The 138656-nt window shown below is 42.4% G+C and overlaps 4 protein-coding genes across 5 annotated transcripts in view; all 4 read right to left on the bottom strand.

The window, feature by feature from the left end:
- UCMA (upper zone of growth plate and cartilage matrix associated) overlaps positions 1 to 626 on the bottom strand; it is a 7320-nt gene extending 6694 nt beyond the window's left edge. Inside the window, exons 1-3 of the mRNA XM_027559914.1 lie at positions 477 to 626; positions 115 to 180; positions 1 to 9 (exon numbers count right to left, since the gene is read on the bottom strand). The exon at positions 1 to 9 is cut by the window's left edge and continues 84 nt beyond it. Of these exons, the coding sequence (XP_027415715.1) occupies positions 1 to 9; positions 115 to 180; positions 477 to 531 (130 nt within the window). The 5' untranslated portion in view covers positions 532 to 626. The remainder of the gene's footprint in view (positions 10 to 114; positions 181 to 476) is intronic.
- Positions 627 to 30749: 30123 nt separating this feature from the next.
- LOC113902731 (phytanoyl-CoA dioxygenase, peroxisomal-like) lies at positions 30750 to 43877 on the bottom strand. Its single transcript, XM_027558126.1, has 8 exons — positions 43803 to 43877; positions 39368 to 39426; positions 38281 to 38391; positions 37473 to 37641; positions 34615 to 34696; positions 33425 to 33430; positions 33176 to 33357; positions 30750 to 30986 (listed from the first exon to the last, which is right to left on the bottom strand). The coding sequence occupies exons 1-8, from the start codon at positions 43875 to 43877 to the stop codon at positions 30750 to 30752; spliced, it is 921 nt and encodes a 306-aa protein (XP_027413927.1).
- Positions 43878 to 71799: 27922 nt separating this feature from the next.
- On the bottom strand, positions 71800 to 92550 carry PHYH (phytanoyl-CoA 2-hydroxylase). Its single transcript, XM_027559913.1, has 9 exons — positions 92408 to 92550; positions 88439 to 88497; positions 87233 to 87343; positions 86421 to 86589; positions 79726 to 79807; positions 77872 to 78053; positions 75793 to 75942; positions 74023 to 74154; positions 71800 to 72197 (listed from the first exon to the last, which is right to left on the bottom strand). Exons 1-9 carry the CDS (start codon positions 92480 to 92482, stop codon positions 72144 to 72146), a joined length of 1014 nt encoding a protein of 337 aa, XP_027415714.1. The 5' UTR covers positions 92483 to 92550; the 3' UTR covers positions 71800 to 72143.
- Positions 92551 to 103596: 11046 nt separating this feature from the next.
- SEPHS1 (selenophosphate synthetase 1) lies at positions 103597 to 130511 on the bottom strand. Of its 2 annotated transcripts, none has more exons than XM_027559910.1 (9): positions 130315 to 130511; positions 127319 to 127588; positions 121272 to 121375; positions 119223 to 119330; positions 118398 to 118552; positions 116477 to 116567; positions 114498 to 114597; positions 107900 to 108112; positions 103597 to 105469 (listed from the first exon to the last, which is right to left on the bottom strand). In XM_027559910.1, the coding sequence occupies exons 2-9, from the start codon at positions 127509 to 127511 to the stop codon at positions 105255 to 105257; spliced, it is 1179 nt and encodes a 392-aa protein (XP_027415711.1). In that variant the 5' UTR covers positions 127512 to 127588; positions 130315 to 130511; the 3' UTR covers positions 103597 to 105254. The 2 variants fall into 2 exon arrangements, with proteins under 2 accessions (XP_027415711.1, XP_027415712.1); XM_027559911.1 differs by lacking the exon at positions 130315 to 130511 and adding an exon at positions 129485 to 129674 and having other exon boundaries at positions 105072 to 105469.
- Between the last annotated feature and the right edge of the window lie 8145 nt (positions 130512 to 138656).

The following is a 138656-nucleotide window of genomic DNA, read 5'->3' as shown; positions in this document are numbered from 1 at the left end:
CTTCCACGTCTGAGACCCGAGGAGAGAGGCCGGTCACACCCGGCACAGGCTCACCGAGGCTATGTCAGGAGCCAACCCATCCACCCTGCAGCCTTGGGTGGCCCCGGTACTCACCTTCCTGTGCCTCTTGTCCTGCTACCTGCCTCGGGCCCACTGACACAGCAGCCCCCTCCCACAGCACTGTGGGACGAGAGCACAGCATGAGGGCTGCAGCACCCCAAGGGAAGTCCTCACCCCGAGACAGGCCAGGACGGTCCTTCCCAGGCCCTATGACTTGCCCTGGAGCCCTAGACACAAGTACCAGTCACAGTTAGTCTCCCCAGGAAACTGTCAGACAAGCTGTTTTCTCTGTGCTGCATTGTGTTACACATGCACACACAAGTACAGCCTTCTTAACAACAGGCACCCTCTTTACCTGGGCCACCTAAGCCGCCTCACCTAACACCAGGTCCATCCTGGAACCTCCCCATACTCACTGGACAGGAGTGCAACGGCGGAGAGACAGATCAGAAACAGCTGTCTCCAGGCCATCTTTGGAAAGGCTGAGGCTCTGTCTGGGGACCAAAGAGAGGATTCTACAGACCCTGAGGCTGCTGGGTCCTCACTTGTGTGTCAGGCAGGCCAGGAGGGAGGGAGAGAGAGAGGCAGGAGGCAGGGATGCCACTGAGGGGGTGTGGGAGGGGTCCCGGCCGTGGCTTCCATTGGCTGCTCCTGCCAGAGCACTGGAGATGTTTTTGGCACCTTGCAAACCTCACAGAAGCAGAGCTTGTCATTGAGGCCCCAGCTGGGACAGTTCTGAAGTGGCCTTTCCAAGATCTGCACCCTAGGGGTTGCTGCTGGAACACCCAGCCTCCGAGTCAGGATTCCAAAGACCAAGGGCAAGTTTCAAAGGCCCCTGGCATCTGCTTCAGAGGAGGTGGGGACTCTAGCCCTGGAGGCTGAAGTATGCAGGAGGGAGGGAGGGAAGCTCAGTGGGGGGGTTTGATTCAGCTCTCAGGCTAGGAGGGACCGTAAAGGCTGGAAGACCCCCCTCATGGTGACGCTCACATGGACATGTGTGCTGTCCTGATGGCCCCCAGCTTAACATGTCCCCAGCTGATGCCGACTTTTAAGAGAAGCACAGACCCCTCTCAAGACTTAAAAGAAGAGAGGCAGTCAGCCTTCCGCGGAGGAGTCGGGGAGCGCAATGTGGGTGGACTTCCCAAAGGCACACCCTGTGTAGGGGAGGAAGTACATTCCCAGAACTGGGAATGCTGATGGCATCCAAGCCCTCTGAGGCCATCAGCCTCCAGTCCCTTGGGAGCGTTGTTCTTAACACTGTCATTTATTCTGAACTATCCAAAGAGTCACCTTTGGATACTGGTTAGGATTGTCCTAACGGTGACTATCACTAGACCCCCCCACACAAGGCTCCCATTTCATTAGACATGTGTAGTAACGTCCCACTTGGACCGTTGGCAGGAAAATAACGTTAATAGCAGAAAAACAGCCAAGGCAGAGCAAACAAAATAAATGAATTGTTTTCTTCGTGGCTGGGAGCACACAGAGGACTCCCCTTCAACACTGGCTGGCCTACTTAACCAGGCACAGGTGGGCTCTGCATGATCACTCCAAGAGGGGCAATGCCCATGAAAACGTATCAGCAAATATTTATCTGTCAGGTAAAATGGTTGTCAACTTCAAGGAGGGAAGGGCCACAAGACAGCGATGTTGATGGGACTCGTAGGTGAGAAAATGGGTGTGTGAAATACGTTTGACATCCTTGATACCCTAGTTCTTCTTGCTGCTTTTTTAGTTCCATTCATGTCAACCATGAACATTTACCAAACACCTGCTCTAAGCCAGGCACCTGTGCTTGTCACACACTCGCCAGCTTTTAGTAAATCTGCCCTACGTGTCCTAAGTACTTTCCACCCAAGATCAGATGCTGTGCATTCATTGGCCACGCAGAAGGGCTTAGGGAGAAATCTCAAGCCCTAGGAAGTCCTCTCAGACCAGCCTGGGAGAAAAGGGCAGGAGGTCTAGAATTCACAGAATGGAGAATGGAGGCTTGGAGTGAGATGTAAGCTCAGTTCTGGAAGAGCAAGATTACATTTCCTACATACCTAGGCTGGTGGCCTGAGATTTCTGTCAGCTACAGTACTGTGCTCTACCAAATGGTCTAGTCACAGCTGGCCTCCAAGTGTTATCTCTCAGTTCCTCCAGACCTTTCCCTCTAGAGCCATTGGCATCTATGCTTGCCATCTCTTTCATTTTCTACCTTCAGCTCCCCTGCCTCTGGGGCTGCTCACTGCGCCTGGCTGTGCTGCTGAGGTGACCTCCTCGTGACATCATACCCCAGGAGTATAACAGGCCACCCACCTCAAGGCAAAAGCATGGTTCTTAGGGCAATTATAATTTTATGAATATGCTAAAACCCATTGAGTTGTACACTTTACATGGATGAATTGCATGGTATGTGGTTAATATCTCAAAAAAACTGTTAGAAAAAAATTATGTATAAGAACTTCCCTGGTGGTCCAGTGGTTGAGAATCTGCCTTTCAGTGCAGGGGACGCCAATTCAATACCTGATGGGGGAACCAAGATCTCACGTGCCGTGGGGCAACCAAGCCTGCACGCTGCAACTACTGAACCCGTACACTGCAACTGAAGAAGCCCCCGCACGCCTCCGGGAAGACCTGGCCCAGACAGAAAAAGACATGTATATGTGTTACCCAATATGAAAGCAGCTTCAGGACTTCATATTTAGGGATCATGGGGTGGGGATGGGTGGAGAGCGTCAGGAAGACTAGAAAAGCAGTGATGACTAAGATGAGGCTTGAAAGACTTCCAGAGCCCACTTAGATGGGAAGGTACTGACAAAGGGCCCAGAGAAGTAAAGCCCTTTTGAGAAACTTCAGTCAGCGAGTAATAGGAGAGCAGGAGAGCACATGGAACAGCTAGGGGCAGCCAAGGCCTAGGTCAAGGTGGAAGAGGTCTGGCCTCCATCCTTGAGAGACTAGCTTGACACCTATAAGCACATGTCTCAGGGCCAGTCCCCTAGTTCATTCCCAGCATGGCCTTGGGCAAGTCATTTTACCTCTCTGTGCCTGATTCCCTCCTCTGGCACATAGATTGATGTGAGAGTTGGCAATAACGCATCCACAGTTCTTAGGACAGTGCCTGGCACACACAGATTATATATGTGTTTGTTCTCATGACTCAGTAATGGACCATTGAATGATTTTGAACAGGGAAGGGACACGAGGATTTTGTTTCAGGAAAATCACACCCATGATATGGAGGGTGAGAGGGATTAAAGTGGAGAGACTTAGAGAAGGCTGTTGCAGTAGTCCAGGTGAGAGATGATGTCAGCAAGTGGCAGAAGGTTCAGGATTAAAGAGGACAGATATTTTAAGAGATCAAAGGAATAGAATCTAATAAGACTGGATGACTGATTAGCTCAGGAAATGACAGATTGGGAGGTGTGCTTTTCAGGTGGCTTGTGAGTTTTTAGTTTGACTAACTGGGTAGAAGAATGGTAAGATCATTCAGAAAGATGGAGAAAACAGAAAAGGAAAGTTTGAACAATGTGTCATTGGACAAATCAAGTCCAGTGATTTGTGGATCCAAACCAGGTCTTCTGATGCTGAATCCAGTGTTCTTCCCATTTCCCCCAAAATCATAATTTTATAAATAAAGGTTTAGTATATTCTAAGTCAATTTTAGAACACTTTCATCACCCTCTAAAAGAAATTCCATACCCATTAGCAGTCAGTCCCCATTTATTTTCTCCATCCCCTCTAGGTCAACCACTAATCTGCTTTCTGACTCTATGGATTTGCCTATTCTGGATATTTCCTCTAAAAGGAATCATACCCTACATGGCCTTTTCTGACTGACTTCTTTCACTTCAAATACTGTGTTCAAGGCTCATTGAGGTTGTAACATGCATTAGTACTTCATTCCTTCTTACTGCTGAATCCTTAATCCTGTTGTACAGATATACCACATTTATTTATCCACTTATCAGTTGAGGGACATTTGAGTTATTTCTCCCTTTTGGCTGTTATAAGTAATGCTGCTGTGAACATTCTTGTGCACTTTTTTGTGTGGGGATGTTTTCATTTCTGTTGGGTGGATACCTCGATGTAGAATTCATAAAGTAGCTCCATGTTTAACTTCTGAGAAACTCACTTTTAGCTAAAATGTTCATTTACTTGTCTATCTCCTTCAGTGCTGTGAGGTCTTCTGGAGAAGTTTCTACCTTGTTCATACCTGAGATAGTCTCTGGCTCCAAATTGATGCTTCATAAATGTCTCAATAAACATTAATCAGTGAAATACTCTGGGGTGGAGGCCTTAAAAGGAAATATTTCTGAGCTCATTTCAGTGGGCTATTCATAAGAAGGTACCAGTTTTAACTTTGACAAGGGCACTGACTCCACATGTCACTGATCCACCAGGGAATGAGGGCATCATTCATATAAGTGGAAATGATCCTCAGGGAGTGGGTCCATGAGGATAAGGTCACTAGATGCCATGGTCCAACTGTAAGTGTTACCCTGAACTGAATAGATAAAAGTCTATAGCGAATGCTAAGAATATATTATGTTCTTTCATTGCACATCATTTTCAGTGGACGATTATGCCCCTGAGCAACCCCCTCCATGTGGCAAAAGTGGGTTAGGGATTGTGCCATAAAGGGGACTCATGACCCTTGGGACCAAGAGATCTCAGAGCTCAGCCCCTTTAGGAGCCCCACAGAGGATTTAAATGGACCCCTTTCCTGCTACCCCCTCAGTGAGAAGGAAACACCATAGATGTGAAAGTGAAGGCTTTTTGTTGGGTATGAGAGTGACCATTTGGGGAAAAAAAAGATGTTTCAGCTCATTTCAAGTCCCTCTGGATCTGACTATGTTGACACATGTGGGTTTGGAAAATGAGGACTTTGTGAGTCAGGACATTTCTATAACATTTCAGGCTTCTTATTTTCCTGTGAAAGACATTCAGTTCTCTAAGCCCCTAGCCAGAGTGTCATAGACTTTCCTTATAGTGCTTTCCCTCATGTGCCATAGAAATATTATCAGTCACTCTGAAAACAGTGTCTAGACTTAATTTCTTTTGGTGAAATTAAGTCTTCAGAATGTGTCTCTATTCGGAGCAGTCAGCGTCACTAGGCTCATGGTATATTCCCAGTGTGAGGAACAACTTCCCTGAGGCTATAGAGGAAGTTATAAATCCATCTCTGTGTCTTACTTTCCCCACACACCATACAAGGAAGCTGGGAATCATTTATCTTCCGCCGTCACCACCGGCATACATGAGCTGAAAAAAGCTTTGAAAGGGCATGAGGTATTCTACAGCTCCATGGAGTACTGCCATGAATATCTGAATTGATATTCAGTGGCAAACACAGTTATGGCTAAACCAAGTTACTAAAATATCCAAATACGTCCTTATCAACTCTTCAGTAGCCACTTTCCTCAGCCATCTACCACTCTCTGTTGCCTCAGGTACCCCAGGCTTTCTCCCCAGACCCCTGGTTTCTATAATCCATTATCCAAAAGGCTGATGCTTGGCCCCAGAGGGAACCCTGCTCTGGGTTCCCACTGAGGGCCTTGATTCTGATTGGTCAGTGTCTCTCCTGTGCCAGCTAAACATATTTAGTATCCCTCCAAATTCAGAAATTTCTCGTTACTCAGGAATCCTCCGAAATTACCTTATACTTTTTTCCACCTCTCCTCCTGCCACCTCTCTTGTGTTTTGCATAAGAGAGTACTATCTATCCTTGTTGTTCAGTTGCTAAGTCATGTCCAACTCTTTGTGACCCCGTGGACTGTAGCACACCAGGCTTCCCTGTCCTTTACTATCTCCTGGAGTTTGCTCAGACACATGTCCATTGAATCGGTGATGCTTTCTAACCATCTCATCCTCTGCTGCCCTCTTCTCCTTTTGTCTTCAGTCTTTCCCAGCATCAGGGTCTTTTCCAGTGAGTCAACTCTTCACATCAGGTGGCCAAAGTATGGGAGCTTCAACTTAAGCATCAGTCCTTCCAATGAATTTTCAGGACTGATTTTCTTTAGGATTGACTGGTTTGATCTCCTTGCAGTCCAAGGGACTCTCAAGAGTCTTCTCCAGAACCACAATTCAAAGATATCATTTCTTCGGCGCTCAGCCTTCTTTATGATCCAACTCTTATATCCATACATGACTCCTGGAAAAACCATAGCTTTGACAATATGGACCTTAGTCAATAAAGTGATGTCTTTGTTTTTCAATATGCTGTCTAGGTTTGTCATAGCTTTCTTTCCAAAGAGCAAGCATCTTTAGTTTCATGGCTGTAGTCACCATCTGCAGTGATTTTGGAGCCCAAGAAAATCTGTCACTGCTTCCCACCAAAAATCTCATACTCAATACAAAGACTCATGTGCATGGAGATTTGAAATATCTCTGTTTACAGAGGTGCAAATCTGGAAGCAGTCTAAATAAAACAACAGGGTATACATCGTGGTGTACATATGAGAAAAGAGTATATACTTATTGAAAATGTTATGAAATGGGAGAACATAGTGATAGCATAGTTGTTGACAAGAAGCCACACATTGTAGGAAGCCAGATGTGCTGCCAGTAATTTGTTTCACCACAACAGATTCTCCTAGTTTGCTGCTCTCCATCACTAACTTAAAATAAGTTAGTAATATAAGGGAAGGGTGAGTCGGCCCCATTTTTCTAGAAGAAGATCAATCACCTTGAATGGGTAGATCTTCACCGTTATGAAAATGAGTCACTTTGGCAGGTCTTGTGGGAGGGGCGGGGGAGAGGAGGTGGTGGAGGGGTATTTCAGGTCAGTGAGGAAGGGTCTTGGGCAGATCCCGACCCAGCATCCCTTAGGCTTCTTCTCCATGGAACCAGAAAGATCTGATCGCTAAGATTGCTGAGACTTGTCATAGCTTAGACAGACCCCAGACAGAGTCACCCAGGTCTCATCTCTCCCCGGAGAAACAGAGTGAAGGAAGGACCTTTGCTCTACCACCCATGGCAGCAACTAGAGCGGAGCATGGAGCTTCACCTCCAGAGGGCGCTGTGTCACTGATCATCTCGGCTACTACTACTACTGTCACTTCAGCCTTGTCCGACTCTTTGCGACCCCATAGACCACAGCCCACCAGGCTCCCCCGTCCCTGGGATTCTCCAGGCAAGAACACTGGAGTGGGTTGCCATTTCCTTCTCCAGTGCATGAAAGTGAAAAGTCAAAGTGAAGTCGTGTCTGCCCTAATATAAACCTGAACCTTCGGACCCAGACTCACTGGCTCCCACCTTCCTCTGCAGCCGCTTGCCTTTTGACCCATGAGACTGAACTACTGCCCACGTTCAGGCTTTGGGAGTGGCCTCTTCCTGCCTGGGTTAGTGGCGCACCACACCCCTAACCTTCACTGCTCAGAAGTTGACCCGTCAGGGATTTTAAAATCTTCCCAGTCAGGGTGACTTGAAGCCCCTGTCCTGAAGATGACCCCTGAAGGTGAGAAGCTCACCTCCAAGGGTTTTTGGCTGTACATGATGACAACAGCTTAGTGATTACTACCACTTTAGGGACTGAAGACTTACCTCCACCTCCTGACTTGCAGCCAACTCCCCAAGGCCAGGTTCCAGCACAGACCCTGATCTCACCAGGTCACAGTCCCAAGACTAACCTCCAACATGGAACCAGGGCAGGTTGTACTACTGACCACATGACCTGTGATGTACAGAGGGAGAGAGACTGAACTTCTGGACACCCCTCTGAACCTCTGGACTCCTTCGCAGGCAAAAAAATAAAAAACTGTAGCAGTGCTTCTACATCCAGCTCCGCTCTGTCTATGAGCTGCTCTTCAGCCACCCCAAACCCTGGCTGGCTGTCGTCCGAAATCTTCCCAGCCTGTGATTATTCCAGTGTGTCAAGCACTGAAGAATTGATGCTTTTGAACTGTAGTGTTGGAGAAGACTCTTGAGAGTCCCTTGGACTGCAAGGAGATCCAGCCAGTCTATCCTAAAGGAAATCAGTCCTGAATATTCATTGGAAGGACTGATGCTGAAGCCGAAGCTCCAATACTTTGGCCACCTGAAGAAATGACTCACTGGAAAAGACCCTGATGCTGGGAAAGATTGAAGGCAGGAGAAGAAGGGGACAACAGAGGAATGAGATGGTTGGAAGGCATCACCAACTCGATAAACATGAGTTTGAGCAAGCTCCAGGAGATGGTGATGGACAGGGAAGCCTGGCATGCTGCAGTCCATGGGGTCACAAAGAGTCAGACACGACTGAGCAACTGAACTGACTGAGCACTTTGTGGAGATTAGCAGATTCTTGCTGTTTGTGCCATGCTGTATCAAGCCTCTTTGGTAGCCAAGGAGTGTCTGGAAGGCGGGGTCTAGCACACCTTTGCCGGGACAGAAGTATGATTGATAACCTGGGCCTGTGCTGGTGCCTGAAAACTTGTCCAATTCTCTGAACAAAGGTGCTCTCTCTGGAGATGAAATACAGAGCTGCTTTCTGGTTTCAGGATTGGCTCTCTGGGGTAACAGAAAGGAAAGGATGCATTGGCAAGGCCCACGGAAGAGTATATAAATGAGGTCTGTGGGATAAGAAGTGTGGGCCAAGCTGGCTGGGGTCCCTGGCCATCCAGGAATCCTGTGAATATATGACACATATTCTGAGTTCTCCACAGTATGGACAGCACAGCAAGGCAGAGAAACTAAGTCACCTCAGGAAACCTGGTCCAGGGCTGAGCCGTCTTAAAGGAAAACAGACTTACAGGCCCCCATCTTGCCCAGCTTGTAGGGACGGCTTTGCGGACAAGCCTGTGGGGGTGGGAGTGGGGACTCTGCTAGGCGAAGTCCTACACAGCAGGACTGGGGGACCAAAAGGACTGGAAAATGGCAGGCATGATCCCTGACCCTCTTCCTCTTACAAGATGCCAAAATGCGTCTCATTGGAGGGAGAGAGCATCATCCTGTTCACTTCCAGTGACAGCCCAGCACTGAGGATAAAGTAGGGTGTAAGTTTCCCAAAGTCAGAGCTTTAGTCCCTCAGTCGTGTCCGACACTTTGCAATGGACGATAGCTCGCCAGGTTCCTCTGTTCATAGAATTCTCCAGGCAAGAATACTGGAGAGGGTAACCATTCTAACCATTCCCTTCTCCAGAAGATCTCTCCCACCCAGGGATCAAAACTGGGTCTCCCACATTGCAGGCAGATTCTTTATGGTCTGAGCCACCAGAGAAGCCCCAAAGTTTGGACACCCTGTACTACAGGATGCTCTAAGATGAAAGTCATCCAGGGTCAAATAAATTTGGGAAGTACTATGTAGACTCTGGTGGCACTAGTGGTACAGATCCTGCCTGCCAGTGCAGGAGACATAAGAGACACAGGTCCAATCCCTGGGCCGAGAAGATCCCCTCAAAAAGGGTATGGCTACCTGTGCCTGTATTCTTGCCTAGAGAATCCCATGGACAGAGGAGCCTGATGGGCTATAGTTCATAGGGTCACAAAGAGTCAAGACACAACTGAAGCGACTTAGCATGCACACATGCACGTAGACTCTATCCTCATCTTTCACACCATATTCACGAAACAGGAGTATACTAAAGATTCTGACGAGTCCTGCAGCTGGAAAGTCTGTTTTAGTTTAGCATTCCCCAGATTTAATTGACCATGCCATCTTTATTCATGGAGCACCCTTTAACGTTCCATGGCCTATTTGGGGAAGATCTGACATGGTTATTTAATAACAAGAGAATCTATAGGTAGACTGTCATTTGTCAAGAATCTAATTCCAAAGTAATGTAGTAAGTATTACATAATAATTATAAGGTACTGCACTCAAATAATATATAGTCCAAAAAAAGGTGATACAAATGAATACAAATAATTTATTTACAAAATGGACTTACAGACTCCTAAAACAAACTTATGGTTACCAAAGGGGAAAGTTCAGGGGGATGGGTAATTTAGGATTAAGAATAAATTAGGAATAATTTGGGATTAACATATATACACTACTGTATATAAAATAACAAGGACCTAGTGTATAACATAGGTAACTCTACTCAATATTCTATGATAACCTAAATGGGAAAAGAATCTGAAAAAGAGTGGATATGTGTATAACTGAACCATTTTGCCGCACACCTGAAACTGACACAATATTGTAAATCAGCTTTCGGGATCTAGTTTCCCAACCAGGGATCAAACCCATGCCTCCCGCAGTTGAAGCACAGAGTCCTAACTCCTACACCACCAGGGAATTCCCCAGAAGCAGGTTTTGATTTTGTTTTGTTTTTTTAATGACAGTCAAATGTGAGCACCAAAGGCATTGGTACAGATCAAGTTGTCTAGAAAAGAGAGCAGTCAGTGTAGGCAGAGAAGCTTCTAAGAAAGCCCTGGTGTAAAGGAAGATGTGGTATTTTGAAGGATGAACACAGAGATGCCTTCAACAGAGAGCAGGGGAGGAACTCCAAACTGGGGTTATTGGTCTTAACAAAACAAGGAGAAAAGCAGAGAGAAAAGCAGCCCCCTGAGAGCTAGGCCAGAAGGATGCTGATCTTCGAAGCTCTCATACTTCTGGAAATCGCTGGGGACTGAGACATGCAGAGATGGGCTGTTGTGTGGCATAAAAGAAGTGGGGATAGAACTTTCTAAGCATAGACAGCGGGAAAGTGAGAAGGGAGCTTGTGTATGATTGATTGTCTATTATGTCCCAGGACCTGCATTGCCACACTTAATTCTCAATATTACCCAAGGCAGGGGTGTGAGAATTATCACCAGTTGAGGGATGAGAGAGTTGTTGGGGGCCCCTTCTTCTTACTGGGGTCCTGGAAAAATTAAAGACTAGAACAGAGTGGGAGGTGAAGTTTAAATGTCACCTTTATGACTCAAAACCTAGAGTATGAGGAACCAGCAGTGTATAGAGTTCCAGTTGTTCTACACCTATTCAACATCTGATGGTGGTAGTGTTTTTAATTTGGCCAGTCAAATGGGCTTTAATGAAATCCTACTACAGTGTAGTTTTAGTGTGCATTTCCCTGATGACTAGTGATATTGAGCACTTATTCATGTTCTTATTGGCTATCCTTTGTAAAGTTTCTGTTTAAGTCTTTCGCCCAGTTTTTATTGGTTTCTCTTCTTCTTACAGATTTTCTATATTCTCAACATACTATTATGTCAGACATAAATTTTAATTAAATTTTTAAGATACTTTGTCATTAAATATTTTCTCCAGATCTGTGGCTTCCCTGCTCATTTTCCTAATTGTGTGGTTCAATGAGCAGTAGTTTTTAATTTTAATAAAGTAAGACTAGTGGTTTTCTCCATGGTTTCTGCTTTCTGTGTTCCAAGAGCTCTTTACCTACTTCATGGTTTCAAAGATCTCTATTTTCTTATATAAGGATTATGTTTATATCTGTGATCCATCTTGAATTTTTAAGTTTTAGTTGCTTTATTTTTATTTATTTTATTGAAGTATAGTTGATTTACAGTCTTTCAGATGTATAACATACTGATTCAGTTATATGTATATGTATTTTTTTCAGATTCTTTTCCATTATAAGCTGTTACAAGATATTGAAATAGTTGCCTGTGCTATACAGTAGGTCCTTGTTGTTTATCTATTTTATATATAGTAGTGTGTATCTGATAATCCCAAATTCCCAATTTATCCCCTCCTCCTTTCTGGCGGGCTACAGCCATGGGGTCACAAAAGAGTCAGAACGCGACTGAGTGACTAAACAACAGCCTTTCCTCTTTGGTAACCATAAGTTTGTTTTTGAAGTTTGTGAGTCTATTTCTATTTTGTAAATAAGTTTATTTGTGTAATTTTTTTTTAGATTTCACATGCAAGTGATACCATATGATTTTTATCTTTGTCTGACTTATTTTAATGTGTAGTATGAGATAGAAGACAACATTCTTTTCCTTACGAACATCCAATTGTTCCAGCACCATTTGATGAAAATATTTTCTTTCCCCATAGGATTGCTTTGATGCTTTAGTCAAAATTCAGTTAACCATATACCTGTGGGTTTATTCTGTCCCATTGATCTGTTTGTTTCCCCTTGTGTCAGTTATGGCACCACAGTGCCTTGATTTCTGTAGCTTTTACAGAGTCTTAAATTTACATAGTGTAAGTTCTCCAACTTTGGTCTTCCATCTGCTATTCTAGGCTCTTCTGAATTTCTGTATACATTATAGAAACACTTGAGGGAGATTAATTTGGGATTAATTTGGAGATTAATTTGCAATTTTAACAATATTAGCTCTTCCAGTCAATGCGCATGACCTCTCTCTCCATTTATTTTTATCTTCTTTAATTTGTCTCAGCAATGTTTTTTACGTTTTCAGTGTAGAGGCCATACACATCTGTTGTAGATTTATCCCCAAACATTTTATGTTTTTTTTTTAACTTTTTAAAAAAATTATGTTTGCCCCATTGGGTCTTTGTTATTGCATGTGGGGTTTCTCTAATTGCAGTGCCTGGGCTTCTCTTTTGAGAAGCTTGTTTGAAGCTTGTTGAGAAGCTTGTTTTCTTTTGTGAAAGAAGCTTGTTAAATTTTGTGAAGTACTTTTACTACATCTGTTGAGATAATCATATGATTTTTCTTTTATTCTGTTATTGTGATGAATTATATTGACTTTCAACTGTTAAACCAATCTTGTATTCATGGGGGTAAATCCTAGTTATACTGAATTATCCTTATTATTTATTGCTGGATACAAAATACAAAATCATATTTTGTTTAGGATTTTTGCGTCCAGGTTCAAGGTATTTGTCTGTACTTTGCTTGTAATATCTTTTACTGGTTTTAGTATCAAGGTAATGCTGGTCTCCTAAAATGAGTTAGGAAATATTCTCTCTGCTCCTCTATTTTCTCAAAGAGTGTGCATAAGATTCATATCGTTTCTTCCTTAAATGGGTGTTAAATTCACCAGTGGAATCATTTGAGCTTGGTATTTTCTCTGAGCCTGGAGTTTTGTGGGAAGATTAAAATGGCAGTTTCCATGTTGTTAACAGATACAGGGCTATTCAGATTTCCTATTCATGCTTGTGTCAGCTTTGGAAACTTGTATTTTTCAAAGAATTTTTCTGTTACATCTAAGCTGTCAAATTTATTGACAAAAAACTGTACATAATTTCTTATTATTAACCTTTCTGTTTTTCTGTGACAAGTTTTGATGTCTCTTATTTCATTCCTAATATTGGAAATTTGACTTTTCTTTTATCTTTATCGGTCTTGCTAAGTGTTTCTTGACTTTGGTAATTCTTTCGAAGAACCAACTTTTGTTTTCATTGATTTTTTCCTCTATAGTTTGTCTATTTTGTATTTAACTGACTTCCACTACTATTTTTTTTAATGTTTTTGTTTAATTTTTCTTCTTTTTCCTAGATTCTTTTAAGAAGGAAGCTTAAATCACTGATCTAAGCTTATTTCTTATTTTTTTCTTCTTTCTTCTTTTCTGATATAAGCACATAAAATCATAGATTTCCCTCTCAGCACTGCTTTAATTGCATACTGCAGATTTTGATATGTTGTGTTTTTTGTCATTCATTTCTAAATGTTTTCTAATTTCCCCTGTGATTTCTGTAACCTGTGCATTGCTTGACAGTGTGTTATTTAATTTTCAAGTCATTGGGGATTTTCCAGGTTATCTCCTGAAACATTTTATGGTCAGAGAATATACTTCACGTGATTTCACTCCTTTGAAATTGATTGACACTTGTTTTATGACCAGCATATGGTGTATCTTGATAAAAGTTGGGTTCACATGCAAAGAAAAAGTGATTTCAGCAGTTGTTGAGTGTAGTGTTCTATAAATGTCAGTTAGCCTCGGAAAGAACTTGAAAAAGCTGTGATTTTCCTCACACATTTTAAGAAGTTTTCTACAGTTTTGTTATAAATTTAAATAATTACAAATAATTTTAGAGATGTATAGTTATAAACATTTTTTTAGTCATTAACATTTTTAAGTAAAGTTGCTACATTGCTCTCTTTTAAACATATTCAAGAGACTCTAAATACAATAGTGATTTTATAGCCACTGTCATTCATTTAAAAAAATACATGAATACTCTTCTCTTCTTGTTGTTCAGTCACTCAGTTGTGTCCAACTCTTTGTGACCCCATGGACTACAGCACACAAAGCTTCTCTGTCCTTTACCATCTCCTGGAGTTTGCTCAAACTCATATCCATTGAGTTGATGATGCCATCCAACCATCTTATCCTCAATCTTCCCCTTCTCCTGCCTTCAGTCTTTCCCAGCATCAGGGTCTTTTCCAGTGAGTCAGTTCTTCACATCAGGTGGCCAAAGTATTGGAGCTTCAGCTTTAGCATCAGTCCTTCCAATGAATATTCAGGGTTTATTTCCAGTGAATATTCAGGGTTGTATATTCTTCTCTAACAACTAGAAATTTGACAGTTTCCTTTTGCCTTTTGAATTCTTATTTCCAGTCCACTGGGATGAAATAGCATGTGCTAAGGCCCTAGGGCCTTTTCATTCGCTTCCTCGCAAAATATTTTCCTAATGCTGTATGTATACCTTTAAGCTTGTAAGTCTTTCATTTATCACTCTCTCATACCTTTCTTTTTATTTATTTATTTATTTATTTATTTTCCACTGTAGAATTTATTTTTTTTTCTAATTTTATTTTATTTTTAAACTTTACATAATTGTATTAGTTTTGCCAAATATCAAAATGAATCCGCCACAGGTATACATGTGTTCCCCATCCCGAACCCTCCTCCCTCCTCCCTCCCCATACCATCCCTCTGGGCCATCCCAGTGCACCAGCCCCAAGCATCCAGCATCGTGCATCGAACCTGGACTGGCAACTCGTTTCCTACATGATATTTTACATGTTTCATTGCCATTCTCCAAATCTTCCCACCCTCTCCCTCTCCCACAGAGTCCATAAGACTGTTCTATACATCAGTGTCTCTTTTGCTGTCTGGTACACCGGGTTATTGTTACCATCTTTCTAAATTCCATATATATGCGTTAGTATACTGTATTTATGTTTTTCCTTCTGGCTTACTTCACTCTGTATAATCAGCTCCAGTTTCATCCACCTCATTAGAACTGATTCAAATGTATTCTTTTTAATGGCTGAGTAATACTCCATTGTGTATATGTACCACAGCTTTCTTATCCATTCATCTGCTGATGGACATCTAGGTTGCTTCCATGTCTTGGCTATTATAAACAGTGCTGCGATGAACATTGGGGTACACGTGTCTCTTTCCCTTCTGGTTTCCTCAGTGTGTATGCCCAGCAGTGGGGTTGCTGGATCATAAGGCAGTTCTATTTCCAGTTTTTTAAGGAATCTCCACACTGTTCTCCATAGTGGCTGTACTAGTTTGCGTTCCCACCAACAGTGTAAGAGGGTTCCCTTTTCTCCACACCCTCTCCAGCATTTATTATTTGTAGACTTTTGGATCGCAGCCATTCTGACTGGTGTGAAATGGTACCTCATAGTGGTTTTGATTTGCATTTCTCTGATAATGAGTGATGTTGAGCATCTTTTCATGTGTTTGTTAGCCATCTGTATGTCTTCTTTGGAGAAATGTCTATTTAGTTCTTTGGCCCATTTTTTGATTGGGTCGTTTATTTTTCTGGAATTGAGCTGTAGGAGTTGCTTGTATATTTTTGAGATTAGTTGTTTGTCCATTGCTTCATTTGCTATTATTTTCTCCCATTCTGAAGGCTGTCTTTTCACCTTGCTAATAGTTTCCTTTGATGTGCAGAAGCTTTTAAGGTTAATTAGGTCCCATTTGTTTATTTTTGCTTTTATTTCCAATATTCTGGGAGGTGGGTCATAGAGGATCCTGCTGTGATGTATGTCGGAGAGTATCACTCTCTCATACCTTTCTGCTGGTATATTTTTTTTCTGAAACCATAGTCCGTAGTGTTAATTTCTTTGTCTGGATTGAGTTGTTATTACAGTTAATATTAGTGCTTAACCAATCAAATTACATAATTGTTATCTTTAAATGGTAAACAAATGGTCATTTATTGATGTTAATCAGTAAATATTTCCTCATGAATTCAGCATAGTTCTTTGCAGATTATATATATATCTCTGTGTGTGTGTGTGTGTGTGTGTGTGTGTGTGATTCTTTTTGCTAGATTGAGACAGGATTCAGCAATATTCCTCTTACTTTTTCATTTTTATAGACAGAAAAGCTGATGAAGCTTTTCCCCATTAGTAAATAGATGAGGCAAAGAGTTTTTTTTTATTTAAATAATGTCACTCTTTGAAATTCTTTGAATGTTTTCTGAATTATATGCCAAAAATCACATAGGTGATTTATCACTGAATATTGTTGGTAAGGACCTATCAGGTGACAGATCTATTATATCTTCTTTCAATTTTCATGAAACCAAAGATTTGGAAACCACCAGAATCAGAAAAGGATTTGTTATATCATTAAAGTCATTTACTTCCCCAGCTTCTGGAAAATAGAATAAGAAGGATTTTTATCAAAACTTCTAAAATTATTTATTACTAAGCATTTGCTGGTAAAATATTTTAACAAAAATTTCATCACAAGTATGCTTTACATGTATATGTGTATATATATATAAATATGCATATGTTCAGTTCAGTTCAGTTGCTCAGATGTGTCTGACTCTTTGCAACCCCCCTGGACTGCAGCACACCAGGCTTCCCTGTCCATCACCAACTCCCGGAGCCGGCTCAAACTCACGTCCATCGAATCGGTGATGCCATCCAGCCATCTCATCCTCTGTTGTCCCCTTCTCCTCCTGCATATGTATATCACATGTATAATAATTTTTGCCTTACATATGTATTTTTATCAAATACTGGAGCTGCATATTCTCCTCATTACTTTAGGGGAAAGCCTGACACCTCACTAAATTGCAAAGTGCGTTGTATCCCCTCATCACAAAGTCAGACCAGCCCACACAGACTTTCTGACATCAAAAGTGTGACTTTGTTTTCCAGATTAAATAAATCTGCTAATACACTTCCTTTCTAGAACAAACATCTTACTTCAGAATTCTGCTTCTAGATGAGACACAGAGACTCCCCATGAGTTTATCTCTGCAGGGAAATCTTACCTGTTCCTACACCCTTCCTCTCTGAGATGTCTGCTTTATTCTCACCAGACTTTACTCAGGAGCAGATATCCCAGGAATTTTTTTTTACCCCCTGGAACAATGAACCTCAATCAGATTCAGAAAGGTTGTGGGAGCAAGTGCTGATCTCTTGTGAAAAAGTGAGCAGGGGAAAAGGGAACCCACATCTCCATCTGGCAATGTTCTTAGGCCAAAAAGTTTTAGGAAAGAAAAGTGAAAGTGAAGTTGCTCAGTCATGTCCGACTCTTTGCGACCCCATGGACTGTAGCCTATCAGGTTCCTCCATCCATGGGATTTTCCAGGCAAGAGTGCTGGAGTGGATTGCCATTTCCTTCTCCAGGGGATCTTCCCAACCCCGGAATGAACCCGGGTCTACCGCGTTGCAGGCAGATGCTTTACCATCTGAGCCACCAGGGAAGCCCGTAGGTTAAGCAGTTTTAGGAAAGAAGACATGTGCAAACAGAGGAGCTAGATCTTGATCCTTTAAAACTCTCTGTGGCCCATACACCTAGGAAGACCTCAGGAACCTCCATCTGAAGTTCTCCTAGCTCAGGAATGAGGAGAGAGAGAGAGAAGAGAAGAGAGTCTGAGACACCTGAGACAGGCACAGATATAGAAATCAGTGATGTAAAGAGAAACCAGCAAAAGAGGTTGGTAAGGAGTCGCTGATCAGTTAAAAGATTTGAAAGAGGAAGATGGGTTGATGGTAGAAGGAACTACATACATTTGGTCAACCACATACATCTGGCAGAAGGAACCATGAACATCTGGCTCTCAGCAGAATCTATAAAGGTTTGGAAAGCCCTTCTTTTGGAGAGTTCCAGCATGCTTTGCTGAAACCTCTCAGGTAAATTTGGCAGAGGGCAGTGGGAGTCCCCCTAAGGGACCAGGCATCACCTGGGCTCCTCCTTCCTCATCCATCACTTCCATGTCTGCTTTTTACCATCTGCTTTTGTCCATTTTTCTCTGAATGAATATGCTCTGATAGATGCTGTCATTTCAAACCCTCTGACACTGGTTTTCCTGCCTCTCGTCTCATTCTTCTCTCTTATTTATCCTGCTAACTATTGTCAGATTCATCTTTTCACAATGCAAATCTGATCATATTGTACCACTACCCAGAACCCTCCAGGGATGCACAGCACTGTGTTGGTGACTGCCACCCTCTTCTTTGTCAAGAGTCAAGATTTTTGTCCAGTTCTTCCTCAGCCATTGGCTTCCAGAATCCCTGGACTCCATCTCTAGCTCCAGTCAAGCCAATCAAGTAATCATCTTGCTATTCCTTGACTTAAGAAAGGGCATAAGAGCTTGAGGGATGAGAGCAAGCCTATTGGAATGGGGGAGATTTTAGGATTCTTAGTTTTTAAAAAGAAACACAAAGAAGGGATCCTGAAAAGGAGACACATAAAAGAGATACAGTTCTTTTCTGCCTCTGGATGTTGCCAAATGAGGATGCAATGCCCACAGCCACTGCAGCCATGTTTTAAGCATGAGGAGAGTGAGCAACATAGTGAGGATAGAACAGTGAACAGGTGAAAATAACTGAGCCTTTGATGACACTATATTGTGCCCTTTCTCTGGGCTTCCAGTTGTGTGAGTTAATGCATTTTGTTTATTGGTTAAACCTCCAGAGGTGACTTTTTCTGTCACTTGCCACCAAAAGCATCTTGAGTGACTCACACTGAATAGTGAATAAATTCCAAATTATTTTGCATAGTGTAAGAGGATTTTCATCATCTGTCCCTGTTTACCTCTCCAACCCCTTCTCCCTTTGTCTGGCATGTCACCCGTGCCATGCTGCACAGATTCTCCATTTCTTCACATTCTCTTTCTGGTGAACAAGCTTCTCCTTGTTCACCTGGCAAAGACTTTCTAATTCTTCAAGATAATTCTCAAGCTCCCCTTCTTTTCAATGCCTCCCTTTCCAGGTAGGAGAGACCTTCTATTCCTCATGTCCCCTCCTCTCTTTCTCTCACCTTTGCCTACTTTTCCTCACATCAGTTTCAGGACCAGTCTCACCCCATGCATTTAGATTTTTACATGGTTTCCCTCCCTCCTCAGCCGCCTTCTCTAGTTAGCTCTGAGCTCCTTGAGAGCAAAGACCACGTCTTATTCAGTTCTTTTGCTCACAGGAGTTCATGACAGTGCCTGGCACATCATAGTCACTTAATAAATACCTGTTGAAAGTGATTTATGTGAGGGAACTTGGATGAAAGCTGAGAGAAGCAGGAACAGTGTCCAGGCATATCTGAGAGGATAGAGACTGGAATGGTGGTATGCGGTGTGAATGTGTGTGCATGCACACATACTAGCTCCTGTCTGGATTTCTCTGTTGAGGGAACCCATGAAAAGGTATCTGTGTGAACAGTGCAAGTGTTAACAATTGGGCTTGTGTGAGTGAAGTCTTCTGTGTAAGGGGCTATGAAAGGGAGTTTGTCTGTGTGACTGAGCAGTCTGAGACTCTTTGCAGTGAAATTCTGAGAGTTGAGTCAGAAGTGTGGAAGGAACATATGTAAATTTTCCAGATCACTCAAAATTTTGATCAGGCTCAGATCTTTTCCTCCAGCTGTCTTTGCCATCTGTTAAGTCCTAGTTTCCAACCCTCTAATTTTTTCATTTCCACTCACCCTGACCAAATTTTCCACATCCCTTTCAAGGAACCTGAATTTAATAGGGAAAAATATTCTAACAGCAAGCAGATTGTCACTTATTATAGGTGTAACCCCAGTGCTTAAAAAATGTATGAGGATATGAGGAGTGAATGGGACCCATCTTGAGGACCTCCAACCACTGGATGATTTAAGATCAGGTGATTTAAGATGATGATTTAAGATGGTGGGTGCTTTTGCTTTTGTCTTGGAGGAGGATGCTTGGTCCCATCAGAGCAACAAGGGACCGACACAGATTAGGGACCCAAGGGATCACCCTCACTGAAGCTGGTCTGGGGAACCCCTCTTCCAATTGAGGGGTAGTTTTCTTTGTTTTTATGGGTAACATGGACCTCATTTTCAGAACTTCTTTACCAAGTCTGAATAAGAGCAGAAAAGAAGCATACCCAGCACTCCTATTTATTCTTCAAGACCACCCCATGAAGTCCAATCTTACAAATAAGGAAACTGGGGTCTAGAGATGTTAAGTGACTGTCACGGTGGGGAACAACAGAGCTGGGATTTCACCTCCAGCCTGTCAGAGAGAGGACCACAAAGGGAATCTCTGAGAAGAGCTGGGGACCATTTTGCTTTTAGCTTTGTTTCTTCGGCTCTCACATTAGCCTGGGAAATGCCCATAGACCAGGAAATGTAGGTTTAAGACCAGGAGGAGATGCTCCAAGGTACCTGGAGGAGAAAGCTGTGTTTCCTCAGAGGTGAGCCAGTGGCCAGACCACAGGGCCCAGTCACAAAGCCCCTGGAATCACTGCTGAGCTGTGTGCAGGAACAAACCTGGTTCAGTAACAGATGCTTAGATATTTGTTAGATGAACTAGTACACAAAAGGAACAGAGATAAGATGGGCAATGTTTCCCGATTGACTAATTGCAGTTCACTCAAAAATACACCAGAGAAATGACAAATTCTGCTGTCTGGTTTTCCTGCTGAAGTCCCCAGTTTCAAGGTAGACCTGAGTTTAAATTGGGTGTCCTTAAGGAGAAACAGACAAAAATGGTGACACTAGATTTAGATAAACATACGCTTAGCAGATTGACCGAAAAAAAAAAAAAAAACACTTCATTCTTCTTACTATTTTTTTTTTCTTATTAAAGGTTCAACTAGAATTTTTAAAAATAAGGACTATGTCTCCTTGCTGCCCTCCACTGGTGGAGAAACACAATCCTAATTAAATTTCCCATCTACACCACTTGAAATCCAAATCAAAAGTTACCTAAAAATTTCCTGGACCTTGAAAGAGGTTAGGTTTCATTCATTAATTCTGAATGTTTTCAACTGCCATGCCAAATATGAATTGGCAGAGAAAGTTACCCTGGTCTTCTTTCTTTAGAGAAAAAGACCTGGAAAGATCCAGTCTGTTTTTTTAAGGAGCGTGGTTGGCCTAGAGAGGCCGTGGAAGGAATCCTGTGTCAGAATGTGAGTTTCCACCCTTATTTTACACCCTAATGCCATTCTTAGGCCCTTCACTAACTGCACCTCTAATATTCATTGTTCCAGATTTGAAAAGAAATCTTACACAACACAAAATTAGGAGGTGATGGGTTTTGTGTTTGAGAGCATTAATCCCTGCTTGGGTAAAAAGCTAACTGGTTGGAAGAAACTGAACTAACCCACTTCTTTATGCATCACTTTTATTAGTTGCAACCCCAAGTTTTCCTTAAAACAGTAATATTTCAGTTCTTCTACTTTATATCCATTGAAGGCATCCCACCATACTGCAGAATTACCCATGTGCAGTTAAGTACTGCATCCGTGCACTTGGATTTTGTTAACATGGATAGAAACGATTAGATCATCTCATTGAGAAAAGATTTTCCTCTGACATCTTGTTCCACCTTGGTTTTCTTGACAAGAGTTTGACCAAAGGGCTATTTCTAAGGTTGATTCTTTCTCCTTTCACAACACACCCTCGAAATGTCCAAACATCCTGCAAATAATACCAAACACAATGAGTTTCTGAGAACTTGGATTTACCTATTCACCATAAGACAAAGATTTCTGACATCTACAAATGGTTAAATACGGGGGAAAAAACAGCCCTCCACAGTAGTCATAAATTAGTACATAAAAACCACATTCTGAGACTGCAGTTAATGTACTTGCCAGCATCTAAAACTATGTTTCACAAGCCAGGACAGTGGGTCAGTGAGTGCCCACTCTGTCAGTTTTCTTTCCTTGGTGCCTGTGTTGATTACAGGTGTTGGAAATGGCTGTTATGTTTGGTCACAATACAGTTTAGTACCCAAGCTCCTTCTGTGGTTGGTGATATTTGCCTGCCCCATTCTGGGTGATCTCCTCCTGAAAATGATGTCCTAGGCTATTGGATTGGTTTTTTCTTCTTTGTTCCTAATAAGACAATTCAGACGTTTTTGCTTATTTTTTAGCAAACAGCTAGGTATGATGGGAAGAACAATTTTAGAATTGGGCCTCTGAAATCCCTGTCACATACATAACTGAACCCTATCTCTTGAACTTTCCCTTTTCTCATTAAGAGCATGGAACTATCTCAACTGCTCCATTGAGTTTTGGTGAAGAAAAGGGATAGGAATGTGTTTTGTGCCTGCAAAGAACTCTATAGCAGAAGGTAGTATTGTTCTTCTAAGTAAAGTCGATAAACTATAGCTGAGAGAGTCATGAAAAGAAATACAGGAACTTACTGATTTAGTACAACTCTGACAGACCTCAAACAGAATATATACATTTTTTTTCCTGCCTTAAAATTCTGTACGCTGGATGAAAGCCCCAACCGGCAAAATACGTTGCCTTCGTAGGACATTTAAGTGCTGGACAATGGAAGAAGGCAAGACCCTCCAGAAGGTGCAAATATCAGGCCAGAGCATCTTCACATACAGGGATACATTCAGACATTCTAGAAAGTAAAGAGGTTAAGATGGAGAATCTTGAGCTGGAAAGTTGTTTCAGAAGATAACACCTTGCCACTGGTGTGTGAGGCTCTTCAACATACTGAGCGGCCCTGATTTATTATTACACTCAGTCTACTTGGGGGTCATGTCACCCCAAAATAGATGATGCATTTATGATTATGTGGAAAATTCTGAAAGAGATGGGAATACCAAACCACCTGACCTGCCTCTTGAGAAAACTATATGCAGGTCAGGAAGCAACAGTTAGAACTGGACATGGAACAACAGACTGGTTCCAAACAGGAAAAGGAGTACGTCAAGGCTGTATATTGTCACCCTGCTTATTTAACTTACATGCAGAGTACATCATGAGAAACGCTGGGCTGGAAGAAGCACAAGCTGGAATCAAGATTGCCAGGAGAAATATCAATAACCTCAGATATGCAGATGACATGACCCTTATGGCAGAAAGTGAAGAGGAACTAAAAAGCCTCTTGATGAAAGTGAAAGGAGAGTGAAAAAGTTGACTTAAAGCTCAACATTCAGAAAACTAAGATCATGGCATCTGGTCCCATCACTTCATGAGAAATAGATGGGGAAACAGTGTCACACTTTATTTTTTGGGGCTCCAAAATCACTGCAGATAGTGATTGCAGCCATGAAATTAAAAGACACTTACTCCTTGGAAGGATAGTTATGACCAACCTAGATAGCATATTCAAAAGCAGAGACATTACTTTGCCAACAAAGGTCCGTCTAGTCAAGACTATGGTTTTTCCAGTGGTCATGTATGGATGTGAGAGTTGGACTATGAAGAAAGCTGAGTGCCAAAGAATTGATGCTTTTGAACTGTGGTGTTGGAGAAGACTCTTGAGAGTCCCTTGGACTTCAAGGAGATCTAACCAGTCCATCCAAAAGGAGATCAGTCCTGGGTGTTCATTGGAAGGACTGATGCTAAAGCTGAAACTCCAGTACTTTGGCCACCTCATGCGAGGAGTTGACTCATTGGAAAAGACTTGATGCTGGGAGGGATTGGGGGCAGGAGGAGAAGGGGAAGACAGAGGATGAGATGGCTGGATGGCTCGATGGACATGAGTTTGAGTGAACTCTGGGAGTTGGTGATAGACAGGGAGGCCTGGCGTGCTGCAGTTCATGGGGTCGCAAAGAGTCGGACACGACTGAGCAACTGAACTGAACTGAACTGAACTGCAGGCACGTTTACCAAATAGGATCAGCTTCTTGGTTCAGGGCCTAAAATATAATCATCTACAATGCAAATAAGTTTGTTTATTTGCCTTGACTGCTAACTTGTTATTGATCAGCAACAGCATGGAATGTTCACTAGTTAAAAATAAATAATCTAGAGTGAGGTGTATTAATTAGGCAGGCATATGAAATACTCTCTTACACTGCTATGAGAACCATCAGTGATCTCCCATCTCTGCTACATGCAGGCTTTCCTTAAACTCCCAATGCAAACTGACCCAAACACTTGCTTGAGAATTGTTTTCTGAGAGTCTTACTGGAATTCCACATACATACGTACTCTCTTCTTCACAAATAAAGGAGGCTTAATGATTGACAGCCCAAACCTTTAACATCTGTGCATTCAGAAGGTCACTTTGTCCTCCACTTCCTGACCTGTGATTGTGCTATTTCCTCTCGTACCTGTCTGTTTTGGAACGTGATGGCCTGTGTACAACAGGCTAGCCCTTAGACTCACAGAACCCAGGTCCCCACATAGGGAAACAAGTAGAAACAAGCCCCGCTGTCTTTCCAGGATGTCTCAGTGGTGTTTCTGAAACAAGCTGTAAACCCAAGCACTTTATATTTTCAAACTGAATCAGGTAGGAGAAGTATTAAACATCTGAAGAAGAGAAAAAAACGAGATCTTTACCTTGTCATTTCATACAGACATACCTTCAGCTGGCGTTTTTCAATCCATAGATTTTACAGAATACCTCTTCCATTTCCTTTCCAACATTTTCCTGATTGGTGCCCTTCAGATCAATGTAGTGACAGTTGGCATCAGCAAAATGGCATGAAATTGTCTGTGGAAAGTGAATGACTCATGTTAGAAAGAAAAAAAAAAAACAACACCTTGTTAACACCATCAGTCAAGCAATGAGGCATCTTTCAGAAAGTTCTGTCCGTGAGCATTTGATTTCTAGACTGAATGCTATTCCCATGTGTCTTAAATCAGTCCCTCGATGACTCAGCTGCTTTTTTCTTCCAGCTAAAGGCTAATTGAGAAATTGTAAGATTTTTAACTGTGTAATTTACTATCCAAAGATATATACGGGGCAGGGAACAGAATTATGTAAGGAAGAAGTCTTAACTTTTTAGCATTTGATTTTTCTAATGAGTGAATATTTCCAAGTGCTACTAAGGAATGTATTGCAGGGTTTCTCATCAACTCAGTTACAGAAGTTAGTGGAGTTTGTAATGAGTTGGTATTTCAATGGCCACAGATGATGGAGCAAGAAAAACTGAAAAGCCCTTGCAAGGGAAAACAATACGCAGACACCCTTCTCTAGTCCAAAGCACAGTTCCAGTCTGATAGCATTCACATAAAATACTCATCTTGTTTCCTTTTGAAGGTAAGATGGAAGTTATTTGGTTCTCCCCAGTCTCAAAGGACTTATCAACAGATCTAACTTGCAAGGTGATAGTTAAAACTCACCTTCGTTGTCACAAGTTAGTTGTCTTAGGGTGACTGCACCCATCAGAAGATCTTCCTACTTCCTACAAATTTCTAAGCAGTTGAGTCATGAACTTTATTTCCTATGGAAACCCTAGTGCTATACTAAGCCATTTTGTAGCCTGAGGCAAAAGAGAAGAAATGTACACTCCTACCTGTACGCTTTTATGTATTTTTTAATAGCATTTTCCAAACCATTAAAGCAGTTAAAAATATTGAAAAATTACAAAATTAATATATTAAAACACACTATTTCCAGCATAGTGCCTGTACCCCCCCCCCAATTTGTACTGTTCTGAGTGTCATGGTAGTGGAGGGTCTGATCTTGTTTCATTTGAGATTGTGCTCAGTGTGGAATTTTTTGTTTTCTGCGTTGAATCTTAGTTGCAGCATGTGGGATCTTCATTGCAGTGCACAGCCTCTTTAGTTGTAGCTGCTGCTGCTGAGTCACTTCAGTCATGTCTGACTCTGTGCGACCCCATAGATGGCAGCCCACCAGGATGCCCCGTCCTTGGGATTCTCCAGGCAAGAACAGCTGAGTAGGTTGCCATTTCCTTCTCCAATGCATGAAAGTGAAAAGTGAAAGTGAAGTCGCTCAGCCATGTCCGACTCTCAGCGACCCCATGGACTCTAGCCTTCCAGGCTCCTCCATCCATGGGATTTTCCAGGCAAGAGTACTGGAGTGGGGTGCCATTGCCTTCTCTGCTAGTTGTAGCACAAGAGCTTAGTTGTTCTTAGGCCTGTCAGATCTTAGTTCCCCAACTAGGGACTGAACCAACCAACTTCCCCCAAATTGCAAGGTGAATTTGTAACCACTGGATCACGAGGTAAGTGCCTCACCATGGACTTTTTGGCATTAATGTTTCTTTATTTTAAATAAGATATTAAAATATTATTTAATTGGATCACTGAGTTTCTTTTAGCCTCCAAGAGAACTGCCTTCTTGCCTCATGCTCATCTCAGTCCTGTTGAGCCTGGTGGATGTCTGAATGAATGCAGAATGAAATCTGACAACTAACCCTCAGCGACAGGGAGACAAAAGGGCTGTTTTGATAAATTGGAAGCCTTCAGTTCAGTCACTCAGTCGTGTCTGACTCTTTGCGACCCCATGAATCACAGCACGCCAGGCCTCCCTGTCCATCACAAACTCCCAGAGTTCACTCAGACTCAAGTCCATCAAGTCAGTGATGCCATCCAGCCATCTCATCCTCTGGCGTCCCCTTCTCCTCCTGCCCTCAATCTCTCCCAGCATCAGAGTCTTTTCCAATGAGTCAGCTCTTCGCATGAGGTGGCCAGAGTACTGGAGTTTCAGCTTCTGCATCATTCCCTCCAAAGAAATCCCAGGGCTGATCTCCTTCAGAATGGACTGGTTGGATCTCCTTGCAGCCCAAGGGACTCTCAAGAGTCTTCTCCAACACCACAGTTCAAAAGCATCAATTCTTCAGTGCTCAGCCTTCTTCACAGTCCAACTCTCACATCTATACATGACCACTGGAAAAACCATAGTCTTGACTAGACGGACGTTTATTGGCAAAGTAATATCTCTGCTTTTGAATATGCTATCTAGGTTGGTCATAACTTTCCTTCCAAGGAGTAAGCGTCTTTTAATTTCATGGCTGCAATCACCATCTGCAGTGATTTTGGAGCCCCAAAAAATAAAGTGTGACACTGTTTCCCCGTCTATTTCCCATGAAGTGATGGGACCAGATGCCATGATCTTCGTTTGTTGAGCTTTAAGCCAACTTTTTCACTCTCCACTTTCACTTTCTTCAAGAGGCTTTTTAGTTCCTCTTCACTTTCTGCCATAAGGGTCATGTCATCTGCATATCTGAGGTTATTGATATTTCTCCCAGCAATCTTGATTCCAGCTTGTGTTTCTTCCAGTCCAGCATTTCTCATGATGTACTCTGCATATAAGTTAAATAAGCAGGGTGACAATATACAGCCTTGATGTACTCCTTTTCCTATTTGGAACCAGTCTGTTGTTCCATGTCCAGTTCTAACTGTTGCTTCCTGACCTGCATACAGATTTTTCAAGAGGCAGGTCAGATGGTCTGGTATTCCCATCTCTTTCAGAATTTTCCACAGTTTACTGTGATCCACACAGTCAAAGGCTTTGGCATAGTCAATAAAGCAGAAATAGATGTTTTTCTGGAACTCTCTTGCTTTTTCCATGATCCAGCGGATGTTGGCAATTTGATCTCTGGTTCCTCTGCCTTTTCTAAAACCAGCTTGAACATCAGGAAGTTCATGGTTCACGTATTGCTGAAGCCTGGCTTGGAGAATTTTGAGCATTACTTTACTAGCGTGTGAGATGAGTGCAATTGCGTGGTAGTTTGAGCATTCTTTGGCATTGCCTTTCTTTGGGATTGGAATGAAAATTGACCTTTTCCAGTCCTGTGGCCACTGCTGAGTTTTCCAAATTTGCTGGCATATTGAATGCAGCACTTTCACAGCATCATCTTTCAGGATTTGGAATAGCTCAACTGGAATTCCATCACCTCCACTAGCTTTGTTCGTAGTGATGCTTTCTAAGGCCCACTTGACTTCACATTCCAGGATGTCTGGCTCTAGGTCAGTGATCACACCATCGTGATTATCTGGGTCGTGAAGATCTTTTTTGTACAGTTCTTCTGTGTATTCTTGCCACCTCTTCTTAATGTCTTCTGCTTCTGTTAGGTCCATACCATTTCTGTCCTTTATCGAGCCCATCTTTGCATGAAATGTTCCCTTGGTATCTCTAATTTTCTTGAAGAGATCTCTAGTCTTTCCCATTCTGTTGTTTTCCTCTATTTCTTTGCATTGATCACTGAGGAAGGCTTTCCTATCTCTTCTTGCCATTCTTTGGAACTCTGCATTCAGATGCTTATATTTTTCCTTTTCTGCTTTGCTTTTCACTTCTCTGCTTTTCACAGCTATTTGTAAGGCCTCCCCAGACAGCCATTTTGCTTTTCTGCATTTCTTTTCCATGGGGATGGTCTTGATCCCTGTCTCCTGTACAGTGTCATGAACCTCATTCCATAGTTCATCAGGCACTCTATCTATCAGATCTAGGCCCTTAAATCTATTTCTCACTTCCCACTGTATAATCATAAGGGATTTGATTTAGGTCATACCTGAATGGTCTAGTGATCTTCCCTACTTTCTTCAATTTCAGTCTGAATTTGGCAATAAGGAGTTCATGGTCTGAGCCACAGTCAGCTCCCGGTCTTGTTTTTGCTGACTGTATAGAGCTTCTCCATCTTTGGCTGCAAAGACCATAATCAATCTGATTTCGGTGTTGACCATCTGGTGATGTCCATGTGTAGAGTCTTCTCTTGTGTTGTTGAAAGAGGGAGTTTGCTATGACCAGTGCATTTTCTTGGCAAAACTCTATTAGTCTTTGCCCTGCTTCATTCCGTATTCCAAGGCCAAATTTGCCTGTTACTTCAGGTGTTTCTTGACTTCCTACTTTTGCATTCCAGTCCCCTATAATGAAAAGGACATCTTTCTTGGGTATTAGTTCTAAAAGGTCTTGTAGGTCTTCACAGAGCCATTCAACTTCAGCTTCTTCAGCCTTACTGGTTGGGGCATAGACTTGGATTACTCTGATATTGAATGGTTTGCCTTGGAAATGAACAGAGATCATTCTGTCATTTTTGAGATTGCATCCAAGTACTGCATTTTGGACTCTTTTGTTGACCATGATGGCTACTCCATTTCTTCTGCGGGATTCCTGCCCATAGGAGTAGATATAATGGTCATCTGAGTTAAATTCATCCATTCCAGTCCATTTCAGTTCGCTGATTCCTAGAATGTCGACATTCAGTCTTGCCATCTCCTGTTTGACCACTTCCAATTTGCCTTGATTCATGGACCTGACATTCCGGGTTCCTATGCGATATTGCTCTTTACAGCATCGGACCTTGCTTCTATCACCAGTCACATCCACAGCTGGATACTGTTTTTGCTTTGGCTCCATCCCTTCATTCTTTCTGGAGTTATTTCTCCACTGATCTCCAGTAGCATATTGGCCACCTACTGACCTGGGGAGTTCCTCTTTCAGTATCCTATCATTTTGCCTTTTCATACTGTTAATGGGGTTCCCAAGGCAAGAATACTGAAGTGGTTTGCCATTCCTTTCTCCAGTGGACCACATTCTGTCAGATCTCTCCACAATGACCCACCCATCTTGGGTTGCCCCATGGGCATGGCTTAGTTTCATTGAGTTAGACAAGGCTGTGGTCCTAGTGTGATTAGACTGACTGGTTTTCTGTGAGTATGGTTTCAGTGTGTTTACCCTCTGATGCCCTCTTGCAATATCTACCATCTTACTTGGGTTTCTCTTACCTTGGACGTGGGGTATTTCTTCACGGCTGCTCCAGCAAAGCACAGCCGCTGCTCCTTACCTTGGATGAGGGGTATCTCCTCACCGCCGCCCTTCCTGACCTTCAATGTGGGATAGCGCCTCTAGGCCCTCCTGCGCCCGCGCTGCCATCACTCCTTGGACGTGGGGTTGGTCCTCCCGGCCGCTGCCCCTGGCCTCTGGCATGCGGGCGTGGGGTAGCTCCTCCCGGCCGCCGCCCCTGACCTCGGACGCGGGTAGCTCCTCTTGGCCGCCACCCCTAACCTCGGATGTGGGGTAGCTCCTCCTGGCTGCCGCCCCTGACCTTGGACTTGGGTAGCTCTTCTCTGCCGTTCCTGCGCCATTGCAGCCTGCCACTCTTGGCCGCTGCCCTTGACCTCTGACATGGGGTAACTCCTCTTGGCCGCCGCCCTTCAGGCATGGGGTCCTCCCGGCTTCTGCCCCTGACCTCGGACATGGGGTAGCTCCTCTCGGCCGTGCTTAGTGTGCCGGTAGCAGCCGCCGTCGCGCTCAATGCACCGGTCGCAGCCCCAAAGAAGACACTAATATTTAGTATCAACAGCCATGTCATCCTTGGGAAATGTGAGCCCAGCATATCATCAGATCTGCTGAATTTTAGAGAAACAAGAAATGTGGAAATTTATGAGAAATTCTGTCCATTTTTAATGTAAGCACTGATCTCATAAAGCTTAAAACATTCTGAGGCTAAGGAGTGAAAAATATGGCCATATCTGATTTCTGGGTGGCCAATTCACACCTTCCTTTCCAATCAATAATATTTTAACCAATAGCAATAATATTACAGACGTTCCCCTTATATGAGCTGTATACCTTCCAAATGTTATTATTTGGTATGTATGTCTGCCTTTGTCTTTTCCTCTGAAAACATGCTGTCAGTTGCCAAGTAACTATGCTCTCTGTCTGGAGAAATGCCATGAATGTTCAATAGTGATGGCATCCTAAGGTCATCTGGCTTCTTACTGCTATAAGCAACAAAGCATGAGGGAGACAAATATATTTCCTGGTAGATACACCAGACTAAAGGGCAGCTGAGTTAAAAGTTACAAATCCTTTAACTTTTCATGTATCAGGATACTTTTCTTCCTCATGCATTCATCTTCAAACAGTGCTGTGATGTGAATGTGTACCTTCCGGAATCCTTGACTTTTGTTCCGACCAGATCCATGGATGAGCAAAGGGTGAAAGAAGACGGTGTCTCCCTTCTCCATCACCAAGTGCACCCGGGCGTTGTTTTTGTCATAGTCCTGGATCCTGTGGAACATGATGTTGACTCCTCCCTAAAATCATGAGAGAAGCCAAGTTCAAAAGTGAAGAAGTCAAGAATTAAAACTTTTATCAATGATTCATCAGGGAAAACAAAGCTTCTCTAAGTTCTTCCAAGAGAAAGAGACAAATAAATTAGATTTTTAAAAAATTATTTATACCAAAGCTTCTCAGTTGACTGGTTTTAGAAAGCCATGAGTTGTTAAAATCAGAGATACTTTAGACTGGATGAAAAATTTGGAATTTCCACCTATGGTTCATTACTGAATGATAACTGAAGACCCAGATCAGCTTTGCATTTTGTGGGAATGCAGGAGATCATCTTTCCTGGTAAACCCATGCTCATTCTTTCCCAGCATGCTCTTCTCCTCACCTGGAACTTGCATCAGTCATTCCTCTATTACTCAGAAGGATCTCTTAAGAAGCTAACTCAGAGAGAGGCTCATCTCCCCAAATAGGAGAGAGAAAGTACTCAGTATTTCTGAGCTCAAAACCCACTCATGTTACATCCAGAGTAAAGAAAGAAAGTAAATTAAAATGTTACATTTTAAAATTATTTCAACCTCTGTTTTTCAAAGTCACTGCACACAAAGAAAAAAAAAAAACTCACAACTTTGTTTTCAAACTATTTTCAAAGTTAATTACTGCATTAGCTAGTGGTTATATCTTTTATGGAAAAAACCTAAAATGAGAAGCTTTCAAGCCTTTTTGGGTCTTGGGCACTATCCCATTTCCTTTCCTAAGACTATCCCAAACCCAAATTCCTTTGGGGGAATGACTACTTCCCGACTATACTATGGTGAGTCTTTGACTCCTGCCCAGAGTGGATATTTGAGCAAGATAACTCCATCTAGTCTCTCATTGCAGCACTTAGCACTAAGCCTCAGTGCAGGAATTCTAACTAATTCTGACTAATTTAAGCACAGAAGTCCTAAAACACACACACACACACACACACACACACACACACACATATATATATATATATATTTTTTTTTTTTTTTTTTTTGGCTGAGCGGCTTGTCAGATCTTAGTCCCTAACCAGAGACTGAACCTGCACATTTCACAGTGAAAGCTTGGATTCCTAAGCACTAGACTACCAGGGAAGTCCCAATATTCTTAGCATCCTGCAGAACCGTGTGCATTCTGTCTGCCTTAACAAAAGGTGCTCTTCCATCCTTACCATCATTATGGGATTTTGAGACCTTATTTCCTTACATCTAAAACACTAATTAAGAGTCTACTCCCTTGTTTCTCTGCCTCTGGACTCCTACACCTGCAATACATATACTGTGCCAGACCACAAGGTTATTGTCCTTGAAAAAATGATTTGATCTCCTCAATCACGGGCCCCAAAGCATTGACCAGCTAAATTGATAAACTATGGAACAGCCTCATAATGGAACGCTGCTCAGTCCTCCCCAGAGCCTCTCTCTGCTGGTCTCTTCAGGTGGAAGCAGATAATCCCGCTTCTTCACTGAGAGACCAACCAGTCAGTGTGTAAGACTCACTTGGCACATGCATCTGGTGTTACCGTGTTTTTGTCTTACCTCTGTAGTTAGGCTTTATAATCTCAGATCTTTTATAGCATCACCAAAGTCCACCACTTTGGTTGGCCTTCAAGCACTTGTTGAAAGAATGGAGGTGATCATTTTATCTGACATCCTGGAATTTTCCCTAATCCTCGTTTTACATTCCAGAACAATGTTTCTCTAAGAAGGGAAATGTCATCTTACTGGTAAAGCTCCTTATGTGTATGTGCGTGCTGAGTCACTTCAGTCATGTCTGATTCTTTGCCTATAGATTGTAGTCTGCTAAGCTCCTCCGGAGAAGGCAGTGGCAACCCACTCCAGTACTCTTGCCTGGAAAATCCCATGGACAGAGGAGCCTGGTGGGCTGCTGTCTATGGGGTCGCATAGAGTCAGACACGACTGAGCGACTTCACTTTCACTTTTCACTTTTCATGCATTGGAGAAGGAAATGGCAACCCACTCCAGTGTTCTTGCCTGGAGAATCCCAGGGAGGGCAGAGCCTGGTGGGCTGCCGTCTTTGGGGTCGCACAGAGTCGGACACTAAAGCGCCTTAGCAGCAGCAGCAGCAGCAAGCTCCTCTGTCCATGGGATTCTCCAGGCAAGAATATGAGTACTGATATGAAATCAAAACAGTCAAATCTGATCAAAACTCAGCCATCTAGCAAACTTACCTCCCATTGGGGATAATCATGGGGTTGCAAGGGGCCTTTGTGTGTCCCTGGCAGCACAGCCAGACACCCATTGTTCCGGTCAATGTGCTCCATGGCTGTCCAGGCACAAACGATGCTATTGCTGGGCCTGAATGGGAAATAGTGCAGATCCTGGTGCAAGGGATGACGGGATGTCTTCTTGCCTGAAACAGAATTTGCTGTTAAATAAACTCAAGTCTCAGAATTCTTCTCTGCTTAAAAAACCAGAACAATGACCTATCCTTGCAAAAACCAAACAGATGAGACAATGCTGAAGAAAACCAGCCTCTAGAGATAAGCACCAAATTAGAAGACTGAATCAGCACAATGACTCAATCCTCTAATTCTTTCTGGATTTCTGGTAGCTGAGGACTACTTACACTGTTTTCTAGCAATCTGTACATATGTCATCATCTCCGTTGTGCTTTATACCTTCCTAACTCTGGTTTGGGCATAGAGCTTAGTATACCCAAAACAGGTTGACTAATTAAAGAGAGTGGTCAAATCTGAGATCCTATGACAGCCTTCTAAGTGACTGATATAAAAAAATGATTCATTAATTAACTAAATAAATAAATAGAAGGACTCTCAAAAGGTTTCCCCCACCAAACTAGAACCATTTGCTGTACAATCACTGTGAAGAACCAGAGATACTACACCCACATTCACATTCTCCCCTAGAATTGCCTTCTGAACGTGGTTTCCCCAGGCCAGGTGATCTCTTCACCCAGGACACCCAGGGAGGGAAAGGCCTACTGATGTTAGGCTACAGGCTTAGTACATAAACCTCTCTTGGCCATCAGGACAGAGACAGAGTAGCAATGGATTAAAGATCTCTAATGGCTGATTTCCTACCACTGATACAGCTGAATTTCTCAGTGTGGCCCAAGAGCCATCTGCATAGCATCTCTGAGTATGGTTAATAAAATCCAGGTTCCTAGTTTCTATTTTCTGAATCAGTCTCTCTAGGAGGGAGGGCTTAGAAGCTACATTTTACCAAGCACAGAAAACTTTAAGAATAGCTATGGTATTTGATAAAAGTTCAGTTTTAAATTTGTTAGTAATAATACTGTCTTCAGATCAGGAAGCCAAAGTCCACACCCTCATGCATTGGTGAGAATGGGTAACAAAGCTTAGAGATGCTGAATATCAGGAGTCTGTGGGGGTAGAGAGACAGTTGTGTTTTATTAAACTGCATCTTTCAGAAGCCACTTGTCTACAGTCCCAGCAATAACCCTGGAGTTAACATTGATATCACTATTATACTTCAGTGTTGTTATGATGTAAGCTACTTTGAGACTTAAGTGAAAATATATATATTCATTTATGCAAAAATTTAGCAGTAGTGCACTTTGCTATTTTCTTTCTTTTTCTCTTTATTTGTTTGCTTTTCTTTTCCTTTATCAATAAAAGCTCTTTACCAAAATCTGGAGGTTTGTTTATCAGCATTGTATGTATGGCCATAATATTGGGTCCAGTGAAGCACTCCACATACTTCAGAATCTAAGGAAAAAGGAGGGAAATCAGATGCACAAGTATGTGGCACAAAGTACATCTATCTATACCCCGTTGGCAGTCATTTAAATCAATCAACCAGTATTTCACAACCTTGCAAACAAACCACGCAAAAGTGAGCAACTGCAAATCATCAGAAACACTCTCAAACAGGCTTTTTGGAACCAGCTGAAAATCTAAGTGCTTCTTCTACAAGAGAGACATGAGTTTTTCTGAGACACCAGCTACGAAGGGCAGGAATTAAACCTCCGATGAAAAAGATGTCCAAACTGGCAGGGCCAGTTGAATGAAAACAATGATGATGTTGTTCAGACACTAAGTCCTGTCTGACTCTTTGAGACCCCACAGACTGCAGCACACCAGGCTTCCCTGTCCTCTACTGTCTCTCGGAGTTTGCTCAAATTCATATCCATATTCAATCTCTAATTCTGTCTGACTCCAAAAAATGAAGTACATTCTATGGCGCTCAATTATATGATCTCTTCTGTATAAGGAATGTAGGCAATTTGAGTATAAAACACTTGAAATGTTACAAAACTCCCAGGAGACCGACATAATGCTTGTTTTATTTTTTATTAAAAAGTTTGTTTTTGTCATTTTGGGGGGTATTCAAAAAGATGGGAAAAGAGTTGTTCTTTACTTTTTTAAAAAATTTTGATTGGGGTATAGTTGAATTATAATTGTTAATTTCAGGTGTATAGTAAAATGAAAATGTTATATATATATACACTAAGACTCTTTCCCCATATAGGCCATTACTGAGTATTGAATACAGTTCCCTGTGCTATACAGTAATCGTTATTTGTTGTCTATTTTCTATACACTGTGTGTATGTGTCCATCTCAGTCTTCCAATTTATCTCTCCTAGGCTGCGATTTTCTAAATGGTTGTCATTCAAGAGCAATCCTCAGAGTTTTTGTTCTGCTTTGCAGAATTTTCCAATATATTTAGAGGATATTCTCCCTACTTCCTATCTTAGTCTTATCCTAATTAATAAAATTCTTCAAACCATGGGTTTGAGGCGCTGGTCATTTTTCCAATATATATTAAAATAAACACCTAGCTATTAGAAGAATACCTACCTCCTAAAAAATCATTGCATGAACCACCAGACACATGGTTTGCAGGTTACAGAAGTAGGAACATCCTGACAGGACATTCTACCACATGCTGCCTATAATTTCCAGCTTTTATCATGATCCACCCACACAATTTTCATTTCCAAAACAGGACGTGAGGTTGGGAAGAATGCATGGTTCAAAGAGGCCACTTCCCTTCTTGTCCCCAACTCAAGAGGCCAGACCTCCCAGATACCTCAGCTGTGCAGTCTTCAAGAATCAGACTTTCTAACAGCACTTGGGGTATAAGTTCTAATAAGAACTTTGTGCAAAGTGTCCTTTTAAACCATTCTAAATGACTGGTCAGAAACCATAGTACAGGACTACCTTATGCTACAGTGGATAAGAACCCCACTGCCAGTGCGGGGGACATGGATTTGATCTCTGCTCCAGGAAGATTCCACACACAAGGAGCACCTAAGCCCTCGCACCACAACTGCCGAGCTCCAGCTCTGGAGCCTGAGAGCCGCAGCAAGAAAAGCCAACAAAATGAGAATCCCGTGCACCTCAACTAGAGAGGAGCCCATGTGCAGTAACAAAGACAGCACCAGCAAAAATAAATAAATGAGAAAAAAATAATAAACTCTTTTAAAAATGAAACTGTAATACATTCATGCAAGGCATTACTATGCAATAGTTTACAAAGTATAAAGTAGATCCACAGATACCAATGGAAAGATGTCTCTCTCATGTGTATTACCAGTGGAAAAACCAAGGTGACAACCAGGATGCTTCCTGTTACACGAAAGGTGGGGTTATACAAATATGCTTGATTATACCTGAAACGGTTCTAGATGAATACGTAAAACAGAACAGTGAGTGGTGCAGGGGGTGCGAGAATTTCCTTTTCCCTTCATGTCATTCCACACTAGATATTTTCATAGCTATGAACTACTCTTAAAGAATAATTTTTTAAAAACCTAGTTTAAATTTAAAAACAGACACCACTACTGACCAGATTCATAAAACAAATTGAAAAGCGGCGTGCAATAGGTAAGCCTCAGCACTTTTATCCCTGTGGACATGCCTGTAGGGAGTGTGAGAAGGCTCTCTGTTTACCACAGAAATCCTGCTCTTCTCCAGCAAAAATAGAAAAATCATGAGGATTTCTCAGTCTTGGCACTACTGACATTTTGGGCCGCATCATTCTTTGTTTGCTGCAACAGGCTCTTCTCTGCATTATAGCATCCCTGGACCCAGTAGCAGCATCCAGATCTCTACCCATTAAAACCCACCACCCCTCCTGCCTGACAAGCAAACATGTCTCCAGACTTTGCCAAATGTCCACCTCTGATTAAGAACCACTGCTATCGGGCCCCAATAGAAAAGGACAAGAGTCTAATCCTTTGCTACCCCATGGAATGTAGCCTGCCAGGCTCCTCTGTCCATGAGCTTTTCCAGGCAAGAATACTGGAGTGGTTTGCCATTTCCTTCTCCAGGGGATCTTCTCAAACCAGGGATCGAACCCATGTCTCTTAAGTCTCCTGCAGTGGAGGGGGGTTCTTTATCACTAGCGCCACCTGGGAAGGCCAGTAGAAAAGGGCAAGATAAAATGAAAAAAACAAAAAAGTTATAAAGATTTCAGAGGCAGACATGCAGATAGGCTATTAGCTTAAAGAGAAAGAAAGCACAGGAAGGTCTTGAACCTCAGGGAGGGTGCAGTATCTGAAGAGTTCCTCATCTTCTTGGAAATCCTGGACCTTGGAAACCACTTTCTCACTTGGCACATATTCTGATTTTGCGATGGTGACATCTCTCATCACCAACAATCCCAATGGTTTCACCTCCTTTCTGCAGATTCTTTGAAATTCATTCCTAGAAAATTCATTGGTAAATGATGTCAGTACCACAGGCACTAAGCACCTTCCTGGCCTTCCATTTGTTCTGTGGAAGGATTCGAAGACTTGGGAGTGGTTTTTCTGCACTAAATGGTCCTCAAGCCCCAGGTCAAATAGTTCTGATGACAGGAAGGAGAAAATGGCCAACTCAGAAGTGCCCGCCTCCTAACTGTGGAGTTGAAATTCGCTACCAGAATTTGAATAGTCCGTAGCTTAGTGGACCAGTGGGGAAATATTTGTGATTTGGTTTCATTAGAACAAAAAAGCAAACACCTCCCTAGCATCACCATGTACCAGGCCCTAAGAACTCTGTCTCTACTTTACCTGTTTAGTCCTAAAAACCATTCTAGGACATAAGTACTGTTATTTTCCCCATTCTGCAGATATAGAAACAGGCATGGAAAGGTTAAGGAAATTGCCCTATACCTACAATATTAACTAAAGAGACTGAGATTAAAGCCAGACACTCTGGCTCAAACCCAGGTTCTAACAAGCCACTTCCTAACAAACCTGATGCCTGAAAAATATCTGAACACACACAAGGTAATCCTACCCATAGTCCCATTGCACACACAGAATACACATTTCCGTTATATAATAAAGTGTTACTTAGCACCTAAAGCGTTGAATATCAGCATCAGACACCAAATTTTTAATGACAAGAAATCCATTTTCTTCATAGAATTTTCTCTGTTCTAGGCTTAGAACATTATTCTCCCAAGTGTACCTAAAGGAGGAAAAAAATCTCAAATCCAATTTAAAAATCACAACCTAACATTATGTATCAAGAACCTGAGAAATGTTTGTACTCTTCCACCAAGCATTTCTAAGACTTTAAGGAAATAATCTGAGTTTTTTTTAAGTTTTAAATCTAAAACAGTAATTACTGTCACTAAGATATAGAATAATAATTAGCTGATTATATCATATCCATTCAATGTGATTGGATTAAAAATGAACATACTTATTAAATTAAGGACATTGCTTATTAAATTAAGATTTGATGACAGTGATATAAAACCAAGACACTATTTGTTTCCAAGGAAAAAACTATAAAGAAATACAGGAAAAATGTTTAACAGTGATTTCCTTAATAGAATGGCATTATGGATGATTTTTTTTACTTCCTCCTATTTCTCTGATTTTAAAATTGGCTCTGTAATGAATAAATATGGTTTATCAAAGAGGAAACAAATTTAATATATTTTGTGTTTTTAATTGTCTGGTTCATGCATTCACAGAAGAAATCCAAGTAACAAAAATCTAAATATGTGTATAGCACACACACAAACTCAAATCACCCTATCCCTTCCTCTGGTTTGGAGTTGCCACTCTATGAGAATAGTCCACAGACATCAATGTCTTCCACTTCAAAAGTGACGTCAAGATAAACCAATGATGCTAGCTGGACATCAGAGTGACCAAATAACAGGATAATTTAAATGAGATTTACCATGCCTGAATTTTACAAAATAAGCTTATGCATTTTCTGACATTTTCACTTCTTTTTAAAATTTAAAATACATAGAGGAAAAGTCTTTGTCTTAAAAAATTTCCAATTAGAAAAAGTCCTGGGTTGGAGGACTTGTATAATAAATTCTCATCATGCAACCTGTGTTTTATATCCTAGTTACCATGGTCGGGGGGCGGGGGAAACCTTTTTTTACATTGAATGGTTAAGAATTAAAATTATATCTACTTACTGGAATTGTTGAGGATGGAAAGTGGCTGGAGAACCAGGCCTTGAAGCCGGGTGAGATATCTAGGATGTGATTTAAGGCAAATCAAGTGAAGTCCAGGCATCACCCTTCTAGAATCAACCCACCCTGGATTGGTTTTCACAAGGGAAGACCAGCCCTACACAGTCATCAGGCACACTGACTACACACATACGCTTCAGTGCACTGCTGCTTAGATCGTCTCATTTCACAATGGCCTAAGGAGGTGCCTGGAAGCCAAGACCTTTATTATGCCAACTGCACAGAGCAGAAACCCTAGGCTGGGAGCGCTCAGTAACTGGTCCAAGGTCACCCAGCAGAGAGCAACTGAGCTAAGACTTGACTGACACTATATTCATACTTTCCTTATTCCTCCTGGATATTTTTTCCACCAAACTACTGAGTGAATAAAAATGCAAAGGCTCTATTCTAGAAATAAAGAGAAATGTGCTATTTGAAAGAGATATTTAACTTAGTGGGAGCCTAGTCCAAAATATTAGAAACAGTTTGGCTGGTCATTAAAAAAAAAAAAGTATGGAAAATGTTGCCAACCCTGGCTCAAGACTAAAAGCTATTGCTTTAGTGGAGTGCCTCCCTGTAAAGCACTGATTCTCAGATGAAGTGGGTATGGTGGGTGTCAGATTCACCTGGAGAACTTTTTTAAACCCCTACTAGAGTTCAAGCTCCAAAATTCTTCCCCCAGTAAAAAATCACTGTGGTAGGACTGGATTGTATCTTTCAGTTGTATTGAGGCTGGAAAATACTTGGAGAACTAGGAGGGTAAAAAACACTAGTGTCCTTAGGTGTAAGATCTGCAGTGATACAGCCTTTCACAGGCCTCTGAATTACCTATGGTTTCTCAAAAGAAAAAATAAAGTCCATAAAATAAACAATGACTCCAAGAAAAATATAATCCACATACTAGAGTATCATTTTAAATATCTTAAAAAACTAGAAAATTCCTTCTAGTTTTCTTTTCTATATAGTTATCACAGATGATTGTCTTAGCATTGGGGTTTTTTTTTCTTCTCATTTTTTCTATTGTTTCTTTTGCTGAAAGAGTTATTTTCAGAATGTCACTTCTCAAAAACATGCTTTTTGAATGCTGTTTGTATGTAACTGGGGACAATATAATAATCAAGGAGATGTGAATTCCCTGGCATCCCAGTGGTTAGGACTCAGCACTCTTTCTCTGGAGGGCCCTGGTTCACTTAGCTGGTTGGGGAACTAAGATCCCACAGGCCTCACAGTGTGGAAAAATAAAAAGTCAAGGAGGAGGCAGGCCAGGAGTCAGAATTACTAGCTGCAGTCTGTTTTCCCCGAGGGAGAGAGTTAACCTCTTTGTCAGTTGTTCTCAGCAAACTGTGGCTGCCAGGACAGTCCAGACATCCAGACATCACTCTTCCAGTCCTTTTCTCCTCTCTCCCACTCCTGCATTATGGCTTTTACTTTTGTTGTTGTTCTTGGAGAATTTTTTTAATACATGGAAATGTTTACAAAGCTAATAATTATTTACTATGTTTCCTATATAATGTTAATAAACCTGGGGAAAAAAATGGGGTAAGAATCTGTACCATACTGCGTGGTCCTAACTATGGAATTATGCAGTTATGTAAATACATGGAAATAAACACACCAAACTGTTTACAAATAATGACCTGTAGGAAGTGGAATTATGGGTGATATTGATTTTCTTATTTGTGTTTATATGCATTTAAAAACTACACCGTAGGACTTCCCTGGCAGTCCAGTGGTGAAGACTGCATTCCAGTGCAGGGGGTGTGGGTTGAATCCTTTGTCTCAGACCTAAGAGCCCACCTGCCTCATGGCCAAGAATCAAAAACATCAAACAGAAGCAATATTGTAACAAATTCAATAAAGACTTTAGAAATGTTCCACTTCCAAAAAATCTTTATAAAAATAAAAACTAGACTGTCATACTTCAAAAATCATTCCTTATTTCAGAATCCTTAAAAAAACTGGAAATAATAGAACTGCCATATGATGCAGCAATCCCACTGCTGGGTGTGCACACTGAGGAAACCACAATTGAAAGAGACACGTGTACCCCAATGTTCATCGCAACACTGTTTATAATAGCCAGGACATGGAAGCAACCTAGATGTCCATCGGCAGACGAATGGATAAGAAAGCTGTGGTACATATACACAATGGAGTATTACTCAGCCATTAAAAAGAATACATTTGAATCAGTTCTAATGAGGTGGATGAAACTGGAGCTGATTATGCAGAGTGAAGTAAGCCAGAAAGATAAACACCAATACAGTATACTAATGAATATATATGGAATTTAGAAAGATGGTAACAATAACCCTGTATACGAGACAGCAAAAGAGACACAGATGTATAGAACAGTCTTTTGGACTCTGTGGGAGAGGGAGAGGGTGGGATGATTTGGAGAATGGCATTGAAACATGTATAATATCATATGTGAAACAAATCGCCAGTCCAGGTTCAATGCATGATACAGGGTGCTCGGGGCTGGTGCACTGGGATGACCCAAAGGGTTGGGATGGGGAGGGAGGTGGGAGGGGCGTTCAGTCTGGGGAACACATGTACACCCGTGGTGGATTCATGTCAATGTATGGCAAAACCAATACAATATTGTAAAGTAATTAGCCTCTGATTAAAATAAATAAATTTATACTAAAAAATAATAAAAATAATAAATGTATTCAAATGAAAACGTCAGTGCTTTAACTGCACTAGTCATATTTCAGGTGTTCATAGCCACATGTGGCTACCATATTGGACAGCACTGGCACAGAACATTTCCACCACCATAGGAGCTTGTGTTGGTGCTATTCTAGGAAACAGATATGGAAAAAACCAACTCTGACCTCCATACTATTAAAGCTAAGTCCAATATGATCAGAATATTAAACTTAAGGTATTCCCTGGCAGTCCAGTGGTTAGGACTTAGTGTTTCCACTGCAGCGGGCATGGGTTCAATCATTGGTTGGGGAACTAAGATTCCATGTGTCATACAGGTGGGCAAAAAAAAAAAAAACCCACACAATTAAAATTTGAAAGTGTTAACAACCTGACTCAGAAACCTTAATCTAGTTCCAATTATATCTGGTCCGAGTATATTTGTGGTTTTCACAACTGAACTTGTATCAGAACCAGGTGAAACCAGGTTGCCAGCCCCATGTCCCTGGATGTTGACACCACAGGTCTGAGAGGAGGCTGAGGCCCTTCATTTCTACCAAGTAGCCAGGTGGTGCTGATGCTGCTGGCCCTGGGACCACACTTTAACAACCACTATGTGCCTTAAATGACCTTTGTCAGGAGTTTTAATCTCCAACCTCAATTGCTTTCTCACCTGTAAAATGAGATTATAGTCGCCTGTGCTGTGCCTAGTTGCTCAGTCGTGTCTGACTCTTTGCCACCCCATGGACTCTAGCTCGCCAGGCTCCTCTGTCCGTGGGGATTCCCCAGGCAAGAATACTGTGATGAGTTGCCAATCTTCCTCCAGGGGATCTTCCCAACCCAGGAATCGAACCCTGATCTCCTGCCTTGCAGGTGGATTCTTTACCTTCTGAGCCACCAGGGAAGCCACAGAGTCACCTAGGTTCCCTTTATCAGTTTGTGGATGGGATTTTAAATTTACAATGGTTCTGATTGGAACTCCTCTGGGAGAACAGCAGTGAAATTAAAAGGAACAGCCACCAGAATCGACTTTAAGAAAGATTTCAGGATCCTGAATACAGCAGAGCAAAATCCCAGCCTGTGTTGTGAGCCCTGAATGAGATCACTGAACACGCAAAAACAATTCTGCAAAGCAAGTTGATTTCTGAGGCACACAGTGACATCTCTCTGGATCCAACACTGGTGGCGCACAGATTGACTTGGATTCATTTCAGAAGGCCTGACCAGGAGTAGACACAGGACACCCAGCCCTTCTCCAGGAAACAGTGTAAGTGCCACCGGGCTCCCCTGAAGAAGAAGAGCTGGGGGGCAGCCCCATCCCGAGAGGAGCGCTCGGCTCCTCAGGGTGGCTCTGCGCCCCTGGCTATGGTCTCTGTCTCTAGGCAGCCCCACGATCAGGCATGGTCAAGTATAGAAAGTGACAGGGCAACAGAGAGTCAGCCAGCTTGGACTTCCCACCGTCCCCTCCCAAAGCCGGGGAACAGAGGCCCTGAGAGGGCCCGGAAGGCTGCAGCAACGCCAACTCCGACGCCAAGTCACTGGAGCCAGCAGTCCCAGACCCACCTGGCAGACAAGTGCCCTCCTGGGGGATGTACGTGTCCCCGCCCGCCAGCACCTGGAAGAGATGTGACCATCACAAGGACAGATGGTGGGAGCCAGGAGCCAGAAAGAGTCAGCAGGGAGGTTGTATGATACACCCTGAAAGCCATCACTTTCCGAGCTCGAACGCCGTGCTCCCAAAGGATACAGTGGGCCGGGCCAAGCAGCCATCGAGGTGGCGCAGCAAGATGCGTAGGCGGGAGGAGGTGTGGTTCTGGTCCATGGCCTCTCGGGGAACACCTGGCCCTTGGAGGCACACGTCTTTTTAACTCTGCTATCAGCCCCGCCTCCACGTCGCTCCTGCTCAGCCAAGGCCTTGGGGCTAAAGAAGCTGCCACCTCCCACGTCGGCCAAGGGCACTGACACAGTTTGTTCTACAAGACCCTGAAGATCATATCTGTCACACAGAGCAGGAAACTATTCCCAAGGGCTCAGTCACTGGGTTAAGGTTGCCCAGGAAGAAAGCATGCCAGAACATAACTCATGCTTAGCTACATAGTTCCACTTATTTTATTCATGAAGATCCTTCTACCAAGCTGCTGAAGGAATGAAAATTCTTAGAAGTAACATGTGCTTTCCAGAAGAGACATTCAATTTACTGGGAATTCAGTCTGAAATACTATAAAGTTTGGTCGTTAAAAAAAAAAAAAAGGTGTTGAACATAAATGAGTCCATGAAATGCTCTAGTATAACTTTGGGAGTAGGGAGCCGGGCCGCTCAGCATGCCAGATGTTAGTTTGATGACCAGGGATTGAACCCGTGCAGTGGATGCAGGGAGCCCTAAACATCGGACAGCCCTGGAATTCCTAATTTGAAATTTAGGGAAGAGCTAGAATTTTTATTTTATTTTATTTTATTTAACTTTACAATATTGTATTGGTTTTGCCATATATCAAAATGAATCTGCCACAGGTATACATGTGTTCCCCATCCTGAACCCTCCTCCCTCCTCCCTCCCCATACCATCCCTCTGGGTCGTCCCAGTGCACCAGCCCCAAGCATCCAGTATCATGCATCGAACCTGGACTGGCAACTTGTTTCACATATGATATTATACATATTTCAATGCCATTCTCCCAAATCATCCCACCCTCTCCCTCTCCCACAGAGTCCAAAAGACTGTTCTATACATCAGTGTCTCTTTTGCTGTCTCGTACACCAGGTTATTGTTACCATTTTTCTAAATTCCATATATATGCGTTAGTATACTATATTGGTGTTTTTCTTTCTGGCTTACTTCACTCTGTATAATCAGCTCCAGTTTCATTCACCTCATTAGAACTGATTCAAATGTATTCTTTTTAATGGCTGAGTAATACTCCATTGTGTATATGTACCACAGCTTTCTTATCCATTCATCTGCTTATGGACATCTAGGTTGCTTCCATGTCCTGGCTATTATAAACAGTGTTGCGATGAACATTGGGGTACACGTGTCTCTTTCCCTTCTGGTTTCCTCAGTGTGTATGCCCAGCAGTGGGATAGCTGGGTCATAAGGCAGTTCTATTTCCAGTTTTTTAAGGAATCTCCACACTGTTCTCCATAGTGGCTGTACTAGTTTGCATTCCCACCAACAGTGTAAGAGGGTTCCCTTTTCTCCACACCCTCTCCAGCATTTATTGCTTGTAGACTTTTGGATCGCAGCCATTCTGACTGGCGTGAAATGGTACCTCATAGTGGTTTTGATTTGCATTTCTCTGATAATGAGTGATGTTGAGCATCTTTTCATGTGTTTGTTAGCCATCTGTATGTCTTCTTTGGAGAAATGTCTGTTTAGTTCTTTGGCCCATTTTTTGATTGGGTCATTTATTTTTCTGGAGTTGAGCTGTAGGAGTTGCTTGTATATTTTTGAGATTAGTTGTTTGTCGGTTGCTTCATTTGCTATTATTTTCTCCCATTCTGAAGGCTGCCTTTTCACCTTGCTAATAGTTTCCTTTGTTGTGCAGAAGCTTTTAATTTTAATTAGGCCCCATTTGTTTATTTTTGCTTTTATTTCCAATATTCTGGGAGGTGGGTCATAGAGGATCCTGCTGTGATGTATGTTGGAGAGTGTTTTGCCTATGTTCTCCTCTAGGAGTTTTATAGTTTCTGGTCTTACGTTGAGATCTTTAATCCATTTTGAATTTATTTTTGAGTATGGTGTTAGAAAGTGCTCTAGTTTCATTATTTTACAAGTGGTTGACCAGTTTTCCCAGCACCACTTGTTAAAGAGATTGTCCTTAATCCATTGTATATTCAAATTTGCCTCCTTTGTCAAAGATAAGGTGTCCATAGGTGCATGGATTTATCTCTGGGCTTTCTATTTTGTTCAATTGATCTATATTTCTGTCTTTGTGCCAGTAACATACTGTCTTGATGACTGTGGCTTTGTAGTAGAGCCTGAAGTCAGGCAGGTTGATTCCTCCTGTTCCATTCTTCTTTCTCAAGATAGCTTTGGCTATTCGAGGTTTTTTGTATTTCCATACAAATTGTGAAATTATTTGTTCTAGCTCTGTGAAGAATACCGTTGGTAGCTTGATAGGGATTGCATTGAATCGATAGATTGCTTTGGGTAGTATACTCATTTTCAGTATATTGATTCTTCCAATCCATGAACATGGTATATTTCTCCATCTATTAGTGTCCTCTGATTTCTTTCACCAGTGTTTTATAGTTTTCTATATATAGGTCTTTAGTTTCTTTAGGTAGATATATTCCTAAGTATTTTATTCTTTTCGTTGCAATGGTGAATGGAATTGTTTCCTTAATTTCTCTATTTTCTCATTATTAGTGTATAGGAATGCAAGGGATGTCTGTGTGTTGATTTTATATCCTGCAACTTTACTATAATCATTGATTAGTTCTAGTAATTTTCTGGTGGAGTCTTTAGGGTTTTCTATGTAGAGGATCATGTCATCTGCAAATAGTGAGAGTTTTACTTCTTCTTTTCCAATTTGGATTCCTTTTATTTCTTTTTCTGCTCTGATTGCTGTGGCCAAAACTTCCAAAACTATGTTGAATAGTAATGGTGAAAGTGGGCACCCTTGTCTTGTTCCTGACTTTAGAGGAAATGCTTTCAATTTTTCACCATTGAGGATAATGTTTGCTGTGGGTTTGTCATATATAGCTTTTATTATATTGAGGTATGTTTCTTCTATTCCTGCTTTCTGGAGAGTTTTTATCATAAATGGATGTTGAATTTTGTCAAAGGCTTTCTCTGCATCTATTGAGATAATCATATGGCTTTTATTTTTCAATTTGTTAATGTGGTGTATTACATTGACTGATTTGCGGATATTGAAGAATCCTTGCACCCCTGGGATAAAGCCCACTTGATCATGGTGTATGATCTGTTAAGGATTTTTGCATCTATGTTCTTCAGTGATATTGGCCTGTAGTTTTCTTTTTTTGTGGCATCTTTGTCAGGTTTTGGTTTAGGGTGATGGTGGCGTCATAGAATGAGTTTGGAAGTTTACCTTCCTCTGCAATTTTCTGGAACAGTTTGAGTAGGATAGGTGTTAGCTCTTCTCTAAATTTTTGGTAGAATTCAGCTGTGAAGCCATCTGGACCTGGGCTTTTGTTTGCTGGGAGATTTCTGATTACAGTTTCAATTTCCATGCTTGTGATGGATCTGTTAAGATTTTCTATTTCTTCCTGGTCCAGTTTTGGAAAGTTGTACTTTTCTAAGAATTTGTCCATTTCTTCCACGTTGTCCATTTTATTGCCATATAATTGCTGATAGTAGTCTCTTATGATCCTTTGTATTTCTGTGTTGTCTGTTGTGATCTCTCCATTTTCATTTCTAATTTTATTTATTTGATTTTTCTCCCTTTGTTTCTTGATGAGTCTGGCTAATGGTTTGTCAATTTTATTTATCCTTTCAAAGAACCAGCTTTTTGCTTTGTTGATTTTTGCTATGGTCTCTTTTGTTTCTTTTGCATTTCTTTCTGCCCTAATTTTTAAGGTTTCTTTCCTTCTACTAACCCTGGGGTTCTTCATTTCTTCCTTTTCTAGTTGCTTTAGGTGTAGAGTTAGGTTATTTGACTTTTTTCTTGTTTCTTGAAGTATGCCTGTATTGCTATGAACTTTCCCCTTAGGACTGCTTTTACAGTGTCCCACAAGTTTTGGGTTGTTGTGTTTTCATTTTCATTTGTTTCTATGCATACTTTGATTTCTTTTTTTTATTTCTTCTGTGATTTGTTGGTTATTCAGCAACGTGTTGTTCAGCATCCATATGTTGGAATGTTTAATAGTTTTTCTCCTGTAATTGAGATCTAATCTTACTGCATTGTGGTCAGAAAAGATGCTTGGAATGATTTCAATTTTTCTGAATTTACCAAGGCTAGATTTATGGCCCAGGGTGTGATCTATCCTAGAGAAGGTTCCATGTGTGCTTGAGAAAAAGGTGAAATTCATTGTTTTGGAGTGAAATGTCCTATAGATATCAATTAGGTCTGACTGGTTTATTGTATCATTTAAAGTTTGTGTTTCCTTGTTAATTTTCTGTTTAGTTGATCTATCCATAGGTGTGAGTGGGGTATTAAAGTCTCCCACTATTATTGTGTTATTGTTAATTTCTCCTTTCACACTTGTTAGTATTTGTCTTACATATTGCGGTGCTCCTATGTTGGGTGCATATATATTTATAATTGTTATATCTTCTTCTTGGATTGACCTTTGATCCAAGTAGTGACCTTCTTTGTCTCTTTTCCAGCCTTTGTTTTAAAGTCTATTTTATCTGATATGATATTGCTCCAATATAAGTATTGCTACTCCTGCTTTCTTTTGGTCCCTATTTGCATGGAAAATCTTTTTCCAGCCCTTCACTTTCAGCCTGTATGTGTCCCCTGTTTTGAGGTGGGTCTCTTGTAGACAACATATGTAGGGGTCTTATTTTTGTATCCATTCAGCCAATCTTTATCTTTTGGTTGCGGCATTCAACCCATTTACGTTTAAGGTAATTATTGATAAGTATGATCCTGTTGCCATTTACTTTATTGCTTTGGGTTTGAATTTATACACCCTTTTTGTGTTTCCTGTCTAGAGAATATCCTTTAGTATTTGTTGGAGAGCTGGTTTGGTAGTGCTGAATTCTCTCAGCTTTTGCTTGTCTGTAAAGCTTTTGATTTCTCCTTCATATTTGAATGAGATCCTTGCTGGGTACAATAATCTGGGCTGTAGGTGATTTTCTTTCATCACTTTAAGTATGTCTTGCCATTCCCTCCTGGCTTGGAGAGTTTCTATTGAAAGATCAGCTGTTATCCTTATGGGAATTCCCTTGTGTGTTATTTGTTGTTTTTCCCTTGCTGCTTTTAATATTTGTTCTTTTGTGTTTGATCTTTGTTAATTTGATTAATATGTGTCTTGGGGTGTTTTGCCTTGGGTTTATCCTGTTTGGGGCTCTCTGGGTTTCTTGGACTTGAGTGACTATTTCCTTCCCCAGTTTAGGGAAGTTTTCAACTATTATCTCCTCAAGTATTTTCTCATGGTCTTTCTTTTTGTCTTCTTCTTCTGGGACCCCTATGATTCGAATGTTGTAGCGTTTAATACTGTCCTGGAGGTCTCTGAGATTGTCCTCATTTCTTTTAATTCGTTTTTCTTTTTTCCTCTCTGATTCATTTATTTCTACCATTCTATCTTGTAATTCACTAATCCTGTCTTCTGCCTCTGTTATTCTATTTGTTGCCTCCAGAGTGTTTTTGATCTCATTTATTGCATTATTCATTATACATTGACTCTTTTTTATTTCTTCTAGGTCCTTGTTAAACCTTTCTTGCATCTTCTCAATCCTTGTCTCCAGGCTATTTATCTGTGATTCCATTTTGATTTCAAGATTTTGGATCAATTTCACTATCATTATTTGGAATTCTTTATCAGGTAGATTCCCTATCTCTTCCTCTTTTGTTTGGTTTGGTGGGCATTTATCCTGTTCCTTTACCTGCTGGGTATTCCTCTGTCTCTTCATCTTGTTTAAATTGCTGAGTTTGGGGTGTCCTTTCTGTATTCTGACAGTTTGTGGAGTTCTCTTTATTGTGGTGTTTCCTCACTGTGTGTGGGTTTGTATGGTGGCTTGTCAAGGTTTCTTGGTTAGGGAAGCTTGTGTTGGTGTTCTGGTGGGTGGAGCTGGATTTCTTCTCTCTGGAGTGCAATGAAGTGTCCAGTAATGAGTTATGAGATGTCTATGGTTTTGTGGTGACTTTGGGCAGCCTATATATTGGAGCTCAGGGCTGTGTTCCTGTGTTGCTGGAGAATTTGCTTGGTATGTCTTGCCCTGGAACTTGTTGGCCCTTGTGTGGTGCTTGGTTTCAGTGTAGGTATGGAGGCATTTGATGAGCTCCTGTCAATTAATGTTCCCTGGAGTCAGGGTTTGGACTTAAGCCTCCTGCTTCCAGTTATCGGTCTTATTTTACAGTAGTCTCAAAACTTCTCCTTCTATACAGCACCATTGATAAAACATCTAGGTTAAAGATGAAAAGTTTCTCCACCATGAGGGTCACCCAGATAGGTTCACAGCGTTACATGGAGAAGAGAAGAGGGAGGAGGGAGTTAGAGGTGACCCGAATGAGATGAGGTGGAATCAATAGAGGAGAGAGCAGGCTAACCAGTAATCACTTCCTTATGTGCACTCCACAGCTGGATCTCTCAGAGATGTTCACAGAGTTATACAGAGAAGAGAAGAGGGAGGAAGGAGACAGAGGTGGCCAGGAGGTTAAAAGGAGGGAATGAAAAGGAGAGAGATAGATCCAGCCAGTAATTAGTTCCCTAAGTGTTCTCCACCGTCTGGAACACACAGAAATTCACAGAGTTGGGTAGAGTAGAGAGGGGTTAGGGAGGAGACACAGGCGACCTGGTGAAAAAAAAGGAGGAGAGTCCAAAGCAGGAGACAGCAGTCAAGCCAGTAATCTCACTCCCTAGTAAAAAAAAAATGGGTACTGAAGATTGGGTTCTTAAAGGTACAAAATTGGTAACAAATACATAAAAGCAGAAATTAAAAATCTAGAGTAGAATTTGGAATTTCAAAAATACAATGTTAAAGAAAAGAAGAAGGAAAAGAAAGAGAAAAAGAAAAAGAAAAAAAAGTCATAAAAATTATAAAGAAAATATAGGTACAAAACTGATAACAAATACCAAAAAGCAAAAGTTAAAAATCTAGAGTAGAGTTTGGAATTTCAAAAATACAATGTTAAAGAAAATAAAAAGAAAGAGAAAACAAAAACAAACAAAGTCACAAAAATTATAAAGAAGATATAGGTACAAAATTGATAACAAATACCAAAAAGCATAAATTAAAAATCTAGAGTAGAGTTTGGAATTTCAGGAATACAATGTTAAAGAAAAGATGAAGAGAAAGAAAGAGAGAAAAAAAAGTCACAAAAGTTATAAAAAAAAAAAAAAGGTACAAAATTGATAACAAATACCAAAAAGCTAAAATTAAAAATCTAGAGCAGAGTTTGGAATTTCAAAAATACAATGTTAAAGAAAATAATTAAAAAAAAAAAAAAGAAGGTCACAAAAGTTATAAAAAAATATATATATGAAGTTTGCTTTTTTTTTTTGCAAATTAATAGCAGGTTATAAAAGTGAAAATTAAAGGAGTAATAGAGGAATTAAAATTTTTTTAAAAATTTAAAAAAAGAAAGAATGATCATAAAAATAGTAAAAATATATATAGGACTCTCTCTGATGTTGTTGTGGGTATTGTGGATTCAGTTCATTTTCAGCTAGTTCCTTGTTCCGGCTTATATTTCTCAAGATCTATAGGCCCCTTCCTATGTAGTCGGTATTAACCATGGGGTTTTACTCTATTGCCTGTCACTTCCAAGGAGGTTCCCTCTGTTATAGCTTCTTCTGTTTGCTGGTCTCTTCAGTGTCTCATTTCCACCCTGATACAAAGCAGGCGGTGGTGGACACCTTTTTTTTTTTTTTTTTTTAAGGCTCACTTGTTCAGTCGTGCTGTGGGGAGGGAGGGACACTGCAAATAAATAACACTGGCGTGTGCTCGCAGTGCCTCAGCCACACTGGGCCTGCCCCCGCTCACGGCGCGTGTAGCCTCCCTGTCCACACTGCTCAGGCTCTAAGTTGCTCCGCTGGGAACCATCCGCAGCCGGCCCTGGGCTGCTTGCACCTCCCAGGTCTAAGCCGCTCAGGTTTAGGCACTCGGGTACTCCTCAGAGGCACAGACTCGGTTGGACCTGCACTTTGTGCCCTTCCCTGGTCCGAGCAGCTCAGGTGATGAGGTGTTTGGCGAGCACGGTTGCTGTGACTTATCACCTCCCCGCCACTCGGTTATCTGGGTGTACAACCGGCGCACCTTCTCAGGCGGATGTTGACCATCCAGAACCCCAAGAAGTTTTAGTTAGCAAAGAAGCCTGCTTACAGTTTTGTAGATAATGTCTGCCTGGGGCTGCGATTGCCCCCTTCCGGCTCTGGCTGCCTGTCACCAGAGGGGGATGGTCTGCAGCTGGCTATCTCTGTACAGTCCTTTGTTCCATGCATGAGCCTGGCGGTGTCTTAGGTTAGGGCTGGCATTTCGCGTGGTCGATATCCCACAGTCTGGTTTGCTAGCCCAAATTATTTCTCTCAGGTAGCGCTCGGGGTATTCAGGCCAGATCCTTACTCTAAGCGATGCAGACCGCGCCGCGCCTCCCTGCCCAGCCCCCTGCTTGCTATGGTGGATGAAGGCGTCTGCACTGCTTCTCCACTGGGGGCGTTACCGTAGGGCTCGTAATCTGCGGGTTTTAATTGTTTATTTATTTTTCCTCCCTGTTATGTTGCCCTCTGTGCTTCCAAGGCTCGGCACAGACTCGGCAGTGAGAATGTTTCCTGGTGTTTAGAAACTTCTCTCTTTTTAAGACGCCCTTTCCGGGTCGGAGCTCCGTCCCTCCCTCTTTTGTCTCTTTTTTTGTCTTTTATGTTTTTTCCTACCTCCTTTCGAAGACAATGCGTTGCTTTTCTGGGTGCCTGATGTCCTCTGCCGGCATTCAGAAGTTGTTTTGTGGAATTTACTTGGCGTTTAAATGTTCTTTTGATGAATTTGTGGGGGAGAAATTGTTGTCCCCATCCTATTCCTCTGCCATCTTAGCTCCTCCCCCCTAGAATTTTTTTTTTTTTTAATTCATTGATTCTGGGGATGAGTATACGTGAAACCAACACCACCATCAAAGACAGTTTCCTTCCACAGTTCTTCATTTCATTATTGTGTGTGTGTGTGTGTGTGTGTGTGTGTTAAGAACACAACATAAGACCTACATTCTCAGCAAATGTTAAGTATAGGATAAAGCATTGTTACTCCCATTGTTAATCACAGGTTTACCTTGCATGACTTCAACTTTGTACCAATGGACCCACCTCTCCAATTCTCCTCCTGGTAACCATCATTCTCTGTGCTTCTATGGGGTTGACTCTTTATTTATTTATTTATTTTTAGGTTGACTCTTCTAGATTCCACATACATGGAGTATCATGTAGTAGTTATCCTTCTGTGATTAGCTTATTTAGCATAATACTCTCAGGGTATAGCCACATTGTCACAAGTGGCAGGATTTTCTTTTTTATTAAAGCTGAACAGCATTTCATTGTATTAATATGTATATACCCTGTCTTCTTTACCCAATATCCATCAGTGGAAACTTAGTTTATTTCTACATCTTGGCTATTATCATAATGCTGCAAGTGAACATGGAGGTGTAGGTATTTCTTCAAGATCCTGATTTCAATTCATTTAGATAAATATCTACAACTGGGACTGCTGGATCATATGGTAGTTCTATTTTTAATTTTTTGAGGTACCTTTATAGTGTTTTCCATAGTGGCTGTAAAAACTAGAAATTCTTTCCATAAGATCTCTTTTCTTGTTTTTAAATTTATTTATTTATTAATTGAAGGATAAATACTTTTCAGAATGGTGTTGGTTTCTGCTAAACATCAGCACGAATCAGCCATAGGTACAGATATGTCCCCTTGTACTTGGTTTCTTCTTATTGCTGAATCCTTAATCCTGTTGTACAGATATACCACGTTTATTTATCCATTCATTGGTTGACAGACATTTGAGTTGTTTCTACCTTTTGGCTATTATAAATAATACTGTTATGAACATTCTTGTGCACGTTTTTGTGTGGGCATGTTTTCATTTCTGGTGGGTAGATACCTAGATATAGATTTTGGGGATCATACGGTAAATCCATGTTTAACTTCTGAGGAACTTTCACTCTATAACTAAAGTGTTCACTTACATGTCTGTCTCCTTCAGTGCTATGAGGTCTCTTGGAGGAGAAATTTCCACCTTGTTCATCCCTGAGATGGTCTCTGCCACCAAACTGATGCTTCGTAAATGTCTCAATAAACATTAATCAATAAAATTACTCGAGCGTAATAAAAGGAAACATTTCTGAGCTCATTTCAGTGGGCTGTTCATAAGAAGGTACCCACACAGGGACCTGAAATTTCCAAGTTTATGTATCTCTGGGTTCAGGGTCTTTCTCAAGCAGCAGACATGAATTCTGTGGTATGTTTGTGGTTGTCTTAGAGGGCACCAAAGATGGCCTTAATGTTCCCCTCAGTTTTAATGAACTTTAGACAAACTTCTTTTGGATTATAAGCCCCTGACATCCCTTTTTAAAAGAACATTTAATTTAGAAAACATGCACTTTTAATTCTTACCCTTCACCTTTGAAATGTATGCATATCTTCTACCCTCTTCCCAGACATTCAAGCCAGGAAGACTTTCTTCAGGGCCAGGGAATCATGTTTTTAAAATGAAAACCCCAAAGGAAACAGCGTTTTCACCCCTGTGGGAGGGTAAGTGCCTGACGTTAGTGGGCACTTAATTCCAATTGTGACAGCCAATTAGCAAACACAGGTGGCCTACAAGTCCCCGTATGCGTGCATGCGTGCTAGGTCTCTCCAGTTGTGTCCGACTCTTTGCAACCCTATGGACTGTGGACCACCAGGCTCCTCTGTCATGAGATTCTATAGGCAAGACTACTGCAGTGGGTTGCTCCGTCCTCCTCCAGGGGATCTTCCTGATCCAGGGATCAAACCCCCATCCCTTGTATCTCCTGCATTGGCAGGCGAGTTCTTTACCACTAGTGCCACCTGGAAAGCCCACAGTTCTCTATAACCCAGCTCTTAAAACCTCTCCAGGTCTACCATATGACACAGCAATCCCATTACTGAGTATTTATCCAAAGAAAATAAAATCCCTAATTTGAAAAGATACATGTACCCCAATATTCATGGAAGAATAATTTATAATAGCCAAGATATGGAAACAGCCTAAGTGCCCATCAACAGATGAATGGGTGAACAAGAGGTGGCATGCATACAGAATGGACTGTTACTTAGCCATAAAAAGAATGAAACTTTGTCATTTGTAACAATGTGGGCAGACCTGGAGGATATTATGCTAATTGAAATAAGTCAGGCAGAGAAAGACAAGTATTGGACACTTTCACTAAATGTGGAATCTGAAAAATGAAACAAATGGACAAATACAACAAAACAGAAACAGACTCACAGATACAGAGAACAAATTAGTGGTTTCCAGAGGGAGAGGTATAGGGGAGGAGCAAGATAGGGGAAGAGATTAAGAGGTACAGACTATTAGATATAAATAAATACATGATACAGCTGTAATGTAGAGTGTAAGAAATACTATTTTATAATAACCATGTATGGAGTATATTAATTAATATAATATTCGAAGTCAACTATACTTCATTTGGAGGAAAAAAAATCTTCAGCCCTTTGTTTCAGTGGGGTTGAGTTCAGTCTATCTCCTCTTTTGCAGTAGTCTTGAATAAACTGTTCCTTGCTTTGTCTGGTGCAGTTTTAACTTTGACAAGAACACTGCCTCAACATATCACTTGATCCACCAGAGAATGAAGGCATAACTCATCTAAGTGGAAATGATCCTCAGGGATTGGGTCTGTGCAGGTGAGATCACTAGATGTCCAACTGTAAGTGCTATCCTGAACTGAACAGAGAAGAGCCCAATGTTGATACCTCATACTAAGAATGTATTGTTTTTTGATTTCACATCATTTTCAGTGGACTAATTATGCTCCTGAGCACCCCCTCCATGAGGCGGAAGTGAGTTAAGGATTGTACCATAAAGAGGTTTCATGACCCTTGGAACCAGGAAATCCTCAGAGCTCAGCCCCTTCAGAAGCCCCACAGAGCATATAAATGGACATCTTTCCTGCCACCTTCTCAGTGAGAAGGAAACACCATAGATGTGAAAGTGAAGGCTTATTTGTTGGGCAAGAGAGTGACTATTTGCCAAAAAAGAAAAAAAAAAAATTCAACGCATTTGAAAACCTCTAGATCTGTGTTGAACTTCTTTACCAAGTGAAATCTGAATAGGCTTCTAAACAAACACTAAGAGCAGGAAAGAACCATACCCAGCACTCCTATTTCTTCTTCAAGACCACGCCATGAACCCCATCTTGCAAATAAAGAAACTAGGGTTTGGAGATGATAAGTGACACAGTGGGGAAGTAATGGAGCTGGGATTTCACCTCCAGCCTGGAAGAGGGAGACCCTTAAGGAGAGTCCCTGAGGACAACTGGGGACTGGTTTGCTTTTGGTTTTGTTTGTTTGGCTCTCACATTGGTCTGGGAAATGCCCAAGACCAGGAAATATAGATTCAAGACCAGGAGGAGATACTCCAAGTTACCAGGAGGAAAAAACTATATTTCCCCAGAGGTGAGCCAGTGGCCAGACCACAGGGTCCAGTCACAAAGTCCCTGGAATCAGTGCTGAGCTGTGTGCAAGAAAATGAAATTGAAAGTGTTAGTCTCTCACTCATGTCCAACTCTCTGCAACTCCATGTACTGTATGTAGCCCACCAGGCTCCTCTATCCATGGAATTCTCCAGGCAAGAATACTGGAGTGGGTAGCCATTCCTTTCTCCAGGTTATCTTCCTCACCCAGGGAATGAGCCCAGGTCTCCTGCATTGCAGGCAGATTCTTTATTGTCTGAGCCACCAAAAATGATTAGCCTAACTCCCTACTTGGGACTGACTTGAACAGCCACAAAGTTAAGGCAGGGGTGTGTTATACATAGGTAGGTGGGGCTCCATTAGGGTGCCCCTTTCTAAGTCTTTCCAAGAGAGGAGACACCTAAAAATACCTAAACGATGTTAAATATGGTCTTTTCATGCATTATTCCAATGACACAGTAGCAAGAACTGAAGACCCTGACACAGTTCATTTCAGTTCAGTTGCTCAGTCGTGTCTGACACTTTGGGACCCCATGGACTGCAGCAAGCAAGCCTCCCTGTCCATCATCAACGCCCGGAGCTTACTCAAACTCATGTCCATTAAGGCGGTGATGCCATCCAACCATCTCATCCTCTGTCGTCCCCTTCTCCTCCTGCCTTCAATCTTTCCCAGCATCAGTGAGTCCGTTCTTTGCATCAGGTGGCCAATTATTGGAGTTTCAACTTCAGAAACAGTCCTTCCAATGAATATTCAGGACTAATTTTCTTTAGGATAGATTGGTTGGATCTCCTTGCTATCCAAGGGACTCTCAAGAGTCTTCAACACCACAGTTCAAAAGCATCAATTCTTTGGCACTTAGCTTTCTTTATAGTCCAGCTGTGACACCCATACATAACTACTGGAAAAACCAAAGCTCTGACTAGATGGACCCTTGTTGGCAAAGTAATGTCTCTGCTTTTTGGTATGCTGTCTAGGCTTACTGAGCATAGCCCCACCTATCAGAAGAAGACCCATTTTCCCCCTCTGTCAATCTATCCCCTCAGGAAGCTTCCATAAGCCTTTTATTCTTCTCCCCATCAGAGGAAAGACAGAATGAAAACCACAATCACAGAAAACTAACAAAACTGATCACATCCCCACAGCCTTGTATAACTCAATGAAACTATGACCCATGCCATGTAGGGCCACCCAAGACGGACAGGTCATGGTGGAGAGTTCTGACAAAACGTGGTGCACTGGAGAATGGCAAATGACCTCAGTATTCTTGCCTTGAGAACCCCATGAACAGTATGAAAAGGCAAAAAGTAGGACACTGAAAGATGAACTCCCCAGGTCGGAAGGTGCCCAATATGCTACTAGAGATCAGTGGAGAAATAACTCCAGTAAGAATGAAGAGATGGAGCCAAAGAAAACACGACACCCATTTGTGGATGTGACTGGTGATGGAAGTAAAGTCTGATGTTGTAAAAAGCAATATTGCATCCGTTCAGTTCAGTCGTTCAAACTCTTTGCGACCCCATGAACCACAGCACACCAGGCCTCCCTGTCCATCACCAACTCCTGGAGTTCACCCAAACCCATATCCATTGAGTCGGTGATGCCATCCAACCATCTCATCCTCTGTCGTCCCCTTCTCCTCCTGCCATCAATCTTTCCCAGCATCAGGGTCTTTTCAAATGAGTCAGCTCTTCACATCAGGTGGCCAAAGTACTGGAGTTTCAGCATCAGTCCTTCCAGTGAATATTCAGGACTGATTTCTTTACGATGGACTGGTTGGATCTCCAGACCTGGAATGTTAGGTCCATGAATCAAGGCAAATTGGAAGTGGTCAAACAGAACATGGCAAGAGTAAACATTGACAATTTAGGAATCAGCGAACTAAAATGGTTTCAGAGAACTAAAAAGGACTGGAATGAGTGAATTTAACTCAGATGACCATTATATCTACTGCTGTGGGCAGCAATCCCTTAGAAGAAATAGAGTAGCCATCATAGTCAACAAAATGCAGTCCAAAATTCAGTAGTTGGATGCAGTTTCAAACACCAGAATGATCTATGTTCGTTTCCAAGGCAAACCATTCACTATCACAGTAATCCAAGTCTATTCCCCAACCAGTAATGGTGAAGAAGTTGAAGTTGAACGGTTCTATGAAGACCTACAAGACCTTCTAGAGCCAACACCCAAAAAAGATGTCCTTTTCGTTATAGGACACAGGAATGCAAAAGTAGGAAGTCAAGAAATACCTGGAGTAACAGGCAAATTTGGCCTTGGAGTAGAAAAGGAAGCAGAGCAAAGGCTCATAGAGTTTTGCCAAGAGAAAGCAGTGGTCATAGCAAATACCCTCTTACAACAACACAAGAGAAGACTCTACACATGGACATCACCAGATGGTCAATACCAAAATCAGATTGATTATATTCTTTGCAGCCGAAATGGAGAAGTTCTATACAGTCAGCAAAAACAAGATCCGGAGCTGACTGTGGCTCAGATCATGAACTTCTTATTGCCAAATTCAGACTTAAATTGAATAAAGTAGGGGAAAACCACTAGACCATTCAAGTATGACCTAAATCAAATCCCTTACAATTATATAGTGGAAGTGACAAATAAATTCGAGGGATTCGATCTGATAGAGTGCCTGAAGAACTATGGATGGAGGTTCATGACACTGTACAGGAGGCAGTGATCAAGACCTTCCCCAAGGAGAGCCCAACTGCTGGTGCTCAAATCGTGACTTTTCCATTTTGTAGCTGTGTTACCTTAGGTCAAACTACTTACCCTCTCTTTGCCTGACTTGTGTCTTTTGTAAAATGGGATGATTCTATTTACACTATGAGAATCATTATGAGAATGGAAAGTATCAAAAAATTTATGCACTTTCAATGGTGCTTGGCATGGAGTAAGACAAAATCCAGGTGTTACCTACTACTGCTATATATTACTCCAAAACAATTGACTGCCAAGGTGCCCCCATACATGGGGCCTAGGGTGCTGAGTGGCCAAAGGCTCTAACAAGTGCTACAGCTGGAAAAATCTGTTTTTGTTTAACATTCCCCAAATTCAGTTGACTGTGCCATCTTGATACCCCAGGGATAAGGGAAGGAGTCAGCGGTTAAATTACTCAGTTGCTCCCCACCCCATCCTATAACCCTGTGACCAAGCAGCAGGCTGATATGTTGCGAAGCTCTGTCTGATTCAGTGTCACACCAGCCGCCTGGCTTCTGCTCCCTTTCCTTCCCAGGCTTCCCTCTCCTCCCTCACTCTCCTTTCCTGGGGTTGCTCTCCATAGCAGAGTCAGTGCAGGAGGTTTTGCCTCCAGCTCTGAGCCTTAAGGAATCAGGGCTCACATAGACATTTACTGTCACACATTCTCTGAGTTCTTCCAAGGAAGAGAAACCACACCCACGATCTTCTTTGTGATTATGAATAAAGAAGACTTTATTACCTCTCCTTGCTATTCTTTGGAACTCTGCATTCAGATGGGTTTATCTTTCCCTTTCTCCTTTGCCTTTTGCTTCTCTTCTTTTCTCGGCTATTTGTAAGGCCTCAGACAACCATTTTCCCTTGTTGCATTTCTTTTTTGGGGGGGGTTTTGGGGATGGTTTTGGTCACACATCCTGTACAGTGTTACGAACCTCTGTTCATGGTAGTTCTGGCGCTCTTTCTATGGGATCTAATCCTTTGAATCTATTCATCACCTCCACTATATAGTCATAAAGGATTTTATTTAAGTCATACCTGAATAGCCTAGTGGTTTGGCCTGCCTTCTTCAGTTTAAGTCTGAATTTTGCAATAAAGAGCTCATTATCTGAGCCACAGTCACCTCCGGATCTTGTTTTTGCTGACTGTATAGAGCTTCTTACATCTTTGGCTGCAAAGAATATTATCAGTCTGATTTCAGTATTGACCATCTGGTGATGTCCATGTGTAGAGTCTTCTCTTGTGTTGTTGGAAGAGGGTGTTTGCTATGACCAGTGCGTTCTCTTGGCAAAACTCTGTTAGCCTTTGCCCTGCTTCATTTTCTACTCCAAGGCCAAACTTGGCTGTTCTCCAGGTGTTTCTTAACTTCCTTGTTTTGCATTCCAATCCACTATGATGAAAAGTACATCTTTTTTTGGTTTGTTAGTTCTTGTAAGTTTAGAAGGTGTTGTAGGTCTTCATAGAACCATTCAACTTCAGCTTTTTGGCATTAGTGGCAGAGTTTCAAAGAATAGCAAGGAGAGATAAGAAAGCCTTCTTAAGTGAACAATGCAAAGAAATACAGAAAAATAATAGAATGTGCAAGACTAGAGAGCTCTACAAGAAAATTAGAGATACCAAGGGAACATTTCATGCAAAGATGGGCACAATAAAGGACAGAAACGGTGAGGACCTAACAGAAGCAGAAGAGATTAAGAAGAGATGGCAAGAATATACAGAAGAGCTATACCAAAAAATATATATTAATGACCTGGATAACCATGATGATGTGGTCAGTTATCTAGAACCAAATATCGTGGAATGTGAGGTCAAGCAGGCATTAGAGAGCATTACTAAGAATGTGATGGAATTCCAGCTGAGTTATTTAAAATCCTGAAAGATGATACTGTTTAAATGCTGCACTCAACGTGCTAGCAAATTCTGAAAGCTAAGCAGTGGCTATAGGACTGGAGAAGGTCAGTTTTCACTCTAATCCCAAAGAAGGGCAATTTTCAAGGAATGTTCAAACTTCTGTACAACTGCGCTCATTTCACATGCTAGTAAGGTGATGTTCAAAAACCTTCAAGCTAGGCTTCAACAGTACATGAACTGAGAACTTCCTGATGTACAATCTCAGTTTAGAAAAGGCCACAGAAACCAGAGATCAAATTGCCAACATCTGTTGGATCATAGAAAAAGCAAGAGAATCCCAGAAAACCATCTACTCTGCTTCATTGACTACTCTAAGGCCTTTGACCGTGTGGATCACAACAAACTGTGGAAACTTCATGAAGAGATGGGAATACCAGACCACCTTACCTGCCTCCTGAGAAACCTGTATACAGGTCAAGAAGCAACAGTTAGAACCAGACATGGGACAATGGACTGGCTCATAATTGGAAAAGTAGTACATCAAGGCTGTATTTTGTCACCCTGCTTATTTAACTTCTGTGCAAAGTACATCATGTGAAATGCCAGGCTGGATGAATCACAAATTGGAACCAGTACTGCCGGGAGTAATATCAATAGCCTAAGATAGGCAGATGACACCATGCTAAAGGCACAAAGCCAAGAGGAACTAAAGAGCCTCTTGATGAAGGTGAAAGAGGAGAATGAAAAGGCTGGCTTAAAAGTCAATATTCAAAAACTAAGATAATGGCATCCAGTACCACCACGTCGTGGCAGATAGATGGCAAGAAAATGGAGACAGTGACAGACTTTATTTTTTTGAGTTCCAAAGTCACTGCAGACAGTGACTGCAGCCATGAAATTAAAAGATGCTTGCTCCTTAGAAGAAAACCTATGACAAACCTAGACACCATATTAAAAAGCAGAGATATCACTTTGCTGACAAAGATCCGTATAGTCAAAGCTATGGTTTTTCCAGTAGTCATGTATGGATGTGAGAGTTGGACCATAAAGGTGGCTGAAAGAATTGATGCTTTTGAACTATGGTGCTGGAGAAAACTCTTGAGAGTGACTTGGACAGCAAGGAGTTCAAACAAGTCAATCCTGAAGGAAATCAACCCTGAATATTCATTGGAAGGACCGATGCTGAAGTTGAAGCTCCAATACTTTGGCCACCTGATGTGAAGAGCTGACTCATCAGAAAAGGCCCTCATGCTGGGAAAGATTGAGGGCAGGAGGAGAAGTGGCAATAGAGGATGAGAAAGTTGGTTGGCATCACCTCTCAATGGACATGAGTTTGAGCAAACTCAGGGAGATACTGAAGGACAGAGAAGCCTGGTGTGCTGCAGTCCATGGAGTGGCAAAGAGTTAGACACGACTGAGTGACTAAACAACAACAAATGAGTAAAGAGCATCAGCAGATATTCTGAGTGTGGTGTGATAGAAGGCAGGAATTAGAACCCCTGAGTCTTCACATCTCATCTCTTATTCAAACCAACTAACTTACTGCTCAGAGAGGGGATTACCAAAAAATGGAGCCAAACATGTTTATCTTTCATCTCCCATGTGTGAGAATCAATCAACATTGGAACTAACACATTGAATGCCTGCTACACTGTATGATCTCTCTTGATATCTACCACAAGCTAGATAGTTTTACTCCCTAATAAAGTCTGTGTTCTGTGAGGCTTTTTGTTCTGGAGAGAAGACACAAAGTCATTGATGCAGAGAGACAGAAATTAAGTCTTTTAGTATATTCTTTTGGCCCCTAGCTCCTTCTTTTCACTAAAGATACCTCCACACTCCATCCTTGCTGCAATTTTTTTTTTTTATGTTTCAGTTTCCTTAATTTATTTTTATTTTTTTAATTTATTTATTTTAATTAGAGGCTAATTACTTTACAATATTGTATAGGTTTTGCCATATATCAACATGAATCTGCCACGGGTGTACACATGTTCCCAATCCTGAACCCCCCTCCCACCTCCCTCCCCATACCTTCCCTCTGGGTCATCCCAGTGCACCAACCCCAAGCATCCTGTATCCTGCATTGAACCTGGACTGGCGATTTGTTTCTTATATGATATTATATATGTTTCAACGCCATTCTCCCAAATCATGCCCCCTGCCCCCACAGAGTCCAAAAGACTGTTCTATACATCTGTGTCTCTTTTGCTGTCTCGCACACAGGGTTATCGTTACCATCTTTCTAAATTCCATATATATGCATTAGTATACTGTATTGGTGTTTTTCTTTCTGGCTTACTTCACTCTGTATAATCGGCTCCAGTTTCATCCACCTCATTAGAACTGATTCAAATGTATTCTTTCTAATGGCTAGTACTCCATTGTGTATACGTACCACAGCTTTCTTATCCATTCATCTGCCGATGGACATCTAGGTTGCTTCCATGTCCTAATTGTCTCAGATGAGTAACAAAGGGCCAGTGTTCTGTCTCTATCTCTGCAGCCACCAGCAGGTGCCACGTTACTCACGTTACCCAGAACTTGTCCCCAGGTCTTGGCTCCAGAGCAAGGGCCTCAGGGTCAGGAGTGGGGGTGAGAAGGGTCACAGTCATAGCTTTGGCCACTGGCCCAATCTGCCCTTCCCATGTGTCTCAGAGCCCCGAAGAGCATTTTTGATGGATTCAGTTCAGTTCAGTTCAGTCTCTCAGTCGTGTCCGAGTCTTTGCGACCCCATGAACTGCAGCAAACCAGGCTTCCCTGTCCATTACCAATTCCCGGAGACTGCTCAAACTCATGTCCATCGAGTTAGTGATGCCATCCACCCATCTTATCCTCTAAATTGTCCCCTTCTCCTCCTTCCTTCCATCTTTCCCAGCATCAGAGTCTTTTCCAGTGGGTCAGTTTTTTGCAACAGGTGCCCAAGACTGGAGCTTCAGCTTCAGTGTCAGTCCTTCCAATGAATATTCAGGACTAGTTTCCTTTAGGATGGACTGGCTGGGTCTCCTTGCAGTCCAAGGGACTCTCAAGAGTCTTCTCCACCACCACAGTTTAAAAGCATCAATTCTTTGGCGCTCAGCTTTCTTTACAGTCCAAGTCTCACACCCATCCATGATTACTGGAAAAAACAGCTTTGATTAGACAGAACTCTTTGATGGATACTGATATTTATATTTAAGTGAAGTCTGTGATTATATCAGCGTCTCCACCGCACCTCAAACAACTCCTTTCTGGGATACAGACTCTCAGGGATGTCCCAGACTTAACTGAGATTAACAGGCCACATCAAGGAAAAAGATGAGGATGTTAATTAAACTTACTGTGGGGGAGTCATTTCGCAGTATATACATAAATCATCATTATTTTGTATACCTGAGACTGTTAAACAATATTATATGTCCATTATTTCTAAATTAAAAAAATACATTATTAAAAAGGAAAGAGAGAAATAGAAGCAGCCATCCAGCACATGTGGAAGCAAGTCACCCTCTCACTGGGCAGGGCTAGGCTCCTTGGCACCTTCTTTGTCCTGAAGAAGCAGTAAGGTGTGGGCACCCCACACACAGCTCCCACCAGGCCAGGTGCTTCTTGCTGCTGCTGCTGCTGCTGCGTCGCTTCAGTCGTGTCCGACTCTGTGTGACCCCATAGACGGCAGCCCAACAGGCTCCCCCATCCCTGGGATTCTCCAGGCAAGAACAATGGAGTGGGTTGCCATTTCCTTCTCCAATGCATGAAAGTGAAAAGTGAAAGTGAAGTTGCTCAGTCGTGTCCGACTCCTAGCGACCCCATGGGCTGCAGCCCACCAGGCTCCTCCGTCCATGGGATTTTCCAGGCAAGAGTACTGGAGTGGGGTGCCATTGCCTTCTCCGCAGGTGCTTCTTACCAAACTGCAAAGGATTTGTTGCTCTACTGACTCCATGTATCGAGATCAGGTCAGCAAAATGGGAGCCAGGGCAATCTGCCATACCACCCTTGTTTGTAAATAGAATGTTACGGGGCCACGGCCAATGCCTGTTCCTGTAATTGTTGACTCTGGCAGCCTCCCTGAGTTGTTGCAATAGACAATACAGCCAATGAAGCCAGAAGTATTTAGAGAAAAAGATCACTGACTCCTAATCCCTAGAAAGGGGAAATCCCCAGAAATCCTCAGAAGGGCAGAAAGAGTTTGGAAATAAGCCAGTCACAAAAAGAAAAATACTGTATGCTTCCTCCTATATGAGGAATCTGGAATAGTCAAATTCTTAGTGATAGAAGGAAGACTACAGGTACCATGGGTTGGAGGGGGGCGGGTAAATGGGAAGTTGGGGTTTAGTTTGTGTAAGGTATAGTTCAGGCCGAGGCAGAAAAGGAGAGACGACCTCAACGGAGGTAGGTTACCTTTATTCAGGCAAGGAGGGGCGACAGTCGGCCTAACGACCAGGCTGAGTGTGAGAAGGATCAGGGAGGCTTCATATTTAAAGGGAGGTTTGTGGAAGTGATAAGGGAAAGGTTAGTCAGGCGGGATGTTTTGGGTATTCTTTAGTTGAGATGGCATTTGTAGTTGGACAGGGGTGGGAGGTTTTGGGCAAGTGGTGATAAGTCCCAGGTAGATGCAACCGGCCCAGAGCATCAGAGCGGGACCTAAAGTTTGGTTTTATTTTCTCTGAAGTTAGATGATTCAGCAAGGGCCTTTGAAACTGTTGTTTTCTTTTCTAGGCCCAAAGACTCCTTCAGTTTGTAAAATGAAAAGAGTTCTGGAGATGGATGGCAAAAATGGTTGCACAACCCTGTAAGTGTTCTTAATACCAGTGAAACATACACTTAGAGATGGTTAAGGTGGTCAATTTTATGTTATGTGCATTTTACTACAATTTAATTTTTAAAGAATATCAGACTAAAACAAGAGATATCAAACTCAACACCATCACGACGACTGTGGAGCTTCGGATGAGTTACCAAACTTCTTGGTCACAGTCACCTCCTTTCCTGGCCACCCAGCCCCCAACATATATAAAAGAGGTACTGCTGAAGAATGCAGTGGAGTCAGAGCTGGATGGAAAACTCAGGGAAGAACATGTCAGGAATCAGAAACAGGTGTGAAGGCTGCACAGACCAGGTCTATGTCTGAGGGATACACACTTTCTCCTTTTTTATTTACATTCTTGTGTTAGTTTCAGGTATACAGCAAACTGAATACTTGTACATATACATATATCCACTCTGTCTTAGATTATTTTCCCACATAGATCATCACAGAGTATGCAGTAGAGTTCTCTGTGCTGTATATTATAGTAGGTCCTTATTAGTTATCTATTTTACACATAGTAGTGTGTATATACACTGGATCATTGAAAAAGCAAGAGAGTTCCAGAAAAACATCTATTTCTGCTTTATTGACTATGCCAAAGCCTTTGACTGTATGGATCACAATAAACTGTGGAAAATTCTGAAAGAGATGGGAATACCAGACCACCTGACCTGCCTCTTGAGAAATTTGTATGCAGGTCAGGAAGCAACAGTTAGAACGGGACATGGAACAACAGACTAGTTCCAAATGGGAAAAGGAGTACGTCAAGGCTGTATATTGTCACCCTGCTTATTTAATTTATATGCAGAGTACATCATGAGAAATGCTGGGCTGGAAGAAGCACAAGCTGGAATCAAGATTGCTGGGAGAAATATCAATAACCTCATATATGCAGATGACACCACCCTTATGGCAGAAAGTGAAGAGGAACTAAAAAGCCTCTTGATGAAGGTGAAAGAGGAGAGTGAAAAAGTTGGCTTAAAATCAACATACAGAAAATGAAGATCATGGCATCTGGTCCCATCACGTCATGGGAAATAGATGGGGAAACAGTGGAAACAGTGTCAGACTTAATTTTTCTGGGCTCCAAAATCACTGCAGATGGTGACTGCAGCCATGAAATTAAAAGACGCTTACTCCTTGGAAGGAAAGTTATGACCAACCTAGACAGCATATTGAAAAGCAGAGACGTTACTTTGCCAACAAGGGTCCGTCTAGTCAAGGCTATGGTTTTTCCAGTGGTCATGTATGGATGTGAGTGTTGGACTGTGAAGAAAGCTGAGCGCCGAAGAATTGATACTTTTGAACTGTGATGTTGGAGAAAACTCTTGAGAGTCCCTTGGACTGCAAGGAGATCCAACCAGTCCATTCTGAAGGAGATCAGCCCTGGGATTTCTTTGGAAGGAATGATGCTGAAGCTGAAACTCCAATACTTTGGCCACCTCATGCGAAGAGTTGACTCATTGGAAAAGACTCTGATGCTGGGAGGGATTGGGGGGCAGGAGGAGAAGGGGACGACAGAGGATGAGATGGCTGGATGGCATCACTGACTCGATGGATGTGAGTCTGAGTGAACTCCGGGAGTTGATGATGGACAGGGAGGCCTGGCGTGCTGCGATTCATGGGGTTGCAAAGAGTCAGACATGACTGACCAACTGAACTGAACTGACTGAGTGTGTATATGTCAACCCCAATCTTCCAATTTATGCATCCCACATCCTTTTCCCCTCTAGTAACCATAAGTTGTTTTCTGTATCTGTGATTCTGTTTCTGTTTTGTAACTTCATTCCAGGTATATATCATATATGATATTTCTCTTTCTCTGTGTGACTTCTCTTAGTATGATAATCTCCATGTCCATCCATGTTGCTGCACATGGCATTATTTCATTCTTTTTATAGCTAAGCAATATTCCATTGTATATATAAAATAACTACCACATTGTCTTTATCATTCATCTGTCAACAGACATTCAGGTTGCTTCCATGTCTTGGCTAAATAGTGCTGCAATGAAAATAGGGGTGCATGTATCTTTTCAGATTAGAGTTTTCTCCAGATATATGCTGAAGATAAGGATTGCTGAATCATATGGTAATTCTGTCTTCAGTTTCTTAAGGAACCTCCATACTGTTTTCCATAATGGTTCTACCAATTTACATTCCCAAAACAAACTAGAAGGGTTATAGGGACACTCTCTCTTATGTAAGAGAAACAGTTACAAAAATGAGCGACAGTTGCAATTACAAAAATGAGGGACACGAGCAGGCCAGTGATTAAGACACCATGCTTCCACTGCAGAGGGCACAGTTTCAATCTCTGGTTGGGAAATAAGATCCCGTGTGCCTCAGGAGTGAGAGAAAGAGGGAGAGTAGAGAAGTTTGCTGTTCATATTGAACAAGAAATAAATAGCAAGTGTCTTGTAGGTGAGGGCACTGTGAGTGTTAACCAAAGTGCCCAAGGAAGAGGCAGGACCTCCAAGGGTCCTACCCTCTCTATTCAGGAAGGCAGGATATTTACAAATGGGAAAATCATACTTTCAGTAAACGCATTAAGGGCTAAGTGGCGGCATGTACTATACACAGGATGGATACCAGAGTTGGGTTGAAGGAGAGATTAATTCAGGCTGTGTTGTGTTAGTAAGACAAGATTTTTGCAGGTAGATTTGAGCTGGTTTGAACCATGAAACTGTATTACTAGAATTGGTTTTGGGAAATGTTCCCGTTTTGTTGATGCAATCATAAGCTTTTCAAACTCATTTAATCTGCTGCTTAAAAGGGGTGAACTCCAAGCAGATACCAGGAGCAAAGTTTTGTTTTCTTACACTCATCCCAAATATCATAGGAGGATCTGTCCTATTTCTTTTGTTCTGCACTGTGAGGACCTCGTGATCTCTTTTTAGATGAGTCTCTGGTGAAATACATATATTCCCAGGATAAATCACCTTTCACCCACGGTGAAGCCAGGCTTTTCCCTCATTCTGCCATGATCTGGCAATATTCCCACCCAACCCTTCAATTACCAGCTCCTACCTTTCCAGGGTGTCCCATAAGCAAAGTAGGCATCATCCTGCTACTGTCTCCCTTCCATATGTGGTCCTGCTACATGGAGTGGATTTGAAAGCATGGGTAAACGGTCAGTCAAATCCATCTCACCTGCCCCCACTAAGTGAGGTTGTTGTCACTGTGCTACTGAAGGCTCGCATGTCCTCCAGCTGCAACATAGCCTAAGTAAGAAGATGTTTCCCTGAGTTCCTGACCCAGACCTTGGACTTGGCTGTGTCTACTTGCAAGTGAACTGATTAAGATTGGGTAGGACTGAGGGAGGAAAGGAACAGGCTGAGCTGACTCCATCTTGAAAAAGAAGGAAACAACATCTTGCACTTTTGGTGAGCTTTGGACCATGTGCCTGGTAGCCATGGGGATAACATACCTACAGCCAAACTGCCCTCCTGGACTGATAAACACCGGATTCCATACCAACATTTCCCATCGCCAAAAAGAATGTAATAATCCCCTATGTACTCAATCACCTTTGTAATCTTTATGGCACCCATTGGTGTAGGCTACAATGTATAACCAGTTGCCCCTTCTGATTATGAATCATGGCTGTAACCTGATTGTATCTCCCTTTAACACTTTTCAGGCTAGGTTTAAGGAATCTGGGGATGTGGGCTTGAGCCGTACACTTAAGGTATATAAGGTTTTCACAAAAGTCAGTTGGGGTCCTTGGCTAAGAGGAGACTCTGCCTTGGGCCCACCGGTGTAATAAACTGCACTCCACTATCTGCATTGTCCTTCTGAGTGAGTTTGTTTCCCAGAATGCGTGGCTATAACAGGACCACTGACCTTCCATCTGGGAATGTGCCAGTGTCTGCTAGATGAACTTTTGACACCAGAGGGCTGAATCCCATCCCCACTCAGTCTCTGCTGTGCTGTGCTTAGTTGCTCTGTTGTGTCCCACTCTTTGCGACCCCATGGACTAATACTGGAATGGGTTGCCATGCCCTCGTCCAGGGGATCTTCCTAACCCAGGGATCGAACCCAGGCCTCTCCCAATTTGCAGGCCATTTATCATCTGAGCCATCAGGGAAGCCCAAGAATACCACAGTGGGTTGCCTATCCCTTTGAGAGGGTAACAGATAGGAAGGCCAGGGGTCTCCAAACGGAGGAAATAGGCTGCAAGTAGCAGACATTTTTTTTTTCTCTCTCTCTTAAGCGGCAGGAGGAAACAAACTAGGGTTATATGTTTTCCCCTTCTCTATACACATTTAAAAAGAGGTTTCTCTTCGAAATTCTGTGTTGCCATAATGACACCTAGCTCCACCTGAACTTAACTTTTCTCAAACCGTGAGCTAACCAATGCACTTTTCTTATGGAAACATTTGTCTTAAGCTATATTAATGTCCTATGCTCTATCTTCAAGTCGGTTCCACCTAAAGGCTCAGAAATGATATGACCAGCCAGTATGTTATACTCATACATTTTTCTCCTAATCTATGTTAATGAAACTGTATATTTGTATGGAAATCTGCCTTTCTTCAAGATTCACGTCAATCATTTTATGGCCCGGGATGACTCACCTGGTGCCATTCTCTGAGTTTTGAGACATTTCCTTTCTTTAATTAGCCGACTGCTAGTACCTGTATAACATCCAGCTAAAGACTAGCAGGGGTGGGGGTCCTCTTTCTGCTCCTTCTGATGTCTATGTCAGAAGCTTTCTCTCTTGTATAGTTTAATGAAACTTTACTGCACACAAAAAGCTTTGAGCAATCAAGCTTCATTTCTGGCCCCTGATTGAATTCTTCTCCTCCGGAGACCAAGAATCCCAGCGTCTTGCGTGGTTCAGCAACAACCTTTCACCTTCTCCAGGGGAACGTCCTGACTCAAGAAAGCAACTGAGGCCTCCATCATTGCAGGTGGCTTCTTTTCCAGCTGAGTAATGTTGGGAAGCCCCAGTCTCTGGCAAGCGTCTCCACTTCTGAACTTTCAGAGGCCAAGGCTTACTCACACCTGTGCACAATAATCAAGATGATACCTGACTGCACTCTCCCGGTTCCCTTTCCCCTGTGCTTCCATGCGCTTACACATGGAGCACTCCCACACTCCTCCTTGGAGGAGGCCGACCTGAAACAGTTCTGTCTTTTCTCTTTGCTGTAAATCTCTGTTCGGAGCAGTTCCTCTTGAAATACATTTCTAGAAACTAGTGCAGAATGAACCTTGTTCAGTAACAGATGCTTGGATATTTGTTAGATGAACTAGTTGGCACAAGGCACACAGAAACAAGGGGAAGTGTCTCCTGACTGACTGGCTGCAGTTCACTCAGAACTGCACCAGGGAGATGACATTCTGCTGTCTGATTTTCCTCTTGAAGTCTAAGGTTTCAAATGTATTTTAAAGTTAGTTTGAACAGTTTCTTGCGAACAGTGTCCCATACATGCTGTTTATGCTGACTTTCCACATATACATTTTATTTCCAGTTATTCCATAGTCCTGAGAGCACGTCAGGGATTTTCATGTCTTCCCCAGTTTCCATCTGGACCTGAGCTTAAACTGGGTGTCCTTACAGAGAAACTGACAGAATCAGCAATCAACATGTAGGAAAACGCATGCTTTGCTTAAAGAAAGGGACCCTTTTCCTTATTCTGTTTTTCTTACTGAAGATTCAACCAGAATTTATAAAAAGAAGAATTATGACTCCTTGCTGCCGTCAGCTGGTGGAGAAATACAATGCTCTATTAAATTAAATCTCTGTAGCACATGCCACTTGATATCCAAACCAGAACTATTTTAAAAGCTTTCCTGGACCTTCAAAGAGATTAGGTTTCATTCATAAATGCTGAATGTTTTCAGCTGCTATGCTGAATATGAATTGACAGAGAAAGTTATTTCTCTGGTCTTCTTTCTTTAGACAAAAAGACTTGGAAAGATCCAGTCAGTTTTTTTAAGGCGCATGGTGGCCTAGAGAGGCCATGGAAGGAATCCTGTGTCAGAATGTGAGTTTCCACCCTTATTTTACACCCAGATGCCCTTCTTAGACCTTTTACTAAATGCATCTCTAATATTCATTGTTCCAGATTTGCAAAGAGATCTCACACAACACAATATTGGGAGGTGGTGGATTCTTTATTTCAGAGCATTAAACCTTGCTTGGGTAAAGCGTTAATTGAGTGAAAGAAACTGATCTAACCCACTTCTTTATGCATCACCTTTGTTATTTGCAACCCCAAGTTTTCCTTAAAACAGTAATATTTCACTTTTACTATTTTATATCCATTAAAGCATCCCACCATACTGCAGAATTACCCATGCGCAGTGAAGTGCTGCATCTGTGCACTTGGATTTTGTTAACATGGATAGAAACGATTACATCATCTCATTGAGAAAGATTTTTCTCTGACATCTTGTTCCACCTTGGTTTTCTTGACAAGAGTTTGAGCAAAGGGCTATTTCAAAGGTTGATTCTTTCTCCTTTCACAACACGCCCTCGAAATGTCCAAACATCCTGCAAATAATACCAAACACAATGAGTTTCTGGGAACTTGGATTTACCTATTCACCACAAGACAAAGATTTCTGGCATCTACTCATCATTAAATGGGGGGGAAAGACAGCCCTCCACAATAGTCATAAGGTAGTAAATAAAAACCACATTCTGAGACTCTAATTAATTTACTCACCAATATCTAAAATCGTGTTTCATAAGCCAAGACAGTGAGTCCTCACACTGTCATTATGCTTTGCTTGGCACTTGTGTTGATTAGAGGTGTTGGGACCTGCTGTTATGTTTGGTCACAAAACTGTTTAATACCTAAGCTCCTGCTGCCCTTGGTGATGTTTGCCTGCCCCATTCTGAGTGATCTGCTCCTGAAAATGATGTCCTACGCTACTGGATTGGTTTTTTCTTCTTTGTTCCTAATAAGACAATTCAAACTTTTTGCTTATTTTTCTGCAAACAGCAAAGTATGCTAGAAGAATAATTTTGGAATTGGACCTCCTCTGAAATCTCAGTCACTTAAGTAACTGAGGCCATTCTCTTGAACTCTTCATTTTCTCATGAAGAGTGTGGAGCTATCTCGACTGCTCCATTGAGTTTTGGTAAAGAAAAGGGACAGGGACATGCTTTTGTGCCTGCAAAGAACTCGATAGCAGAGTTAGTGCTGTTCTTCTAAGTAAAGTCCATAAACTATAGCTGAGACAGTCATGAAAAGAAATAGAGGAACTGATTCATTAGTACAACCCTGACAGACCTCAAACAGAATATATATGTTTTTTATCCTGCCTTAAAATTCAGGGTGTTGGATGGAAGACCCAAGTGGCAAAATAGGTTGCATTTCTAGGACATTTAATTGCTGGACAAAGGAAGGACAAGACTGTCCAGGAGATGCAAATGTGAGGTCAGAGCATCTTCAGATATGGGGATACATTCAGAGATTCTAGACAGAAAATGGCTCAAGGGTGGATGAAGACTCTTGAGGTGGGAAGTTTTTTCAGAAGGCTGTTGTTGGCATGCGAGGCTCTTCAAAGTACCGGGAGGCCCTGTGTTCTCATTACATTCAGTCTACTTGGGGGTCATGTCACCCCGAAATAGATGATGCATTTATGATTATCTAATAAGTTCAGCTTCTTGCTTCAGAGCCCCAAATATAATCACCTACAATACAAACTAACTTTATTTAGTTGCCTTGACTGATAATTAGTTATTGATCAGCAACAGCATGCAATATTCACCAGTAAAGAACAAACAATCTAAGTATAACAATGTTGTTAGTTGGCTTCACACCCCAATACAAAGTAAAAAGTTAAAAAAAAAAAAAACAAATAATCTACAGTGATGTGTATTAATTAGGCAGGCATATGAAATACTGTCTTAACACCACTATGAAAAGCATCAGTGATTTCCCATCTGTACATATAGGCTGTCCTTAAATTCCCAGTGCAAACTGACCCAAACAAACACTTGCTTGAAAATTGCTTTCTTTACAAATAAAGGAGGCCTATGATTGACAGCCCAAACCATTTACAACTATGAGTTCAGAAAGTTGCTTTGTCTTCCATTTCCTCATCTCTGAATCTGCTATTTCCTCTCCTACCTGTCTGTTCTGGAACACGATGGCCTGCCCGAAGACTTAGAGAAACCAGGTCCCCCACACTGGGGAAGCAAGTAGTACAAACAAAACCCTCTGTCGTTCCTAGAAGGTCTCAGCAATGTTTCCAAAAGGAGCTGTAAACCTACACACTTTATACCTTCAAACTGAATCAGGTATGACACTATTAAGCATCTAAAGAACAAACCGAGATCTTTACTTTGTCTTTTCATACAAACATACCTTCAGAGTGACGTCTTTAAATCCATACTTTTTCCTGACTATATCGACAACTTCCTTTTCAATGTTTTCTTGACTGGTGCCCTCCACATCTATGTAGTGACAGTTGGCATCCGCAAAATGGCAGGAAATTGCCTGTGGAAATTATTATGATCCAAAATTATATGCAGGGCAGGGAACAGAATTATGTAAGGAAGAAATCTTTAACTTTTCAGCATTTTATTTTTCAAATGAAGGATATTGCCAAGTCCTACTAAGGAATGTATTTCAGGGTTTCTCATCACCTCAGCTACAGAATTTAGTGGAGGGTGTAATGAGTTGGTATTTCAATGGCCACAGATGATGGGGGAAGAAAAACTGAAAAGACCTGGCAACAGAAAATAATACACAGACACCCCCTCTCCAATCTAAAGCACAGTTCCAGTCTGATAGCATTCACATAAAATACTCATCTTGTTTCCTTTTGAAAGTAAGATGGAAGTTACTTGGTTCTCCCCAGTCTCGAAGGACTTATAAACAGATCTAACTTGCAAGGTGATAGCTGAAACTCACCTTCCTTGCCATAAGTTAGTTCTCTTAGGGTGACTGCACCCATCAGAAGATCTGCCTACTTCTTACAGATTTCTAGGCAGTTGAGTCACAAAATTTATTTCCCATGGAAACCCTAATACTATTCTGCACCATATTGGAGCCTGAGGCAAAAGAGAAGACATGTACACTCCTACCTGTACGCTTTTATGCATTTTTCAATGGTTAATATTTTCCCAAACTGTAAATCAGTCAAAAATATTGAAAAACCATCAAGTTAGTATATTAAAACACACTATTTCCAGTGTAGTGCCTATATCTTCCTTTTGCACAGTTCTGGGTATCATGGTATTAGAGGGTCTGATCTTTTTTTAAAATTTTGGTATTGTGCTCACCATGGACTTTTTGGCATTAATTTTTATTTCTTTTAACTGGCATTAAGATATTATTTAACTGGATACTGAGTTTTTTGAGCCTCTGAGGGAACTGCCTTCTTGCCTCTGGCTCATCTCAGTCCTGTTGAGCCTGGTGGATATCTGAATGAATGGAGGATGAAATCTGACAACTAACCCTCAGCCACAGGGAAACAGAGAGCTGTTGTGATAAACTGGAAAGCTTCACTCAGCCCCAAAGAAGACACTAATATTTAGTATCAACAGCCATGTCATCCTAGGGAAATGTGAGCCCAGCATATCATCAGATCTGCTGAATTTTAGAGAAGCAAGAAATCTGGGCTCTTATGAGAAATTCTGTCAGTTTTTAATGTAAGCACTGATCTTATAAACCTGAAAACACTCTGAGGCTAAGGAGTGAAAAACATGGCCATATCTGATTTCTGGGTGGCCAATTCACACCTTCCTTTCCAATCAATAATATTTTAACCAATAGCAATAATATTACAGACGTTCCCCTTATATGAGCTGTATACCTTCCAAATGTTATTATTTGGTATGTATGTCTGCTTTTATCTTTTCCTCTGAAAACATGCTATCAGTTGCCAAGTAACTATGCTCTCTGTCTGGAGAAATTCCACGAATGTTCAATAGTGATGGCATCCTAAGGTCATCTAGCTTCTTACTGCTGAAAGCAACAAAGCATGAGGGAGACAAATATATTTCCTGGTAAATACACCAGACTAAAGGGCAGCTGAGTTAAAAGTTACAACTCCTTTAACTTTTCATGTATTGGGATACTTTTCTTCCTCATGCATTCATCTTCAAACAGTGCTGTGATGTGAATGTGTACCTTCCGGAATCCTTGACTTTTGTTCCGACCAGATCCATGGATGAGCAAAGGGTGAAAGAAGACGGTGTCTCCCTTCTCCATCACCAAGTGCACCCGGGCATTGTTTTTGTCATAGTCCTGGATCCCGTGGAACATGATGTTGACTCCTCCCTAAAAACACGAGAGAAGCCAAGTCCAAAAGTGAAGAAGCCAAGAATCAAAACTCTTATCAATGACTCATCAGGGAAAACAAACCTTCTCTAAGTTCTTTGAAGAGAAAGAGATAAATAAATTAGATATTAAAAAAACTTACATATACCAAACTTTCTCAGTTGACTGCTTTTAGAAAGCCATGTGTGAATCGTGAATTTTTTAGACCTGACGAAATATTTGGAATTTCCACCTATGGTTCATTACTGAATGATAACTGAAGACCCAGATCAGCTTTGCATTTTGCGGGAATACAGAGACCACCTTTCCTGGTGAACCCATGCTCATTCTTCCCCAGCATGCTCTTCTCCTCACCTGGAACTTGTATCAATCACTACTCTATTACTCAGAAGTATCTCTGAGAAGCTAACTGTTCTCCCAACTCGCAGACAGAAAATTCTCAGTCTTTTCTCAGCCCAGAAACCAAGTAGGTCAGATCCAGAGTAAAGAAAGAAGAGTAAATTAAAACATTAGCTTTTAAAATATTTTCCACTCCCTGTTTTTCCAAGTCAATCACTGCACAAAAAGAAAAAAACAAAAGTCGTTGTTTGTTTTCAAACTATTTTCTAACAATTTTAAAAATATTTTCAAGGTTAGTTATTACATTAGATAATAGTTATATCTTTATGAAACAAACTGAGACGAGAAGTAACAACGTTTGCAATCTTTTATGGGTCTTTGGAGGAGAGCATCCCATTTCCTTTCCTAAGACTATTCCAACTCCAAATTCCATTTTGGGAATGACTGCTCCCTACTGCACTGTGTTGAGTCTTTGCCTCCTGCCCAATGTGGAAAGTGAGCAAGATAAGCTCGTCTCACCTCCCATTGCTGCTACTTTGAATCTGAGCAGATGACTGAAGCGACTGGACATTGTCAAGGTACATCTGGCCACTCCAGGTGCTGCAGCCCAACTGTTCCCACTGAAGAAGGACTTCCTCTTTCCTCCTCACCCTCCAGAGCTGGCAGCCTGCCCACGGATTCTGCATGTCCAAGGGGCCCTCCCTTCAGCTTGAGTCACTGAGAGCCCACTTCTATTGCTTGCACCAACCTTTCCTAAACCAAAACTTAACTGAAGAATTTCAGATTTTATAGCAGAATCTAGACTCAAGGTATTTTCACCTGGCACTAATCCTCAGTTCAAGACTTCTAACTAGTTGACACTGAAGTCCTGAAAGCCATATTCTTTACATCTCACAGAACCAATGTGTACTCTTTCTGCCTTAACAAAATGTGCTCTTCCCACCTTGATCATTATTACAGGATTGTGAGACCTTATTGCCTTACATCTAAATGCTATGGGAGTCCTCTCCGGTTTCTCTGTCTCTGGACTCCTATTCCTGCAATACATTCTGTGCCAGACCACAGGGTTATCATTCTTGAAGAAATGATTTGATCTCCTCACTCATGGGCCCCAAAGCACTGAACAGTCCTCCAGTATCACCAGCTGAATTGATAAATCATGGAACAGCCTCATAATGGAATACTGCTCAGTCCTCCCCAGAGCCTTTCTCTGCTGATCTCTTCAGGTGGAAGCAGATGATCCTCTTTTTTACTGAGAGAACTAACAGTCAGTGTGTACAACTCACTTGGCATACATATCTGGTGTTACTGTGTTTGTGTCTGACCTCTGCAGTTAGGCTTTATAATCTCAGATCTTTTATAGCATCACCAAAGTCCACCACTTTGGTTGGCCTTCAAGTACTTGTTGAAAGAATAAAGGTGATCGTGTGATCAGCCATCCTGGAATTTTCCCTGCTCATTTGAAATCCTAGAACAATGTTTTGCTAAGAAAGGAAATGTCATCTTATTGGCAAAGCTCCTTATGTATACTGATGTGAAATCAAAACAACAAAAGGTTCTGATCAAGACTCAGCCGTCTAGCAGACTTACCTCCCACTGGGGATAATCATGGGGTTGCAAGGGGCCTTTGTGTGTCCCTGGGAGCACAACCAGACAGCCATTGTTCCGGTCAATGTGCTCCATGGCTGTCCAGGCACAAACGATGCTATTGCTGGGCCTGAAGGGGAAATAGTGCAGATCCTGGTGCAAGGGATGACGGGATGTCTTCTTTCCTGAAACAGAATCTGTTGTTAAAATAAATAAACTTGAGTCCCAGTATTATTCTCCTCTGCCTGAAAAGCCAGAACAATGAACTATCCTTGCAAAAGCCAAACAGATGAGACAATACTGAAGAAAACCACCTCTATAGATGAGCACCAAATTAGAAGACTGCTGCTGCTGCTAAGTAGCTCAGTAGAGTCCGACTCTGTGCGACCCCATAGACAGAAGCCTACCAGGCTCCTCCATCCATGGGATTTTCCAGGCAAGAGTACTGGAGTGGGGTGCCATTGCCTTCTCCAAATTAGAAGACTGAATCAGCACAATGCCTCTGGATCCTGTGATTCTTTCTGGGTTTCTGGTAACCGAGGACTACTTACACTATTTTCTAGAAATCTGTGCATATGTCATCATCTCCACTGTGCTTTATTCCTCCCTAACTCTGGTTTGGGCACAGAGCTTAGCATTCTCCAAGTCAGCTCAGTCGCTCAGTTGAGTCCGACTCTTTGGGACCCCATGGACTGCAGCACACCAGGCTTCCCTGTCCATCAGCAACTCCCAGAGCTTGGTCAAACTCATGCCATCGAGTCAGTGATGACATTCAACCATCTGGTCCTCTGTTGTCCCCTTCTCTTCCTGCCTTCAGTGTTTCCCAGCATCAGGGTCTTTTCTAATGAGTCAGTTCTTCCCATCAGGTGGCCAACATATTGGAGAGTATTCCCCAAAAACGTTGACTAATTAGAGTGGTCAATCTGAGGCCTTCTGATAAACTTCTAAGTGGCTGATATTAAAAAAGTATTCCTTAATTAACTAAATATATAAATAGAAGGACTCTCAGAGGTTTCAGCACCAAACTAGAACCATTTGGTTCTGCCATCACTGTGGAGAATCAGAGATACTACACACACATTCACATTCTCCCCTAGAATTGCCTTCTGAACGTAGTTCCCCCAGGCCAGGGGATTTCTCCAGGCAGGACACCCAGGGAGGGAAAGGCCTGCTGATGTTAGGCTAAGCCTGTATGTAGGCTTAGCACATAAACCTCTCTTGGCCATCAGGACAGAGACAGAGTAGAAACAGATTAAAGATCTCTAATAGCTGATTTAGCTGAATTTCTCAGTGTGGCCAAGAGCCATCTGCATTAGTATCTCTGAGTATGGTTAATAAAATCCAGGTTCCTAGTTTCTATTTTCTGAATCAGTCTCTCTAGGAGGGAGGGCTTAGAAGCTACATTTTACCAAGCACAGAAAATTTTGAGAATAGCTATGGTATTTGATACATAAGTTCAGTTTTAAATTTGTTAGTAATAATACTGTCTTCAGATCAGGAAGCCAAAGTCCACACCCTCATGCATGGGTGAGAGTGGGTAACAAATCTTAGAGATGCTGAATATCAGGAGTCTGTGGGGTAGAGAGACAGTTGTGTTTTATTAAACTGCATCTTTCAGAAGCCACTTGTCTACAATCCCAGCAATAACCCTAGTTAACATCAGCATCGCTATTATACTTCAGTGTTGTTATGATGTAAGCTACTTTGAGACTTAAAGTATATATATTCATTTATGCAAAAATTAAGCAGTTGTGCACTTTGCTATTAGTTAGCACATCAATCTTATATAATTTAATTAAACACTTTTTTTTTTATTTGTTTGCTTTTGCTTTTCCTCTACCAATGAGAGCTCTTTACCAGAATCTGGAGGTTTGTTTATCAGCATTGTATGCATGGCCATAATATTGGGTCCAGTGAAGCACTCCACATATTTCAGAATCTAAGGAAAAAGGAGGGAAAAGTTCATGGGAAATCAGATGCACAAGTATGTGGCACAGAGTACATCTATCTATACTAGAACCCCGTTGGCAGTCATTTAAATCAATCAATCAATCAATATTTCACAACCTTGCAAACAAACCACGCAAAAGTGAGCAACTGGAAATCATCATAAACACTCTGAAACAGGCTTCTTAGAACCAGCTGAAAATCTAAGTGCTTCTTCTACAACAGAGTCATGAATTTCTCTGAGACACCAGCTACGAAGGGCAGGAATAAGACCTCCCATGAAAATGATGCCCAAAATGGCAGGGCCAGTTGAATGAAAAAGACAATGATGTTGTTCAGTCACAAAGTCGTGTCTGACCCTTTGCGACCCCATAGACTGCAGCACACCAGGCTTCCCTGTCCTCCACTGTCTCTCGCAGTTCACTCAAATTCATATCCATATTCAATCTCTAATTCTGTCTGACTACAAAAAGTGAAGCACATTCTATGGCTTTCACTTATATGATCTCTTCTGTATAAGGAATGTAGGCAATTTGAGTATAAAACACTTGAAATGTTACAAAAATCCCAGGAGTCTGGCCTAATGCTTGTTTTTTTAATAAAAAGTTTGTTTTTGTCATTCTGGGGGGGTATTCAAAAAATGGCAAAAGGGCTGTTCTTTTCATTTCTTTTTTTAATTTTGATGGGGTATAGTTGAATTATAAAGTTGTGTTAGTTTCAGGTGTATAGTGAAATGAAAGTGTTATACACACACATATATACACTAAGATTCTTTTCTCATATAGGCCATTACTGAGTACTGAGTACAGTTTCCTGTGCTATACAGTAATTGTTAGTAGTTGTCTGTTTTCTATACAGTGTGTGTATGTGTCAATCCCAATCTTCCAATTTATCTCTCCTAGGCTGCGATTTTCTAAATGGTCATCATTCAAGAGCCATCCTCAGATTTTCTGTCCTGCTTTGCAGAACTTCCCAATATGTTTAGCAGATATTCTCCCTACGTCTTATCTTAGTCTTATCCTGATTAATAAAATTCTTCAACTCATGGGTTTGAGGTGCTGGTTCATTTTTCCAATATATATTAAAATAAATACATAGCTATTAGAAGAATACCTACCTCGTAAAAAATCATTGCATGAACCACCAGACACATGGTTTGCAGGTTACGGAAGTAGGAACATCCTGACAGACATTCTACCACATGCTGCCTATAATTTCCAGCTTTTATCATGATCCACCCACACAATTTTCATTTCCAAAACAGGACGTGAGGTTGGGAAGAATGTGTGGTTCAGAGAGGCCACTTCCCTTCTCGTCCCCAACTCAAGAGGCCGGACCTCCCAGATGCCTCAGCTGTGCAGTCTTCAAGAATCAGACTTTCTAACAGCACTTGGGGTATAAGTTCTAATAAGTATTTTGTGCAAAGTGTCCTTTTTAACCATTCTAAATGACTGGTCAGAAACCATAGTACAGGACTTCCTTATGCTACAGTGGATAAGAACCCCACTGCCAGTGCAGGGGACATGGATTTGATCTCTGCTCCAGGAAGATTCCACACACAAGGAGCACCTAAGCCCACGCACCACAACTGCTGAGCTCCAGCTCTGGAGCCTGAGAGCCGCAGCGAGAAAAGCCAACAAAGAACCAGCTTTTGGCTTTGTTGATTTTTGCTATGGTCTCTTTTGTTTCTTTTGCATTTATTTCTGCCCTAATTTTTAAGATTTCTTTCTTTCTACTAACCCTGGGGTTCTTCATTTCTTCCTTTTCTAGTTGCTTTAGGTGTAGGGTTAGGTTATTTATTTTACTTTTTTCTTGTTTCCTGAGGTATGCCTGTATTGCTATGAACTTTCCCCTTAGCACTGCTTTTAAAGTGTCCCATAGGTTTTGGGTTGTTGTGTTTTCATTTTCATTAGTTTCTATGCAAATTTTGATTTCTTTTTTGATTTCTTCTGTGATTTGTTGGTTATTCAGCAGTGTGTTGTTCAGCCTCCATATGTTGGAATTTTTAATAGTTTTTCTCCTGTAATTGAGATCTAATCTTACTGCATTGTGGTCAGAAAAGATGCTTGGAATGATTTCTATTTTTTTAAATTTACCAAGGCTAGATTTATGGCCCAGGATGTGATCTATCCTGGAGAAGGTTCCATGTGTGCTTGAGAAAAAGGTGAAATTCATTGTTTTGGGATGAAATGTCCTATAGATATCAATTAGGTCTAACTGGTCTATTGTATTGTTTAAAGTTTGTGTTTCCTTGTTAATTTTCTGTTTAGTTGATCTATCCATAGGTGTGAGTGGGGTATTAAAGTCTCCCACTATTATTGTGTTATTGTTAATTTCTCCTTTCATACTTGTTAGCATTTGTCTTACATATTGCGGCGCTCCCATGTTGGGTGAAAATATATTTATATTAGCCAGACTCATCAAGAAACAAAGGGAGAAAAATCAAATCAATAAAATTAGAAATGAAAATGGAGAGATCATAACAGACAACACAGAAATACAAAGGATCATAAGAGACTACTATCAGCAATTATATGGCAATAAAATGGACAACGTGGAAGAAATGGACAAATTCTTAGAAAAGTACAACTTTCCAAAACTCGACCAGGAAGAAATAGAAAATCTTAACAGACCCATCACAAGCATGGAAATTGAAACTGTAATCAAAAATCTTCCAGCAAACAAAAGCCCAGGTCCAGACGGCTTCACAGCTGAATTCTACCAAAAATTTAGAGAAGAGCTAACACCTATCCTGCTCAAACTCTTCCAGAAAATTGCAGAGGAAGGTAAACTTCCAAACTCATTCTATGAGGCCACCATCACCCTAATACCAAAACCTGACAAAGATGCCACAAAAAAAGAAAACTACAGGCCAATATCATTGATGAACATAAATGCAAAAATCCTTAACAAAATTCTAGCAATCAGAATCCAACAACACATGAAAAAGATCATACACCATGACCAAGTGGGCTTTATCCCAGGGATGCAAGGATTCTTCAATATCCGCAAATCAATCAATGTAATACACCACATTAACAAATTGAAAAATAAAAACCATATGATTATCTCAATAGATGCAGAGAAAGCCTTTGACAAAATTCAACATCCATTTATGATAAAAACTCTCCAGAAAGCAGGAATAGAAGAAACATACCTCAACATAATAAAAGCTATATATGACAAACCCACAGCAAACATTATCCTCAATGGTGAAAAATTGAAAGCATTTCCTCTAAAGTCAAGAACAAGACAAGGGTGCCCACTTTCACCATTACTATTCAACATAGTTTTGAACGTTTTGGCCACAGCAATCAGAGCAGAAAAAGAAATAAAAGGAATCCAAATTGGAAAAGAAGAAGTAAAACTCTCACTATTTGCAGATGACATGATCCTCTACATAGAAAACCCTAAAGACTCCACCAGAAAATTACTAGAACTAATCAATGATTATAGTAAAGTTGCAGGATATAAAATCAACACACAGACATCCCTTGCATTCCTATACACTAATAATGAGAAAACAGAAAGAGAAATTAAGGAAACAATTCCATTCACTATTACAACAGAAAGAATAAAATACTTAGGAATATATCTACCTAAAGAAACTAAAGACCTATATATAGAAAACTATAAAACACTGGTGAAAGAAATCAGAGGACACTAATAGATGGAGAAATATACCATGTTCATGGATTGGAAGAATCAATATACTGAAAATGAGTATACTACCCAAAGCAATTTATAGATTCAATGCAATCCCTATCAAGCTACCAACGGTATTCTTCACAGAGCTAGAACAAATAATTTCACAGTTTGTATGGAAATACAGAAAACCTCGAATAGCCAAAGCTATCTTGAGAAAGAAGAATGGAACTGGAGGAATCAACCTGTCTTACTTCAGGCTCTATTACAAAGCCACAGTTATCAAGACAGTATGGTACTGGCACAAAGACAAAAATATTGATCAATGGAACAAAATAGAAAGCCCAGAGATAAATCCACGCACATATGGACACCTTATCTTTGACAAAGGAGGCAAGAATATACAGTGGAGAAAAGACAATCTCTTTAACAAGTGGTGCTGGGAAAACTGGTCAACCACTTGTAAAATATTGAAACTAGAACACTTTCTAACACCATACACAAAAATAAACTCAAAATGGATTAAAGATCTCAACGTAAGACCAGAAACTATAAAACTCCTAGAGGAGAACATAGGCAAAACACTCTCCAACATACATCACAGCAGGATCCTCTATGACCCACCTCCCAGAATATTGGAAATAAAAGCAAAACTAAACAAATGGGACCTAATTAAACTCAAAAGCTTCTGCACAACAAAGGAAACTATTAGCAAGGTGAAAAGGCAGCCTTCAGAATGGGAGAAAATAATAGCAAATGAAGCAACCGACAAACAACTAATCTCAAAAATATACAAGCAACTCCTACAGCTCAACTCCAGAAAAATAAATGACCCAATCAAAAAATGGGCCAAAGAACTAAATAGACATTTCTCCAAAGAAGACATACAGGTGGCTAACAAACACATGAAAAGATGCTCAACATCACTCATTATCAGAGAAATGCAAATCAAAACCACTATGAGGTACCATTTCACGCCAGTCAGAATGGCTGCGATCCGAAAGTCTACAAGCAATAAATGCTGGAGAGGGTGTGGAGAAAAGGGAACCCTCTTACACTGTTGGTGGGAATGCAAACTAGTATAGCCACTATGGAGAACAGTGTGGAGATTCCTTAAAAAACTGGAAATAGAACTGCCTTATGACCCAGCAATCCCACTGCTGGGCATACACACTGAGGAAACCAGAAGGGAAAGAGACACGTGTACCCCAATGTTCATCACAGCACTGTTTATAATAGCCAGGACATGGAAGCAACCTAGATGCCCATCAGCAGATGAATGGATAAGAAAGCTGTGGTACATATACACAATGGAGTATTACTCAGCCATTAAAAAGAATACATTTGAATCAGTTCTAATGAGGTGGATGAAACTGGAGCTGATTATACAGAGTGAAGTAAGCCAGAAAGAAAAACACCAATACAGTATACTAACGCATATATATGGAATTTAGAAAGATGGTAACAATAACGCTGTGTGCGAGACAGCAAAAGAGACACTGATGTATAGATCAGTCTTATGGACTCTGTGGGAGAGGGTGGGGAGATTTGGGAGAATGGCATTGAAACATGTATAATATCATGTATGAAATGAGTCGCCAGTCCAGGTTTGATGCACGATACTGGATGCTTGGGGCTGATGCACTGGAAAGACCCAGAAGGAGGGTATGGCGAGGGAGGAGGGAGGAGGGTTCAGGATGGGGAACACAGGTATACCTGTGGCGGATTCATTTCGATATTTGGCAAAACTAATACAATATTGTAAAGTTTAAAAATAAAATAAAATTAAAAAAAAAAGAAAAGCCAACAAAATGAGAATCCCATGCACCTCAACTAGAGAGGAGCCCATGCGCAGTAACAAAGACACAGCACCAGCAAAAATAAATAAATGAGAAAAAAATAATAAACTCTTTTAAAAATGAAACTGTAATACATTCACGCAAGGCATTACTATGCAATAGTTTACAAAGTATAAAGTAGATCCATAGATACCAATGGAAAGATGTCTCTCTCATATGTATTACCAGTGGAAAAACCAAGGTGACAACCAGGATGCTTCCTGTTACACAAAAGGTGGGGTTATACAAATATGCTTGATTATACCTGAAATGGTTCTAGATGAATACGTAAAACTGAACAGTGAGTGGTGCAGGGGGTGCGAGAATTTCCTTTTTCCTTCATGTCATTCCACACTAGATATTTTCATAGCTATGAACTACTTTTAAAGAATAATTTTTTAAAAACCTAGTTTAAATTTAAAAACAGATACCTCTACTGACCAGATTCATAAGACAAATTGAAAACAATCTGCAATAGGTAAACCTTAGCACTTTTATCCCTGTGGACATGCCTGTAGGGAGTGTGAGAAGGCTCTCTGTTTACCACAGAATTCCTGCTCTTCTCCAGCAAAAATAGCAAAATTATGAGGATTTCTCAGTCTTGGCACTACTGACATTTTGGGCTGCATCATTCTTTGTTTGCTGCAACAGGCTATTATCCAGCATCCCTGGACCCAGTGGCATGGATCCGGATCTCTATGCATTAAAACCCACCACCCCTCCTGCCTGACAAGCAAACATGTCTCCAGACATTTGCAAATGTCCACCTCTGATTAAGAACTACTGCTATAGGGCCCCAGTAGAAAAGGGCAAGAGTCTAATCCTTTGCGACCCCATGGAATGTAGCCTGCCAGGCTCCTCTGTTCATGAGCTTTTCCAGGCACGAATACTGGAGTGGTTTGCCATTTCCTTCTCCAGGGGATCTTCTCAAACCAGGGATCGAACCCATGTCTCTTAAGTCTCCAGCAGTGGAGGGGGGTTCTTTACCACTAGCGCCACCTGAGAAGGCCCGTAGAAAAGAGCAAGATAAAATGGAAACAAAAAAGTTACGAAGATTTCAGAGGCAGACATGCAGATGGGCTATTAGCTTAAAGAGAAAGAAAGCACAGGAAGGTCTTGAACCTCAGGGAGGGTGCAGTATCTGAAGAGTTCCTCATCTTCTTGGAAATCCTGGACCTTGGAAACCACTTTCTCACTTGGCACATATTCTGATTTTGTGATGGTGACATCTCTCATCACCGACAATCCCAATGGTTTCACCTCCTTTCTGCAGATTCTTTCAAACTCATTCCTAGAAAATTCAATTGGTAAATGATGTCAGTACCATAGGCGATAAGCACCTGCCTGGCCTTCCACTTGTTCTGTGGAAAGACTCAAAGACCTGGGAGTGGTTTCTCTGCACTAAATGGTCCTCAAGCCCCAAGTCGAACAGTTCTGATGACAGGAAGGAGAAAATGGCCAACTCAGAAGTGCCCGCCTCCTAACTGTGGAGTTGAAATTCGCTACCAGAATTTGAATAGTCCATAGCTTAGTGGACCAGTGGGGAAATATTTGTGATTTGGTTTCATCAGAACAAAAGAGGAAACACCTCCCTAGCATCACCATGCACTAGGTAGGCCCTGTTCAACGAACTCTGTCTCTACTTTACCTATTTAGTCCTAAAACCACTCTAGTGCATAAGTACTGTTATTTTCCCCATTCTGCAGATATAGAAACAGGCATGGAAAAGTTAAGGAAACTGCCCTATATCTACAACATTAACTGAAGAGACTGAGATTAAAGCCACTCTGGCTTGAACCTAGGTTCTAACAAGCCACTTCCTAACAAACCCGATCCCTGAAAAATATCTGAACACACACAAGGTAATCCTACTCATAGTCCCTTGCACACACACAATACACATTCCTGTTATATATCAAAGAGTGTTACTGTACCTAAAGCGTTGAATATCAGCATCAGACACCAAATTTTTAATGACAAGAAATCCATTTTCTTCATAAAATTTTCTCTGTTCTAGGCTTAGAACATTATTCTCCCGGGTATACCTAAAGGAAAAGAAAAATCTCAGATAAGTCCAGTTTAAAAATGATAACCTTCATGTCAATGTATGGCAAAACCAATATAATATTGTAAAGTAATTAGCCTCCAAGTAAAATAAATAAATTTATATTAAAAAAATAAAAATCATAACCTAACAATATTTATCAAGAACCTGACAAATGTTTGTATTCTTCCACTCAGCACTTTTATTTCTAGAACTTTAAAGAAATAATCTGAACAAATTTTCAGTTTTAAATCCGAAACGTTAATTACTGTCACCAAGAAATGGAAGAATAATTAACTGGTTATATTATATCCTTTCAATGGGATATGACTTGACATTAAAAATGAAGAACATATAATAGCAAGGACAGTGCTTATTAAATTAAAATGTGATGACAGTGATGTAAAACCAAGACACTATTTGTTTAAAACAAGAAGACTATAAAGAAATAAAGCCAAAAGAAATATGTTTCACAGTGATTGCCTTTATGTAATGGCATTATGAATGATTTTTTAAATTCACCCTATTTTATGATTTTAAAATATATTCTGTAATGAATATGTATGGTTTTTCAGAAAGGAAACAAACAATATACTTTATGTTTTTAATTGTCTGCTTCATGTATTTACGGAAGAAATCAAAGTAACAAAATCTAAATAAGTGTAGAGCACACACATAAACTCAAATCCCCCTGTCTATTCCTCTGTTTTGGAACTCTGACTCTATGAGAATATTCCACGGAGATCAATGTCTTCCACTTCAAAGGTGACTTTAAGATAAACCAAAGATGCTAGCTGAGATATCAGAGTGACCAAAAAAAAAACCTGGCTAATTTAAACGAGATATACCATGCCTGAATTTTATAAAATAAACTTACGCACTTTGTGATGTTTTCCCTTCTTTCTAAATTTTAAAATACACATAGAAAGTGTCTTCAAAAATTTCCATAATTGTTCTAATGAGAACAAGTCCTGGATTCAGAGGATTTGTATAATGAATTCTTATCAGTCAATATGTATTTTATATCTGAGTTATCACTGGGGAAAAAAAGTTTATATACATTGTATGGCTAAGAATTAAAATTATATCTACTTACTGGAATTGTTGAGGATGGAAACTGGCAAGAGAACCAACCCCCGAAGTGTGGTGAGCTATCTAGGATGTGATTTAAGGCAAATCAAGTGAAGTCCAGGCATCACCCTTCTAGAATCAACCCACCCTGGATTGGTTTTCACAAGGGAAGACCAGCCCTACACAGTCATCAGGCACACCGACTACACACCAACACTCGGATGCACTATTGCTTAGATCGTCTCATTTCACAATAGCCTAAGGAGGTGCCTGGAAGCTAAGAGCTTTATTATGCCAACTGCACAGAGCAGAAACCCTTGGCTGGGGTCAGGGTTCAGTAACTGGTCCAAGGTCACCCAGCAGAAAACAACTGAGCTGAGACTTGACCAACATTGTATTCATACTTTCCATATATTTTATTCCCCCTGGATATTTCTTCCACTAAACTACTGAGTGAATAAAAATGGAAAATTTTTTTTCTATTCTATTCTATAAATAAGGAGAATCATGTTCTATTCAAAAGAAGTTTTTCTCTTAGTGGGAGTTCATCCAAAATATTAGAAACAGGCTGGTCATTAAAAAAAAAAAAAAAAAGAACATCTTTATAAAAAATTTTTGCCAACTCTGACTCAAGAATAAGCACCTGTCAGTTTAGTGGAGTGCCCCTCTGTAAAGCACTGCTTCTCAGAAGAAGTGGGTATGACGGGTGTCAGATTCACCCAGAGAACTTTTTCAAACCCCTACTAGAGTTCAAGCTTCAAGATGCTACCCTCAGTTAAAAAAATCACTCTGCCTTGGGATTGACACATCCACACTGCTATATTTAAAATGGATAACCAACAAAGTCCTACTGTATAGCACAGGGAACTCTACTCAATGTTATGTGGCAGCCTGGATGGGAGGGAATTTGTGGGAGAACGGATACATGTATATGTATTGCTGAGTCCCTCTGCTGGTCTACCTGAGACTATCAAAATTGTTAATCCACAGATTCCAATATAAAATAAAAAGTTTTTAAAATCACTCTGAGAGAACTAAGTTGCATCTTTCGGTTGTATTGAGGCTGGAAAATACTTGGAGAATGAATGGGGTAAAGAAACACTGCTGCTGCTGCTGCTGCTGCTCAGTCGCTTCAGTCGTGTTGGACTCTGTGCGACCCCATAGACAGCAGCCCACCAGGCTCCCCCGTCCCTGGGATTCTCCAGGCAAGAACACTGGAGTGGGTTGTCATTTCCTTCTCCAAGACATGGAAGTGAAAAGTGAAAGTGAAGTCGCGCAGTCGTGTTTGACTCTTTGCAACCCCATGGGCTACAGCCCACCAGGCTCCTCCATCTGTGGGATTTTCCAGGCAAGAGTACTGGAGTGGGGTGCCATTGCTAGTTGCTTTCAATTTAAGATCTGCAGCATACAGCCTTTCACAGGCCTCTGAATTACCTGCGGTTTCTCAAAAGAAAAAAAAGTTCATAAAATAAACAATGACTCCAAGAAAAATATAATCCACATAGTACAGTATCATTTCTAAATATCTTAAAACGTCTAAAAGTTCCTTCTAGTTTTCTATCCAGTCATCACCAGATGATTGACTTAGGATCTCATTTGTTTTGGTCATTTTTTTCATTGTTTCTTTAGCTGAAAGAGCTACGTTCTGAATGACACTTCACATAAACATGTTATCCTTTTTCAATGATGTCTGTATCTAAGTTGGGACAATATAATAGTCAAGAAGATGGGAATTCCCTGGCAGTCCAGTGGTTAGGACCCGGGCCTTTCACTGCCCAGCGCCTGGGTTAAGGCCCTGGTCAGGAAACTAAGATCTCACAAGTCTCCAAAGTGGAAAAAGGTGGAGAGGGGGGCCAAGAGTCAGAATTACTAGCTACTGTCTGTTTTCCCCGAGGGAGAGAGTTAACATCTTTGTCAGATGTTCTCAACAAAATGAAGCTGCCAGGACAGTCCAGACATTAGCCTTCCAATCCTTTTCTCCTCTCTCCCACTCCTGCATTATGGTTTTTATTTTTGTTATTGTTGTTCTTGGAGAATTTTCTTAGTATGTGAAAACGTTTACAAAGCTAATAATCATTTACTATGTTTACTATACAAAGCTAGTAAACCTGGAAAAAAATGGATGCAAAAATCTGTACAGTACAGCATGGTCCTGAATATGTTATTATGCAATTATGTAAATATATAGAAAAGAAACAGACCAAAGTGTTTACAAATAATAATCTGTGAGAAATGGAATTATGGGTTATATAGATTTTCTTCTTTGTGTTTATCTGCATTTAAACACTGCACTGTTACTTCAAAATTTATTCCTTATTTCTTAAAGGAATAATTAAGGTTGGGAGGAAATTGTCACATAATTTCTAGTAGTTTCTTTAAGCCTAAACCACACTTATATTCACTGAAAATTTAGTGAATTTAGGCAGAGACGCTCACCACTTCTGGCTACGTAAATTGAAATGAATTAAAATGAAAACTTCAGTTCCTTAACTGCACTGTCACATTTCAAGTGCTCATAGCCACATTGAACCCTACCGGCAAAGAACATTTTTCCACCATCACAAGGAGCTTGTATTCGACAGTGCTGTTCTAGGAAATAGAGATGAAAAAAAAAAAACAAGCTCTGACCTCAACACTATTATAACTAAGTCCAGTGAGATCAGATATTAAATTTTAGGGAATTTTCTGTCGGTCCAGTGGTTAGGACTCTGTGCTTCCACTGCAACAGGCACAGATGGGTTCAATCCCTGCTGGGGGAAATAAAAGCCTCCGTGCTGTTAGCTTGCCCTCCCTCCTCCCACCCTGGCAAAAAAAAAAAAAAAGAACACAATTAAAATTTAAAAATAATAACAGACTGGACCCGGAAACCTTAATCTACTTCCAGTTATATCCAGGCCCAATGTACTGGCACTTCTCACAACTAAACTATTAATAGTATCACACTAAGTGAAAACAGGTTGCTAGTCACACTCCCAGGCATTTGATACCACAGGTCTAAGAGGAGCCTGAGTACCTACATTTCTAACAAGTACCTAGGTAGTCCTGCTGCTGCTGCTCTGGGGACCACGCTTTGACAACCACTGGTTCCATTAAATGACCTTGCTCAGGAAAGTTAATTTCTCCTAACCTCAAATGCTTTCTCACCTGTAAAGTGAGATTACATAGTCACTTGGGTTCCCTTTACCAGTTTGTGGAGGAGATTTTAAATTTATAACGATTCGAATACGTCAAGGCTTGGAACACAGTTGGGAGAGCAACAATGGAAGTAAAAGAAACAGTATAATCGTTTTAGGAGAAATTTCAGAACTAAATATAGCAGAGCAGAGTCTAATCAGGTCACTTGGCGGGGCGGGGAAACCCAGCCCGTGCTGTGCGCCCTGAATGAGATCACTGAACACGCAAAAACAATTCTGCAAAGCAAGTTGATTTCTGAGGCCCACAGTGACATCTCTCTGGATCCAACACCGGTGGCGCACAGATTGACTTGGATTCATTTCAGGCCTGATCAGGAGCGGACACAGGACACCCAGCCCTTCTCCAGGAAACAGTGTAAGCTTCACCTGGCTCGCCTGGAGAAGGAAGAGCTGGGGGGCAGCTCCACCTCGAGAGGACCCCTCGGCTCCTCCAGGTGGCTCTACGCCCCGGGTTCCGTCTCTGTCTCTCGGCAGCCGGACGATCAGATGTAGTCAAGTACACAAAGTGCAGGGCAGCAGAGAGAAGCCCTGCTTGGACTTCGCACCCTCCCTTCCCAAAGCCGGGAACAGAGGGCCAGGAAGATTACAGCGACGCCACTCCAGGAGCTGGAGCCAGCAGCCGCAGCCCCACCGGGCGGAAAAGTCCCCTCTTGGGCCTTGGGGACCCGTAGCGCCCGAAAGAGATGTGATCATAACGGGGACAGAGACTGCGGAGCCAGGAAGAGCCAGCGGGGAGGTTATGCAATGCGCCCTGAAAGCCGCCACCCTTCACGCTCAAACCTCGCGAACCCAAAGGATACAATGGTCCCGGCCGAGCGGCAACCGAGGTGTCGCAGCAAGACAGTCAAGCGCGCGGAAGCTCGGTTTCGGTCCATGGCCGGAGGGCAGTACCTGGCGCCGGGCCTCCGGGTACTTAACTCAGTTGGGGGGCCCCGCCTTCTCTTAGAGGGAGGGGCGTGGAGCGGACGTGGCTCGACGAGGAGGCGGGGCTAGGGTAGCACCGCCTCCCGAGTTGGCCAGGGCGCTGCGCGCAGATTCGCCCCATGGGCCTCCCGCGAGGGTGTTTCCTGCTAGAGCTTATTGCTTTTGAAGTGAAGTGAAGTCGCTCGGTCGTGACTCTTTGCGACCCTATGGACTGTAGCCTACCAGGCTTCTCCGTCCATGGGATTTTTCAGGCAAGAGTACTGGAGTGGGTTGCCATTTCCTTCTCCAGAGGAACTTCCCCACCCCAGGGATCGAACCCAGGTCTCTTGCATTGCAGGCAGACGCTTTACCGTCTGAGCCACCAGGGAAGTCTATAAAATGAAAGTCGCGTAGTCGTGTCCAACTCTGCAACCTCATGGACTATATAGTCCATGGAATTCTCCAGGCCAGAATACTGGAGTGGGTAGCCATTCTTTTCTCCAGGGGATCGTCCCAACCCAGGGCTCAAACCCAGGTCTCCCACACTGCAGGCGGATTCTTTACCAGCTGAGCCATCAGGGAAGCCCTTATTGCTTTTACGAGAGTCCAAAGACCGGCTGTGTCACACCGAGCGGGAGACTAATCCCCAGGGCCAAATCTCCCCAGAGTAATAGAACTAGAACAGAACTCACATTCTTAACTGCATCGTTCCACTTACTTTATTCTACAGGACTGATCCTTCCAAACTCTGAATGCAGAGTTCCAAAGAATAGCAAGGAGAGATAAGAAAGCCTTCACAGTGAGCAATACAAAGAAATAGAGGAAAACAATAGAATGGGAAAGATTAGAGATCTCGTCAAGAAAATTCAAGATACCAAGGGAAAGATGGGCACAATAAACGACAGAACTGGTATGGACCGAACAGAAGCAGAAGATGTTCAGAAGAGGTGGCAAGAGTACACAGAAGAACTATACAAAAAAGATCTTCACAACCCAGATACTCGCAATGATGTGATCACTCACCTAGAGCCAGACATCCTGGAATGCGAAGTCAAGTGGATCTTAGGAAGCATCACTACAAACAAAGCTAGTGGAGGTGATGGAATTCCTGTTGAGATATTTCAAATCCTAAAAGATGATGCTGTGAAAGTGCTGCACTCAATATGCCAGCAAATTTGGGAAACTCAGCAGTGGCCACAGGACTGGAAAAGGTCAGTTTTCATTCCAGTCCCAAAGAAAGGCAATGCCAAAAGATGTTCAAACTACTGCACAATTACACTCATCTCACATGCTAGCAAAGTCATGCTCAAAATTCCCAAGCCAGGCGTCAACAGTACGTGAACCATGAACCTCCAGATGTTCAAGCTGGATTTAGAAAAGGCAGAGAAACCAGAGATTAAATTGCCAACATCCGTTGGATTATCAAAAAACCAAGAGACTTCCAGAAAAACATCAGCTTCTGCTTTATTGAGTATGCCAAAGCCTTTGACTGTGTGGATCACAACAAACTGTGGAAAATTCTTCAAGAGATGGGAATACCAGTCCACCTTATCTGCCTTCTGAGAAATCTGTATGCAGGTCAAGGAGAAACAGTTAGAACTGGACATGGAACAACAGACTGGTTCTAAATCGGGAAAGGAGTACATCAAGGCTATATATTGTCACCCTGTTTATTTAACTTCTATGCAGAGTACATCATGCGAAATGCTGGGCTGGATGAAGCACAAGCTGGAATCAAGATTGCCAGAATATCAATAATCTCATATATGCAAATGACACCACCCTTATGGCAGAAAGCAAAGAAGAACTAAAGAGCCTCTTGATGAAAGTAAAATAGGAGAGAGAAAAAGTTGGCTTAAAACTCAACATTCAGAAAACTAAGATCATGGCATCAGGTCCCATCACTTCATGGCAAATAGATGGAGAAACAATGGAAACGGTGGGAGACTTTATTTTTGGGGGCTCCAGCAGATGGTGACTATAGCCATGAAATTAAAAGATGCTTGCTCCTTGGAAGAAAAGCTATGACCAACCTAGACAGCATATTAAAACACAGAGACATTACTTTGCTGACAAAGGTCCATCTAGTCAAAGCTTTGGTTTTTCCAGTAGTCATGCATGAATGTAAGAGTTGGACCGTGAAGAAACCTGAGCCCCAAAGAATTGATGCTTTTGAACTGTGGTTTTAGAGAAGACTCTTGAGAGTCCATTGGACTGCAAGGAGATCGAACCAGTCAATCCTAAAGGAAATCAACCCTGAATACTCATTGGAAGGACTGATGCTGAAGCTGAAACTGCAATACTTTGGCCACCTGATGTGAAGAGCTGACTCACTGGAAAAGACCCTGATGCTGGGCAAGATTGAAGACAGGAAGAGAAGGGGATGACAGAGGATGAGATGGTTGGATGGCATCACTGACTCGATGGACATGAGTTTGAGTAAGCTCTGGGAATTGGTGATGGACAAGGAAGCCTGGCATGCTGCAGTCCATGGGGTCGCAAAGTGTCGGACATGACTTAGCAACTCAACTGAACTGATCCTTCCACTCATTTGCTGAAGGAATGAAAATTCACATGTTCAGCACTGAAAGTACCATGTGGTTTCCAAAAGTGCCCATTAATTTAGCAGGAATCCAGTCTGAAATATTAGAAACTGTTTGGTTATTTTTGTTTAAAGTTGTTTAGGAAATGTGATTCTATGAAATGTCTAAGCCATGGTATAAGATGTAATTTTAAATTTGCTGAAGAACCAGATTTTTTTTTCCAATTCATTGAGCTTGGGGAAGAGTATGGGTGATGGTGTTGAGCCTTTAAATTCTACATACAAGTAGTATCAAGTAGCATATGTCCTTCTGTGGCTAGCTTATTTCACTTAGCATAATGCTCTCAAGATTTATTCCATGTTGTTCCATATGCCAGAGTTACTTCTTTACTAAGGCTGAGTAACTTTCCATGTTTATACATACTCCATCTTCTCTACCTATTCGTCCACTGATGGACCCAAGTTGTTTCTGTATCTTGGCTATTGTAATACTGCTGCAGTGAACATGGGGGTGTAGGTATTGCTTCAAGATCCTGGATTTCAAGTCATTTAGATAAATACCTAGAACTGGGATTGCTGAATCATATGGTAGTTCTATTTTAATTTTTTGAGGTACCATTATATAGTGGTTACCATAGTGGCTGTAAGAACTAGAAATTCTTCCCATAAGATCTCTTTCCCATCCCATATCTACATATAGCTGACTTACCATTTCACTGGGGTTTTTTCCTCTCAGTTTTTGTTTCTTTATCTTAAAGAGTTACTATCAGAATGTCTCACATCGTAAACCTGTTTTCAGTTTTGAATGATGCCTTTATGTAATGTGGTGAAACTGCCATAGTCAAGGAGAGAAGCAGGACTCAGTTACTAGCTGCTGCCTGTTTTCTCAGAGGCAGAAAGAAGAAAGGGCTGCCCTTGGGCTTCCACCTGTGTTCTTTATTCTTTTCCCATGATTCCTCCCTACCAAGACTCCTAGATTCCTTTACTTACCAGAAGGACCATGGGCCTATCCTTATCAGCTCTTAATCTGAGTCCCCTCAAACTTCTCATCACACAGCTGGAGCCTGATCCTGTATTTGTCAACTGGATCATCAAGTGTTTTCAAGAGGTGCACTTACGTTTATCATAGTTTGAAATGAAGTGTCTGGCTTTTGATAGGTACCGAAGAGAATCTGCATCTCTGACACTTTCTGAGAAAAAGCTCTGCTGGATTGTGCGTGGGTGGTCAGTTGCTCAGTTGCGTCCGACTCTTTGAGACCCCATGGACTGTAGCCCGTCAGGTTCCTCTGTCCATGGGGACATTCTCCAGGCAGGAATGCTGGAGTGGGTTGCTATGCCCGCCTCCAGGGGCTCTTCCCTGAGGCAATGGGAATGGTCAAATGGGTGTCTCATACTTCCCTCGCCTGGTGAAATGTGGGGACTGCGGGCAGGAGGGAGAAATAAATAGGTCAATTCTGTTTGTATCTACTCAACATTTTTCATTTTTTGGTTTTTTATTGAAGTATAGTTGTATTGTGTTAGTTTCAGGTGTACAGCAAAGTGAATCAATTATACATGAACACTTATGTGTATATAGTCTTTTTAAGATTCTTTTCCTTATAGGTAATTACAAGATACTGAGTATTTCAATAATTCTCTGTGCTATACAATACTTGTTTCTGCCTATTTTATATACAGTGTGTATCTGTTAATCCCATACTCCTGATTTATCCTCCTTCCCCCTTTAGTAACCATAAGTTTGTTTTCTGTATCATCAAGTCCTTCTGTTTTGAAGTTCACTTGTATCATCTTTTAGATTCCATATGTAAGTGATATCATACATTTGTCTTTGACTTGTGAAAACCAAGTGGATTTCTCTAGAACCATCCATGTTGCTGCAAATGGAAATATTTCCTTCTTTCTTGTGGCTAAGTAGCAGTCCCTTGAATATATATAAGCTTATCCCCATGAACAGAGGAGCATGGTGGGCTACAGTCCATTGAGTCGCAAAGAGTCAGACACGACTGAGCGACTAAGCACACACAGACATTCTGGCAGGGCTTTTTCTCAGAACGTTTCAGAGAGATGCAGATTCCCTTTTCTGTACATATCAAGTGTAGTGTCTACCAATGGATGAATGGGTAGAGAAGATGGAGTATGTATATACAATGGAAAGTTATTCAGGCTTAATAAAGAAGAAAACCCAGCCATAGGGGACAACATGGAATAAATTTGGAGAGTATTATGCTAAGTGAAATAAGCTAGTCACAGAAGGATATATGCTACTTGATACTACTCGTATGTAGAATTTAAAGGGTCAACACCATCACCTATGTTCTTTCCCAAACTCACTGAATTGAAAAAAAAAGAATCTAGTTCTTCAGCAAATTTAAAATTATACCTACACTGTGGCTTAGACATTTCTTAGAATCATTTAAACTCTAGTTCCCCCAGTAATCTCCTCGAGCATCATGACATTAAGTTCCCTCTGTAAACTGGTGATCCCCACACGTCCATCTCTGGCCTAGGCTCTCCAATAAATTCCAGACCCTATGTATCCTACTTCACATCATTGCTAGGATTTCTAACAGACGCCTCAGGACAGAATTTCTGATCTTCCCTCACAAAAGCCGCCCCTCCAAAAGATATGTCCATGTCCTAACACCTGAAAGGATAAATGTGACCTCATTTGGAAGAAGGGCCTTTGCAGTTGTCGATTGAAAAAAAAAAATGCACAACCTTAAAGTGGAGAATTCAGTTTTATTCGGCGAAGTTGTTGAGGACTTGAGCCTGGGAAGGCAGCTCTAAGATAGCTCTGAGAAACTGTTCTGAAGCGGTAGAGGAGAAGCTGGGATATATAGTTTTGGGGACAACAGACAAAACAAAACCCCCAGGTAGTGGCATATCAAAAAGATTACCATTTATTAAGGAAAAATGAGACATCTCTAGTTACTGAATTTAGCCCTTTTGTTTAGGAAGACGCAAGAGTCTGGGCCCATTGAAATCACTCCCTTGATATGCACCTTAACTATCTAGGGCCAGCATCCTGTTTTCTCCTAAACCCTGAATCCCTTCAGCCTGCACGGTCAGGGGCGGCTACTGGCTAGGTGGCCACAACACCCTTTGGTTACTGCTATGGCAGGTGACATTCTTTGTCCACACAGATGTGATCATGTTAAGGACCTAGAGATGAGCTCATCCTGGATGAGCCATAAACCCAAGGAAAACCCTCTCCAGGTAACTTTGACATATCATCACCCCCACTCTCAGCCTGATGAGAACCACTGATCTTTGGCATTTTGTGGTGAAGGTAGTAGGGTAGGGAGGAAGGAAACAAGAAAAAAATAATCACACACTACTTATTCACATTCCTTTAGCTCTGGATTACATTTTCTGCCTCTATCCCATGAAGAGCATGGTCTTCTCTTATGGAAATAATTTAAGGAAAACAGGATAAAGATATTTCTAAGGACACAACTATGCCCTTCATGAACAGTGAAGTGAAGTGAAATGAAGTCACTCAGTCGTGTCCGACTCTTTGCGACTCCATGGACTGTAGCGTACCACGCTCCTCCATCCATGGGATTTTCCAGGCAAGAGTACTGGAGTGGATTGCCATTTCCTTCTCCAGAGGACCTTCCCGACCCAGGGATTGAACCTGGGTCTCCTGCATTGTAGGCAGACGCTTTACCGTCTGAGCTTAGTCTAATAGTATTCATGAACAGTATGAAAAGGCAAAAAGATAGGACCCTGAAAGATGAACTCCCCGGGTTGGTAGGTGCCCAATATGCTACCAGAGATCAGTGGAGAAATAACTTGAGAAAGAATGAAGGGATGGAGCCAAAGCAAAAACAACACCCAGTTGTGGATGTGACTGGTGATAGAAGCAAGGTCCGACGCCGTAAAGAGCACAGGAACCTGGAATGTTAGGTCCATGAATCAAGGCAAACTAGAAGTGGTCAAACAGGAGATGGCAAGAGTGAACGTCGATATTCTAGGAATCAACGAACTAAAATGGACTGGAACGGGTGAATTTAACTCAGATGACCATTATATCTACCACTGTGGGCAAGAATCCATTAGAAGAAATGGAGTAGCCATCATAGTCTACAAGAGTCTGAAATACAGTACTTGGATGCAATCTCAAAAACGACGGAATTGTCTCTGTTTGTTTCCAAGGCAAACCATTCAATATCGTGATAATCCAAGTCTATGCCCCGACTAATAATGCTGAAGAAGCTGAACTGTTCTATAAAGACCTACAAGACCTTCTAGAATTAACATCCAAAAAAGATGTCCTTTTCATTATAGGAGACTGGAATGCAAAAGTAGGAAGTCAAGAAATACCTGGAGTAACAGGCAAATTTGGCCTTGGAGTACAGAATGAAGCAGGGCAAAGGCTAATAGAATTTTGCCAAGAGAATGCACTGGTCATAGCAAACACCCTCTTCCCACAACACAAGAGAAGACTCTACACGTGGACATCACCAGATGGCCAACACTGAAATCAGGTTGATTATATTCTTTGCAGCCAAAGATGGAGAAGCTCTATACAGTCAGCAAAAACAAGACCAGGAGTGAACTGTGGCTCAGATCATGAATACCTTATTGCCAAATTCAGACTTAAATTGAAGAAAGTGGAGAAAACCACTAGACCATTCAGGTATGACCTAAATCAAATCCCTTATGATTATACAGTGGAAGTGAGAAATAGATTTAAGGGACTAGATCTGATAGACAGAAAGCCTGACGAACTATGGACAGAGGTTCGTGACATTGTATAGGAGACAGGGATCAAGACCATCGCCAAGAAAAAGAAATGCAAAAAAGCAAAATGGCTGTCTGGGGAGGCCTTACAAATAGCTGTGAAAAGAGAAGCGAAAAGCAAAGGAGAAAAGGAAAGATATACCCATTTGAATGCAGAGTTCCAAAGAATAGCAAGGAGAGAAAAGAAAGCCTTCCTCAGCGATCAACTCAAAGAAATAGAGAGAAACAATAGAATGGGAAAGACTAGAGATCTCTTCAAGAAAATTAGAGATACCAAGGGAACATTTCATGCAAAGATGGGCTCGATAAAGGACAGAAATGGTATGGACCTAACAGAAGCAGAAGATATTAAGAGGTGGCAAGAATATACAGAACTGTACAAAAAAGATCTTCATGACCCAGATAATCACAATGGCGTGATCACTGACCTAGAGCCAGACATCCTGGAATGTGAAGTCAAGTGGGTCTTAGGAAGCATCACTAGGAATAAAGCTAGTGAAGGTGATGGAATCCCAGTTGAGCTATTCCAAATCCTGAAAGATGATGCTGTGAAAGTGCTGCACTCAATATGTCAGCAAATTTGGAAAACTCAGCAGTGGCCACAGGACTGGAAAAGTTCAATTTTCATTCCAATCCCAAAGAAAGGCAATGCCAAAGAATGCTCAAACTACCGCACAATTGCACTCATCTCACATGCTAGTAAAGTAATGCTCAAAATTCTCCAAGCCAGGCTTCAGCAATACACAAACCGTGAACTTCCAAGTGCTCAAGCTGGTTTTAGAAAAGGCAGAGGAAACAGAAGTCAAATTGCCAACATTTGCTGGATCATTGAAAAAGCAAGAGAGTTCCAGAAAAACATCTATTTCTGCTTTATCGACTATGCCAAAGCCTTTGATTGTGTGGATCACACTAAACTGTGGAAAATTCTGAAAGAGATGGGAATACCAGACCACCTGACCTGCCTCTTGAGAAACCTGTATGCAGGTTAGGAAGCAACAGTTAGAACTGGACATGGAACAACAGACTGGTTCCAAATAGGAAAAGGAGTATACGTCAAGGCTGTATATTGTCACCCTGCTTATTTAACTTACATGCAGAGTATATCATGAGAAACGCTGGGCTGGATGAAGCACAAGCTGGAATCAAGATTGCTGGGAGAAATACCAGTAATCACCGTGCTTATTTAACTTACATGCAGAGTATATCATGAGAAACGCTGGGCTGGATGAAGCACAAGCTGGAATCAAGATTGCTGGGAGAAATACCAGTAACCTCAGATAAGCAGATGACACCACCATTATGGCAGAAAGTGAATAACTAAAGAGCCTCTTGATCAAAGTGAAAGAGGAGAGTGAAAAAGTTGGCTTAAAGTTCAACATTCAGAAAACTAAGATCATAGCATCCAGTCCCATCACTTCCTGGCAAATAGATGGGGAAACAGTGGAAACAGTGGCTGACTTTATTTTTGGGGGCTCCAAAATCACTGCAGATGTGATTGCATCCATGAAATTAAAAGACGCTTACTCCTCGGAAGGAAAGTTATGACCAATGTAGACAGCATATTAAAAAGCAAAGACATTATTTTGCCAACAAAGGTCCGTCTAGTCAAAGCTATGGTTTTTTCCAGTAGTCATGAATGGATGTGAGAGTTGGACTATAAAAGCTGAGCGCCAAAGGATTGATGCTTTTCAACTGTGGTGTTGGAGAAGACTCTTGAGAGTCCCTTGGACTACAAGATCCAACCAGTCCATCCTAAAGATCAGTCCTGGGTATTCATTGGAAGGACTGATGTTGAAGCTGAAACTCCAATACTTTGGCCACCTGATATGAAGAGCTGACTCATTGGAGTAAGACCCTGATGCTGGGAAAGATTGAGGGCAGGAGGAAAAGGGGACGACAGAGGATGAGATGGTTGGATGGCATCACCGACTCAATGGACATGAATTCGGGTAGGCTCCAGGAATTGGTGATGGACAGGGAGGCCTGGCGTGCTGCAGTTCATGGGGTCAGAGTCTGACACGACTGAGCAACTGACTGAAACTGAAAGGGCACAAGTGTAATTAAGTTGTGCGTTGTCATTAGAAGACAAACTTCCTATAAATCCATTCCAGACAAAGAGATTTGGGCTTTATTTTCTGGAAGCCCATTTCGGAAGTCAGCCATAATTAAAACAAGTTGAAGAACTGAGACAATGTGTGGTGTCGAGTTTTTTAATCTTTTAGTGGGAACTAGAAACGAAAAGATATTATATGTATGTATATACAAACTCAGCAGGAGACGAATGGATACAATTATTACTTACGGAATTGTTTGGATTGAAAAATGTCAAGAGGACTAGAGTAAATTATCAGTCACGAAATGAAGATAAATCAACCAACACAACTTCACACACTTCTTGGGTACTGAATTTGCCCAGGACTATCTCCATCTACAGGGAAAAATAGAGAGGGATGCAGGCAACCATTCATATTAGCAAAGGGTTCAACATCTAGTTAAAGAGAAAGATAGTGAGTACCTGTCATGGGCTCAAGGATCTGCATGAGGCGTTTCTCCTTGAGAAGGACATGCAGGCAGAGGGAACGGGGGGTGGGGAGAGAAGCTGGTGGGTCAAATATATTCTTTTTAATGGCTGATTAATACTCCATTGTGTATATGTACCACAGCTTTCTTATCCATTCATCTGCTGATGGACACCCAGCTACAATACTTGAGAAAAATCCCCCAATCTGATTAGCTTGGGCACGGAAGAACAAAGGGTTTTCAACATTTTAAGGATTAGTGTTCCACAGAACTGAAGTGAGTGAACTGGACAATTACAAATAACTTCAATATTTCTATTTCAAAGTCCGAGTATCCTGCAGCCATACAATGGGATACAACATCAGGGTTAACGTGAATGGCGATATTTCTATTATTAAATATGACAGGAAATTAGGTCCAGGGTATATAAAGTGAGAAGAAACAAGTTGCACAATATATCTATGTCAAATTTTAAAAAGCTCCATTACCCGTTTGGTATTTCTCTTAGTTTTAAGCACAGACTCCCTCTAAAGGCAACAGGACTAGAAAGACCATCAGAACCCACTGAAAACATCAACTGCATATTCAGAATTGGACATCAAATATTTAAGGGCCACGAAACACAGGAACTCGACTCACCCAGTGTTTGCTAACCCACAGAAGGCGGCAGAATATGATTCAGTCAATTCTTGAAATGTGTCTGGAAACCTGTGAATTCCCCATCTTACCAATTATTTCACTGAAGGCCTGCAAATCCACCCACTCCCATTCTTTCCACACAGACTTAACCAGGGGAAAAATGGTATTCCCATGTTCCACCTTTAAGACCAGGGCTCTGTGGGTTTTACTGGTGGACCCTGCCATGTGTGGCCCGGCCATACAGGGTGCTCATTTAAGGATTCCCTTAGTCCCCCTCCCCCAAAATTCTGTTGTCAGCCTGGGTTGGAGGCCAATAATTTGACTCTGACAAGCATCGCCAGGTGATTCTAATGCAGGTGTGACCTGGACCCACTAAGAAACACTCCTGTAAAGCCTAGTTATTCCTCCTCATTTACATGGACCTCTAAACACCCAGCATTTCCTCTTTATAAAACATGAATATTCACAATCATTTCCTCAGAGCATCATTCGATTAGCTCACTTTCTCAACAGACCTGCCACCAAGGAAACCATCAGCATTCAAGACATGATCAACTCTGAAAGTAGTTCAGATTTAGCCATCACACCAAACCTTAAAGGGAAAAAAAAAAAAAAAGCTCAACAGTATGTTCATCTCACTCAGAGGTTTCCAACACATTTTATTTTGCTGACCACCAATTTGCAGCTTCTAAGGACCAACACGGTCATCAGTCCCTACCCAGTGTCCAGTTAACTTCAGTTCGCTGCAGCCCCTTGGTCCTACACACTGAAGTTAATGGCTTGAGTTCCAGTAACATGTGCAAAGAGGCTGCGCTTTGGCTCCTGAAGGAGGACGAGTCCAAGGTAGAGCCTCTTCCAGGGCTTTGCTCCCGCGTGGTGGTTTCCTTTGGCAAGAAGTTGAGCCATTCTCGACTTTGGTGCCTGTAGGCAGGAAGCGCTCAGAAGCGGGCGGTGGGACATGCGGGGACAGTGTGACACGTGAGGAGAGGAGCCTCTCCTACTGGGTCAGTAGGTGAAAATAAAAGGAAGCCTCTGTTTTTAAGGAACACGGATAAACACCTTTTTAGATCACCTATTTGTTCTAGAACTACAAAATTTAATTCAAGAAAATATAGGTCCCGTGAAAGACTTGAAAGTTTTATAAAACTAAAATCTAGTTTTCCCCCAATAAATTGTATTTTAGCCAAAACCCTCTTGATGCTTCTAAAATAATACTAAACGGGGCATCTGATTATACAAGAGCAATAAAAAAAATTAAATATTTATTTGAATAACAAGTTGAAGTTCGAGCTGCATGGTTGGCCAATGCAGGTTTCCACACAGATCACAGGAAGCGTGCATGGAAAAGTACTGGCGCAAGGGACAAAATAATGCTAAGACTCAGGCTAAACAGCTGGATTTTAAGGAAACAAAAGGTCTGAAATCACTATACAAAATATAAAATGTATTAAACACAACTATCCACAGAACAGTCTTTATTATTATTGATTATATTTAAAAATTATTTGTGTAGTTAATTATATGCTGACTTGTAAATGAGTATTATACATGAACCCCCTTTCAGAGGCAAATCCTTGCTGTGCTATTGAACATCTAATTACATTGCAAAAAGTGTCCTTTTTTGCTATCAATAAAGAAAACAGTTAATGATACTACTGCAAGTATTAGGAAGGCTACAAAAAAAAGAAAGAAAGAACATTTCTTTTTTGTCTTCAAAGTGCTTTCCATGCAGTTAAGCACTTGCCTGGTTTAGCTGAATGCACCCTTGGGTCAAAGAGATGCTCTTGAATTAGAAGACTAGAAGGATTCATGCAACCCTCTTGCTACTGGGACACCATTGTGTCACTCCCTCACCAATCCTGTCTTTCCAGAATACCATTCCAGACACTTCAAAAAGGATCGGGCGGATAATGATAAATATACATAAAATGAAAAGACACAAACTGCTATACACTACGACAGGTAATGTCTGTGCTACGTGAAAGCACCTTTAAAAAGAGCCTACTCGGCAAGAGATAAGTGTCTAAAGATTCAAAATGAATCAACAGTATTGGATAACAATATAATTCTCAACTCAGAAGCTGCCTCAAGATTAGGTGCATCTTCAGTTAATGTAACGGGAAAAAAAGGCAATGGATTTTATTTGATTAATTGCATCCACTCACAAATCGACCTAAGGTCACCAGATGTGTAGACACAATGAGATTTTTCGTTGTTGTTTATAGTCTTTAATTGAAATGATGATAAAGGAAATAGAGCTATTTAAAAACAAAACCACACAGCTGCCTTGGCCTAGATTACGAGGTGGCACCGGGCGTGGGGTTCACATTCTGGGTGGCCACCTGCGGTGCGACCTCAATGATCCGGGGCTTGTCTATGATCCTGGCTGTGCGGTTACCCTTCTCCACGATCCCAATAATCCATGCTTGGTGGCCTTCACCATACTTGGGGGACTTGATCTCTGCACAGAATCGAGCTGCTTGCTCACGCGGTAGACAGATCAGGAGGCCGCCTGGCAAAAGGGAAAGGGAGAAAAAAGGAGCACCATTAGCGGTGATGCTGTTGTCTCCCCAGAAGGGGTCTACACTGCCTGCGTCTATTCCACAGACCGCGCTGTGGAGTCGCTAACTGATTCCTTGCTCAACTTCTACTATATTTCAAAACACACACAACAAACTTTTAAGTCATGAAAACACCTTCCTTGTGAATCATCTGATGCTGTGTAGGAGTGAAGTGTCTGAGACACAGCAACATACGTGGTGCCAATCTTTCCCAGGCAACGCTTGAAAGGATTAACAAAAGAGAACCTTACATTTTCAATCTGATTCTCTACATGGAGTCAGTTTACCAAAAAACGCTTTTCATTTTTTTTTTTTTTTATTTAAAAACTAAGGCCAAATAGGAAAAGGAGTACGTCAAGGCTGTATACTGTCACCCTGCTTATTTAACTTATATACAGAGTACATCATGAGAAACGCTGGGCTGGAAGAACCACAAGCTGGAATCAAGATTGCTCGGAGAAATATCAATAACCTCAGATATGCAGATGACACCACCCTTATGGCACAAAGTGAAGAGGAACCAAAAAGCCTCTTGATGAAAGTGTAAGTGGAGAGTGAAAAAGTTGGCTTAAAGCTCAACATTCGGAAAACTAAGATCGTGTGGCATCTGGTCCCATCACTTCATGGAAATAGATGGGGAAACAGTGGAAACAGTGTCAGACTTTATTTTTTTGGGCTCCAAAATCACTGCAGATGGTGACTGCAGCCATGAAATTAAAAGACGTTGTTTACTCCTTGGAAGGAAAGTTATGACCAACCTAGATAGCATATTCAAAAGCAGAGACATTACTTTGCCAACTAAGGTCCATCTAGTCAAGGCTATGGTTTTTCCTGTGGTCATGTATGGATGTGAGAATTGGACTGTGAAGAAGGCTGAGTGTAGAAGAATTGATGCTTTTGAACTGTGGTGTTGGAGAAGACTCTTGAGAGTCCCTTGGACTGCAAGGAGATCCAACCAGTCCATTCTGAAGGAGATCAGCCCTGGGATTTCTTTGGAAGGACTGATGCTAAAGCTGAAACTCCAGTACTTTGGCCACCTCATGCAAAGAGTTGACTCACTGGAAAAGACTCTGATGCTGGGAGGGATTGGGGGCAGGAGGAGAAGGGGATGACAGAGAATGAGATGGCTGGATGGCAGCACTGACTTGATGGACTTGAGTCTCAGTGAACTCCAGGAGTTGGTGATGGACAGGAAGGCCTGGCGTGCTGCGATACATGGGGTCGCAAAGAGTCGGACACGACTGAGCGACTGAACTGAACTGAAGGCCATAAAAGTGTGTGTGCCTCAAAGTATCTAGGTTCTGTCACTGGCTCTGTCATTAACTTCAAAATAGAAAAATACAAAATATGTGAAAATAAATCTTCATTGGTACCCGAGTAGCTAGGCCAGAATAATTTAATGTATTTTTAAGTAGAAGAAACACAATGGGAAAAAAATATGTATGACCTTTTACAAAAAAATGAGACACTTTTCATTTTTTAATAGAGACAAACTATATTAGTTGGTAATATTCATTAGTTCATTCACACTGATTCTACACCTGCCAGGCAGCAGGTGCTGTTCTACCAACAGTTCAGCTACCCTCTTGTAGCACACTTCGAGGAAGTGGATTTTGTGATTTTGAGGTCAGGAAGTGGCAGGGTCCTCTCTATGGCTGAGAGGCCCACCTGAGACGACCCCCACCATCCCCACCCCCAGGGCTGGTGCATGGGTGGGGCTTCGTGGTCTTAGCTTCTAGGGGTCAGAATTTCTTATGACCAGGCCAACCTCAGATTGACTACCTAGGGGTTCAGTCTAGGCATGGGTACTTTACTTCATTCCCAGATATTTCAACTCTTTTACCAGGACAGGGAAACAGTTCCTGAGTTATAGAGGAAGTATAACAGAAGTAAGAGAGACTAGGGGGAGGAAGGTGGGGCGGGTAGGGGATAGAACTGAAAGGATGAGACAGAGTCCAGATAAAGAAAAAAAAAGGGGGGGGGGGACAAAAATAAAAATGGTAATTTGGAGATATCATATACTATTTCATTCTTAAAACACTAATTTTAGACTTTTGCAAGGAAAAAATACAGCCTCGTCAATGTAACCTATGGATACATTAGCTATTTCTTGAGTTTCCAATGGAAACTAGGTGATGACCTATTTTCCCCATATCCTCCCTTCTTCCCATCCCATCACCAAACACTGGACTGAAAACAACGCTGCTCATCACAGGAAGGATGGCATGAAGACACAGTGGCAGACGGCAGCAGGTGGAAGATGCTCCCAGCCAAGACCTCACACCTTGGGGCCCTGCTGCTGGACCTGGCTTGCTCCTCCTCAGGGAGGTCCCACTGGCCTCACCAGCATTAACCCCTGACCCGGGCCAGGGCCCCGGTACCTGATGTCTCTGGGCAGGTCCCATGCATGAGCCCAAACATGTTTCCGCAGGCCTTGCTCACGGCTGCCATCTTGGCCAGGACGGGAAGGTTGTGAATCACAAAGGATACCTCGTTCCTCTGCTGTTTGGCCAGGTTCTGTGCGTGGCCCAGAATCCCGAAGCCCGTGATGTCAGTAGCCGCATGGGCGTTGAATGTGTGCATGAGTCCTGCCGCTGCCGGAGGACAGAGAAGCCTTTGTCATCTGGTGTCATGAACAGAGACTCCTAGAAAACACCCCTCCTCAACTCAAAATCTTACAGATGCTTTGGTCTCAAAACTGCTATTTCGTCAGGAAGACGGCATACAGGAATGATGAAAGCTGGATTTTAAAGATTAGTAAAACCTGGAGTAAAATTCTGAAAGTTGGTTTTGTAGTTCATTTTGAATCACTCGGAACAGCAGCTTCAACCAACAGTAAAGCCCTAGTAAACCAAAATATCTGTAGAGAGGAAATGCTACCTCAATGAAAGATAAATCTGTCATACTCTCCTAAAATCAAAGAACAAGACCTTTTAAGACTGTCTGATCTAAATTCAAGGTACATTCCTGGTATCTGCAAGGTTAATCTTTTATTTTTTAATTAAAAAAAATTAGTACATTTTCTAGAATAGTCTTAGGTTTACAGAAAATTTAGCAGAAAGTTGCCATACTGTCCCTACCCCCCAGCCATCTCTCCTACAGTAATAGCCAGCATCAGTGTGCTGCCTTGACAGGTCAGGACTCATATGTTACTGTTAACTCCAGTTCACAGTTTACACTGGGGTTCACTCTTGATGTCTATGCGTGCAGAAGTATGAGCTCGTGTATCCAGTCATTAGAGTATCATAGAGTATTTTCACTTCCCTGGAAATCCCAAGTTCCAACTTTTCACCCACTCCTCCAACCCTTGATCTTTCAACTTTCTCCATCATTTTGCCTTTTCCACAAGGTCAGAGTTGGAATTATACAGAATTTGATCTTTTTGGATTGATATCTTTCACTCAGTAATGTGTTCTTAAGGCTCCTCCATGTCGTGATAATTCTCTTCAGCACTGAGCAATATTCCACTGTTTAGATGGACCACAGTTTATTTATATATTTACCAACTACTGAAGGACTTTAATATTTATACTAATTTATATAAATATAAATTTATATATTTACCAACTACTTCCAAGTTTTGGCAATTTTGAATAAACCTACGACAAACATCCATGTGCAGGCTTTTGGGTGGATAGAAGCTTTCAATTCATTTGAGCAAATACCAAGGCACACAACTGCTAGATCACATTAGCAGATTTAGTTTTGCATGAAACTGCCAAACTATCTTCCAAAGCAGCTGTACCATTCTGCATTCCCATCAGCAATGGGCTGTCCACACCCTCACCAGCATTTGGTATTGACTTTAGCTATTCTAGTGGATGTGCAATTCCCTAATGACATACGATGTGGAGCATCTTTTCATATAATTATTTGCCATCAGTGTATCTTCTTTGGTGAGGTGTCTGTTCAGCTCTCTCCACCCCCCCCCCCCACCGTTTTTTAATTGGATTTTCTTATTGTTGGGTCTCAAGAGTTCTTTGCCAATTCTGGATACCAGTCCTCTGTCACATGTGTTTTGTAAAGATTTTCTTCCAGTCTGTGGCTTGTCTTTTCATCCTCAGTCTCTTCTATAGAGAAGTTTTTTATATTAATTAAGTCCAACTTGTCTTTTTTTTAATGGATTTGTGCTTCTGGTGTTATCTCAGTAGCTATTATCAAACCCAAGATCACCCAAGTTTTCTCCTATGTCATCTTCTAGGAGTTTAGCATGTTTGCATTTAGGTCTACAATCCATTTTGAGTTTATTTTTATGATGGGTTTAAGACCTGTGTCCAGATTCATTTTTTTACCTATGGATGTCTAATTTTTCAAGAACCATTTCTTTAAAAGATTTATCCTTTGCTCCTTTGTCAAAAATCAGTTTAACTATACTTATGCAGGCCCATGTCTCAGCTTTCTATTCTATTCCACTGACCTCTCTTTTTTAACCAACAACATACTATCTTAATGTCTGCAGTTTTATATGAAGTCTTGAAGTCGGGAGGTGTCAGTCCTCCAACCTCAACACCGTGTTGGCTGTTCTGGGTCCACTGCTTTTCCATGTAAACTTCAGAATCAGTTTGCTGATACTCACAAAATAACTTGCTAGAACTGCAGTTGGGATTGCATTATACCTATAGTTGGGAAGAACTAACATCTTGACAATACTGAGTTCTATCCATGTGCACGGAATACCTCAATTTATTTACATCTTTAATTTGTTTCATCAGTTTTATAGTTTTCCTCATACAGAACTTGGACATGTTTTTAGAGTCGCACCTATGTATTTCACTTTGGGGATGGGGAGAGTAACTGAATTGCTAATTTTTAAAAACTAAGTGTCTTTCTCATGAAATGAAATATGCCATATGTTTACAGAAGTGCTCTGGGGTAAATGCTTTCTCTTTTTTTTGGCTATACTAGGTCTTCGTTGCTGCGCTCGGGCTTCTCACTGCAGTGGCTTCTCGTTGCAGAGCACAGACTCTAGGGCGTGTGGGCTTCAGTATTTGTGGCATGCAGGCCTACTTGCTCCATGGCATGAAGAATCTTCCAGGACTGGGGACTGAACCTGTGTCCCCTGCATTGGCAGGCAAATTCTTATCCACTATACCACTAGCAAAGACCTGCTTTTTGATATACATTTTCTCTCTTTGGGCTTCTCTGGTAGCTCAGAAAGTAAAGAATCCACCTACAATGCAAGAGACCTGGGTTCGATCCCTGGGTCAGGAAGATCCCCTGGAGAAGGGAATGGCTACCCACTCCAGTATCTTGGCTGGGAAATCCCACAGACAGGAGTGTGGCAGGAGGCAGTCCACGGGGTCCCAAAGAGTTGGACATAACTTAGTGACTAAGCACAAGTTCATCAAATCTCTCATTTATCTTTCCTTAGACCAGAATCTTTTACTTAGGTATATCATCAACAACACACGCTGAGAGGAGAATTGACCCCATTCTGGTTCATAGTGCTAGCTAAGCAACACTGAGAACAGGCCATCCTATTCACATACCTACACCTGGCACAGTGGGTCAGTCAAGGACATTTAGCAAAGCCATAACCTCCACTTCAGCTCTTCCTGACGCCGTCCTAGACAAGCTCTGAGTACCAGAGTGGACAAGAGGACACAATGAATCCTACAGTCAGTAAGTGTGTGTCAGGCGCTCAGTCGTGTCCAACTCTGTGACCCTGTGGACTGTAGCCTGCCAGGCTCCTCTATATCCACGGAATTCTCCAGCAAGAATGCTAGAGTGGGTAGCCATTCCCTTCTCCCTCCTGACCCAGGGATCGAACCCAGGTCTCTTGCATTGCAGGCAGATTCTTTACCGCCTGAGCCACTAGGGAAAAGGGATTCTACTTTTAAGGTATTGGTCACCACTTCTCTTATATACGGAATGACTGTTGCTAATTTTTATTATAAAAATTTCAATGAAACACAAAAGCAGAGAGAGGAGCACACCACCATGAATTCCCACATACCTAACAATACCCAGCCTCAAGTGTTACCACCAATCTGCTGGGGTCTCATCTTTTCCTGCCTGCTTGCTGGGGGATGTGAGAGGTGATATGGAAACTTTAAAGCCAACCCCAGTCATGTCCCTTAGCTATCAGTATTTCTATGTGTGCCTCTAAAAGATAAAAAAATTGTAACAGCCACAATATCATTATCATACCAACAAAATGAACACTACATTTGATTGCTTTCTCTGAAACATCACAACAGTTTCCTCTCAGTGTCATTTATTTGTGGAGACTGAGCCACTTTTTCCTACAGCATCTCCTCCGTTCTGGATTTGGGGATCTTCTCCGATGCAAGCATGTTCTACCATCTTCTCTATTTCCTGTACTGGTGTTTAGGACCAAGGCTCGAAGAGACTCAGGTTCTTTTTTTCTGGCAAGAATCCTTCATGGGGAATGGGGGGTAATATCATCAACATGAACCTTTCACTAAAAGCTTCTAGCAGCCACTGATGTTTTTTTTGTCTTGAGGTTCATTTAATCATGGGACAGCAAAAATGGCAACTCTGTAATTCAACCATTCTTCCTGTATTTATATGATTTCGATAAAGACTTTTTGAGAAAATTCGGTTTCCCTGAAATTCACTCTATACAAGACAGGTAAAGTAAAAGGATGACCACTTTTATTTTAGAACAAGTTGGTGACCCAGGTGACCAAGAAGTTTTAATTATCATTTGTTTAGATGCTTGATATGGTCACTCTGGTCTTTGATAGTCAAACTGTACCCTCCAACCCCATGAAGTGGGAGCCCCCTGAAGTTGTGGGGATGTGACACCACCACCACTTCCAGGCACAGGAAATCAAGCTTATCTTCTGTACTTCCTGCCCCAGAGCTGGAACCTGCCATTTCCCCAGGGAGTCCTGGTACTTTTTAGTGGAAAACAGTAACTTGCCGACCAGGGGCAATAAGACTTCACCCTTCACTGCTTCTAGGTCTTTTCAACAGGTTCAGAAATAAACATTTTCAGAGAAAAAAAATAATCCTGAGTTCACACTGATAATTCAAAATTAAAGATGATAGTTTTTAATTAATTTAAAACTGTCTTACTTCTCTTACTTAGATCGTCTTACTTCTCTCTAAAGTCTTTGTTCTTAATTACATTCACTTATTTATCTCAATATACAACATTCTCACAAACACAAACCCACTGACAACAATGAAATATTTTTGTGGATTTTTGTCTTAAGGATGTACACAGAAAATACCAGGCTCAAAGAGATTTGAAATAATTCTTCTTCATGTCATTTTGCCACTAGCTTAGACGTACGTTGGACAACCTTAAAAAATTTGGTTTGGATTCATAAAATATGCTCTTTTCATTTAAGTATAGAAAACTACATAAAACATTTGTTTCCAAGTTGAACTTATGAAACAAAGCATGTTCAGAGGGTCTGCTTCCTCCCTGTTCTCTTGTATATGTAATAATTTTTGTTAATGACTTATTTTTCCACTGTTTCTTTTTGAAAGTATAAAATACACATTATTACTTCGTATTTATTTATGAACACACAAAACGTAGCATACTACATACATGCTCTGTCCTTCGCTTTTTTCACTGGCCATATCCTACAGATAGCTTCCTGGTAATAAAGCTCTCTCATTCCTTTTTCTAGGGAATAGTATTCCACTGTGCATGGAGACTAGACAATCCCAGTCAGTCACCCAGTGATGGACCTTCAGATTGCACCCTTCTTTTGCAATTATAAATAGTGCTTCAACGAATAGTGTTGTACACATGCTATTTCATATTCTGGCCACTGTAGCTTTGGGATAGACTCACGGAAGTGGGAATTCTGGGTCAAAATAAACGTACACTTAATTTTGCTGCATACGACCGAAGTGTTCTGCCATATCCCTATCAAGAATGTCTAAAACTTAAGGATAGAGGACTCTTAACTGCACAAATATAAGTAAACTAAAAATCTATATGAGTAAAACTAAATCCATTACAGATCACTTTCTAACTGTTAAACTACTTAATTTGAAGGACAAAAAAAAAAAACTTCTTAAACATGGCACAGTAAAAGAAGTAGGAATGAAAAACCTTTGTTGTAAGTGATGAGAGTATCAGAGAACAAAGAATTAAATAATTACAATTCAACTTAATTTGGAATAAAGCCAAAGACATACTCTTGGAATGCAGGGGAAAAAAATTACAGAAAAATTTTATCTCAAAATAAATTGTTCAAAAGTAGGCAAAAGGCAAATTAGTTACAGCATATTGTTCTGATAGAACATCTAGCCATTAAAAATCATGTGTATTAGAATTATATAATATGGAAAAAAGAATTTAGTAATATTAAGAATAAAAGCAAATTCCAGGGACTTTCCTGGTGGTCCAGCGGGTAAGACTATGCAATTCCACTACAGGGGGCATGGGTTTGATCCCTCCCTGGGTGGGGAACTGAGATCTGGCATGCCGCTCCATGACCTGCCCCCGCCAAATTCCAAATACAAGTGAAATGTATGCTAACCATTAGTTTACAACATCAACAATAAGATAAAAGTAAACTACCAACCAACCAAACATGGATAAAAATCTTAGAAAAATACATAAAAGTATTAACAAAAATACATAAAAGTATTAACAGAAGTTATTTTGGGGTGGTGGGACTATGAACAATGTTTTTCCTTTACTTTTTATATTTTCTAAAAACTTTCCTATAATAAGCATATGATTTTTTCTCCTCTAAAGCAAATCACATTTACCCCATGCTTATGTCAAGAACACGCAAGGTGTCTGGATTCCCACCAGGAATCCAGGTGGGTTAGGGCTCTAGGCACTAACAGAAGGGGTTGTGCAGTCACTGGCCAAACCTGGCTGGTGGCCAGTTCCTCCAGCTAAGATTTTTTTTAAAAAAAACAATGTTAAAAGAGTCATGAGGAGAAAAAAAATCAGTGCAACTGAGACCGTGGCCCACAAAGCCTGAAAGAGCTCCCTTCCTGCGTCTCAGAAAGCTTGCTGACCCGGCCCAGCCGTACCTGTCCTGTTGAGCCTAGCCATGTTCATCATCGCCTCCTGGTATGCCAGCTCCACATCCTCCTGGGTGACCACTAGCTTGATTTTATTCCACTTCTCAGGCTGATGACAGGAACACAGATGAGGGAGCAAAGAGAAAAAATGTGATCAATCTTTGTTTCTAACCACTGAAACAGCCCATTTTTTCCTTAGTCATCTTGAGGAGTTTTACTTATCTAATTCTGCACACAAAATTAAGTTTTCTAACTCCCCACTCCCCCAACCCCCGTGATTATTATTTTAGGTGTCCGCTAGACGTTACTATCATGGCATCTTCTCTGCTCTCAGCTGCACCTCTGTATTCCAACACTGCAGTTTAGTGGAAACGTGAAACCAGCAGGATAGTTGTGAATGTCCTTAGGTTCTCCTCTTCATCTCCCCTTGTAAACTGATGGCTCACAATTTTCATGTTTTCGTGTTAACTGTGTTAATATTCTTACTGACTCTCCCTGAATTCTGAGAGCAAGTCCTCTTGAGGGACAAATGAATGGGAAAGAACTTCAACTTAGCATTGGCTCCAATGACGTTGAGAGTGACCACACAGCACATCCTCTGAAACGCCACTGTCTTCCCTCTTCTTCCCCAGTCTGATAGTCAAAGAGCCTAGCGTCACGATGCTGGGTTCACGACATACAGTCATGGTACATTAATGGCCAGCATTCATGAATTCACTCATTTTTAGCAACACTCAATAATCTACCGCCCAATGGAAATCTATCTGTGTACCTCCCTTATTCCCTGCCCCTCAGCTCTCCCCAAGAGGTAACAACGATTTTGAATTTTATACTTGTCATTTTCCTGCCTTTTGAAAAGCAGTATCCTCATACATACAGACGCCCAAACAATACTCTTTGATTGCTTCTGACCTTTATGAAAGGGTATCACTCTGTTACTTAGTCTTTGAAACTTGCTTTTTTCCAGTTCTGAGCACCTTTAAGAAATTGGTAAAAAGCAAAGTCCTGTGGTCTGATTGACAAGTAATCATACTAGATGGGAAATGTCCCCATCATTGCTGAATAAGAAGGGAAAAATATCTAAAGAATACGGCCTCCTTAGAGATTCTCTCTGCTGTGTGTCAAATTAAGATCTATCTGATTGATGAGTAACATAAAATTACTCTTTTCCAATTGTTTCTCAGGACTAGTGGTTTCAGATGTCAATTGCAGAAATTGAAAGCAGTGAGATATGTGAGAATATACCACAGTCATTCATTTTTGAGTTGCTACAGCAATGAAGAAAGTCTTAAAGGAAGAATGATTGATCATACTGCAGTAGAAAGTGACTCAGGATAAGTATCTTTATATTCTAGATGCTTTCTCCATAAGATGATTATTTATCAAAATGTTCTGATTCACTAATTAGCTTAAAAAGATAAAACAAGCAACCAGAAATGACCAAAACACTCATGACGAAATTGTCAATAAGCCTGGCCTTATTTATACCTCAAATATCAAACTTTGCACACATTCTCTTATGTATTAATTTTCAATGATAAGATATAGCCAGCTCATTAACTAATGAACAGATAAACTCAACTGTTTCCCAAATTCTCTTCATGGAGTACTTCTGAACTTTAAGCACTCATGAAACTTGGATTTAATAAAAGAATAGGGACAACTCCCAGGATTTCTGTAAGGTCTAGATTGACACTATACTCTCTGGTACTACAACTAGAAGAGTGCATCAAAAAAAAAAATTTTTTTTTTTAATATATATGTATTTACTTGCCTGGCCAGGTCTTAGTTGCAGTACATGAGATCTTTAGTTGCAGCATGCAGCACCTCTAGTTGGGGCACGTGGGATCAGGTTCCCTGACCAGGGATCGAACCCAGGGCCCCCTACACTGGGAGCATGGAGTCTTAGCAACGGGACCACCAGGGGAGTCCTCAAGAGCTCATTTGAGAAGACACACTGCTGACACCAGAAGGTGAAGGTCACTTACAATATCCAGCCACTGGTGCACAGCCACGGCCACTTGCGTCCCCAAAGGTTTTGTCAGGACAAGCACGTCACCCGGCACTGCATTATCTGGCCTGAAGAAGAGAACACTGGCAGTTTCTCATCAAATTAACCAAGGAGATAAGCTCACCATCGGTTAAACAAAAGAAAGCAAAGGCTAGTAAAACCACGTGTGTTTGCGGTCACTTACTCATATTTAAGCCAACTACTGCCATGTACTGGCAGCAGAGCTTTACCATTTACTGCTGGGGCGACGGATGAACAAAACGAAGCATTAAATGAAAAGTGGAGAGGCCACAACTTCAACACTCAGGACGATGACTTACTAGTTTCCCAAAAAGGCAAACTGCTTAGACTTCAAAGACATCATCAGGCCCTGATTCAGTCACGCTCTGTACTTTTCAACACAGACCCACCAAGGTTCTGAGGCAACAAGACTTCTGAAACAAACACTGTTCTTTCTTTTTTACAATCACTTATATAACAGAGATGCAGGTGGGCTTTCTCAGGCTGTTCCATTATGGGTCTGTTTTGGTAATTTTACCATCAGTGTGTCAAATTCAGTTATAACCAGTAAGTTTCCTTGGTACCCAGGATCCCTGGTTGGGCCCTGTCTTAAAGACAGAAGGCAAATACCAAAAAAAAAAGGCACCCCTAAAAACACAAAGACTGCGCCCCCGAACAAAACTCCTGTCTCACTAAGTACCCTCATGACTAGCACTCATGTCTTTCTTGTCCTGGTTCAAGGAACTGTCCACACAGTCATCTGGTCCCCCGACAGTGGACAACAATCATCCAGGTGGGTTAAAAACCCGCAGGCACACCCTTTCACGCTTCTGGAATTGTGAAACACGTGGACCCGGCACCCGCTCACAAAACCCACTCCACAAATGGAGCTTCTGATTCCTTCAGAGAACAGGGCAAGGTGGTTTTCTTAATAAGATTTTAATAATTTTCTTAATTTTTCTTAATAAGGTTTTCTCAAACATGAAAAGTGACAACTTGTGTTAAGAGAGAAACTTCTCCAAAGACGTGGCAATGGCCTGAAGGCACATGAAAAGATGCTCTTAGCATTAGCCATCAGGGAGATGCAAATCAAAACCCACTGAGGTATCATCTCACACCCACTAAGACAGCTATTATCAAAAACAACAGTAAAGAAGTGGGTGATGCTGCTATAAACATTCATGTGCAAGCTTTCTGTGTGGACATACATTCCAGTTCCCAGGCGCAGATATCTAAGAATTACTGGGTCATGTGGTGACTACTGAACCCGAGGAACAAAACCAGCCGCACCATTTTACATTCCCCACAGCCATGGACACGGTCTGCGGTGTCGCCACATCCTCACCAAGACTTGTTCACTGTCTTTTTGATACCTATGTCCACACAGGAAACTTGCACACGAACGTTCACAGCAGCATCACTCGCAACAGGGGGAAATAGCCCAGAGGCCTGTGGCCTATGAATGGGTGGACACACTGCGGTCTGCCCATACCACGGAGTGTTTGTTATTCAGCCATAAACAGGAATGAAGCACCAACACACGTGCAACACGATGAGCCCTGCAAACATGCTAGGTGAAAGAAGCCGGACACAAAACATCACTTGTTGCACAGTTCCATCTATATGAAATGCCCAAAACACGCAAATCCATGAGACCAGAAGTAGATTTGTGGATTTTAGGGAATGGGGGAGGAGGGAGTTAGTAGTAGCTGCTATGAATACGAGGTTTCTTTTTGAGGAGATGAAAATGTTCTGGAATTGGACAGTGGTGATGGTTATATAAGTCTATGAATACTAAAAACCAATACACTGTATACTTTAAAAAACTGAATTTTATGTTATGTGAAATTGTGGGGAGCGAACCAGGCCAGGTGACATGAAACAAAAAAACGACTTACATGATAAACTCGTTGGGCTGGCAGACAGTCGTAGCCACACCTCCTAAAACAATCCAGGGGTTTAGCACTGTTTGGCCACCCGTTACAGACGTTCCTGCCTCCTCTGCTGCATCTTTAAAACCCTGTATAATTAGGGGCATCACTTTATCCCTTTCCTAGGGTTTAAAAGGAAAATTAAAAGTCACATCATTCAGCTGAAGACCTGGAAAAGAGAGTCTATACACTTACAGCTATGAAAAGATCATAAACCAGAAAAGATCATAAAACCAGAGTTTCCAGAAGGGGAAGGGAGTAACAGAAAGAGCTCACTTTTGTTACAGAGTGAGTAACAGCTCACTCTGTAGCCCTTTTATCACAAGTTTGAAGAGGCTGCAGGTTACAATGTGAATGGAGCTTGGACAACAGAAGTGAACTCTGGAAATGGGCTGGGTGTGCAGGGCTGCCTGCATCTGAATGGGCTCTCTACACGGTCCTCAACCACCCAAGACCAGCTCACGTGCACCCCCACGTCTGCCCCAGATGGCTGTGTCCAAGCAGAGGCCCAAGAGCACCTTGTGGGGGCAGACAAGAGCCCACTGAACGCTCAATTCTTATGCGCAGGGCGAACTATGGCAGGGCGTGGGGATGAAACCAATTACCTGTCAAAAATAATCTAAACAGGAATTCACCTCTGAGTCAAAGAACAGGTCAGGCAGGGAGGCCACAGATGCTCCAGGTGAGCAGTGGGACACCCCGACCCCACCACTGTCTATGTCACCAGCCAGTGACCAAAGGGAAGGGTGACGGCCTCGGTGCCACAGCCTGGGCTGGAAGGCTCCTACTCACCCTGTCCGTCATTTTATTACTGACTCCAAGGAGCATCAGCATGTTGTCGCACTCCGTGACCCCCATGGCATAGAGGTCACTGAGGACGTTGGCACAGGCTATCCTGCCCTGGAAAAGAAGGGAGACGTGAGCGGGGACCCCAGGGGACTTTCCAGGGCAGGCACAGAGAGCTCAGCTGCCCAGAGGCACCAGGGAGGGGACTTTCCAGGATGTGGGCCTCAGCAGCTGTGCTTCACACTCGCTGCCTTTCCTCCACCACAGAACCAAGCTCAGACGTTCCTGCCACCACCTCTCCTCCATGCAGCACGCAGCATTTCCATGTTCTTCACCATTCTAAAACATCAGGAGAAAGCTGCCATTTATTTAGGTGCAGAACCCAGAGCAGGGAGATGGTGGAGAGAAGTGGGCATGGTGCAGATGGTTGCAGAGGAGCCAGAGTGGAAATGCTGGGGAACAAACATCTTAAAGAAAATGTGGAAACAGTCACTTATCCTGAACAGATTCTTAAAAAGGGCCAACTTTTATTGGTTACAGAGAAGATGGATTTTATGTACTCGGAGAAATTTTTGGACTCCTTTCCAAAGTTGTATGAGAGAAACAGGAAAATCATCTTGGTTTAAAAAAAAAATAGAAGAAATGAATAACACCTAGCCCTGAAACCAGACTGTTTTCTAAGAAAAAGGGAGGCAATTCCTAGTAAACTATATAGTTTTATTGAGGAACTCTGAACAGTACTCAATAGAAAGGTGGAAAATAAAATAGAAAATAATTTCTAGTTATTTTAATAATTATTAATATTAATAATTATTTATAAAAAATAAAAGATTTTCTACTGCCGACGGAGATTGAAAAAAATGTTTAAAGTTGCCTTTCTCTAAACAGCAAAGGAGAAAATGACAAACTTTTCTTTTGACATAAGAGTAATCAAACTGCAAGTTACTATATCACTTCCAGTGGCCATTTCATTGCTGGTTTATCGTTATGTTGTCTTACAACTTCTGGGCAGGTTGGCAGGGAGCTGGATCACCTCCTGTGACTCACTCACAAGGCAACAGGGGCAGTGTGGTTGGCATGCTGGGAGGTGCCAACCACAGGCCAGGCTGCAGAGGTGTGCTGCTCCCTCTGTGCTAGGCTCTCAGGTCCTTCCGCGAGATGCTGGGAGAGGATGCATTCTGGTTCCAGCCACCTGGGCCCCCAGATAGGACACCAGAGGTATGGCATGCATGGGAGCACTGCTTTAGAGGAGAGACAGCTGGCTGTGTGGGCAGGAGACAGGTTTCTGGGAGCCCATGTGCTTGTCTTGGGACCTGAGTGGTGAACACTCCCTCCTCGCCTCGTTTCCCTTGGCACCAGGAGGGGCCTTTGGCACTTTCTACGGATAAGATGTTCCCAATCTCTTCATTGGCTCCTCGCAGCTGCCAGGGTGCAAGGAAGGGTCCAGCTGTGTAGATGGAGGGGCTGCTGGCAGCAACCCCACAATGAGCAGGTGGGGGTATCTGAGTGGAGCGTGATCAGCAGGGAGACCCACGGGTTACCCTATGGAATACAGACATGGCGAGAGGCGTGACCAGAATCAGGATCAACGGTTAAGTTCATTGTGGTGAGATGCTAAGCTCTCTATTTCTGGACAGAGACATGCAGGATCTGGACAGAGACATGCAGGATCTGTCCTATTACAGAGGATAGTGAAACACAGGAAAGTGGAGTTTACAAATGTCAAAGAAAAACATGGACAAGGAAACAAAAGGAGAAAACTAGAAACACATCATTCCATAGACACACTGAACAGGTGCTTTGGCAGAAAGACGTGCATAGGTACGAGAGCAGCAGGGGACACCCCACATCCGCTCTGCCTGCCTCACGCACGGTACCAAGTGTGAGCAAGGGAGCAATCAAGTCAGACCCTCAATGGCAGAGTCATGGTGGGAGGAGTAACAACAGTCTGCACAGAACAAAAACAAAAACACACACACACACAAAACCCAGCTACCACTCCAAACCCAGTGAGTAAGCAATTCCAGACGTAAAAGTACGTAGGGTCAAACTCACCATCATGTAAGGGTCATCGACGATGGGATAAATGTAATCTGTGGTTTGAACCAAGGAAAGGCCGCCGTGCCTCAGAGGAATGACACAGGTGTCCATCCCGATGCCTGCAAAGACGGGAGTCACCATCATCCAGAAGTCAACAGGAGAGTGGGGTCATTTTGTACCTTCAGTGTCTAACAGGAGGGGTTTTGCACAGGACTCTTATGGAACACTGCTCACTGCCAACAAAGCAATGTGCTTCCTATCAAGAAGTATAACCGAAATAAATGCAAAACAAAACCAGCTTAAGATAGCAAACGAGAAGACAATTTGTTAGCTGTGAAGACTCAACTTCAACACGGTACAATTTTGAGACTCTAATGATGCCTTGAAGAGAAATTTTCCTTTCTTTTACTGTTATCATGTGATTGGCACCACAGAGAATTTCCGTAAAGATGAGAACAGCACAGAAGGAACTTGGGTTGTCTTCTCCATAGTTAGCCAAGAGTACATCTTTGGGTATCATTCTGTTTTTCCAACAGAAAATCTGTAAAATATTTTACACATATAAATGTGTAAAATGCTATTCCACATTTTAGTAAAAAATGACCCAAAAAGGACAAAGCTAGAACAAGTATTCATCGACTAATCAAGCACGCGCATAAGCACTGTGGTGCCCACGGGGTCTTACACTTGATGGGCTATTTAGAGATTATTCCCTTTCCTGAAATTGGTTTAGAAACAGTCAAGACTAGTTACTGTAGGTCATATTTCTTTAAAAAAAAAAAAAAAAAACAACACTTGTAATGCAAACACTACGTGCTTTCCCAACACATCTCTCAAGGGGACACCCCCCAGCCCTTAGGAAGCATTTCGACTTTGCAACACAATGGGCAAAGGACAAATCAGGAGGAAGTACAAAAGGAGGCAGGTAGATTCACCCAGAATCCCAAATGAAACAAGAATAAATCACACCCAAATCCCACAGAGAGGACTACCTGTGAGCTTTCACAATTGCCCCCGCAGACAGGCTGAGTCCCAGGGGCAGTCTGTCAAGGTCTGACCCATTATTACTAATACAGAAATAAAATCAAGTTTAGTAAAACATCACTCTGTGATGGCAGGCTGATTTTTTTATTACCACCCTAGATGGCAAAGCAGAAACTCTTGGTGGAAGATCCAGTTAGGGAATAGAAGGTTTTCTTTCAGAATGGCAAGCCTCACAAATTTGTGACCATGGAACACTCATTACCAGCGATCAGGAAGTGTGCAACAGTTCATCTCATTCGATGCATGTGCACAAAAATGCCCACTAATGATACTCTGCAGCACTCAAGTGGAAACAAGGCAAGAACCACAATTAAACTCACATGATTCTCCTGAAACTGATCATTCCAACAACTGGGTATTCCAAATACATTACTATTCACTTTGGAAAAGAGGGAAGGTTCCCTTTTAGGTTTCCATATAAACTACAGGTCTATAGAAAGAGACACTAAAAAAGAGTTGCTGAAAGTTAGCTTTAAGTATTTCCCAACATGGGAATCTTCAACTTGAATTCAATCTTGATTTGTAGAGCAGTTAATTTCTCTCTCTCTCTATCCAGCATCAGAGAGTGTGACCGTGACTCCTGAGCACACTCCTGGGGCTGACAAGAAGCTCCCATCACCCACACATCCTCTCTCCACGAGGACACCACTGCATGCTTAGGAGGGTCTAGTGCTGTCCACATGGGAACTGCCAGCCACACATGGTAAGATATGGCAATTTCAGAGTGACACGCGCTGCCAAGTGTAAAACACACACTCAGTTTTAAACACTTGGACCTGAGAAAAATCTCAGCTAGCATCTCGTTAGCAGTGTTTTACATTAATTATGCATCCAAATGACATTTTTACATATAAAGTTAAAACATAGTAGAATTAAATTCACCTGAACTGGACATGGAACAACAGACTGGTTCCAAATAGGAAAAGGAGTTCGTCAAGGCTGTACATTGTCACCCTTCTTATTTAACTTATGTGCAGAGTAGCTCATGAGAAACACTGGGCTGGAAGAAGCACAAGCTGGAATCAAGATTGCCAGGAGAAATATCAATAACCTCAGATATGCAGATGACACCACCCTTATGGCAGAAAGTGAAGAGGAACTCAAAAGCCTCTTGATGAAAGCGAAAGTGGAGAGTGAAAAAGTTGGCTTAAAGCTCAACATTCAGAAAACTGAGATCACAGCATCTGGTTCCATCACTTCATGGGAAATAGATGGGGAAACAGTGGAAATAGTGTCAGACTTTATTTTGGGGGGTTCCAAAATCACTGCAGATGGTGACTGCAGCCATGAAATTAAAAGACGCTTACTGCTCGGAAGGAGTTATGACCAACCTAGATAGTATATTGAAAAGCAGAGATATTACTTTACCAACAAAGGTCCATCTAGTCAAGGCTATAGTTTTTCCAGTGGTCATGTATGGATGTGAGAGTTGGACTATGAAGAAAGCTGAGCGTCGAAGAACTGATGCTTTTGAACTGTGGTGTTGGAGAAGACTCTTGAAAGTCCCTTGGACTGCAAGGAGATCCAACCAGTCCATCCTGAAGGAGATCAGTCCTAGGTATTCATTGGAGGGACTGATGCTGAAGCTGAAACTCCAATACTTTGGCCACCTGATTCAAAGAGCTGACTCAATGGAAAAGACTCTGATGCTGGGAGGGATTGGGGGTAGGAGGAGAAGGGGACGACAGAGGATGAGATGGCTGAATGGCATCACCAACTCGATGGACATGAGCTTGAGTGAACTCCGGGAGTTGGTGATGGACAGGGAGGCCTGGAGTGCTGTGATTCATGGGGTCGCAAAGAATCGGACATGCCTGAGCGACTGAACTGAACTATTTTTTAAAACTATTTATTTACTTATATGACTGTGCTGGGTGGTCTTAACTTTAGCATCAGGATCTTCTGTTGCAGAATGTGAATGCTTAGTTGTGGCATGTGGGATCTAATTCCTCAATCAGGGATCAAACCCAGGCCACCTGCATTAGGATCAAGAAGTTTTAGCTACTGGACCACCAGGGAAGTCCCTGATTCTTTTTTTTTTAATGGAACTACCTGTAGTAGAAAAATCTAAATGACACAGCGGGCTCATCTCATTTTTCTTTGGGACAGCACTAGTCTGTAGTGAGTGGTTTACAAATCCCCTATCAAATTTCAAGAATAGAAGACAGAGAGGGTGAGCCCAGGTTAGGCCATGGGATTTGAAAACGAGTGTATCAAGTATGAGAGAGGACAGAGGCACAGCGTAGGTGGAAATAAAGGAAGATGCCAGAGTGGAGGAAGCCTCAAATACAGAGTAGGGTGTGCTTAATCAGTGGCTGAAGGGGAATTCTAGAAGGTTTCAGCAAGACTGAAGCCATCCAGCAAAAAATTAAAAATAAATTAAAAAAAAAAAACCTAAATCATCAAACTCCCTCCTTAGCCAGCAGCTGTCAACATGTGACAAAGCTTATGCATCAGCAACAGATGTACCAAGTGGTTTTTTTTTTTTAAGAATTTTGAAAAAATTATTTATTTGGCTGAGCTGGGTCTTAGTTGCCATACATGGGATCTAGTTCCCTGATGCTGCTGCTAAGTCACTTCAGTCGTGTCCGACTCTGTGCGACCCCATAGACGGCAGCCCACCAGGTTCCCCCATCCCTGAGATTCTCCAGGCAAGAACCCTGGAGTGGGTTGCCATTTCCTTCTCCAATGCATGAAAGTGAAAAGTGAAAGTGAAGTCGCTCAGTCGTGTCCGACTCTTAGCGACCCCATGGACTGCAGCCTGCCAGGCTCCTCTGTCCATGGGATTTTCCAGGCAAGAGTACTGGAGTGGGGTGCCATTGCCTTCTCCCGGAGCAGGGATCAAACCTGGGCAGAGTCTTAGCCATTGGACCACCATGGAAGTGCCACATGTACCAACTTCCAAGACATACTTATCATAACAGTTCGTCAGATACAATAAACATGTATCTTTAACAACTGTTATGGCTTATCCTTAGAATGCCGAAAATACGACACTTTTAGAAAAAATTTAAAAACACATCAACAGACTTATGTGTATACATACATACCTTATACATAAAAACATGTATGTATTATGTATGTGGGTGCAGATATGGTACACATACATACACAGATAATTTCTGGTACTCAGTTGCAAACTACAGGTATTATTAGCCCATATTACAGATGGGGAAACTGAGGCTCAGGAGGGTTAACAAGAGTGTACAGAGTAACACTTATTATCTCTTTCTCCTGGCCTGTTCCCTTGCTGTCATTGCTGAGTTACAGCTGATGCAGCTTCTTTCCCCACAAACATGTCTGGACTGAAAAATCAGATGACAAGCAGTATGGTGAGCAGAGGAATGGAAAAATGTGGATTTCAAGTTCTGACCCCCACCAAATGACAGGAAACAGGCTACCCAGCTTTCCTGAGCACCACAGGGCTGCTGGAAGGACCAACTGCCTGAGCGCTCAATAAGTCAACGAGGGCAGTTACAGAAGGGAATTACTGCTTTATCCATAAAGTTGCTGCTGTTGTTTTTAATTTAATTATTTACTTGGTTGTGTTGGGTCTTAACTGTGGCACTCAGAATCTTCACTGCATCACGCAGGATCTTTTGCTGCAGTGCACAGACTCTCTAGCTGCGGTGCATGGACTCCAGAGCTCATGGGCTTCAGTACCTGTGGCACACGGGCTCGAGAGTGCACCAGCTCAGTAACTGTAGGCTGCAGGCTTAGCTGATCCGAGGCATGTGGAATCTTAGTTCACCCACCAGGGACCGAACCTTTGTCTCCTGCATTGCAAGGGGGATTCTTAACCACTGGACCATCAGAGAAGTCCCATCCATGAGGTTTTTACTGCATTTGTTGGTGCCCAAAGTTATCTAACGATTTTCTCAGTATATTCTCATTCCTTGACAAGTAAGCTGACATCCACTCCACCTCATTCACATGTTATTTTTCCACACTGAGACTTTAGATAGATGAAGACGGTTTTCTTTTTCTATAATTTATTTGGCTACACCGGGTCTTAGTTGTGGCATATGGGATCTAGTTCCCTGACCAGGGACTGAACACGGACTCCTTGCATTGGAAGCTCAAAGTCTTAGCCAAGGATCCCCAGGGAATTCCCAAGAGAAGTTTTCTAATTGAGCTCCTAGGAGCCCTTACAGGCCCTGAGAGTGCAGGAAGTGAGTTTTCCTCTCTCCCACCCAAAGCAACTCTGCTTTATACAATCAGGAAAGAAAGGAGTACCCTGGGTTCAAAACCAATGTTATGAGATCGAGTGTGATCATATATAGGCAAAAAGAAAGGCAATTAAAACCTTATGCAGGAAATCTAACCAAGTCACACACTGTAATTACAAAACATCCACAAGCTCCTAAAATATACAACTAACACTCAAAAGGCAAAGTGATCACAAGTCTTGCATCACATACTGAACAAAGCACACACAGAAGCTAACAGACATCCCTGCAGCTGAGACTTTCTTTCTGAGCTCAATGTTTGGGGAAGGGTAAATCACTAAGTACATCCGGAACTGGATCAAGGAAACACAGCTCTCAAGTCCAGATGTCAAGCTGGGGTCAAGTACAGACCCAGTCCAGTGCTCCCGCCTTCTATGTCTGGAGCACTTTTCTTCTCCTTCCTCCCATGGGAACTTTTCTAGTGATGCCTATTGCAGAGGAGCCCTGAGTTCCTCCCAACCCAGTCACTGTTCTCCCAGTCCTGTACAAGGATGCAGAACCACTATCTTTTCTAATCTGATTGAATAAAAAATACCTTTACTGTTAACAGTTGTCTCATATACTTTAAAGTTTAAAAATGGTTAGAGCACATTTCTTGATGCTTTTCACGTAGTTCCTCCAAATAAGTTATAAGGTAAGTTACCACTGCTTTGCTCTGAATCCTTCTTGCAGAATTTTTTTTTTTTTTAAAGGCAACATGGGAAAAGAGAACTCCGGTTTTTGACTCACTAATAATGCATCCAAGATGCTCTACTCGGGAAATATGAAAGAAAACAGTGGTTCACATACCAAGTCTTGGCATAACTGCTCCAAGAAACTGCTCATCTTCTTGGAAGTGGTTCTCCTGTAAGGACTCCAGCAATTTCTGCAGGACATCTTGGGGCACTTTGCAGCCAGTGCCCTTCAGTTCAGTGAATCTGGTTAACCGGAAACTCTTGTCCAATTCATAACTTTCCGGGTTAAAGGACTCCCGTGCAGACATGGTTCTTGGGCCCACACACCTCACGGCCGGGCTCCTCCCCTCCTTCTCCTACGCAGCTGGTTTCTTTATAGATCCACCTGGGTAGCACCAAAACACAAAGACACCATTGAGTTCTCACCAGTACTTGGCAAGAATCAAGTGAATATATGACAGTGAAAAGTAAACATGAAATGGGCTGAAATCACCAAGACGATAGGAAAACAGCCATCTGGGACCAGAATGGTTTGACACAGTGATGTACAAGCCAGGTAAGTCTTAAAAAGTGACTGTACCATTAGAGACATGTTCTGCATCTGTGTTGTTATAATTGTGGCTGCGAGGGGCACCAAGAAGACAGAACTATGGGCCAGCTGGCTTACAGGACACAGTGCCATCTTGAGCAAAAAGTCCCAAACGTTCTTCTAGCTGATGGCATTACAGGAAAACGAGTCACTTCACCTATCAACCAGGAAGTACTATGGTTTAGAAATGAGATGCCCTGGCTAACGTGACTTTTCAGGAAGACCTTTTGCTATCTAAAAGAAAAATAAAATACCTAACAGGCATTTTTGGTGAAATGGAAGTTGATGGATATGGATTTGATGAAATTCTTTATGATGCTAAATTCGATTTTAGAAAAATAGATTTTGATTCCAAGTCAGAAGTACACAAAATGATCCAAAACTATAGGAAGCCTGTCTAAAGAACACAATTTGAAACCTGGAATGGCTGTTTTAACACAGCAAGGTTCATTTTCTACAACAGAGCGGTGGAAAGTTAGTTCTCTGATGTTTTAATTCAGTGCTATTTCCTAGAAAGCAAATGCTGCCCAACTAACTAGTAAACACACATCATTGACAAAGTATACTACTACTCCTTACTGTTTCATTGCAGATCTATAGTGATAAACTGTACTAAATCACTAGCATTTATAGTTTGGGTTACCACTGGAAGTTTCTGGAACAAATCTTTCTAAGTTTGAAGCCTTGGGGCTAAATGAAAACCTTTCCTGCGCTCCCGGGGTTTATAAACTTCCATACTGATGCTTTATTGGGCACAGAATAACAGACACCCCAAGTTTTAAGGTCAGTTTCCCCTATAAAATTCATGTTTAAGAACATAATTCCCATTTATAGAGTTTTCGATCCCTTGGGAAGCACATCACTCATTTAAAATAAATCTCACAAAGCCTGAGTTCAGGCAGTCATCCAAACTGTCTTTACAAAACCATGTTTGGGGTGAGCAATGATTTTGGTTTGAAACCTACAACTGTAAAGCAGTGAACCTTCCGACAGTCCAAGAAAACACCTGTGCAAAAGGAGGGCGCGAGGCTAATCAAGTTACAGACATGGGAATTCTGAAGCCATTTTACAGCTGGGAAAGTCCAACAGCACTTTGACTTGGAAGGGTTTGCAACAAAAACAACAGTCCTTTCCTCACCAAATGCCTCACACTTAACACCGCCTCACTCCTACCAGGGTCAGAAAAAAATCCAACTCACGAGGCATCCAGTTATTTTCCTACCTCCAATCCCTATCCAAAAATAAAGGCGGGGAGGGGAATCTGGAACTCAGGAGACTAGCTTCCTTTTAAATCTTCCAAGATTTTTAACGGCAAAAAGTTTAAAACACCTTAAGCCCAGAAGGCACTCAGGAGTTTCAAATTTCCAAATAGAATGAGGGACGTAGATCACACAAATCTCAATCCAAAAAAAAAAATCTTGCTTTTTTTGGAGATGGGGGGGGGGGGGCCTGAAGAAAGGTGAAATTAATGGCGGGGCGGGGGGTGGGTTGCATAATATGCAGTCCACTAGAACCCCAAAGCCGCCTGTTTACACCTTTAAAACAATGACATGAATATTTAAAGCAACGGTTAACCCTTTCTTTCCCAGCCACGTTTTAATTTTTTCAAACGAGGGCGCCAAGCTGGCCGCAGAGCCGGGGGAGCGCGGTGAGTGGGGGCAGTTAAGAGGGCAGCCCCGGCCCGGTACCTACCTCCCCCAAGGTTCCCAAGCCCAGGAAACAAACAACGGGGAGGACGCGGCGACTTGGGCGCAAGGGGCGCGTGCCCAGCGGGAAGCACACGTCGGGGCGGCGGAGGGCAGCGCTCGGGGACACCTTAAATCCCTGGCTGCCGCCTTTAAAGGCCACCCGGGCCCGGATTCTTTGTGCGGCGCGGCCAGGAGGAGGCGGAGCGGGGCAGCCGACGGGGCCATGCCCGCCCGCCCGCTCTCTGTCCCGGCGGCAGCGGGAACCGCGCGGCCCAGGCCGCGGGGAGGGCGCGAGGCCCGCACGGCCCCACTAGCCGCGATGGGTCTTCGGGTTCGCGGGCCGGCCAGGCCGGGGCGCCAGGCGTCAGGAGGCGCCCGCGGGGCCGAAGAGAGGGCGCGCGCGGGCGGGGGGGAGGCGGGGAGGGCCTGAAGGCGCCGCGCCCCGGGGACCGGGCTGGGCTCTCTCGCCGCGCGCGCGGGCCGCCGCCGCACAAAAAATGTCGGCGGGCGAAAAAATTAACCCCTGCGTCGCCGCCGCCGCCCTCCCCCTCCACTCCTCCCCCGCCCTCTCCTCCCTCCCTCCTTCCCCGGCCCCGCGCGGCGGCCGCGGCGGCGGCGGCGGCGGCGGCGCGGGCGGTGCTTCTTTTTTAAAGCGGCCCCACCAAGCCCTGGCTCGGCCCCTCTCCAGGCAGCGCTGCAGAGCGCCGGTCGTGCACGGCTCCCGGCGCGCCCGGGCGGCCCGCGGGGGGATCCGCACGGCCGCCCTGGGCCTGCGGACGAATATTCCCCTTTAAGCCTGGTGTCTCGCCCCCCCTCCCCGAGCCAGGCGCTTACCGGTTCGCTTTGCGCCCTCCGCCTCCTCCCGCGAACGGGACTCCGCCGCTCCCACAATGCACCGGGCGCGGCCGGGCTCCCTTAAGCGTCGCCTGAATAAAAAGGCCTCTCCCGGCGGCGGCGCGGAGGGCGGGAGGGCCCCGGCCCGCGCCTGGGCGCCGCGGGGGCTCGGCCTGCCTCGGCGGGCCCCTGCCGGGAACCAGGGCCGCCGCGCTCCGCCGTGCGCCGCGCGCGAGGGGCCTTTAAGGGCCGGCTCCCTCCCTTTAAGAGGCGGCGGGCCGCGGCCGGAGCGGCTCGGTGGCTGCGTGCGGCCCGGGAAAGGGGGCGGGGGCGATGTGCAGGCCCGAGCGCGGCAATGATTGGTCTCGGGGGAGGGGTGGGGGGTTGCAAGCCCGAGGAGCGGTGGCATCCGTTGCACGATGCAAAAAGGATTGATTTCAAAAGTTGCGAGTTGCATTGGCAGCAGCCTTTGGCGCCCGGGCCACCTCCTTTTCCTTGACCCGCTGGAAGGGCCGGGAATGTTTCCCAAAACCTGGCGGGGTTCAACCGTGCTGCGTTCTGCGGGACGCTGTACCTGCTCCCCGAGCGCTGCCGTCGTTCCTACCGGCAGACAATGAGCACGGAGACAATTTGAAAGTCGGGTGAGAGCAGAGGGAATGCCCCCTCTGCCGCGACGAAAGACTTAGAAACACAGACGGCGCGTTTGATTAATAACGACTCTCCCTTCTATTGTTCAGCCTGGCTCGGGAGATCACACGAGCCTTGGTGAACACGCACACGTCCTGCGAAGTTTCTTGAACGTTTCATGCGTTTGGTAGGAAGTCAGAGATTAAGGTTCCTCAGTTACATTGTTTGCTCTCCACAGGTCCAAGTCAACATGGCAGCCTAGTACCGCATGTGTTTGAATGAACACCCAAGGGAGAGATTCACCTTCTGAGATGACTTTTTTCAGATTTTCAACTTTCTAATACGTTGCTGAAGCCAATAAAGTAAAATGCTTTCCTACGACGCCTTTTCGTGCTTCCCTTGAAACCGAGAAGTTGGAAACTGACCAATCTTTTCTAGAGTGGTTCAGCATTTTCCAAATATATTTCGGAGCAGGAGTGTTTTTTGTTTTTTTAACCAGTTTTTTTAACTGCTGTAGGTTCTGTTGTCAGGTTTGTAGGCTACGCAGATGCCTATTTCATTCTTAAAATTTCTGCTTGGCAGTTCCCCAGGGTTTTGATCTGGGTGCAGTCTAGGAGACTGGGCTGTTGCAGGCTCCTCGCGGTCTTTTCTCCGTAGCGTTTCGGGAAGTTAGGAAAGAACACAGTAGCCTAGATTCTTTAATGTGATGTGTTGGAGTTTTGTCAGAGTGACATAACCTACTGGTTGACAAACCTAGATTTGCCTCTGAATCGCCTGGGGTAACCCACGTGCAGGCACTCCCCAGGCAGCACTCCAGATGTCCAGAATCTGGAAAGGGGGATGAATGTCGCTTAATTCCTCTTATCTCCGCCCTTTTAAAATCGATTTTGTGAGTTGTCCGAGGCCTTTTGGTATTGTGTGTTTACTTTTTAGCAAAAAAAAAAAGTCACAACTGAAAAAAAAAGATCTTGGGAGATTAAGGGTAAGGTGGCTTACTCAAGAGAGGTGAGTAGGACCCTCTCTGAAGATTCATGTCTCATGCTGAGTTTGGTGTTTCTGCCGTAGTCAGCAGAGTTTGGCAGATTTGGTTTTTACAAGCTTAGCTTGTAGAAGAAGGCTGTACCACATTTGGGAGGACATCCTCTCTCTGCCAGAAGGGAAGACAGGGCCACATCTACGGTGAAGAGGGAATTATGCAAGTCAGTCGTAGAGTCGAGGGCACCTGACCCAAAGCTGCAGGAATTCGGACCTGGGAAAGAATTTCAGATGATTTAGTGTGTTATCAGAAGAAGTGTAAGATGACCCCCAGATTTCTGGTTTGAGGGGAACAGAGTAAATAGTGAGGCTACTAGTTGAAACGAAACTATTAGCATGCAAACAAGTTTGAGGTGAGTTCAGGTTTGGAAATGTTAAATTATAGGTGCTCAACTGATATTCTAGGCAGAAGGCAATTGGTAAAATGAGGTCTGCCGCTTGGGGTGGGGGTGGACTCTGAGTTTGAGATGCAAATGTGGGAACCATCAGCATGTAAATGGGGTTTGAAGCCCCGGAAAGGGTTGAGATTAACCAGGAATGAGAGGAGAGGGGGAATAAAAATGAAAGAGACCTTGGACAGAGCCTGGCAGAGCTTCAGACCTGAATGGCTGGGCGAGGCTGAGGCTGATCCCTGCTTTGTGTGGGAGGCAAGCGTTCTCAGAAACCGCTCCTTCCTCCCCAGCCCCTGGGGTTGGAGCCCTTCGGCAGCTCCAGCACACCTTGAGTCAAATTCTGCCAAGCAGAGTTTGTGGACTCTTATTTAAGCCACGATGCCTTGATGTCTCGGGGTCAGATAATCCACCAGATCTCTCATCCCTCCCTTCTTTGCCCTAAACACAAGCCTCTCTCTGTGCTTCCCCCCCATCAGCTTTCTATGAGTCTTCCCCAGGGGGTTCATCAGAGTCACATCCTGTTGAGAACCATCCCCCTGTGGTCTCAGGTCCTACCAGCTCCTACTGAACAGATGGTTCTCCTGGGTCATGTTACCTGCTGGAGGCTTGTTACAACTACGAATTTACCAGCCCCACCCCAAAGATGATATCTGTCAGGTGTAATGGGTGGAATTGTGACAAAGATTCTTTGCTTGGCCGAACCTGTAGTGGGTCTCCTGAACCTCCTCCTAGACCCATCCATGCACTTCCTTGTAAAATCCAGTCCTAGCAAATCTGACGGAGAAGGCAATGGCACCCCACTCCAGTACTCTTGCCTGGAGAATCCCATGGATGGAAGAGCCTGGTAGGCTGCAGTCCACGGGGTCGCTAAGAGTTGGACACGACTGAGCGACTTCACTTTCACTTTTCACTTTCATGCATTGGAGAGGGAAATGGCAACCCACTCCAGTATTCTTGCCTGGAGAATCCCAGGGACGGGGGAGCCTGTTGGGCTGCCGTCTATGGGGTCGCACAGAGTCGGACAACGACTGAAGCAACTTAGCAGCAGCAGCAGCAAATCTGATCACCCTCAATGTCTGAACAGGGTCCTTGTCCTCCACCATCACCCAGGCGCTTGATCACCCTGGCCTGCCTTCAGCAAGTGCTTCTAGAGCCGTGCTGTCCAATAAATACTATAACTACTCTTCATAGTCCCTTTTGAGAGCTTGGAATGTCCCACATGTAATGTGCTCTCTGTGGAAAATGCACTGGATTTTGAAGACTTAAAACAAACAAAAAATGTAAAATAGCTCAATGATTTTTATACTGATTCATCTTGAAATAGAATATTCTTTTGAAGCCAAATGGAGTCCAGAAATAAACCCACACATAAATGGACAACTGATTTTTCTTTCAATTGATTTATTTTGACTGTGTCGGATCTTAGTTGAGGCACTATCTGGTTGTGATGCTCAGGCTTAGTTGCCCCATCTGCTGCAATGTGGCATCCCAGTTCCCTGACCAGGGCTCGAACCCAAGTCCCCTCCTTTGGAAGGCGCACTTTCAACTACTGGACCACCAGGGAAGTCCGTGAAATAGGATATTAGGGATATGGATATGTTTGGTTATATAAAATATATTATTCATTTCCTCTTTTTTTTTTTAATGTGGTCATCTGACCATTTAAAGTGACACAGATGGCTCACAGCCTGTTTCTCCTGGACTGCTCAGCTCTGGATAATGCCCCAGTCCAGAGCCCCAGACACAGGCGTTTCCGTACTTACACGAGTGTTCCACAAACACTTTGACCATGTTCCAGACCAAAGCAATTATTTCTCTTCCAACCCTGCCCACTCCTCCCCGCCCCACCAACTCCCCCTCTATTTGCCATCTTGGCGGACAGATGATTATCTGCTGAACTGCACGGGCCAGAACCCTGGCATTCTGCATGTGCTGTTATCCATCAGCTCTACCACCTTCATATTGTTCATATCCAAACCCTCCGCTCCCCTCCCACAGTCCCTGTCTCTCTGTTCATTTCTCGTCTCTCCCCTCAACTGTTGTAGAGGTCTCACGTATGGCATTTTCACTGATTTCCATTCAGTTCAAAGTGATTAATGCCGTGGGAATGGTATTGATCCAAGGCAAACCTGATCGTGTTCTTTCCCTGCTCCCAACCTTTAGGTGGTTTCCGTGCCTCTGGCTCCATTTCTCAGAGTATGGCATTCTTTCATGGGTGTGTGTGGATGATTTTAAGGATACGGGGAGGAACATCTTATATACACATCTTGACATACACTGGAAAGTTACAACAGATAAAACCTGTGATTTATAAGGATTATTCTTTAGGATAAAAAGTGTGTCAGAGACAGTTTTTCTGATTTGTTTATTTTTGGCTGCGCTGGGTCTTCATTGCTGCACATGGAATTTAGTTGTGGCGAGCGGGGGCTCCTCTCTAGTTGTGGTACCGGCTTCTCATTGGGGTGGCTTCTCTTGTTGCGGAGCATGGGCTCTAAGGTGAGTGGGCTCCAGCGGTTGCAGCCTGTGGATGCTAGAACCTGGGCTCAGTAGTTGTGGCGCCCGGCCTTAGTTGCCTTGCAGCATGTGGAATCTTCCCAGGCCAGGGATCTAACCTGTGTCCCCTGAACTGGCAGGTGGATTCCTAACCATTGGGCAACCAGGGAAGTCCCTAAAGTTTTAAAGACACTATAGCACAGTCTAAAGTAATGGGATCGGTCAAGTAAATGCATTCCCGATAAATTTCAGACTCAATATGGTTTAAAAAAAAAAAATCTTCACAACCCAGCTTCTAATGTCCTCTCTAATATAATGTCCAGAAGGTATCCCCTTTTTATTCTTCAGCCATACAACCGTGCCACGTACTTGCAGGGCTCCAGGCTCAGTTTTTCTTTCTCCACATAGCATCTCATCAGGTGCTAGTTCTTTGTTGTACCACCACATCCCCCTCTTCTGGCAAATAAGAACTAAACCTGTAAGACTTCTCTGAGAGTCTTCTCTCTCTGAAGAGTTCTCTGGCAATGCATGGGGGAACCCTACCTATGGTAGGCAGCATATCTTGGTTGGCAAAAGGGATTTTGCAGAGGTGATTAAATTAAAGATTTTTGGGGGGTGGTGGTGGTGAGATTTTCCTGGATTATTTGGATGGACCAATGTAACACCAGGATCCTGTCAACTTAAAAAATATTCACAACCTAAAAGTTGGGAGTTATGTTTTCTTGGGTAGGAATATTTAGGACTTCAAGCCCTGGAGGCAGCAACTCAAATAACCCTGAGATAACTTCTCCAAGAGGTGAGGGGGTGGGGGACAGCCAGGTTATATAGAAGCTTTGCAACAAAGGGCAAGTACTCTGAATGTCAAAAGATTATTGTTAATTAAAGGAAAACCAGACATCCCATGTTAAGGAGTTTAGTGCTTTTCTATGTATGGGAAGATACAAGAGTGTGGACTTAATCATTCCTTCTGCATGCACCTCAGCTGTCTGGGGCCAGTATCCTGTTTTTTCGCATCCTGAGTTTCCTCAGGGCTCACCGTAGCGAGTGGCTGCAGACTCATGGCTAAACTAGACAGCAGGTGTTCTTTCTTTCCAGAGTTTCTTCAGGGCTCGCCAGCTTACACCGGAGGGCTGCAGCTGCCGATGACTGAGACATCCTTTGTTTATTGATGTGAAAGGACACGTTCCATTTCTCAGTACTGTTATCATCCCTATGTTATACTTGAGGAAATTGAGACACAGAGAAGGTAAGCAACTTGTCCAAAGTTACAATGGCGAAAAGTAGAGGACTTGGATTAGAACCTGGGGGTCTGTCTCCCAAGTCCACACTCAAAGAGGCAGGCATTCACTGAGTGAGTGGCTGAGAAACAGAGCCCACTTCTATGCTCCCCCTGAAATAGCAGGATGGGTTTACTCTCCTGCAGCTGCCCCTCCCCCAAGTTGGGCATTATACATCTGAGTTATCCGCACACACAAAGAGGCCTGACTGAAAGGCTGGCAGTTGGCCAGACCATGGTTGAGGCCACAGAGGGGCCTGACATATTATCCCTTATCCTCCACTCTTGACAGGAGCTATGTACACTCAGGTTTTTTAGGAAGGACTCCTCATTCTCCCCTCTTCTTCCCTCTCAATCCAGGTCAGGACTTAAGATTCCCAGGGGTCCCCAACCTCCGGGATCTAATGCCTGATGATCTGAGGTGCAGTTGATGTAATAATAATAGAAATAGAGTCTACAATAAATGTAATGCATTTGGGTCATCCTGAAACCATCCCCCTTCACCCACCCACAATCCGTGGAAAAACTGTCATTAACAAAACCATTCCTTGGTGCCAAAAATGTTGGGGACTGCTGCACTCAACTGTCATTTGCTTCCCCAGCAGATGACAGGAGATTTCTTTCCAGGCCCTTCACTGCCTGCAGACCTGTCTTTGCAGCCCTAGACTTCTCTGCGAGCAGGGCTTAGGGCCCGAGGGCAAGTATGACAGTCCTACTGAAGGCAGGCTGCTATGGGGGGTTGAGGAGGGCAGAAATTCAAATCCAGAGGCAAGAGTACCAGAGGTAATAGGTTCAGAGCCTAGAAAGGATAGATAGAGTCTTGGCAGCCCAAGTGGGAAAGCAATTTAGGAGTCTGTGCCTGGAACCACTCATTGTTGGCCCCTCTACACCCAGCATCCTAGGGGGGTGGATTCTAAAAAGGAGCATGATTCCTAAGGCAGATTTTAGGCTGCATCCTGATATTTTGGGGCCCCTCCCTACTTCCCCTGGGGCTTCCCTGGTGGCTCAGTGGTAAGGAATCCACCTGTCAATGCAGGAGACTCGGGTTCAGTCCCTGGATTGTGAAGATACACTGGAGAAGGAAAGGCCAACCCATTCCAGTATTCTTGCCTGGGAAATTCCATAGACAGAAGGAGCCTGGTGGGCTAGAGTCTACAGGGTTACAAAGAGTCAGACACAACTTAGCGACTAAACAACAACAACTCTGCTCCCCTTAGGCCCCTCTCTAAGCTTACTCCTGTCGTCCTGTACAGATATGAGAGCTGGACCATATAGAAGCCTGAGTGCTAAAGAATTGATGCTTTCGAATTGTGATGCTGAGAAGACTCTTGAGAGTCCCTTGGACAGCAAGGAGATCACACTAGTCAATCCTAAAGGAAAGCAATCCTGACTATTTATTGGAAGGAATGATGCTAAAGCTGAAGTTCCAATACTTCGGCCACCTGATGTGAAGAACAAACTCATCAGAAAAGACTCTGATGCTGGGAAAGATTGAGTGCAGGAGAAGGGGGCAGAGAGGATAAGATGGTTAGATTGCATCACTGACTCAATGGACATGAATTTGAACAAGCTCCAGGAGATAGTGAAGGACAGGGAAGCCTGGCATGCTACAGTCCACATAGTAGAAAAGTGTTGGGCACGACTTAGCAACTGAACTGTTGCTGCTGCTGCTGCTGCTCAGTGGCTTCAGTCGTGTCCGACTCTGTGCGACCCCATAGACGGTAGCCCACCAGGCTCCCCCGTCCCTGGGATTCTCCAGGCAAGAACACTGGAGTGGGTTGCCATTTCCTTCTCCAAAGTAGCAACTGAACAACAACTTGAGACTACACAGCAAGGCCCCAGATTCCTGTCTGTGTAAGAGAAACTGGCTCTTTTTTTATACTGTGAACGTTTCCAGTGATCCAAATCCCCTCAAAACAGGGAAACAGCTTAAAGGCCAATCTTTTTTTTCTTGCATGACATAAACATGCTTTCTTCTTATTTTTAAATATCATTTCTCTCATTTCACCATTCTTGCCTAAAAAGTCAGGTCAACAATAAGCCTTACTTTCGAGCAGCTGCTGCTTTGTGGCCCTGTGCTCAGTAGAACACTGTGAACAGGTCAAGATCCCAATCAGTGACAGAGAAATGCTGTAATGCCAAGTGTGAAGTCAAGGTCTCAGGGATTTTTTTTTTGAGGAGCAAGGATCTGTGAACCTTCTGAAATGATGTGGAAAATTCTATCTACTTGTGCATTTCTGGAAAGAGAGTTCCTAGCTTCTGTCAGCTTCCCAGCTAGGATAATAGCTTTTATCATATTCCCAAACTGGGTAATATGGTGACAAGTGCTGTGGGAGAACAGAATTTGAAGGAAAAAGTGGAACTATAGGGAGGGCATTATTAGTCCATTAATTTATTAATGCTACTGTCCTTACAAATAATCATCAATTGTTTTCTTCAGGGGTCTTTTACAATCTTCAGTAAAAGATTTTATGGTAGTTTTTTGGGTAAGAAAAAAAATCACACGACATTTGAGTCAT

Source organism: Bos indicus x Bos taurus, chromosome 13 (genome assembly GCF_003369695.1).
Source record: "Bos indicus x Bos taurus breed Angus x Brahman F1 hybrid chromosome 13, Bos_hybrid_MaternalHap_v2.0, whole genome shotgun sequence".
NCBI classification, from domain to species: Eukaryota; Metazoa; Chordata; class Mammalia; order Artiodactyla; family Bovidae; genus Bos; species Bos indicus x Bos taurus.
Note: the sequence above shows the minus strand (reverse complement) of the source record. Positions and strands in the feature narration are given on the sequence as shown.

What these genes read in the sequence shown, in the direction of transcription:
- LOC113902731 (XM_027558126.1), bottom strand. Translation starts at nt 43,877, where the DNA reads ATGGACCAGAACCACACCTCCTCCCGCCTACGCATCTTGCTGCGCCAC. An exon ending in TTCCATCCTCAACAATTCCA is followed by an intron (nt 38,392 to 39,367) that starts GTAAGTAGATAT and finishes TTCCTCCTTTAG; the next exon opens with GTACACTTGGGAGAATAATG. An exon ending in GATACTGCACCCTCCCTGAG is followed by an intron (nt 34,697 to 37,472) that starts GTTCAAGACCTT and finishes CTTTTTCCTTAG; the next exon opens with ATTCTGAAGTATGTGGAGTG.
- PHYH (XM_027559913.1), bottom strand. Translation starts at nt 92,482, where the DNA reads ATGGACCGAAACCGAGCTTCCGCGCGCTTGACTGTCTTGCTGCGACAC. An exon ending in GCCGCTCGGCCGGGACCATT is followed by an intron (nt 88,498 to 92,407) that starts GTATCCTTTGGG and finishes ATCACATCCTAG; the next exon opens with ATAGCTCACCACACTTCGGG. An exon ending in AAACAAACCTCCAGATTCTG is followed by an intron (nt 78,054 to 79,725) that starts GTAAAGAGCTCT and finishes ATTCTGTTTCAG; the next exon opens with GAAAGAAGACATCCCGTCAT.
- SEPHS1 (XM_027559910.1), bottom strand. Translation starts at nt 127,511, where the DNA reads ATGTCTGCACGGGAGTCCTTTAACCCGGAAAGTTATGAATTGGACAAG. An exon ending in TCGATGACCCTTACATGATG is followed by an intron (nt 119,331 to 121,271) that starts GTGAGTTTGACC and finishes CTTCTTTTCCAG; the next exon opens with GGCAGGATAGCCTGTGCCAA. An exon ending in CAGCCCAACGAGTTTATCAT is followed by an intron (nt 116,568 to 118,397) that starts GTAAGTCGTTTT and finishes TCTCTTCTTCAG; the next exon opens with GCCAGATAATGCAGTGCCGG.